This window comes from Corvus cornix, chromosome 20, assembly GCF_000738735.6.
Source record: "Corvus cornix cornix isolate S_Up_H32 chromosome 20, ASM73873v5, whole genome shotgun sequence".
NCBI lineage: Eukaryota > Metazoa > Chordata > Aves > Passeriformes > Corvidae > Corvus > Corvus cornix.
This window is the reverse complement of record NC_046349.1, coordinates 14,184,751-14,292,455: the sequence shown is the minus strand read 5'-3', so window position 1 is coordinate 14,292,455 and position 107,705 is coordinate 14,184,751. Positions and strand designations below refer to the sequence as shown.

The 107,705-nt window shown below is 52.2% G+C and overlaps 5 protein-coding genes across 9 annotated transcripts; 3 read left to right on the top strand and 2 right to left on the bottom strand.

Moving 5' to 3' along the window:
* Window positions 1-1,449: 1,449 nt before the first annotated feature.
* On the top strand, window positions 1,450-22,253 carry SLC9A8 (solute carrier family 9 member A8). 2 transcript variants are annotated; one of them, XM_039563476.1, is made up of 16 exons: window positions 1,450-1,529; window positions 2,184-2,362; window positions 2,678-2,758; window positions 6,819-6,877; window positions 9,396-9,479; window positions 10,428-10,529; window positions 11,355-11,389; window positions 11,962-12,105; window positions 13,328-13,466; window positions 14,642-14,747; window positions 14,907-15,023; window positions 15,763-15,845; window positions 17,568-17,679; window positions 18,116-18,336; window positions 19,386-19,532; window positions 20,772-22,253. In XM_039563476.1, exons 1-16 carry the CDS (start codon window positions 1,522-1,524, stop codon window positions 20,901-20,903), a joined length of 1,749 nt encoding a protein of 582 aa, XP_039419410.1. In that variant the 5' UTR covers window positions 1,450-1,521; the 3' UTR covers window positions 20,904-22,253. The 2 variants fall into 2 exon arrangements, with proteins under 2 accessions (XP_039419410.1, XP_019140007.2); XM_019284462.2 differs by lacking the exon at window positions 1,450-1,529 and adding an exon at window positions 1,862-2,100.
* A 2,079-nt stretch (window positions 22,254-24,332) lies between these two features.
* Window positions 24,333-35,215, bottom strand: LOC104687588 (opsin-5-like). The gene is given in 7 exon segments (XM_019284463.3): window positions 24,333-26,650; window positions 26,653-27,080; window positions 27,870-28,195; window positions 29,700-29,827; window positions 30,334-30,496; window positions 31,766-31,853; window positions 34,994-35,215. Coding segments are annotated over 7 exon segments (1,326 nt in total). The 5' UTR covers window positions 35,063-35,215; the 3' UTR covers window positions 24,333-26,526.
* A 12,111-nt stretch (window positions 35,216-47,326) lies between these two features.
* SPATA2 (spermatogenesis associated 2) lies at window positions 47,327-55,746 on the bottom strand. 4 transcript variants are annotated; one of them, XM_039563483.1, is made up of 3 exons: window positions 55,599-55,746; window positions 52,467-54,447; window positions 49,839-51,086 (listed from the first exon to the last, which is right to left on the bottom strand). In XM_039563483.1, the coding sequence occupies exons 2-3, from the start codon at window positions 52,782-52,784 to the stop codon at window positions 49,839-49,841; spliced, it is 1,566 nt and encodes a 521-aa protein (XP_039419417.1). In that variant the 5' UTR covers window positions 52,785-54,447; window positions 55,599-55,746. The 4 variants fall into 4 exon arrangements, with proteins under 4 accessions (XP_010395076.3, XP_039419417.1, XP_039419416.1 ...); XM_039563482.1 differs by having other exon boundaries at window positions 52,467-52,905; XM_019284464.3 differs by lacking the exon at window positions 55,599-55,746 and having other exon boundaries at window positions 52,467-52,905; window positions 53,971-55,492.
* A 388-nt stretch (window positions 55,747-56,134) lies between these two features.
* On the top strand, window positions 56,135-61,553 carry RNF114 (ring finger protein 114). The gene is made up of 6 exons (XM_039563608.1): window positions 56,135-56,296; window positions 57,026-57,176; window positions 57,646-57,752; window positions 58,278-58,392; window positions 59,272-59,379; window positions 59,586-61,553. The coding sequence occupies exons 1-6, from the start codon at window positions 56,178-56,180 to the stop codon at window positions 59,649-59,651; spliced, it is 666 nt and encodes a 221-aa protein (XP_039419542.1). The 5' UTR covers window positions 56,135-56,177; the 3' UTR covers window positions 59,652-61,553.
* A 3,473-nt stretch (window positions 61,554-65,026) lies between these two features.
* On the top strand, window positions 65,027-68,755 carry SNAI1 (snail family transcriptional repressor 1). Its single transcript, XM_039563724.1, has 3 exons — window positions 65,027-65,143; window positions 65,705-66,208; window positions 67,424-68,755. The coding sequence occupies exons 1-3, from the start codon at window positions 65,065-65,067 to the stop codon at window positions 67,603-67,605; spliced, it is 765 nt and encodes a 254-aa protein (XP_039419658.1). The 5' UTR covers window positions 65,027-65,064; the 3' UTR covers window positions 67,606-68,755.
* Window positions 68,756-107,705: the final 38,950 nt, after the last annotated feature.

Here is a 107,705-nt window from a genome sequence, read left to right as displayed (position 1 = left end):
ATTCAAATCAATATGTGTGTTGGTACAACTCCCCTTTTATTTCCGGAACTAGTAAAACCAGAAATGAACAGAAATGCGTGTGATGCTGTTATACACTGTCCTATGTCCCTGTCATCCCAGCATCTCAAACTTGCACAGACTGGATGGATGGATGTCCTCAACTGGCTTTGTAAACTGAAAGGTGCTAATTAGCCTCATTTTCCAGGATGCACAGGAGGCTTCAGAGACCCAACCCCAGCAGCTGCCTGGGCCAGGAGGGCATTTGAACTTAGACCAGATAAAGCTGATCTAAACTTTATTTTAATTTGCTGATTAAAATCGCTAATTACTTACTCACTTATATTTTAATTCAAGTGCATTTTTACACTGGTTTTGAGGCAGTGGCCTTCTGATTCAGCTCAATGGGACTCATCTGATGCTTTGTTCTTGCTATAAGGCCAGGCTGTGGCTGGGTGGTGAGGGCCATGGAGCAGCTGTGCCCTTGCTCAGGTCTGCTCAGCCAGTGAGAAGGGTTATGGGAGCTGCAGGTGAACATGTCTAATTTGAAAAGTCAGGATCCACTTCCTGCATTGAGGCGTCACAGAGTAGGCCTGATGTGATGCCTCAGCACACTTTTGCAGGCTTTATACCCAGGTGTCCAGAGCAGCCTTGGAAACAGCCCTGTGCCACCATGACCTCAATGGCACCTCTGAGAGACAAGGAGCGATGGCGGCTCTGAGGGACAGGGAGCGATGGCGGCTCTGAGGGATGGGGAGCGATGGCGGCTCTGAGGGACAGGGAGCGATGGCGGCTCTGAGGACAGGGAGCGATGGCGGCTCTGAGGGACGGGGAGCGATGGCGGCTCTGAGGGACAGGGAGCGATGGCGGCTCTGAGGACAGGGAGCGATGGCGGCTCTGGGCACGGGGAGCGATGGCGGCTCTGAGGACAGGGAGCGATGGCGGCTCTGAGGGACGGGGAGCGATGGCGGCTCTGGGCACGGGGAGCGATGGCGGCTCTGAGGGATGGGGAGCGATGGCGGCTCTGAGGGCGGGGAGCGATGGCGGCTCTGAGGACAGGGAGCGATGGCGGCTCTGAGGACGGGGAGCGATGGCGGCTCTGAGGGCGGGGAGCGATGGCGGCTCTGAGGGACAGGGAGCGATGGCGGCTCTGAGGACGGGGAGCGATGGCGGCTCTGAGGGCGGGGAGCGATGGCGGCTCAGGGCACGGGGAGCGATGGCGGCTCTGAGGACAGGGAGCGATGGCGGCTCTGAGGGACGGGGAGCGATGGCGGCTCTGAGGACAGGGAGCGATGGCGGCTCTGGGCACGGGGAGCGATGGCGGCGGTGCAGTCGCTGCCCCTGCCGAGAGGGGGCGCCCCACGCGCCACCGCCCCGCGCGCAGCGCGGGAACCGTGACGTGCCCCGCGCGCGCGCCACGGCCCCGCTGTCACGTGACGCCCCGGTCGCGCGCGGCCGGACGTGCCCGCCGGAGCGCCGGAAGCGGCGGCGCGCGGGGCGCCGCGGGAGGCTGAGCCCGGCAAGATGGCGGAGTGAGTGCGCGGCGGAGGGGGCGGCCCGGGGCTGCGGGGCACGGCCGTGCCGTGTCGTGCCGGGCCGGGCCGGGCCGGGCCGGGCCGTGTCGTGTCGTGCCGTGCCGTGCCGGGCCGGGCCGGGCCGTGTCGTGCCGGGCCGGGCCGGGCCGGGCCGGGCCGTGCCGGTATCGGTCCTGCTGCGGGGCACGGCCGGGCCGTGCTGTGCTGTGCCGTTCCTGCCGGGGGTGCCTCTCCCCGCAGCAGCGGCTCGCGGTGCGGCCGGCCCCGAGCGGCCCCCGCGGTGCCGAGGCTCCGGGCGCTGAGGGCTCCGGGCGCTGAGGCGCGGCGGGGCGCTGGCCGCGGGTTTGTTGGTGCGCACACGCTGCGGGGGCCGGTCGTGCCCTCGGCGCCAGACTTTCGGTGCGTCCCAGGCTGCGCTGCAGCGTGTTGGGTGTCTGCAGTGCGTGAAGCCACTCAGCAGTAATCCGCTCCATGAACGTGAACTTCCAGTATTTGTCTAGTCAGAGACTGCGTTTAAAAAACGACCGTAACGAGTTGGTCACCATTACGAGTTCAGCATGATCTGGTGGTTGGTTGATGTGTGCATATCTGTAGTAGGCTTTATCATGCTGCTCCCATCCAGTATAATCACATATTATATTATCCTGACAGGTCTTCAAATGCCACCCATGAAGTCATCAATGCCACCCTCCACACTATGCTGGCTGCTACTACCAAGTTGGTGGCACCTACACCTCCCAAACCCATCCTTCCAGTTCAGACTGGAGTCCAGGCACAGCAAGAGGAACAGTCTAGTGGCATGACGATTTTTTTTAGTCTTCTTGTTATAGGTGAATGATGAACTGAAAGTCTGTTAATCTCTGTTAATTGTACTCTGTGTCTGAGGACATAGGCCAGCTCAAAATCATAGCGGTTTATTTCTCCTCTGGTTCTCTCTGTGAAGTGGGATTTTGCACAGGCACAGGGATTTAGAACATTTATGGTGGTGGGAGCTACTGCTTTGACTGGTGCTTCTTGGTTTATTGCCAAAGCGAAGTCTACTAAATCATTAGGAGAAGTTTGCTTGTGTATTCTAAAAATACTACTGAAAAGTATATTTTATTATTTTCTAACACTTTTGAATCTCCATTTTTTTCCCTTCACAGCCATTTGCATCATATTGGTGCATTTACTGATAGAATACCGCCTTCATTTTTTACCAGAGAGTGTGGCTGTTGTTTCTTTAGGTGAGTAGCCATGACATTTTTGTTGGATTTGTGTTAATCCAGGGACTGTCAGTAGTATGCACTGGAGATAATGCTCTGTTGTGTGTTAGCCATCACTAGAAAGATGCAGCAAACCAGATGCAGTGAAGAAAACAACTAATTAACAGAGTTAAATTGATTGAAGGAATAAAGAAATGAGCATACATGCAGAGACTGGCCCAGAAAAATGACACCTATAGGGATGTCACTACCTGAGTAGTTTGGCATCTTCCTCTAGTTTGCATCCTAAGGGTGGGACAAGATGTGCAGCACTCCCTGGTTCTGAGGCTCTGGCCTTCCCTTTGAAGTGGTACATGTGTTTATATTGGTGTTGGTAGAATTGTGTCTGAGTGTGGGATTTTAATGTAGCTGGGGACTGCAACTGTCCTGAAAACTCGCCTTAACTATCCCAGTAGTACCAAGACAAGAGCTCTTCCTATGGGTTGAGCCATAAAAGTGTCAATCTTCATGGAGATCAAGTGCTTACTTAATTTGGATTAAATCTGGAGTATTCCTGAGCCTGTAGTTTTATGTCAGGGTAATTTAATTTATTTGTATGCTGTTGCTCCTGATTAATAAATGTGTAAATGAGGAGCAAATCAGGCCAAATACATTCATTATTTTCTCTACATGCTGTCTAATGTTTAAAGAACCTGGTCTGAGTGTTCCCAGCACCAGTTTTTCAGCTGTGACTTGTCTTCAAGATTCTGTGGTATTTTTGCTTCTCTTGCTAGTGATGCTTTCACTGGCAGTTGTTCTAAAATTACAACAAGAAGACAAAGCTGCTCAGTTATAATCTGGATGCAGCTCAAAGGACTGTATTACTGGTTGAGCAGGTAGATTTTTGACTATCCTGGGCTAGGCTGGTACCTTCTCTCATATTTCTTAACTGTATTTTTACACAGTTTCTCAATGGGAGCAAATGAGCTTTCTGGTGCTTGTCAGTAACTTAAGCTTTCTGGAAAACAGGGATCTTCTTGCATCCTGGGTGCTAGATCGAGAAAATCTTAGAGCTGTTACTTGGCAGAAAGAGAAGCATATTTTCCAGCAGTGTGACTCCCTGGATTTGTAGATAACTGGGTGTGGTGGAGACCACATCATGTTTCTCACACAGTAGGTTTTGGAGCTTCAAGCAGCATTCACTTGCAAAGCCCTATGTGAGTTTCAGTGTTTCTGTTTAACTGAAAAACAAACAGGTGGGTAAGGATCCTGTCCTAGTGCTGGGTGTTGCACACACCCTTCATCTTTATAGCAGCAACATCCTTCAGGCTTTTTTTTTGTGCCTTTATGGTTCTGTACATGACACGGGTCCGAGCTGCTGCAGCTCATCCAGACTCACTTTGTCATCCTCACAGAAACCACACAGTGCTTGATTCACTGTTGACACACTTCTCTTTCCGTCCCTCCTTGCGTTGTTGCCGTGGACTGGTGAGATGTCTAGTGAACGTATTTCCCAGTGTCCTGAAAGGTGCCAAAAGGACATTGCTATCCCTTCAGTATCCTTCCCCTTTGTGCACAAAAGCCCAAGTACAGGGTGTTGATTTGGCTTCAAATCAGGTTAGTTACCATGGCTGTTAAATAGCTAATCTAAATTAAGCATAATCCCCAATATAAAATGCAGCAGTATAGTGATTGCTCTTGCTGGCATAGCTTTGGATTTTCTTTGCTATCATTCCATGTATCCTGGGCAGTGTGGAGCAGAGGTGTTGAGCCAGCTTGTGTCCCTCTTCCTGCTGAGCTGTGCAGAGCAGCAGAGGCACAGTCATTCTCCTCTTTCTGTTTCTTGTTATTGGCATCTCAGCTGCAGGAGAAGGGTTTTAGCTGTTGGATTTAGTGTTGGTGTGTGCTGTGTTCCTGTAAGCCCCAACAAAATCCTGTTCAAGAAACAGCTTCTTGCCAGGGCTGTCGCTGCTACTCAGGGTGGGTCAGAAGGAGCAGGGCTGTGTCCCTTGTGTTCTGTTTAGAGGCCGTGCAGGAACTTGCTCAGTTGGGTTTTGGGGTGAACCACAGCAGTCTGTCCCCCCAGTGAGGCGACATGATACCAGCAGATGCAATTCCTGTGAGTCAACAGGGTGTTATACCCAGGAGCAGCCCAGGTAACAGATGTCCTGTGTCATTTCAGCCTTATTTATTTAGTTTATAGACTCAGTCATACTTAAAGTACTCTCAGCCCTGGTGACAGGACTCAGCACCTGTATAATCACTGGAGTTGCCAGCTCAGTGCTGCTCAGTCACCCTCTGGTCCTGGTAATGCTCTGCACAGCTGCAAGAGCACAGCTTGAGTTTCAAGTATCCAGTTTTGCCAGCAGTGCCAGAAGTGAGGTGTGTCCTGTTTTGACTTGTAAATTAAGCAAATGTTCTCAGGAAGTCATTGAAGGCTAATAAAAGTGGCAGCAGAGAAGAGGGGTATGATTTTCACAAATGTTTTTCCTCCCATTGTCTAAGCTGCTCGGAAGCTTCCGATTTATGGTTTCTAGGGGGTGTGTCTCTGCTGCTGGACTGGGGGAGTGCGTTCTCTGAGGCTGGATTTTGATCCTCGTCCTTATAAGTTGCTGGAATTTCGTTGGTAACAATAGTTGCCAGAAATGTTTTTTCTCTTTGATTTGTTACTGAGTTTTAACATGTTCTCAGAAAAAATGAAGGTTGGTTGCAATAAGAAAATGCCTATAAAATTTTCCAAAAAATGAGGTATAGATTAGTAAGTCTTACAGACTTACCCTTCTAATTAGCCCCTTGACAGAATGGACCTGCCTGATTTAATAGAACCAGCTGATCAAAAACTGCGTTCATTCATTTAGTAATAAAGGAAGAGTAGTTTGTAAATGTATGTGGCATGTGAGTGGCTGTATCTGTGTTCTGTCCTTCAAGGAACAACAGACCTTTGATGTTCCTTCATTAATGTTTTCCCCTTCCTTTCCATAGAAACTATTTCATGGAACAATTATTTCTACCCTCTGGGACTGATGCCTTCACAGATTTTTGTATAAAAGAAGGCTTAGGCCTCATGGCTTTGTGTGTGTGACACATCCATCAGGAGTAATCCATGTGATTCTGTTTGTGAGACGCTTTTGTTAGCTACAGCATGAGAGGAGGTCTCATGAGTTGAAGGAAAGCATGCTTAACATGAGTTACAGGAAAGCATACTTAAAGCTTCTCAGACACTTTGTACCTTTCATTTGGAGTATTTGACTTCTATGTCCCAGTGTTTGACTGTAAAGTCTCCATTCTGTAAATAATAAAACACAACTATGCAGAGACACAGATCTGAAATCTGACTAAAGACAAGTTCCCTATAACTACTTGAAAACAACTAATGACAGTTCATGAGTTATCTTCATGACTTCCAGAAGAAATATTGTTACAGTTTTATGTCTTTATGTTTGAAAATGTATAGGAGGAAAGAGTACGATAATCTTTAACCATTGAGTTTGCAGTAGCCTTGATAAAATTATTTTATATTCAGATTATTTCTACATGACTTAAACAATGTGTAATTCATTTGGAAAATAGTTCTGACAGGGTCTCCACCCTGATCAGAGTTTGTTGCCTTCTTCATTGCCAGAAAGTGCTATGATTTCATTCAAACAAAATTCATTTCTGTGGAGAAGACTGATTTCATTTAAGCTGCTTCAACTGCAAATAATACTGAAATGACATGAAGCACAGATGCCTAACTATAACTTCCTGATTCTTCAGCAAGAAAGGTGGAATTTTATTTGAGTGCAGCTTAGATGAGAAGCGGTTTGAGTAGTTAAGCCTGTTACCTTTCTGAACCAGTGAGCATCACACTCTCAGTAGGTCTGTTTGGAGTTGGGATATCCCAAGAGACAATCTGTTGTGCAGGGAAGCTCTGGAATTATGTAACATGTTGGAAATTGGATATTTGGGTATTAAACCCAAAACTACTCCGTGTTTTCATGGTTTAGGAATGAAAGACTTGCTGCACTCTGTTTTGCCTTGTTTTCACTTCTAAAACTTGGAGAGCTGATAAACAGTGATGTGTTTTGTGGCTATTTCAGAATGTTTTCTTATTCTCTCCTAGGTATCCTTATGGGAGCTTTTATAAAAATCATAGAGGCTCAAAAGCTGGCCAACTGGAAGGTAAAGTTGTAACAATTAATTTTTAATTGTAGAAAAATCCCTAAATCTTATGAAAAAGGCTTTGTAATACTTGATGTTTTAGAGGGCAAGTCCTAGCAGAAGTTTCTGCAAGAGCTGAAGTCTACAGTGAAGCAAGGATTTTGTCTCCTACCATTTAGCCACATTATCAAAGCAATGAACTCTTCACTATTCCTGCTTTAATTTGAAATCTTGCAGCATTTAAACTGTGATTTTTGTTTCATAGCACCAAACAGTTTATTAGATCACTGAACTGATTGAAGTCACAGTGATTTGAATTGCCAGTTCTAAACAGGATTTATATCAGCCAGCTGAAAATCTTGGTCTGAGTAGTGAATTTTAATCCTAGCTTGCAGCTTTATATTTCTTGGCAGTTATTGCCCTAAAGGAAGATTTTTTTTTCTCCTTAGTTGAAATACATTAAAATGCATAGATTTTCATCCTGATGTAGCTTTTGAACTACATATTATACTCCTTTTTTTGTCAACTAACTACACTGGTTCTGTGTACACTTGTTTAAACACTTACATAGCTCAACAGCCATGTTGTAATATTTCATTTTTACATATGAAGTCATTAGAAACAGTGGGGGCTGCAGTAGTTAGTGCTTTTTCATTCCTGATTTGTGTCAACTGGATTTGACTTAAAATTGAAAGTCAGTTAAATGGTCACAACATCAGCATTAAAATAGTTTCTTATTGATTAAATAAAATAATCTGAGTAAGATCATGTATGTAAGAAGGAAAAAGAAAGCTTTGTGCTCTGATTTGAGCACTCGTTCTCCAAACACAGGAAATACTGATCACAGCTGGTGAATTATGTGGGGGTTTTTTGGGAAGTGTTGGTCATATCTTGGGAGGCACTGGGGAGCTGTGCTTGCTTGTGTTGTCAGCCAAGGTGAAAGGCCACAGATACCACATAGTTAATTTGCTTATTTGAGTTATTTTCACTGTAATAAAGCTTAGGTTTTAACGTAGGCTGTTGTAATTTTAGATATGAGATTTTCTAATCAATAATAATTATGGACTTTATTACATGGTTATAAATGGTTCTAAATATATTAAATACTTTTTGTTTATCTGATAAGATAAAAAAAAAATATTTAACTGCAGACTATATCCCTGTACAAAGCAAATCTTGGATCATATCCGTGCCCTAAAAATTTTGTAATGTAATTTCTAGTGATCACTCCTTGCTGAGTGTTCATTCAAGCTCACCACTGAGACCTTGTGCTTGCTGGTGGTTCTTGGCTAGCACAGCTGATAATCAGAGTCCTCGTGTTTTATTTTCCTCTGTTTCCATGCAGCACAAACACGGTCCTTCCTTTCCATTGTTCTCACTTCCTTGTCCAGCTCTGGTTTCAGGGGCTTTTAACAAGTGTAGTGACTCAGATCTGTGGGTTTTGTTCTGGTGCAGTTACTGTGCTGACAGAAGCAGGCAGTGTCAGCCATCGATTCACAGGATTGCGAATGCACAATCATGGACTGGAGCATTTCAGTCTAAAGAATGAGTTTTGTTTTCTAAGCCCCCCAAATCCTTTAAGATGATTATCACTGGTACAGGCAGGAATGAGACTTTAAAGAGATGAGTACCTCTGTTTTGAAAGCTGGTGTTTGAACAGAGCAGTCCATCAGCTGTTTAACCTGGATTTAAACAAGTTAATCGGTGCTTGCGGAGGTGACAAGCTCTACCGTGTTCAGTGCTGGGGGGACCAGGAGGGAGTAAACAGGTGGGTAAAGAGACTGGCCCCCTCAGCTGGGATTCATTTGCCTTCTGTGTTTAGTCTGCCAGCAGAAAAACCAGGGTGCCAGGCTGGGGGTACAGCATGAGCAGTGTTAGCCAGGGGATAAGTGCCAAGGACTGAGGACACAAAAAAATAGCCTCTTACCTCATGGTGGGTTCCATTTATATCACTGTGATGGCAAAAAGGAACCATCAGAATAGTACCATTCAATTCAGGCAGAAATTACATTTGCTGAGAAGAATGCAGCCTCAGACCCCTCTGGTGGTGTGTCACCTGAGCCTGGTCACCTGCAGGGGCACGGGCTGATGATGTGATTTCCTCTTGTCAGGTGATGAGTTTTCCAGTGAACCTGCCTAGTCCCAGCTAACCTGTTCTGTTCAAACAGTGGCCGAGAGGTCACCGTTCCTTGGCAGTCCTTACAGATTTCCAGACACTCAGATAAAGTGGCAATACTCTTTGTGGAAACAGGAAGATTTTTCTTTACCATAAATAACTTGTTTTCTATGCAGCTTTTTTGGAGACGGTAATTTAAAATAAGTAACTCCTACATTTCTATCACTGGGTTGCAAAAGAACAATAGAAGTAGCTACCCTGGAATAGTTTACTGCTCTTCAGTCTTCTACTTCGTGATAAGAAGGGAGAAAGATTTTTCATTTTGCAACACTATTTTTTTTAATAGCTTTTCTTTTGGAAGACTTGGTATTATTTCAATAATGATGATATCCCTGAAATTAAAATTGATTTTTTTTCTTGCAGGAAGAAGAAATGTTTCGTCCAAATATGTTTTTTCTGCTTTTGCTTCCACCTATTATATTTGAATCTGGATATTCACTGCATAAGGTCAGTCCCTACCAGACACTCATTTTGGATGTTGAGGTTTTGTTTGGAACAGATTCTGCTTTTAGTTGTGTTCATGAAGCTTACGATAATTGCATTAAATTCCATTATATTAATCATTAGGGAATTGAGAGTGCAAAATTTAAGCCTCTTCAACCCAGAGTGCAGGGAGTGTAGCTTTGTTGCTGATAACAGTGCTGGAAAGGTGTTGGGTACAGCACAGTCGAGGTTTTCCTTGGCTGGAGAGGTTTCTTACCTCACCAGAGCTGTACAAGTGCTGGTGTGAAGGAGAAGAAGTGGGAAGGAGTAGGATCAGAAGTGGGAAAGGTGGGGTCACTCCACAGCTAAAGAAGGAGAAAATGTGTGCAAGGGTTCTGACCCCTTGCCTGGGGGCCCGTGTTTCCATGGGCATTTCTCACTGCACTCATCCTGGCCGAGGGGCTTTGGTGCTCCTGTGTGCAGCCTTTGTGCTCCAGCTGTGCTGCAGGAGAGGGAGGGAGCAGGGGCCATGGTGATGCCAGGAGCTGGCACCAACACTGGAGATCTTTTCATACAAATCACAAGGAATGGAGCAGCAACTGGGAAGTGTACAAGCCTTTTTCACATGCCCTATCTCCAACAGAGGGATTAACTTACACTTTTGCTAGGTGGCGAATATGTCAAAGTGCTGGTAAATATCCAGCTGTTTGCCTGAGGATTGGGTTGTTGTTATGGTCCCAGACTGGGAATCAGTCCTGGGAATCAGAGGGAATTGCCATTGTCCTCGAGAGAGCAGCAGTCTCTTTAGGCAGATGGTGTGGATGTGTGTCCTGGGGTACCTGGAACCAAACTAATGAGCCTTTATAATCGGAAACCCAGTTGTGAATTAGAATCTAATTAAATGCAAACCCAAACAGGAGTTTTCCCTCAGGTCATTTTTACTAATTTACTTATTTTATTACTGTGTTCCAGGGTAATTTTTTTCAGAACATTGGTTCCATCATTCTGTTCTCAGTATTTGGCACTGCAATATCAGCTTTCATTGTAGGTGGAGGAATCTATTTCCTGGGCCGGGTAAGACCTACTGCTTTGAAGCACTTAAGTTTATCTGGCTTGTTATTTGAAAGTCCATTTTTCAAGAGCTGACAAGTATAGTGAAAGTGAATTCCTGTGTCACAAAGTCCAGTTCTCTGCTCTCACAAGGGCAGTGTTATACAACCCCTTCCATGATACTGCTGGAGAGGCCATGGGGTCTCCTTCCCAGGAAATGCTCAAAAGCTCTCTGGACATGGTCCTGGGTACCGTGTTCCAGGGACCCTGCAGAGCAGGCAGGGTGGAGCAGGTGCCCTCAGTGGTTCCCTCCAACCTGAGCTGCTCTGTGACTCTGTGACACAGCATGCTTCATGGGAAAAGCAATTAAGAATTGAGTTTTACTTTTTTGTAACTTCCGCAATCTTCCTGTTGCAAGGCTGTTCCAAAACCTTTGTTCTCTAGAGCCATCTTATACTCTACAATATTAAATTTGTTTGTTCTCTCAGTATTTTTTTTGCTTCTGTGATTTGGTGTTTCCCATTGATTACATATAGACACAGATATTTGTCTTTTCTCTCAGACTTCATTCTGGTAGGCTAAACATTCTATGCTTTCCTCTTTGCCACTCAGATTTATTTTCCTTTGCATGTCTTAGTTACTCTACTCACCTGACTCTGCCCTAGTTCCCTGATCTTGGGTGACCAGAATTGTAGCAGCAGATCACTGTTGGTGGGCAGTGTTAAACTGGATAACATCACTACTGTGGATTTTTCTTAATAATGAACTCAGGATTTGATGAATAGTTTGGTTTTTAAGAACAGCGGAACACCACAGTTGATTGTGATTATGTTCTACCTATTCTTTCAGGCTGATGTAATTTATAAACTCAACATGACAGACAGGTAAGCTCTTGGGGAAATGGTATAGTATATGAAATGAAGCTTGCTTTTAGGATAGCTGTAGGTGGGAAATGCACTGCAGTTGGCCACCTCTTTTGGTTAGTGTTTAGATTGCTGAGATTCAACATTGTGTATGAAACTAAGAAATAGATGGAACACTTCTGTATCCTATTTATTACGCCCTTATTTCCAAATAGTGTTGGATTATACTCCATTCTATTGTGTTCTAGTCTATTCTGTTCTGTGCTCAGTGATTTCTCTAGACAGATACTGGGTATTTTTAACCAAACGTTAACATTTGTAAACTTGGATTAGTTGGTATTATTAATATAGGTAATAAGGGTATAACTTCCCTGTCCAAATCTTCTCTTAAAAGACAGAATAAATTTCTCAGTGTCAGTAATGTAGATTTTTTCAAGAACTTGGCTAATGGCCAAGTTCTTATGACTGGAAAGGGAGCACAGCTTATCACTGTGTGGAAACTGTAACCTAAATGGGCTTTGTTACTGTTGTTCATGTAAGTTACTAGGTAGGTATTTTTCTTTCATCTACTTTCCTCTTTTGTGTTCTCCCAGTTTTGCATTCGGCTCTTTAATATCTGCAGTTGACCCTGTGGCTACTATTGCCATTTTCAATGCCCTTAATGTGGATCCTGTGCTTAACATGTTGGTTTTTGGAGAAAGTATTCTCAACGATGCAGTCTCAATTGTCCTGACTAAGTAAGTGCATTGGAGCCAGACATGTTTATGGAAGCAGTAACTACCTTGTTTTCTGTTAGTTTTTTGGATATACAGTAATTCTTCCATCTCCATTTGGAACAAATCATGTATTTCTGGTGTAAAGCTGAATCTTGTATGGTGCTTCTGTGTAAAAAGCAGTCCATAACATGAACTGTATAGGCAGAGGACAGTAAATGGTTGCCTCATTACCGCTACCTCAGTGCCTTATCTCATTGGCCCCAGATAATTGATTGCTTTCTAATTCCATTCATTTATCAGCTCTCCTTCCATCTGAGGGTCCTGACGACAGGAACCCCACATGTCACCTGTCAGGCTTGGCACAGAAATATTCACCTTGTAGAGAGCAGCTCAGTCTCTGTGCCATTGGCTTATGCCCAGGGTCCCACTGGCCAGCATCCATGCAATAGGGTTATGTTTATGTTGGGGCTACCACGGGAAAGAGGAACATCCAATATCCTTATCTTTTGCCCATGATAATTCTTTGGGTCTGAAAGAGTAAAAAATTGATAGATGTATCTTCATGTTATTGCTGAAGCTGATAGATGTGACTGAATGTATAGAAGGAGCAGCTGTACCAAGCAGGCAGCGGAGCCAGAGTAATTTTCTAATGAACTAATTGCTTTTACTACAGTTGTGGTGCTTTTAGGGAAGACCCTGAAGGCTAAAAGCAGCCAAAAGGAACACTGGTTTTCTTTGCACAGAATTTCCATGAAATACATTCCTGAAATTCAAAGAGGTTTCTCCCATTTCCTCCTAAGAGCTGCTGTGTTTTCTTTCAGTGACCTTCTTGTCTCTCATCCACACCTAAATATTTGATGAGAGTTCTTCCTGTTCATTTGTTCTTCTCAGAGGATCACATGAGTTTTTACCGCTGTAAAATGTGTTTCCTTTTCAAAGTTTGAACATTGTTTTGAAATAGGCATCACCATAGCCTATTTACGCCATTCTGGGATTCTTCAGAGGAGCAATGCTGGATTTTTAGCAGAATTAGGTTTCCCTTTGGGGATTACACTAAGGCTTGATTTAACATCTTTTGACATTCCTCTTGTTATATATATCACAGTAAAAGCCTTTTAAGAGTGGTAGCAACAAAGAAATGGGAGTCTTTTTTGTTGTTATGCTCAAAAGATGTTTGATATTTTTGGATCCAGGCTTGGAATGTATAAGCATTTCTTGTTATTTCTCTTTTAATTGTATCTAGCACAGCAGAAGGTTTGACAAGAGAAAATATGTCAGATGTAAGTGGATGGCAAACCTTTCTACAGGCACTGGGATACTTTCTCAAGATGTTCTTTGGCTCTGCAGCACTTGGCACACTTACTGGTCTTATTTCTGCATTAATATCCTTTTTTAATCTTGTTGGTATATATGTATACATTGGTATACAACTGCAACATTCTAATAGTATTTTTTTTCTCGTCTTCTCCAGCATTTCTTAGAGGGTATTTCTTGTTAGACATTATTTTGTTTTTATGTTAGTGTGCATGGATGTGTATTAAAAGTGGCATCAAATTTTTATGAACATAATTAAGGTCTGACATGTTGTATAATAGCTTATGTGCATTGGAGTGTTATAAGATATGGTAATTGTTTTGTAAATTCAAAATATATTAATTCAATTTCAATACCAATCCATTTTAGCAAGCATATGGCTGCTTTTTTACATACATAAAACAGTTAATTAAAAAGAAAAAAAAGCTGCTTTTCCCAAGGGCCTCTGAGTCAGCCCAGCTCATTTGTCCCTATGGATCATGTGCAGGCAGCTGAATGCAGACACTGTTCTGTTTGGATTTACCCTGGGTTATATTTTGCCTCTTCCACTTCCATGAGTTGGTTGCGAAACAACCCAGGAGCTCCTCTGCTGAGATCAGGAAGGCTGTTTGCTGTAGCCCAGACACCTTTGTTACTTTTTGGGCTTGTTTAATGCTAGCTCTGACTTCAGTTTATGAGGTCTGAGCTGTTCAACAGTTGCTCATGTCAGCTGCCAAACACTTTGTTTGTAAACAACAAGAATAGAATGTTTGATTAAATACAGACATATTTCCCATCTTGGTTCATCAGCCTAATTCAAGAAACTTTTAAATTATTCCATACATCACAACCAAAGAGGGAGACAGATGTTCAACACTTCTTCGACTTGTATCTAAATGATACTAAGTCAAAGAGAAAAGCAGCTTAATTGCCCTGTGCAGTTATTTGTGCCTCAGAAGTATTTGATTTACCTGTTGTTATCAGTATTGTAGAGGCACATCAGTAACAGATCATTTTTTGTCTCTAGCTCTGTCTTCTGATAGACTTCTACCAGCAGGAGCTTCTATAAGAAACATTCCTCATACAAGAAGTTACTAATCTTTCCATACTTGAGTTGAACTCAAGGCCAATGTGTAGATTTTATTGGCTATTCAGAGGAGAAGTACATTAAGTATAATAGTTGTTTTGTAATGGAATGAACACATCAAAATATTTCTTTGATTTATTTCTTAATTTCCTTTTTCCATAACGTTTCCATGTGTACGTACTAAAGCACATTGATTTAAGGAAGACACCTTCCCTAGAATTTGGGATGATGATTATCTTTGCTTACCTTCCTTATGGACTTGCAGAAGGTATCTCACTCTCGGGTGAGTAGCAAAATGAGTTCTGACCACACTGTTTGATATGTTAAAATATTTATATACTGCTGTATAAACAAGTTTTGCCTTGTGAGAAGATGACTCTGGAGGGTCTCAGCAGTAAATCCTTGCAGAGTCTTCTGCTGACTGCCACATTCTTGCCCACAGGTATCATGGCAATCCTGTTCTCTGGCATCGTGATGTCTCACTACACACACCACAACCTGTCCCCGGTGACACAGATCCTGATGCAGCAGACACTCAGAACTGTTGCTTTCATGTGTGGTAGGTGCTGCCTGCTATTAAATCTGGTATTAACAGTTTAAAATTTAGTTTGCATGGAACGGTCATTCTGTTGAGAGCAGCAGAGATGTGAATTTGCATCCAGGCATTTGTGTGTCAATGGTGCTTGTCTTTAAGAGAAGAGAGTGGAGGCTGGAAGGCACTCAAAAGTCACCTTTCCTGCCACACTGGATAAAACATACAGTAAATCTCTCTCCCATCCTGCAGGCTCCTGCTAAGATTTGCCATGAGATTGATGACCAAATAGAGATCTATGACTCGTGTATTCCTCTGGTCTGTTTTTAGTTCTAGTAGATGAGGGTTGAGTGTTTTGGTTTTTTCTTTTTGTTTTTTTTTTTAATATAAAAATCTACTTGCAAAAACAGTAACTTCACATATGGAGAAGTTTTTGGAAGTAGTGGTACAAGCAGCTCAGAGTCCTAGAGCCTTTCCAGTTCCTTTTCAAAACCAAACCTTTGAAGAAATGACATGTTCCTGTATTACAAATATGTCCCAGATTTCCGGGGGCTGCCATGAATGAATTCTGCATTGTTTGCAGGAGGGTGCAGCGTGATCAGGGAGTGGCTTTGCTGCAAACTGAACCACTCCTTACCTGAGCACCAGCAGCTCTGCAGGGTTTGGTCAGGAAATGCCTTTTCATGTACTGTATGTAGTAATTAATAATAGGAGTAGAAAAGGTTTTCTAGAATTCTTTATTTACTATGTGATTTCTCTTTTTCAGAAACGTGTGTTTTTGCATTTCTTGGCCTGTCAATTTTTAGTTTTCCTCACAAGTTTGAAATGTCCTTTGTCATCTGGTGCATAGTAGGTATTTACTTTCTTCCATGCCATTTAGATACATTTTTGGTATTGGGGAAGGGGGAAACACCTTACAGTTAAAAGATTTTAGAATAATTGTTACAATTTATAGGTTTTTATAAAAAGACTTCCGTATTTTTGTATATTGCACAAAGTTAATGCTCCCTAATAGCATGAAATTATTCTTCTTGGTCTCAGCACTTTGGTGTACAAATACATCAGTCTTTTGAAATTCCCATCAGCTGGTATTTTGAAACCCTTCTGTATAAGATAAGTAAAAACAATGAAAAGAACCTTGCTTGTTTTGACACTATTAGAAATCTCAAAAGATGTTGAGATTATTATCCATAACCATTCTGGTTATTTTACCAGAAAACAATCATGAGTTTTTACCTGTCTTTGGGTTCCCACACAAATGATCTGTTTGAATGGGCAGTTCATAGCAACTCCAGTGCAAACCAGTATCAAACTCTGCTCCTTCGTCTCCCAGCACTGCAGCTTTTGAGTCTTTCTTTCTCATATATTGTTGCAGTCTGTTTATATTAACCAATTTAGTCCATGCATGACTTCATCTCTCTGAGTTCTTCAGAGGAAGTCCTTACTCAGGCCTTCTTCAACGTGTTCATTCTCTGACTCCTTTCCTAATTCTTTGTCTTTCTCCCCATTTCAGCGCAGCTTAGTGCAGTGACACTGAGAGTTACGTTTCACGTGGGCGTTGCCTCCACCTGTTGCCATTGTAATGGCTTAATATCAGCATGAAAAGTATGTTCCCTTTTGCAGAGTCCAGTGAGGGCAATGTGGATCCATTTCCAGTTGTGTACAATAATGTACACTGACCCATTTAATGCATGGTTCAAGGGAAGAATTGTTATCTACAGCTTCCTGATAGGGATATCAGCACAGGGAACTGCTCTGCCTGCATTACACCCAACTTCTCTATCTAATATGTATCTAAGGTGTGACATTTCCATCTGTGTAGCAATGCCCTCTCAAGTGTAATGCAAATTGTGTAATTTTGGGGTGATTCATAAAGGAAAACAGCACAGCCCTTCAAGGATCCTGCTGACTAATTGTAGGATATTTACCTTATCAAGGCCTGTTTGTAGTGGAGCTTAAAAAGAATGCTCTGGGAAAACCTTGCCTTTTTCTGAGTTAAAGTTTTCACTGTGTTTGTTAATTGTTTACCATTAAATCAATAGTCCTTTTTTTTTATTTTCTGCTCTCAAAGTGTTGTTTCAGTTTGGGGTATGTTTTATTGCCATACCCAGGGAAATGTTGAGAAACAGCCTGATGTGCTGTTTGTTTTGCTTCTGGCCTTTCTGAGCAACTGGGCCACAGGGAGACAATAGAAATACCTTACTGCCTCTTGGCTGCTGTGCCAAGGGAATGATTAAAGGAGCTGAACTGGCTGAACTGAGGAGTACTTTTACCTAAAGTAATTCTTAGTCTCCCTGGAATGCCTCCTGCGTTCCATTTATTTATTATAAATAAAGCAGCCTGGTCTCCATCAGTGACAAGTCTGATTTAGTTCCAGTTAAGCAGACAAAATGTTTCAAGAGTAAAATTCCGCAATGCCCTGTGCTGAGGGGTTTCTCTCTGTTTATGGAGCAGCACACCTTCCTGTGAGCAAAAAGAGCATATTCCCCTTCCCATGTAAAACCAGCTGCAACTGGGGCCTCATGGATGTAACACATCAAATGGTCTTTTGCTTTTATTTCTGTTTTTCAGGTGCTGGTTCTGTTTGGTAGAGCAGTGAATATTTTTCCGCTTTCCTACTTACTCAACTTTTTCCGTGATCATAAAATCACTCCCAAAATGATGTTTATCATGTGGTTTAGTGGTAAGTTAAAGCTCAAAATACTGAAAACCAGAAAAAATGTTTTATCTTTTCCATTGTGTGGCCCACTCTAGGAGGAACTGGTTTTTCATTGGTTGAGCAAACTCAACTGAACATTTGCACTATTCCGAAACCCAAGTGCAACAGAAATGTTATCTTTCCCCTTTGCACTGGAGGACTTTGCTCTGGCAAGCCCCATGAAAGCTTTTCTACATAGAGGCTGCTTGTCTCTCTAGGCCTAACAGCTTCACGGCTTGAACAAGAGTGTCTGAAGTGCTCAGACTTGTTTTAGGGTGGTAACCAAGTGATAGATAATGGGTATGCCATAGGTCTGTAAAAAACCTTTTGAAGGTGGTGAATTGCTGTAGAGTTCTCCGGGTGCTCAGGACCGGTGTCGCTGTTGATTGACTCTCCCTTGCTGCCCTGTTCTCTCCCTGAGGATTACGTGGTGCCATTCCCTATGCCCTCAGCCTCCACTTGGGCCTGGAGCCCATCGAGAAGCGGCAGCTCATCGGCACCACGACCATCATCATCGTGCTCTTCACCATCCTGCTGCTGGGAGGGGGAACCATGCCCCTCATCAGGCTCGTGGACATCGAGGACTCCAAACCACGCAAGAGGAACAAGAAGGACGTTAATCTTAGCAAGACAGAGAAGATGGTTTGTTTGGGGTTTTCCTTCAGAGGATCACTGGGGTTTGGTGGGGAGTTTTTTTCAGGTTAAACATTTTTCAGGACTAGTACATAATTTTTTACTAAAATGTTAGATGAAGGCAGTAGAAAAAACCAATGTAGTAGGAAAAAGCCAAGCAATATAATTTCAAAATATCCCAAAGACAGAGTTTGGTAGTGTTTACTCAAAATATGTGTTTGGACAAGGGGAGGAGAAATAGTCTCTTAATTCGATCCTATTATAAATTGATCTATGGGAATTAAAGTAACCCCTGCAAAAGCATAAAGAAGATGATAGAGGATTGAGTCATATACTGAGAGAAAGTAGTTGGTATAGTGTGAGACAGAAGTTAATCATAAAAGGCAGGTGGAAATCATTTTGAAAAAGTCAAAGGCCATGAGAAGGTGGTAACAACAGCCCCCTCTGACTGGACTTTATTTTGAAGCAATTTCTGGCAAAGCAAGAGATCTGACAAAGCCAACAGCCACTCTGGAACCGCTTGTGCAAAAGACTGGAGAATATGAAGTATCACAGGACATTTTTTGCCTGTTTTTCCCTAAACCATTGAAGAGTATATACAGAGTATTGTTCTCTAGGATCTTAAGATCATTTTCTCTTTGCATGAGGTCGACTGTAGTCTTTAGAATTACCTTGAACTGTCCACACAAGGAAGTGCAGGAAGAGTGCAGGGACAGCGCGTGTTCCACACAGCTCGTTTTCAGTGGCACAATGACAGCAGTGGTGCTTGCTGGATGAAAGCATTGTCCAGCTCACAAGAGAAAACCTGCACAGTAGAAACCTGCTCTCAGCAGTAGTGACAATAGAAAACATGGAACATTTGAGGTGGCTCTGGGATTCGATGGCTGAACAGACTCATACAGCCCCCAGCCCTGCAAGGCTGGGGTGGGGATCATTTCCATATTGTTCCAGCATGGCAACTGGTTGTGATAAGGGAGACCACAGAGCAGGGGCTGAAGCAGGGTGGTGGGATGACTGCCACTTCTCTTGGGTTATTCCAATATTTGTGATTTTTCTAGGGAAACACTATAGAATCTGAGCATTTATCAGAGCTCACAGAGGAGGAATATGAAGCCCAGTACATAAAACGCCAGAACCTCAAAGGGTTTATGCGGCTGGATGTTGAGTATTTGAATCCTTTCTTCACCAGAAGGCTCACACAAGAAGTAAGTCTTTCTCATTTTCTTGAAGAAGAGAAACTGGTTGAATTGGTTGTTGCCCTCAGTACCACACAGGGCTCATCATGCAGCCATACAACTTGTGTGGGGACAGTGGGACATCTGTGTATTGCTCATGCATAGAGCAGCTGTAATGAACAGCTGCTTTGTAAAAGTGCAGGTTGAACTAAGTGAGCATCTCAGAGCTACCCCAGATAAACTTGGTGTATGGATTTGTTGAACTTCCCTTTAATCGTGCAGAGAACCATGAATGGCATCAGGAGTCACTGGCTGCTGCTGCTGCTAGAAAAAGCTGCTGCCACTCGGGCAGAGGTTTTAAAGTGCCGTCACATACAGTTCCTGCCTCTTACTGTCAGTGGTCCTGTGACTTCTGGAGCTGTGATGTTGCTGCAGAGTGCAGTTTCTATCTTGGAAATAGGCACCAGCATTGTACCCTTCACTTCACAGGCTGCTCACTGGGTACCAAAGCTCTGAGGCTGTAAATGCAAAACAACACCTGACTGAACGTGTAACGTACCAATGAGTGGCTCCGAGGTATAAATACTGTGCCTTTTTCACTCTCATGCTTCAGGAATCTGAGGCTCCTTAGTCACAGAATTCACTGTTTTTCCAATTTCCCATGGAAGCATTTTGGCTGTGGAGCTGATAATTTTGTGTAAGTGCACATTCCATCTTCCTAGCCTGCTCAAAAGTACTGTTTTTCCTCTTGTTTTGTATTTTTCAAAAGTACCCTTTCTGCACTTTCCTACAAAAACTAAAGTAATTTATTGCAAAACCAGAAAGGAATCAAGAAACCAAAGTAAGCATCTGATTTGTAGTTGGTAGCCAAAAGCACAGGCTGCCATCCAGATTGCAGCCAAAGGCTGGAAGAATAAGCATGTGAATCACCGCAGCAGGCCACAAGCTTCCCAGTGTCCCTGGGAACATGAGGAGGAGAGTCAAAGCCAGGGCCTCCAGACAGCATTAGGATTGTTGAAACACACAGAGCAGGACTGTCTAGAGAACACAGGTAAAAATACCCATCATCAAAACTGGCATCTGTAGCAATAATTACTGACTGAGCACTTGATAAATATTTTCTGGTGGGAAACAGAATGGCTTTGTGTGCTCAGAGACCAGGAGCAGATTATTTCCTAAGGAATATGCCCAGCTGTGGTCCTGCTTTGCCCTGACACTGAAGGGGTGTTGCAGCAGGTGACAGAGTGCCCTGGTTTGCCTTTGCCCCAGGACTTGCACGACGGGCGCATCCAGATGAAGACCCTGACCAACAAGTGGTACGAGGAGGTGCGCCAGGGCCCCTCGGGCTCCGAGGACGACGAGCAGGAGCTGCTGCAGCAGAGCGGGGCGGGAGCGCACTGAGCTCCACCGGGGCCTCGCTGAGGGGCCCAGGGCCCGACTGCACGGGAGCTGCAATCCAAGGGTGAATGTTCACATTTCAGACGTGTCGTGTGCTCCTTGTTTAGGTAAAACCCACAGCTCTGCTGTTACTGTTCAGGAAGGGAAACCCACAAGGGTCAGACACTGGACAGCCTGAGGGAAGAACCTTTTGTTCGGACTTCACTGCATAGCAATTCCATGCAGTCTGTTGAAAAGCAGAACCATCTGCCATGAAATGATGACATTGTTAATGGGGGGGCTTCTTCTCATCCCAAAACCTGCTGTGACCACACGCTGCAGTGCAGGGCCTCTGTGTGGCTCTGCAAAACAGAACAAATTGCACTTTACCTTTTATATATGTATATAAAAGTATATTCCTTCACAGCATGAAGAGTCTTGACAGTTTATACTGTGAATTTGTTTCAGCACTAGTGAGGGAATCTGACTGGAAGAAACCTATAATTTATGGGATTTGCACATTTTGAACCCAGAAAAGATCCATACCTTGACAAGAGCAGATGTTGCACATCTGAAAATCACCTCTGAAAACATAAGTTTTGTCACTTAAGAAATTCTTGATTTCTGTTTTATGGGATTTTTTGGTTTTTATACTAAGGGATCTAATCCATAGTACTGATTATGGCATGGTTTTGGGGGAGTGGGGGCCTGTGACAGCACAGAACTGCATTTGAAATTCTAGTTTATTTTCTTTGGCTAAAGCCAGTTGCATTTGGATTTCTGTAATTGGCAGTTGCTCTTTGCCGGCACTTTGGCTTCAAATCTTAGAAAAGAGCAGCTTCTATTTTGGCTAATTTATGAAGTGTCCCTAACGCTCCAGAATTCACCAGTGGAAGTTTTAAGCTTCAGTGGAAGCAAAAGCGACGTGTACATGAGGAAAAAGAGCCACAAAAGCTAATCCAGGTACAGAAAGATTAATATTGCACGTGGCTGAAGCAGCCTCTGCTGGAAGTGCCAAACAGCTTCCATTAAGCTGTCCCATTTTTCTCTTCTGCTTACACTGTTTCAGAATCCGTGGTATCACTGCATTTGTTCTCCATGGCCCAGTGTTTGCTCAGCGTTGCCAACACCTGAACTTGTGTTTGTTGCACATTTGCCATGGTGACACACACAGCACTTTGCTCCCACTGCAAATTCCTCCTTGGTCATTTGCATATCCACTGTCGGGATGTGAATTACATCTGACATGCAAATGCACGTTTGTTTCTGAAGGCGTGAGACTTAGTTTGGGTCTGGTTTTGCTACTGAGATTTTTAATCCACTGCTTACCTAGTGGGAGAATAAAAGTTGAAGAATGTATTTAGAAATCCTGAACCTGCTGTCTGAGCAATTTTTCAGAATACTGCATCTTGGTCCCCTGCTGCCCCTTCCCTGCCTGTGGAAAGGGACTCACGGCTCGTCCCAGAGCTGAGACCTGCACAGCTGGGGCTGAGCGGGCTGTGGAAGCCATCGGTGCTTGCTTGATCCGTCGGAAGATCTGTGTGAAAATCGGGCTTTTTGTCACCCTAGTAGACCCCAGCAGGCTGAATTAAACTTTAGTTACCCATCACTCCTGCTGCATTTCTCACCTTGAGCCTTTAAGTCCAGGAGCTGCTGGAAGGTCCCTGAGAGCTTCTCCTCAGGTGTTCGGTGGTGGAGCTGCTGTCCCAGCGGGGGTAGCACGGTGCCTCAGTCCCGCTGCCGTGCCCGGTTCCCCGCGGTTCCCGGTGCCTCCCGGTGCCTCCCGGCCGCACCTGCCGTCAGGTGCGCTGCTCGCTCTCGCCCTCTGGCGGCGGCGCCGCGCCGGGACACGGCGGCTTCCCGGGAAAGCGGCAAGTGACGGCTGGGGCGGAGGGAATCGCTCTGGAGCGATTCCGGTGAAGACACGTGGGATGGTTGGGTTTAAACCCAACTATTCTAAAACTTAACATAATATTACATTTGTCAGAACTTGGAATGAAGTGTGTATTCTGAGAGAGCAAAGCTAACTCCCATGTTTTGGACCAAAAGAAGTCTTTACCATAGCGCCCAATTCTCATATTCATTTATCAATACAATGGCTTTCCTGTCAGTCACTTCACAGTTTGGAGTTCTTCACTTATTATGCTTATAAAAGAAAAATTCTTCTTTATTGACTTGCCTGGCAGTTACTTTAGATAATTTCCTATTTTATCAGGCCACTATTAAACTCTAACCCTCTTTCCACAAGCACTAGCTAGCTCCCCATCCTAACTTGGTGTCATCTGCAAATCTGTGCACGAGTGAACTTGATTTCCTAACACACTCAGTGAAGGGCCCCAGAAGCTGAAGCAGAGGTTGCTGCCTGCAGAGCCCCAGGAGCTGCTGCTCAGTGGGCTCTGGCTGATCCTCCAGGCTGAGGAGATGCTGCTTTACTTTAAACACCAAAGCACCGACGGGCTGTTTCCACAGCCTAATTCCAAAGCTGCCACAACCAAGAGTCCTTCCCTGCCCTTCAGGAGCTCAGCCTTTGGGAAGCCAGAGCAGAGCTCCGACCTGTGCTGATTAGACACCTTTAGCCTTTTCCCCACGCCTGCACCCCCCCAGGCGAGCTCACCCACCTGAGGGGAGGTTTCCACCTGTGGGGCTGCAGTTAAGGGACAGTGGCACAGGCCGAGGCTGCACAGGCCGCGAGAACAGCAGAGCCACAGGAGGTGACACAGCACAGGAACGGGGCACCTGCGCTGTCCGCTTTGTGCCATGGTGATTTTGGCGGTACAAAAGGGCCTGGTTGCAAAGCTTGCCTGGGCATTACTGAGGGCAGCTCTGGTTTGAGCTGATGGGATCTTTATAAGGGATTCACACTTCAGATTTGAACAGGAGATGGATGAGCTTTGTGGGCCCTGCTGGAGCACAGAGCTGCTGGGGAGGCTGGTCCTGCTCCCGGCCCTGCTCAGGGACAAGAGCCCCAGCTGGAAGTATTTTATACCTTCAATTAACCACCACAGGAATTAAATCATTTGAGGCAATGAAGCTGGAGGAATGGGGGGGTGGGGGAGCTATTTAAAAAGCAACTGCACCAAAATATCACCGCACTTGGCACAACTCAGAGTTAAGGCTTCACTTTCCCTCAAACTACACATTAACCTCTGTGGCTCAGAACCACTGGAAGAAATTTCTGCTACGTTTGGTTTTCACATTCATTTATGATTTTGCTGACTTTCCTTGACAGTCAACTTATTTATTCCCCACTTTTCCTTTCCTAGGACAGACTGTGTCCCTGCCACCTTGGAGCGTGTAGCTGTGCCCTCAGACTCCTGAGTGAGCCAGCACAGAGTGGGAATTCAGTCCCCAGAGTGCAGCCCCTGGGCACCAAACCCACCCCAAGGGAGCCCTGGCTCCTTTCTTGCACCAGGCCCAGGCTCTCACTGAGCAGCACTGCAGACCCCAACTCCCTCCCCACCCACTGCAGCATCACCAAATTCAAAGAAATTGGTTCTCACAACCAGGAATCCCCTTCCCAAACCCTGCTGGGCCCAGCAGAGACCCTACCTGAGCTCTGAGGGTGAAGCCACCAGCCTCCTTGCAGGCTCAGCCCATCAGCAGCACCAGGGAAGCTGCCCTGGAGGGAGGGGGTTGTCTCTAATCCTCAGGTAACTGGTGGCAGCTGTTGGCACCATTCCCAGCTGGGGACACGGCTGCATTGGCCCCAGCTGTGCTGTGCCCCACAGCATGGAGCCAGCCTGGCAGGGAGGAGCCCCGGGTGATGCTGGACCCTGGACTTGCTGTTTGGTCCTGCTACAGCACGTGGAGTTCATTGAACTGGTTGGGGTTTGCTGGGTTGCTGCAGCTCCTCTGCCGTCGGCAGCAGGAGTGTGTGGGAATGGAGATTAAACACTCCCAGCATTAGGGATCTCAGTGTTGGGCATTCTCACACCGACCTGAAGATGAAAACGCTCATCTGGAGGTTTCCTGGAGTAATAAAGGACCTGAGGGACTGGCAGATCAGTATCTTTCTCCCTGATCTCTGGAGCACCGTATTTTTAGCCAGCAGGGGCTAAAGCAGTCGGCCGGGGGCTGGCAGACGGAGCAGGGACCCAGCGCTGCGTCGGTGTCCCTGAGCCCGGCACAGCCCAGTCCCCAGCTTGGCTGGTCAGTCCTTGGTCCCTGTCCACCCCGGGGTGGCCATGCCCTGAGAGCCCCCAGGAGATGGCAGCAGCCCTTCATGTTTGCGTCCTCCAAAGGGAAATCAGCCCCTGGTCCCTTTCTGGAGGCTTTTCTCCATGGGCAGCAGGCAGGATGGCCCAGGATGGCCCAGGATGGCCCGGGGGACACGCAGGGTGCGGCAGGGTCCCGTTGCCTGCCGGACACACCATGGCCGTGGCGTGCACACAGCAGCCTCTGGCTGGCTGGGGCAGAGGAGGTTTGCTGCAGCCCCGCGCCCGTGCCCAGCAGATGGGCTGTGCCCCTCTCTGCGTGGCTCGCCCGTGGCACCCAGCCTGGCCACGCTCTGGCCCCGGCCACGCTCCGCACTATCCCCATCCGTGTTCCCGTTATCCTGCAGTGCAGCCACCAACACGGATCTGAACCGAGCCGGACTCCGGTTTTGCATGAGGGAATTTACTTTAGAAAGGACAACTTCTGGAACACGATGAATGGTCAGCAGAGACGCTGCGTGATCCCCTCACGTGCTGGAGGGCCGGGGACAGGGCACAGGGAACTTGCCAGGTGGGGTTTTCCTGTGGATGGCTTTGCATCAGGCCCTGGCACAGCTTCTCGTTCCCTTTTTGTCCCAGGCTCTACCCATGGGTGCACTGCCCTCACTGACCTCCAAAGGCCAACTGCAATCCTGTGGGATGCTGCAGCCCAGGCAGCTGCTGCCCTGTGCAGCAGTGCAGGTGACATGAGCTGCCCCATTGTCCCAGCACTGGGGGCACCCTGCGGCCACAGCCCCATCTCCAGGGTGGTGCTCACCCACAGATTTGCCATTCCCTGCCTGCAGATCATTCCCTGGGACTGCCATTACTCGCTCCAGGATTATTGTAACCCCAAATCCTTGCTCTAAAGACAAGCTCCCATTCCTGTCGGTAGGCAGTGGTGGCTTTCACTTGAGTGGAGGGAGTGGGGTAGCACAGCCGGCACAGAGAGCAGTCCCTGAGACCTGTAGGGAGGTGCTTCGTGATCCCAGGGGGGGTAGCTGTGCGGACAGTCCCACTCCCCAGTGGGAGAGGCAGTGGCTGCAGGGGCTGTAGGAGCTGGCACTGGAGGTAGATGCCCCTCAGGGCCTCCTGGCCCCCAGCCTGCCCTGCCAGGCACAATTTTTAAGACAACCAAGTTCCTACTTGGTCATCAGAGCACCAGGTTGGAAAAACAAAGGCCAAGGGCCCAGAGAGCAAACTGCAGGAGAGACTGTACCCTGGGCTGCACCCTGGGCACATCTCAGGCACTGGGGTCTATTTTTGTTCTTGTTTTTGCAAGTGCAAACACCAGGCTCAGAGCTGCAAGAGCCAAACCAGAGGGGTTGGTCTTACATCTTCATGTCACTTCATCTGTGGAACATCTGGGACCCACTGGGTACGGGGGTGAGAGAATGCTGGGTTTGGGTTTGTGTTCCAGTGCTCTGGTAGGATAGAGCTGGACAGGGCTGGGCTCAGAGCAGGTCCTTGGTGATGGCCGAGGGCAAGGCCTCCCCCGCCACGTGGGCAGTGCCCAGGCCCGACCGCCTCCGCGTGAGCAGCACCATCACCTGCACCGTCGTCCTCAGCCCCGGCTGCCCGGCAGCTCCACCGGCCAGCACGGCCAGGGGGCCACTCTGGGCGAGCTGCCGGGTGCCCGGCAGGGTGTGTAGCACCTGGGGTAGTTACTGAAACACTCAAAAGCATCCACTGCAGCTTCTGCAAGCGCCGGGCGGCCGCCAAAGGCCGGGGACGGGGAGGGCTGGAGCGCAGCGCCCCAGCAGCCGCAGCAGAGGAGGGCACGCAGGGCCTGCAGGAGCACCCTGTCCTTGGACAGGAACTTGTGGAAGCTGGGCTTGAAGAGCAGGTACACCAGTGGGTTGTAGAGCGTCGAGGACTTGGCAAAGACGGCTGAGAGCACAAAGGCCAGCGCTGGCACCTGGCTGGCGTCCCCGAGCAGTGCCCACAGCGCAACCACGGCGTAGGGAGTCCAGGCAGCCAGGAACCCCAGGCACACGGCAATGCTCAGCTGGAAAAGGAGGAGATGGAGATGGTGGTGCCATGAGACTCCTGCAGCACTTGGGGGATGCTGACACACCCCCCAAACTCAGCCATGTGCAGCAGGACCCTGAGCACTCCTCACATCCCCAGGGAAAGGTGCTCAGCCTTCTGGGCCCGTACTGGAACGTCAGAGAGCAGGGCAGCAATTCAGCACACCTCATGCATAGACCTGCTCTTGCTTCAGGCCACTCACACCCTGTCCCACCTGGGAAAGTCGGGCACGGCCTCAGTCTGCTGTGGCAGATGGCTACAAAGGACCAAGTGACCTGGCTGGGACCAGCTCAGCATCGGACCCCAACAGTTTTTGGCAGCACTGGAAATCCCTCCAGCAACCTGTGTGGCTTGGGAGGCCTGGAAATGGGCTATGCTCAATCCCCCTCCCCTGACTGGATGTGGATGTTTCCTTCAAAGCCAGGCTTGCAAGCTGTTTTCTTTCGTGCTGTGGTTTTTTAAAGGGTATTCAGGGGTTTTTACATATCCTTGGTAAATTATAGTATTAGCTTGTAGTCTGGGGAACAATGACTCATGCAAGCTCCTTTATGATATTTTCCAATGTAATTTAAAATGAAAACTCCTCCACCTGATGGCTTTAAACGAGGAGCAATGTGTTGTTACCCACACTGACACAGAGACCTGGAGAATTCATCAGGAGCAGCAGACGCCCAGCGGGAGGGACCCTGCTGCCTCTGCCCGCCCGTGGGCAGTGGGCTGGGCAGGGCACCCCGAGACCCCCCCACAGGCCCCCGAGCCCCGGTACCTTGAGGAGCAGGCCGTGCCCGCCGCGGGCTCCGCGCCGGGGGGACGTGTGCTGCCGCACGGCTCTCCGCGACACCCGCACCGTCCACAGGATCAGCGCGTAGGACACGAGGATGAGGAGGCACGGGAGGAGGTAGCAGAAGATGAGGAGGGCGAGGATGTAGAGCGTGGCCTCCCTGCTGGAGGCCTCCCAGGTGATGCAGCAGGCTGTCCCGTAGGGCTCGGGGCCGTAGCCGCCCCACTGGGCCAGGGGCGCCGTGGCGAAGGCCAGCATAGGCCACACGGCCAGCAGCAGCACCGCGGCGTGGCTCCGCGAGAACCTGCTCCCTGCGGCGTGGGGACGGGGCTCAGGAGGGCTCCCCGTGGGCCGGGGCAGGGGAGAGAGGGGACTGCACCCCGAGCCACCCACAGCTCCAGGCCCAGGCACCAGGAGCCGGGAGAAACGCCGGGGTCCGGCCCGGCCGCAGGATCGGCCGCACAGCCCCTTTGGCCTGCCGGGAATTGCTGGGAGGTCGTGTGGACACGGCACCGGCTGCAGTGCCTGGGCACAGGGCAGGGCCACTCAAGGCCACCACCCCAGATCCTGACACTTGAAGGACCTTTCCCTCCCTGCCAAGCGAAGCTTTGGGGGAGACGTTTTGTTTTCATTTTTGTCCCAACCCCCATCAAATCGCAAACTCTCTGATGTTCTAAGACTCACTATAAAGTGCTAAATCTTTAGACATACGTACAAGTAACATTTTGCTTTGAAACTAAGCAACTAAAAGCACAATTTGATTCTGCATTTCCTCACAGAAGATGGGCTGGGCTGTAGATAAGCCCCAAGTGCCAGGCTGCCAAACACTGGCTGATCAAGAGCAGACGCTGTGCAGGGAAAAGCCACCGTCACCTGGGCTGCCTTTCCGCAGCCAGCTTTCATCTTTGTCTTTCCTCCCACCTTTTTAGCCACCTCCTGAGCTGTTGTGCTGGCACATACCAAGGTGACTGTGCTCCAGCATCGTCCTTGAGGCACTGAGAGCTGCTGGGGACACACTGGTGGCTGGCAGCAGCCACCAGCTCAGGGCACACAGGCAGTTAGTCAGGGGAGAGGGTGACAGGAGGAGCCCTGGGGCGCTGGTCTGCAAATTAAACTGCTATCTCTGATTTCCCATTTTATTTCTATTTTTGGTCTTTAATGCAAAGTCTGTTCTGAAGATAAATGCTAGAGGGAGGATTGGCTGCTGAGCTGAGGAAATTAAGAATTGGAGAAGGAGCTGTGTAGGGAACATCCCTGGGCTCCCTCACTTCCTCAGGTGCTCCCTGCAGTGCAAACAATCACCTTAGCTCTGTGGAGGACATCCAGGTGAAAACGGGGCTACAGACATGAGCTGTAATACTGCACACCCAGCCCTCCTGTATTAATTATTTCAGTGAATTAAATACATTTAGCCTATGGCTCTCCCCCCAGGGACCAGGGAAAGCAGCTCTTCTTGCTCTGCCAGAGCTTGTGGCTTCCCAGCTGCAGTCTGCTCTGGTCTAAGCTCAAGTGTGTGTATGGACATTCAAAAACCTGCAACCTGTTGTGATACAGCCACACAGATGTGGCACTTGGGGACATGGTTTTGTGCTGGACTTGGAAGTGCTGTAGTAACAGCTGGACTCAATGATCCTAAAGATATTTTCCAACCTAAACTTATTTCTGTGATTCTGTGACTCTAAATATTTACTGGGAATAGGTTGCCCTGGGACAAAGCTTTCCCTGAAGAGGTGGATCTGGCTCATTAGAACAAAGAGGGCTCTGTTAACAGAGAGGGGTGTAAGTGAGGATCAGATAACCCATCCCAGCACCTACCGTATGCCGGGTAACAGACCTTCAGGCAGCAAACCGTGCTGAGCACCGTCAGGCTGGCGAGGCTGCACAGCCCGAACAGGACCCCGCAGAAGGCATAGAGGGTGCACACGGCCTGGTCGAAGAGCCACCTGCAAGGAGAGCCTGCAGGTGAGCCCGTCCTTCCCCCCGGGGCAGGGGCTGACAGCCCTGCACTCGGCTGGACAGGAGGCTTCTCCTTTGCGGGAAGGAGGGTCGGGAATTTCCCAGCAGCTGGTCCCACTCCAGCAGCAAAGCTGGGCACAGGTGGGGTGGTTCCAACAGGCTGCACAGTACCAGCACCTGACCAAGTAAATATGGGCATGACCTTGCCCCAAATTTGTTCCTTGAGCATCCCAGCGATGTGCACAGATGGAGCCAGGGGTGCAGGAGCTTCCCTGACCACAGCAGCTCCCACCAAACCCCTTTTGCAGTGGGTCTGTGTGAGGAACTGGAGGGACAGGGAGCAGCAAAGCACCCACTGTGGGATGGAGCTCACATGCGCCCTGTGCCACCACACTCACTCCCGAGTCCCTCTGCACCTGCCAGAGATCTCCTGGTTCCCAGACAATTTGCAAGCTGGGCCACTGGCCAGTGCAGAGCCACTTCCATGAGGTACCTGTGTGCAAAGAAGGAGGAGGTGGCCAAGGGGAAGAGCGTCACTGTCATGCTCAGGTCACTGATGGCCAGGTTGACGATGAAGAACTCAGCAGGTTTCAGCAGGGACCTCTTCTGATGGGCCACCAGCAGCAGCAGCGAGTTCCCAGACAGGGACATGATGCCTGTGGAGGAGGCAGAGAATGGTGCTGTGTGTAACCGAGCCAGGAGAGGAACCAGGAGCATCTTGAGATGTTCAGAAGGAAACACTGCAGAAGTCTACAGAGGGTGGAGAGGGCTCCGGGCTTCCCTCTCTGGGGTGGGCTGAGCAGGGGAGCCCACAGGACCCATGGAGCTCTGTGAGCACAACTGGAGCTACTTTACATTGGATCAGATCCCTTCCCTTTCCTGAGATCCTACAGAGGCTTGGTAGGAGGGCAGTGATGGGATGAGACTGCAATGGGCTCTGGGTGCAGGATCTGGCCGAAGTCACTTGTTCCAGCTGGAAGGAGCAAGGGGCACTTCCTCCCAGCTAGAAAAATAACGGGAGCTTTGTGCAACTGCTCCTCTGATGTGAGGCCAGGGAGCTGGGCCCCTTGGCCTTTTTAATTTCTTCCTGGCAGTGTCACTCCTGTGAGTCTGCACTGTCCCATATCATGGTAACAAAATAAACAAGAAGAAAGGCATTATGAAGATCAAGGAAAATCCAGACTAAACAAAAGAAGGCTCTTTGTTTGCTATTAGTGTATTTAAATCAACAGTGGTGATTAAAGTTTTATAACAAGGGCTTTCTCTTTTTCATTACATAATTGTGATTTCATGGAAAAAAGGTTTCAGTGTCCTTGGAAGGGGAATCTTTGCTGCTCTTGGGGCAGGTTGGGCAGGATAAGAGTTCCTCCCTAATGGATTAGGCAAATTAAATCCCCTGGTAAGAACCAGCTTCCAAAGCCACTGAATGGCCAACACTGAAGTTCCCCTCAGGAACAGGACTCCCACGTGGGACCTGGCCAAATCCAGAGCTTTGGAGGCTTTGGAGTCACTGGAGAGCAGAGTACTGAGATATTTATCCTTCTTCCCAGCCTCACAAGGCATTTTTCCCACACAGTGAGTCTCACATCTGTGCTAAGTACACTGTATTAGCTTTACCAACTCCTACTGAAATCAAGAGCCAGCTTGAGCTCCAAATCCCCTTCAAGAGATCTGAAGCTGGTGGTGCCAACAGAGCCCTTGCCCTTCTCACCTCGGGTGGCTGTGGTAGGAGTTACAGCATATTTCTCAAAGTTATTCAACTTTTCAGTCCCCAGATCATACTTTCGAGTAACATGGGAAGGGACAGTTTAATTATTCTGCTAATGACTGGACACTTCTGGAAGCATCAGTGACTGAAGAGGCCTGACTGTCTCTGGCAGGCAGCTGGGCAGGGACGTGGGGATCAACAGGTCATCTTTCCTTACCAAAGACTAAATAGACAGTGCCAAAAATCAGGTCTTCTCTCTCCGATAAGGTGGAGGTGAACACTGAGGTGTTGGACACATTCCCCATCTGCAAAGCAAGATACATGAGAGTGAGAGTGAATTCTGGCTAACGAGGAGTGCCCAGCTCCTTCAGTTCCTGGGAGGACACGGTGACACATTCCTGGCCAGCAGGAGCCTCTGGCCAGCGCTGTCTGCGGCACTGACTGGCCTGGGATGGGATCAGGCTGGTAATCCCACTTGATTACCATTCCTTCAACCACGGATTTCACTGATGAGCAGCAGCTTTCGCACCTTGACTCTCTTGGCAAGTCCTGGCCGTGTGCGGCGGCAGCAGGCACTGTGTGTTCGGACACAGGGACTGGCTGCTCGGAGCAGCCCAGGCCACCCCCTCAGCTGGCAGCCCCCGGGGGTGATGGGTGGCAGGAGGACATAGTACCCGTGGTGGAAGGGGGCTCTGGGTTCATTTCCTCCACAGACACCCTGGATGCTCAATGCTTCACAGCCCAGTGGAAATTATCTTCTTTGTTCTCCTGTGTTTCAGAGTGTCTGTGTACAGGGACGGGTGATTTATATCTCCCTGCACAGACCAAGTGACTCTGGACATGAGAACGACATTCCTCATTAACCTAATTGGAAACAACCTTCATTTAGAGCTGAAATCACTCCTGAAATGCTCATAATGCACAGTTCACCCCTAGGCCATATTTGATCTTCCTCAAGAGCCCTTGGAAGCAGCCAAGCTGAGCACAGCACATGCACATCACCTCTCCAAGAGGCTTTAGCAAAGCATCTGTGTATTAAGAACACAGAGCCAGGGAAAAAGGAGGGACTGTGGCCACACAGATGCACTGGTGATGAGATGGGGCACGGCCCAGCATAAACAGCCTGGAAGGAATTGCTCCTGCTCCTCAGCACACATGCAGCAAAGGAGAGAACTGGTAAAGCTTGTAGGATTTGATTTTCTTCAGATCCCTGGCAGGTCTCCATCCTGCAATACATCAGGTGAGCTGCAAGTGTCCTGTGAGATCAAGCTGGCAAAAAGGAACAATAATCACAGGAGAGGAATTTCTGTTTCTCACATGTTGCTTAGGATAAATCCCATTTTTATGATTGTGCTTGAGCTGCCTGTAAAATACACATCTCTCATTCTAATACAGAACTGATAAAAATGAATCTCTTGCACTGATCAGTGTGCTGATGTCACTGACACACAGACAATAAATCAGTTTTATAGAAATGTGGAGAGCTATCCCTTCGGTGTCCAAAAGTAAGTCATAAATTGGATCCTGTACACTCCCATCAAGGTGCTCCCTCAGGTGAGCGTGTGATGGGGGACGCCTGCACAGACCTCCTCTCTGCTGTCACCCTTAGTGGAGAGTCACAAACTGCAGAAATATCAGTGCAGGTACCAAACATATCCACAATCATTTCTGACAGAAACAGCGACAAGAGTTTTCTTCCAGCTCAGAAACATTCCAAACACATGACTGTGCTCAATCAAGACTAAATCTGTGACTCCTCTGGGAGGGATTCAGCCCAGACTGTCCTCAGGGGTACAGCCAGCACAGCGCAGCCCTTCAACATCAGACTGCTCGGCCACGTACTCTCTGGGCACACAGAGCTGCTGAATTTGATTTAAGCTCCATTGCTCAGACGCTGTTCTGAGAAGAGACAGACTGTGAAAGCTCCTTTCCCCTCAATTTAATCAGACTTCAAAATGAGATGAAGTTTTCCAAGCAGCTGCTGCCACAGGTACATAACAAGGAAACCCTTGTGTTCTGCATCCCAGCCCTGATTCCTGTGTTCACAAGAAGAAACCTAAACCCAAACCTACATCCCATGTCCCTGTCTGGCACCTGGGAGGACACTGGCATGGCTGGACTGGCCTGGTCACACACAATCTGTCTACATGAAAAATCATGCATTGCATTTTGTGTGATTATCAGTTTTGCCCTTTTCTTCTCCAGACTTTAATAGTTGCTTTTCTTCAGCAAACGTGCCACAAAGCCAGAGTCTGCCTTGGAGAGGAGGAGGAAACCTGATGAGCCTGGAAACTCTCCTGACCTCCAGACTCTTTCAATAGTCAACGGCAGGAATCGATTTCTGCAATTCCCAGCACAGGGGAAGCTCAGACACTGCTGCCTACCTAGCAAATAGTGCAGGCCCTGGAAAGTCACAGAATAGCAAAAGCGCACAGCTGAGAAGTGCTCAGGGCCTGAAGGACAGACAGCAGTGTGAGGACAGGCAGCCCTTGGACCCCTACCCGAAATCCTCCTGTGCCAGGGCTGCCCATCCCCACCGGCTCCAGACGGTAAAATCTGCGTTCTGCCTCAGTGCCCGCCCGGGACTCCGGCAGGCCCCTTTTAGGGGAGTCCAACGCCGCTCACGCCCCAAAGCGTGTCCCGCACTCACACACGCACGGAGCGAGGAGCGGAGCTCACAGCCCGGACCGCCACTGCCGCCCCCGGCTCCCCCGAGCCCCCGCACCCCGGGGAGCGTCCCCACAGCCCCGGTCACTCACGGGGCTCCCTGCGCTGCTGCACCCGCGGGGACCCGTGTCCTGCCCGCGCCCGGGCGCGGGGATGCTCGGGGCGCCGTGTCCTCCGGGGCAGCGCCTGACCTTTCCCGGAGGAGCCCCCGGTGCTGCCCGCTCCTGTCCCGCGACAGGAACTTACCGGGGCTCCGCGGGGCGGCGCGGTTCCGCCGCTCGCTCAGCCAGCCACGGACAGCTCCGCTGGGCACCGCGTGTCCCGTCCGCATCGCGTGTCCCGTCCGCACCGCGTGTCCTGTCCACCCGCACCGCGTGTCCTGTCCCACCGCACCGGCTCCTGTCCCACCCGCTGGCACCGCGGGTCCTGTCCAAACCGGGCACTGTCCCGTCCGCACCGCGTGTCCCACCCGCTCCGCGCTCTGTCCCACCCGCACCGGGCACTGTCCCACCCGGCCTGGCGGCGCTGGGAGGCTGAGGGACACCGTCGCCACCGCCGGGACAGCCCCGCTGTGCCCCTCAGCCCCGGCATCCCCTTCCCCCGCTCCCCCACCCCACTAACCGACCTCGGAGCCGCGATTTTCACAGCAAGAGAAACTGAGGCACCAAGAGTGTATTTTAAAGCAGCACTCCGTGGCCTCAGCATCCCCGGGCTCGTTTTTACCTCTGCTTGGCCACCCCCTCCCCTCTGCCCCAAGGAAGACAGGCTGGTCACTCACCTGTCCCTGCAGACCCGGCTGGCCACTGGGCAGGACCCCATGGGGAGCTCTGAGGTGCTCCAAGGACATGCTCAGAGTGACAGTGGAGACGAGGAGGTGGGGATTGTACTGACTCTGTTGCCAGTCGGAGCTGGGTTTTGTTTTCCACCCAAAGCATTTGACCTGTCTCTGCTTGGCAAAACACAAGTCACAACCAGCACTTAATTTTGTTAATATCCTCCACACCAAGAGCTTTCCTCTGGTTGCCAGTAGGAAATGGGAATGATATCAAAAATCCTAATATTAATTTTTAGAGCTCCAAATACTGCCAGGTCTGCTGGTCAGCTTGGATTCAGCTGCTTAAATTTGCTTCAGAAAGGAAATCCAAAGCTGGAGAAATGCACAGCAATAGCCTTATGTATCACGTGTGAAAGAGGCTTCATGAGAATCATTTATGGATTCACCAGCTATGTAAATAGATACATACTGAGATTGTTATAAACTGAAAGTTAGTTGTTGTTTGTGTTCCAGAAATACAAAAGGCCTCAGACAAGTCTGAAGCCCCATTGTGCAGCCTCTCCACATGGCTGGAGTTAACCCAAAAATCCCAACATGCACCAGGGAATGTGCTCCATTTTCTCCCTCTCACCTGGAATGGATCTGAGGGAAGACGTTCAGTGATGCCCCAAGGGACAGGGAGTTCTCAACAGGGTCACAAGCTCACACAGGAGCAGCAGCTCTTTCCACTCCGCACTGCGCTGCCAACAGCTACCGAACTTTGGGGGCACATTTGCACAATTGCATTATTCCTTTAGCATAGTTTTCTTTGGGAAACCAAGCTCCATCTCAGTCTGTCTTTCCTCAACACCACCACTCCTCCCCAATAGCACTTCATTCATCAGCCATTCTCACCCAGGTTTGGAAGAAGGACTGAAGTCCTTGAGATCATTTAGTTCCCACTTGGTTTGTGTAGTTGGAAAGACACAGGGGAGCTACTGAGAAGGTGAGGAAGGTGCGGAGACACCATGGAGCAGACACAGACCCCAGTTTGCTCCCTCCCTTCTTGTCTACAAGAGTTTTTCCCAGAAGAGATGGAGGAGCCAGGGGTTATGGAGGTGACACAATGGGAAACCAAACCTGCAGGAAACCAGACTCCATACGCTTGGCTGTCCATGGAACAGCTTTTTCTTCTTAAGCCTGAGCACACAGAGAGCTGTGCTCAAGCCCAGGCCCACCACACTTTCAACATTGCTTTTTATGGCAGTGGTCAAGGCACAGAGAATCTTCAAAGGAGTCCTTTTGACCTGGGAATTAATCAACAGATTGTCTTCCAGAAAGCAAAACTGACCTGAAGCATAATTCTTTGCCATGAATCCTAAAGATGCTGGTGTAGTTTTTGTTATCTCAAGCATCTAATTTTATTTTCTGAGCTTTCCCTTCTTCTTTCTTCCAGCAGCTGGAACATCTCCTTTAACAATGCCAGGTTCCAGATCTAGGAGCAAACATTCCAAATTCCACCTCTGAAATGAAGTGTATGAACTCCTTGTCTTACAAAGAACTTGAAAATGGAAACAAAACCAAATTACTGTGGCTCTTCAAAACTTGTACCTGGACTCTTCTTCAGCCAAGGGAAGCTGGCAGGGGGACAACATGCACAAGCACACACAGGTGTGCACATGCCTGATCTTCCTGCTCTGCCCCGGGGCCGCCTCTCCTGCTCCCCAGCTGCTCCGTGGGGATGTGGTATCACTCCTGCACCATGTGAGGAAGGGACAGTGCAGCCCAGCTGCTCCTGTCAGAGGTGCCCTATGGTGTCCTTGCCCAGCCTTGGCTTAGCATTTCTGAACTCCAGATGGTGGGAGAAACCTGAAACTCGTATCCCTCTGCCTTTGAGAAACCATCAGCTCACCACCAGACACAGGACCCTTTCCCACAGGGCCCACCCCACTAAAATGCTGGCATCAAACTCTGGCAGTGTCAGAGATAAGAAGATGAGACTTTGAGAAGCAATGAAGTCTGGCTGAATTTCGACCTCCTGCCCTGTGTCTCTGCCCCTGTGCTGGAAGGCACCGACCACAAGAATTTGTAAGTGCATTAGTGTTATGAGGTGTAATTTAAACTCCCAAAACATGTTAACGTCACTAGCTAGAGATCTGTTCTGAATGTTTAATTTTTATTTATCATGGTCTAACCAGAAAATCAGCCAGCAACTCACAAATGAAAATGGAACCATTATCGGACACTGCAAGAGAAGAGATGTTCAGCTTTTTCATTAAGGAGCAGTGACAGATACAGGGTGAGAACATGCTCCATGCCTGGGCAGGGAACTCAGCTGCAGCCTGAAGGACCACAGCCATTTGTATGAGACATGAATCAATGACAGCACAGGTGTGCAGAGGTTTGGAAGCACATTGCTCAGTCTCCTACAAAGAGGATGGGAATACTTTCTCTCTTGTATCCCTGGTTTGTTCCTGATGAATGAAGTGCCATGTACTGCAAATTGCTCTCAATAATCAAGCCAGGAGAGGCAAAAATAAAGTGACAGGGAGCAGGCATCCACTCCTCTGTCAGCACTTTGTGTGGGCAGAAAAGGCCATGTGGGAGCAAACAAGCTGTCCTAAACAATCACTCACCTGCTCACAGACCGTTCCTGTGGTGCAACCAAAGTGCATGTCTGTACTGACAAATACAGCGTGGAACTGAGGACTCTGGCTTTGGACTCTGCTCACGTGGCTGGGTTTTGCCCCTTACAGAGAGGCCCAAGGGGACTAAACACAGCAGATCCTGTTTAAGTCCCTTCCCAGCTCCACTGCCTGCGTGAGCAGGGCATCTTAGCGAAGCATTATTGTCCTCCTCACTTGGCAGAAAATTTGTGAAGATCAGTTTGAGAGGTCTCCAAGCCAGGCAGCTGCAGCCAAAGTGTTGCATAGTACCACTCTTGGCTCCCACTCAGACTAAAAGAGCATTTAATTCTAGAGAGCAATCAGACAGCAGAGGTACAAAGCACCGATGACAATTGTATTCATAAAGCAGACAGTGTCCTAAGCTTTAGAACAGACAGAGCTCCACACAATCAATGAGGGCAAAGATATTTCCCTAAAAGCATGCTCCTATCATCTGACCTCAATCACAGCAGATTGAAAGATGGGCTTGGTCAGATTTATTAAGACAAAAATAATCACCATAAATAGGTGCAGAGGAAGATTCTCAAAAAAATTGCCTGAATGTAGAGTGAATGTAGAGGTTGTCTGTAAAGCCTCCTCCCCTCACAGCACCCTCTGGTTATTTGGCTGGAGCAGGGATGTACCAAAGCAGTCACAGTACATCACACTAATGAAATTAATCTGGAAAGCATCACTTCCAGTTCTATTGCACTCACTGTTCATGAATCATGTCACCTCCTCAGGCCTCTGTTCCTCACCTGCAAACAGCATTAAAAGTATTTATTTCACACAGTGTGGCAGGAGGTTCTGCTCATTACCTGTCTGCGCGTGGCTCTGAAATCTGCATACAATGAGTTTTTCAGCACGCCAGTCACATTTCCTCCTTTAGGATCTCCCAGGCACATTTTGTACCTGCTAATCCGACCCAGCAGTCTGTTGTGCCTCACTCTCAAGTGACTCACAGGTGTCCATGTACATCAGTTCCTGTGTCTGACCTTAAAGGCATGGGAGAAACCCCACATTGTCTGACAAGATTTAGGCCCACTGGCTGATTTTTATTGGCCCATATTTCTCCCACTGCTTTGTGTTCTCATTGGTTTTACCATCACTAGGTTCTCACCTAGCCCAGCTGAGGTCACACACACAATTTCCTGAGCACTCCTGCGCTGAAGAGGCAGCTCAGTATCTTTGCAAGTGGGTCAGGACGGATCTGAAGGGTGACATTTAGCAAGAAACAATGCTAGGGGATGGCGTTCATGCAGGACACATCTAAGCTACACATGCTGTTTCCCAGCTTCCTACCATCTGTACACCCAACTTTCAGCTTTATGTTAAGTAGACATTATTCCCATGCTTGTATACTTAGCTGGAGGCATGAGGCAACACATTTGTTGCTCTTGAGATGCACTTCCCCCCTCTCAATTTGTGCTTGTGACTGTAATGGAAATATATATTAAATGTATGTATTTCTGTTCATGTATTTGGCTTTTCAGTGCCACCCACAATTCCCAGTGCCTGCGGATTCTGGCTTCTCACATCCCACTTGTCCCCTCTGCTTTGAATGCTGCCTGTTACTTAAAGTCCAGCTGGCCAGAGTTTAACCCTTAACTTTCAGGATCCTCCCCAGGCTAAGTCAGCCCTGCTCAGCACCACAGCCTGACAGGACATTGCAAAGCATCCCTGGGAGCACCCTGGGGGCTGGATCCCACCCAACCTCAGCACAGCAACCAGGGCGCTCCATCTCCACCTTCCCCTGCCACGAAGGGCACTTCACCCCCTCCACTTCAGGGAAGAGATTGAAGCAGAGGGGAGCAGAGAGGAATAACAAGCTGCAGGTCCTGGAGCAGGCTCTGATGCTGGGAGCCAAGGGTTAGCCTTGGTGGCAGAAGCCTGGCTAAAAGCCTGGAAAGTAGAGGGCATAAACCCCAAATATAAGTAGGCAGCAGTCAAAGCAGCAAAGAACCACCCACAGAGACTGTGGTTATCCTGCTCTCAGCAGGACACCTGACAGCTGCCTTTAAACATCACTGCAGAGGAAACTCATCCAGCTCACAGCTCTTTCACAGCCAGGATAAGTGCTGGGTGCTGTGAAGGGTGCAAAGGTCCCTGTGTTTCAGGAGGTTATCTCAAAGGAACAGATGTGCTCAGATCAAAGAGCACTTTAGTTCAGCCATGTGTAGCCAAATACAGCACAGCCTTCGACTGGTGTCTCCTTCATGCCACACACCTGCACGCTTTTCCCAGCAAAACTGGAAAGAATGGCACACCTCCAGGCTGCCACCATACACGGGACCCATCAGACCTGAAAGTGTCAAATCCCTGCACGTGTGCAGCCAGATCCACCAACATCCACCACGGCTCACCTTGCACTGCAAAGTGCAAGCGGCTCAGCAGTGTGCGAGCCCACAGCCTGCAGCACACCCAGGAGCAGAATCCCTCTGGCATCGAGCTGCACACAGCTTGTGCTCTCTCTTAACACACTACAAAAAATCTGTATCTTGCTCAAAACATCGTGGAAAGACACAGGAACCTGCACCAAGCCCTCCTGTCTCCCAGCTCGGCGTGTTTCCCAGCCCTGGGAGCAGCCCTGCTGGGAAGGGCTGCATGCCTCACACTCTGGAGTGAATTCCTTTAAGTTCTGGTTTATTCTTTTCTAATGTTCAAAGTCTACTTTGAACACATACAGACTTAGTACCTTATCAAGTTATTTTATTTCGGGAAAACACATGGAAGGTTAATTTCTATTAAAAATTCATCAATTTAAATCGATCTTTAGCTAGACTTTCAAATTGTTTCTAATTACTATTCCCTTTGAAATCTATCAACTTTCTTTGCTGCTACCTAGCTTTTCTGCATTAGACTATAAAACTAGTATTTCAAGGAAAAGTCACTTTTGTGTGTAGTAATCAGACACCACTTCATTATCAGATTCAATTTTTAAGCCAATTTTTTCCTCCTCTTCTCTGAAGGACTGTCAGGCCAAAAACTTTCTCCCCTTATCTTCCTACTCATTCTACTTTTTGGCACTGGTGTAATTGCTTTCCCACATTTCTTTACTCCACAGCTTGACAGTTCTTAATGAGCCTTCCACACCTGTGGTTTTATCTAGCATTAATTCTGTCCCCTCACTTCCTCTCCCTGTTGCACAGATCACGTTTAACCACGCTGCAATCAGTCCTCCCCAGCACAAACCAGACAGGCTAGGGAGCCAACCTTTGTTTTTGGAGTAAAGCCATAATTACAAGACAGTGCCTCGATGGTGGGTCCCTAAGCCAGCTCGGAGTCCCAGGCAGGTTTGAAATTGAACATTTTCCCTGATCACAACCCCACTCAGAAACCCCTTTGCTTGCTGGCAACAGGGGAGCTCTGGGCCAAACACAACTGGGTATCAGGCTCCCCTTGACAAAGGTCCTTCTGGGGCAGAGCTGCTGCCAGTGCTTCAGGGACGGCTCCTGCTCCCTCGGGAGGAGGGTGAGATCTGAACATCCTGCGGCTGAGCTGGTGCTTTTCACAAGCACCACGTTCCAGGGAGTGCAAATGGAGAAACTGGGACATGACTTTCAGTTTGACAGGGAAGGTGTCTGCTGACAAAGAATGAATCTTCTTGTGACTTCAAGCTTTGTTGGGGAAAAAAAGACAAATTCTAAGTGCCATGGAAATAAAAATACCCCATCACTTCATTTTACCCTGTCACTCCGAACAATGCAGTGCTTGTTTTAGGACTACTTCTCACATGTCCATCTGATTTCTGAGCAGAAACCCACAGTGCCGAGCACTGACACAAAAATCACAGCCCCTGGCCATTATTTAGTCATATGGAAAATATTCCACTGAGGAAATAACGTCCTTCACTGGAGAGCCTGAGTGATAAGCTGCAGGCAGAAAAAGCAGAATCAAATCAGTGTCAAATCCACATTCACTCCAAAGACATGTGAGCACCCTACTTGTGCTCAGTAAAAGTCATTTTGCCAACAGGCTTTGAGCCTGTTGAAAAGCAGGAAGTACAATGAAAGGAAAAAAAGGATTTTTACATCATGCACTGAAACCTACCAAAAGATGCCCACAACCTGCCCTGAGATACAGACTCAGGAGCAGCCAGGAGGCAAATACAGGAACCATACCTGGGCTTGTACTGCAGCAGGAACATTCTGTTTGATCCTGCCTAGCAGACAGAGTTCTTGGTGGCAAAGTCCTGTAGGTTTTTACTTCTGCAGCTGTGTGTTGCTTCCTAGGGTGTCCCATCTTTTTTTTCCCCCAAATCATGTTTATAGACCTCTCAGTGTTTTAGCACATCTCAAAAATTCTTCCTCAGCTTCTCATTGTACTGCAAATCCCCTGCAGAGCAAGACCAGACAGAAAATGGGTTCCAGAGGTATCTGGACAACTGCAACATTTAACAGGTGTTATTTTAAGCTGTGAGCACTGAACCAGGGAGAGAGAATTTAACTCCAGCTGCAGGCAGAAAATCTATGCTAAAGATAAATTTGTGCCAAAAGTTTTTGGAGTGAGTTAGCAGTATCTGAATACTGCACCTTCTCTCATTATGAAATAAAGCTCTTGGACAGGAACATCACTTTATTAAGCAGCACATAATGCTCACTGTAGTATAGACAGCAGCACAGTTATCATGCTCTATTTCACAGCATTAAAAATGAGCTATTCTCCAAGCAGGAGAAACCTTCATATCAAAGATTCAAACACCACAGGCTTTGATGCTGTCAAAAGAGATTATTTTAATTTTTGATCTGCCTCTAAGTAGTCCAAGACTTTACGAATCACAGTGGAAAGTGAATCAGACTTTAATTCCTGAAGGAGGCAGAAGTCCTACAAGAGTCCAAGTGAAGGGAGGTTTGGAAGACTCCACATGGCAAACTCTTCCCAGAGCCCAGCCGTGATCCACAGAGGAGAGAACACATTTCAGATGACTCAGTGCTTCTCTACCTGAATATTGAAATGCGGGAATAAGAAGGGGAAAATAAGGGATTTCTGAGACTGACCTCTCAAGTTTGATCTCAGAAGATGCAAAGCTCTCCCTGGAGGACCGTGCACAGACCAAACGTGCCCTCCTGCCCTCCAGTAGTCACCCATTCTAAATCTTATTTCTGTTACTGGTTTACATGAAGAGGTTTTGTGTTCTCAGGCTGAAATTCTCCACTGGAAACCCAGGAGTGGGTGACAGAGTCTATCAGCATCCTCTGCTCAGCTGACATCTCCGCAGTTCTGTTCTGGAGCAGCACCTGCAGCCTGTCCCCTTGGTACTGTGGGGCAGCACAGCCTCCAGCACCACTTAGGGCATGGGGAGCCTGGGCAGACACTGAATGAAACATCCCCTAAACAAGGTACAAATTTCCTTAGATCCTTCTCAACACAAGACCCCAAATGCCAGATCACCCACATGGAAGCACTGTCTGTAACAATCTATACAGCAGGAAACACCATTCCTGTGTTAGGATACTGCTCTGCCACTAGGCTTCATCTTATTCCTTAAACTGAATTTCCCACCCTTCCTACCTTTAGCTGTGGCCTTGCTCACCCCCTGCGTTTGCTGCAGCAGCTGTACATAAATCTCCTCCCAGCTGGCCGGGCTGTCCCAAGCCAGTGCCACCGTGCTCTGTCCTGCAGCAGCAGCGGGTCACGGGCAGCGACCAGCCCCAGAGAGCCACTGAGCAGGACTGCAGAGCCGGGCACAAACACGGACACGCTCCTTCCCCTTCCTGTCCCTCAGAGCAACTTCTGTCATCGGGGGCTGAAGGATGAGAGAATTTAGTCATGGCAGAAGATGCAACAGTAGCTGCTCTAAGAGGGGTTTTACTTCTCCAGGAGTGAGAGGCAGAGTGTGGGGAACTAAGCCCCTCTCCCCCACTCTCCCCAAAAAAGGAGAAGCAGAACATATGCACACAGCCCACTGATTTCTGCTGAGGTGGCCCAAAGCCAGCATATAAAGCAGGCTGGGAACAGCTCTGAGAGCACACCTCGGTTAATACCGCAGGAAACAATGCTACAGACATTCGCATTTTTAGGGTCAGGAACAAAGTATAAAGCAAAAAGAGCTGGAAATGGCATTCTCCCCTCAGTGCACATCCCAGGACCCATAAACGAGCCTTCACCAGCACTTCCCAAAGGTAACTGAGTTCCTGGGGAGGTGTTTCACAGCAGTGCTGAGCTGACCCCTCAAGACACAGAGGCTTATGGCTAACCTTGGCCCTGAGCTGAGGAAACAGACTCGGAACAGGAGGTGGGACAGATGCTGTCCTGGTCCCCTTCTGCTTCTGCCACTGAGTCAGCCCATGCAAGCTGTGGCCAGCAAATCCATACAGCCCCTCCTGTGGGCACACCCAGGCTCCCGGTGGCACACAGGAGAGGAGGAGGAGGCCTCCTCTTCATCCCAGACTGCCCTGTGGGAAGGTTCACCAGGGATGTACCAGTCAGCATAAGTGCACTGAGATGTAAACAGGCTGTTCCTTCTTAGACCTGCTGGATGGCAGCATCTCTTTTCATTAACAGTTCATTTATGTGTGTGGGGTTTACACATGTGCAGTGATGGAGTCACTCAGAGACTGCTGCCTCAGCAAAGGCAGCTCACCAGAACTGGCTGCGCCTTAGAAAGGTGCCTGTGAAAATTCCAGGTAATGCAGTTAAATTGGAGCCCCTTGACACAAAGCTACTGAGCAGATTTTACTTACTTTGGGAGAAAGCAGCATTTTTCTCTAAGGAGTTAATGAGCAGTTGTGGGTTGATTTTTCTTTTTCTTTTTTTAAAGCAGGTTGATGATAAAAAATCTCAGAACAGTATGACTATCATGAGAATGATTTCTAAAGCAGGAAGCATGACAGTCCCACACCCACAACAGCAGAAGCAGCTGCCACACACAAGTTGCCAGGGCTGCTCCTGCACCACTTATAGCTAATGGAACTCTGACACTGTCTTCAGTTCAGAGACCTGCACAGTGCAGAATTAACTCAAAGCCCAGATAAGACAGGAAAAACAAATGGGAGGCATTACCCACGTCAGAAGGTATTTCACATCCTCATCTCAAAGCAGGAACTGTGTACGATAAAGCCCAGCCTGAGCAGAAGCTCCAGAATCACCACCACTCACATTCAGGATTTGCAGCACTAAGAAAAGATCTCATCAATAAGAAATATCAATAATTAAAAGTCTCTAACCTCATGTAAAGTTCCCCGCAAAATTACTTCAGTGCCTCCCAGACTCTGAACGCTGGAAGAGAAATTTCTTCTTGATGCCAAGGGGAAAAAAAAAAAAATCAGAGCAGGTTGTTTCATTTTCATCTGGAACATTTCCACCTGTCCACGTTTTTTCTGCACAAAGCCTTTCCATGTTCATTGCAAGTCCATGCCTGACACAGGAAGCTGCTGGGTGTCAGGATGACTTTCACAGCCCCTCTGCTCTGCCACAGCAGCAGGGAGCCAGCGCTGCTGCTGCCAGCTGGGACAGGACGGGGAGCAGGGCACTGACTGCACCGCGGAGAGGAGGGGACCAAAGCCTCCGACCCTGCTGTGCCTCAGGGTAAGGAAACACAAACCCGGCCCTCCGGAGGCCTCTGTGGCAGCACGGCCAGCGGGGGAATCATTCTGCCTGCATCTGAAAAAGCTCGGAGCAACTCTGCCCTCCAAATGGCAGGAACCAACCAGCAGCACCCCACTGCCTCCGAGCAAGGCAGTGCCTGCCCTCCTTCAGAAAATCCTCAGGAGAGCAGATCCTTCTCCAGAGGTGAGGGCAGCAAAGCAGCTGGTTCCAAAAAAACCAACCATTGATTGCAATGCCTGAGCTCCCAGAGCCTGTTCCACTGTGAAAGCAGCAAAAGCAGCAGAGGAGGGGAACAACCAGGAATGATAAGGATTGCCCCACTTTGGGCACTGCTGCCGGCTGTAAATCCCTGGTCACAGGTCAGCCAGCCCCACAGCTCTGCACGGCCAGCCCAGGATTAGCGTTGTCTCTCCTGACTCTGGCACAGAGCTGGCTGCAGGCACTGCCCGGGCACAGGGACCTGCACTCCAGGCTGACCCAAGGACCCACCCCAGAACAAACCAGGCTGGGATCTCCCCAGTGCAGAGCTCCCAGTGCCCGAGGACCAGCCCTGCTTGGCACACATCAGCACAGTGAAATCTGTGCAGCAGGGCTGCGAACACAGCAGCTGCTCCCTGGCTCTCCTACCCCTCTCCTCACATGGAGGAGCTTCAATTCTGTGGCAGTCTGCAGGATTTGGGAGGTAAAGGAGCTGTTGCCATAACACAGGCCTTAACCCTTTGCCTTCCTCCAGGCACTGTGTAAGATGTGCTGCACCCTGTTCATTTTCATGTTGCCCCCCGAGTCTGTTTTTCACAGGAGGGTGCAGAAGTACAAAACCACAAACCTAAGCACTTACTGATTCCCTGCCCTACATCTTCTGACTGGCAAGACCAGGTACAGGAAACCTTTTCCAGGGAAATACGATCACTGTAAAAAAGAAAAGTACTTATAATCTTGGACAAACACAACCACATTCCATGATTTTCAGAAGGAATCACAGAACACCCTTCACAAATAACAGACAGGGACATTTGCAGCCCAACTGAGTTGCTGCTGAGACACCATGGTAATGCTCATGCTAAAAGGCCTAATTCACTCTGATTTCAGAGCCAAACCAGGTACATCAAGAGTCACCTCCTGCTTTTCTCCCAGTCTCTCTGGCAGTGTATCAATTATCACCATGCTCAGATTAGCTCCTGTTTCTAAACAAATACTGGAAAGGTGAATCTCTTCCCCTAAAAACATCCTACAGCATAATTAGCAACGTGTACTAAATGCTTGTAACCCAGAGTCATCTTCCAGAAAATAACTTTAAGGCACTGTCAGCTCAAACCATCAAATCTAAACCTCTTAACTCTGTATGGAACCTTTAAGCTTCTGTTGAAAGCCAAAGATGCGGCAAACAAGCTTACAGGTCTGTAATCAGAGATGTCAGACAACAAGACAGCTCGAAGGCTTGTTTTATATGCACCAGAAATACATCAGCTCAAGAAGCATTACAGTGTGAGGCAACATTTCCTGCAAGAATATTTTAGTTACCTGGAGCCCGATTTTTATAATCCTCCCTGGTACTTTCAGTAACCACAACAGATCATAAAACACTTGCAGAAAAGGCACTTCAGGCATTTCAGCATTCACCTGACATGCTTTAACACAAGGAAAAAACAAAAAGAATGATCTAGTTTGGAACTTGAGGAATTATCCTACTCCAGAGCTAGCAGGATGCAAAAGGACCCAGAAGGCCTAATTCAAGTGCCAAAATGTACCTCAGTAGTGTCACACATCTTCTGGGAGATGCAGCTTCCCTCAGGAAGCTTGTTAGGCAAGCGCCACGGAGAGCCAAGGCTGGGATCCATGGAGGCAGCTCCACATGGTCCCCAGAACCTGCTCCCAGCCCGCCCCAGCCTGCTGCAGCCTGCTGACAGACCGGCTCACATGCTCCATCAACACTCTGAGTCATGCTGCTAAGGCTGGAAAATGAACGGGATTCCAGAAGCTCTGCACTCTGCTCACAGCAGTCCCAGCTCCAGAGGCGCACGATGGACGGACACTCCTGTCCTGCCTGTGCCCCAAGACCCCTCTGAGCACCAGTCACAGCATGCAAATGCAGTTGGGAACAGACAGCTACATGCACACTCCACTTTAAGAAAAGAGTTAAGCCTTTTCTTAAAGGCCTCTTTATTTTTAAATTCCTTCAAAACATAAATTAATTTAAACAAATCAGATGCAAAACACCTGCATTTTAAATTCGCATATATTTTACTGTATCAATCACAGCAACCTCATACAGTAAGATACACAAAAATAGAGCATGGTATCACTTCAATTCAACACAGGTTTGTACTACAGGATTCCATGACATATATACAGAGGACTTCTCTTTTTCAGAGCAGGTAGAGCCCCTGCCCTGGTCACCGTAAAAATTACGTGGCATCACAGTTTTAGTTATTCACTGTAGTGTGAGGAGCCATATGGAAATCGAACTGGTGAACCAGAAGATACGCTGTAGAGCAGCCAAACAGGCATGACACTGCAGAAGGTGAACAAAACCCAAATAACCACCGAAATTAAAACCACCCTTAGACTGCATTTTAATAGTAAAATTGTTTTTAAATTCTTCACTATATACATAATGTATCTACATTTGTGTCATATTTATATATATATATATATTTATAAAAAACATACAAGATTGAAAACCTTAAAATCATTCACTTAAACAAGATTCACCCCAACCTTCAGGGTCAGCAAGGCAGTACTTGCCCTTGACGTTATGCTCAGTTGCAGTCCCTTGATTCAGAATTTCCCTGATTGTTAAACACACACCGTTCACTTTGTTTCTTAGTGCAAACTGGACAGTAACTTACTGTTCTCAGCCCTCTGTAAGACCCAGGTTCCATCTTATTTCCATAATGCTTCTGACACCCAGTTATGGCTAAAATTATTTTAGCTATTTTACAACATTAGCCTATGTAATTTTCCCCTCTACCTACCTGAAGCCCTCCCCCCACCCAAAAAAATGTAAGACAAACGATCATTCATGCATGTTTCTGTCACACAGGGAGTGATGGACATTGAAGTTGAGAAGCCTAGACTCTTAACAGTGATTAAAAACCCCAAAGTCAATCATTTCAGTGCAAAGTGGACTACATAGTTTACATCTCAGCTAGATTCTTTACAGATATTTTAAACACATTTAATTCTGCACATCAGATTAGGTCGCCTGATACTTTGTGCTAACTAGCTATAGTTGGAATAAGGGAGTTAGGATTCTTAGGGGTTTTCTTTTAATAAAAAACTAAGGTCTATTCATAACCAGGTGGTGTCTGGGGGTCAAACTGTACAGAGCCCAACACAAGGGAGTCTTGGTTCTCAGCCAGGGTCCCCAGGTGCTATAGCAAGAGACAAGGGTTATTATCTGATTCACATCCATAACTGATGGGTTCACTTGAACAGGAGTCACAAATGAGCTCTGATTTTTCACCAGGCCAGTGCTTTACTTGCTGGACTACACTACAGACTTGGCAGTGGATTTGGAAGCAAGCAGAACATTGACACTTACAATTTCCATAACCACAAAGAAAAAGCGTGCACTGAGAGCAAAATCCTGCAATTCTTAGACAAGACTTGACTCAGACGAGTGGCAGCCTTATCAGAGGGAAAAAAATGTCAGATTAAAACCCAAGAATTGATCAGAGCCAAGAACATCACTCTGCCACAGTGGCTATAATAAGCTATGAAATACAGTACAAGGAAAAACAAAAAGTCACCTGAACAAATAACCCAGAGAGACTTCATAGTTATAATGATTCTACCACTTTTAAGAACTCAACATATTAAATATTTATTAAAAATAAACGGTTTCCAAATCACCTATTTACAGTACAAAGAACAGTATTTAAAACATGTGCAACAGAAAGAAGATGGATACTCATCTGAGAGGACAACACTCCAGGCATCATCTGAGTGACACAGATACAGGATCACCTCTTTAAAATACCATACAGTGAAACCCAGGAGGATGATATTGGCAACACCGGAAAATAAAGCACATATTGTCTAGATTCAGGTTATATAAGCTCGAGATAAACAACCAGAGGAGAAGGGGAGAAGGAGGAAACAAAGACAAAAGGAAGAGATGTTGCAGTGTTTGCATTTTGGAGATCAAGAAATGCAGACACACATCAAAAAATAGTCCTTGTTGGCAAAACAAGCCATTCACGTATTTCCTGCACATTTTGAAGTCATACGTTATCAACAACTGGCAGTGGTTTCATCACTCATAGAAAACGAGAATCTTCATTCTCTGACCTTATTTTTAAACCCTGCCTGGTTTTATTTGGGCAAGATGCGACATAATAGGAAGGTGTGATGTCACTTTTTAAAAATACAACAGCTGCCAAGTTTTAAGGAAAAACGTGCTCTTCTCCCCCATGTAAGTTGAAAAGCAATGATCATTTAGGAGTTACCTAAATTATAGCAGCATGAAATCTAATGGATCTGCAGCATCTGTGAAGCCACAAAAATCAAGAACTGGCACCTGATCACTGAACCATGGTTCCAAATATCTGGACATGTGATTTTGGTAAGAGGTCAGTGTGGAGTCAGAACATTAGTTAGGATAGCCCTTTCCTCTCCCCCTTTCCTTCCCTTCCCAAACAGACTCATCCAGTCTATCTATAAACCACGTGGGACAGCTGGGATGATTTATAGTTTAACTGGTTGTTAGGCAGGAACCTGTGGAGGTCGCTCTTCCTACAGCAGGGGTCATAGTAGTAAGCGTTGAGGCAAGTGTCACACGAGACCTTGGAGCAGAACGTGCACGTGTTGGCGGCTCCCGAGCGGTTGCAGAAGCCGCAGCGTGAGGTGCCCGAAGGCTTGGACTTGGAACTGAACTGAGCAGCTCTGTCTTGACTCTGAGTCTGTGATGTGTACTGAGATTTCTCCCTCAGAGCAGGAGACAAGCCATCGCTTGGGAGTGGTTTGATTGAGTAGGAGCTCTGTTTCACTGCTGGGTACTCCTGCCTCGAGCTGAACAGACTGTCACACTTCTGGCAAACAGAAGCGCCACAGGGTATGCCACAGTTCTGGCACTTGGAGGAAGCTGTGTCTTTGGCTAGGTGGGTGCGTTTGTGGTAAACAGGGTTGGCATCACTTTTTAACAGCCATACATCAGGCTTAATAGCGTCTTGTCTTTTAAAGTTTAACATACTTCTAGAATCGGGGTCAGTATACAAATCTAAGTCCTCTTGAGCAGAAAAATAGGAGCTGTAAGGGACATTTGTTCTTAGCATGCCATTGTGATGAGAGGAAGTTGGCAAGTATTCATCTGAACACCCGTGTGGGGAGCTGGACATGGCCAGCAGAGAGGGCGACGGACGGATAATTTCATCTTTAATGTCATCTTCCGCATCGACCAAAATCGGCTCTTTCCTGAGACTCAGCGAGCTCATCAAAGGTGGTTTCTTACTCTCCCAGTAACTATCATAGGTGTCCACTGACTTGGAAGGCTTGCTCACCTTTGGCTTAAAGTAATCCTTGGAGGCGCGTTCGCTGGCCGATTTCTGGAGCACCATCCGTGCCATGGACGTGTTCAGCGTCTCCTTGCACTCCAGGCGCCGCTTCATGGCCTCGGAGCAGCCTCGGACGTCCTCGCTGCTGTTCTTGCGCTCGTTGATCACATCAATCTCAGAATAACCCTTATCCTTCACTTGCAGGTGAATTTCCAGAAGCTGCTCACATTCCACTTTGGCCAAAAAGAGCTCAAATGAAATCATTTTCACTTGAATGGCATCGACCTGCTCTTTGAGCTTAAACGTTGTTCCCAGCTCTTGGACATAGCCCATGTAGTTCAGAATCTGCCTTACATCATCTTCAGTTAGAGCAGACTTTACATAATAAACAAAAGGTCCAGTGTAGGTCTAAGAGGGATGGGGGGAATAAAAGGAAAACTAGGTTACAAATTCAGTGGTGGACGAGATGTTCGGATAATTCAGTGACAGAGACCATATAATTAAATACAATAATAACGACTCCGAACACATGCAACTGCCTTGGCAAGAGGAGCTCGATTTCTGCATCCCTCCTGCTCAGCAGATGGAAATTCCACATGAGGAAAATTCAAAGTAGGAGAGTTTTCATTCAATTTAAAATCCTGATTAGCATAATGTTCTCCCTGGTGATTTAAATCACTCTGCTCTGCACTAACATTAACTGTTATGCATACCGGACATGTTTGCATTTACAGAAAATCTACCACGAAAGACAAAAAGGCCAGGATTTTGGGAACTACCTCACCCAGGGACAAGCTGGAGCTAACAGGAACTCAGAATTACTGCAGGAGTGCCAAACTCCTCCTCAATTCAGTTTTAAATACACTTGAGGTGCACTCTTTTTTGTGTACTGTTACTATACAGTTTCAAATGTCAGTTTTATTTAATTTAGTATTAATTCAAAAACTTCCACTAAAAGAGCCCCAAAAGCAGAGACATGAGTTTCTGCAAGCTGAAATACTCTCAGCATCTGGCACACCTGAGGGACATGCTTAGCCCAGTTCAGCCTGTTCTGAGTGCAGGCAGGAGCAATCTGCCCACCACAGGTAAAAGATGAAACACAAAACTCAACTGCAGAGAGCTTCCCATGGGACTTCACCACCCAAGCCCAGCAGTGAGTTCCCACTTTTCCCTCTGGGAACCTGCCATAGGTAGATCCATTTGAAAGCATCTTAAAATCAAAACTTCAGGAACTGAGCACTGAGAAGCAGATCAAAGATGTTCTGAAAACGGTTCTTTTGCAGAAGTTCCTTCACCATTATCATACAACTTGTGGGAACCTCAGCAAAGCATCCACTTGAACACATGCACTGGGTTTAATACTTGTGTCCAGTAACAGCTGTGGCATGACAAATCAAACTCTGAGTGAACTTAAATCCAGCTTGACCACACACCATAGTGAAAGCCTCTCCAACAAGTAAAAATAAAACAGTGCAGCAGGGGAGGCTGAACAACAAACTTGAATAAGCTCTTCTACTTTATACACATTCTAATTGCAGATAGTGCTTGTACTTCTGTTCTTGGAATACTCTCACCAGCACCAACTTCACTTATTTTACGTAGAAATTTCCCTATGGCTTCTGTTTACCAACTGTACATAGAGAGAAGGGAAAAAAAAAAATATATATCTCTCATGCTATAAATGGAAAAAAAAAAAAAGAGAAGCCTTTAAAGGAAATGCATGAAATGTGTTCACAGAAAGGAAAATAAAATAATGTTCTCACTATGGCTACATAAAAAATGTCTTACCTTAATGTTTTTGAACTCCTTTTTCCAGGGGTACAGAAAGAGATTAATTCCAAGTGTCTCAAGCATGTTGAATGCATTATGGAGACAATGTAAACTTGAGGATTTCACAGATCTCAGTGAGTTTTCAGCCATCTCATAAAATTTTATCAACCGGAATCTATAAAAGGGATCAATTTTGGGAAGGCAAAGTAAGGCTGCCGCCGCGACTCGCAAGTACTCATCGTTAATAGGACGCTGCTTGTTGTCAGAGGCATTCAGTTTGCACTCGTGGAACTGTACATACTTCCTAAATAAATCGTCTTTGTATTTTGTATCCATTGAAATCAGTTTTTCCCTCGCGCTGGGGGCAGCTACCTCATCTCTTTCATGGCTATTTGGCAGTAGGTTGGGTATCTGGCATTAGGAATCTTCAGCAACAACAACTGTCCTGGAATAAAAACTGAAAACAAAGACAAGTCATTGCAGGTACACACATCCCACATCCCCAGCACCTCCCTGCCCCTGGGACTCTGTGACACAGAGCAGCAGCTCCCTCACAGCCTCCCCAGGACTCTGAAAAAGCACAGGAGCCACAGAAATGCCCTGTCCTGCTTTCCACCATCATTCCCCACTTGTTTTCCAGGTCCCTGCCCAAGTCAGCACCACGAGCTGATGCTGAACAAGACTCTGAGACCTTGGTACAACAGAGCTGGGCAGGCTCCAGCACACAGTGAGACCTCCCTGGCTTTGGGTCCCAGGGAGAAGTAACTCATGGCAAAGAACTGCAAGGAGAAGGATGAGTTTTTTAGAGTCTCTTCTCTGCATTTTATTTTGCCCTTTCAGTTCACCCAACCTACACAAACATTATTTTAAACAGTCACTGGGAGATTTTTGTTTTTATCCCCGCACAATGATATAAAGATTTTTTAAAAATCACCCAAAAGTTTCATTTTGCTCATCTTGTGAAGGTATCTGCTTTCCCCTCCCCGTCCTGTGGCACAGGACTGTCCTGAGGCTGAGCAGATTTGACTTTGCCTTTTGATTTCTAACATTTTCTAGGCTTTTGACAGCCAATGACATTCCTCCTGCTGGTGCCCCCAGTGCAGCCCTGTGCTGGGGCAGCTCTGCAGCCACCTCCAGAGGACCCACTCCTGACTGCTGCAAACCACAGCCCAAATTCCAGCTGAAAGCTGGCAGCTGCAAACACCACTGTGATCTTCACGGCAAAAAAGCTACACCTGCCACCTTCAGCTGCTCTGTGAGAGCTGAGTACAACCATTTCTGTGTTACCATCACATATGTTTTGTTTGCAGGGATAGTTGTTTTTATGGATGTACTGATCTCCCTTTTCACTGCACTGAGCTCACACACTGAGCTGAAATAGCTGGTGACAGAACAATCTCCCAAATGCTGCTTTAAGAAAACCAAGGTAATTAAAGGGCCAACAGACTCCATCTGGAATGCCTAAGGAACTTGTGATCAAAAAGGAGACCACAGGCTTTGTTTATTACATAAAAAGACAAACCAGCTCCTGATCCGAGGGAATAGGAGGTGGGAGAAATCAGTGCACTGTTTCAGATGTAGTCAGTCTCAAACAGCAATTCAGAAAAGACTTTTCACCCAGTATTAATTGCAGCTGCTAAAGCACTGATCAACGCTCCTGTTAAAGGAAAATCACCGTTAAGAGCAAGATCAACTGAATGAAAGGAGCCAAAACACAAAATACCAACAACCAAGAGGCCAGGGGAACAAGCAAACAAAAAGATCAACAGCCTGGCAGTTAACATTCCTTGATGAAAGGCTGTGCTCAGCGACAGACCCGTGTGGGAAAAGTTAAGTAGCAGTTCAGCTTCTGCTCCAAGGCACACGCGCTCCTGTCAAGAGACAGGCTGTGAATCACAGGAAATGTGGAGTGCTAAATTAACATCTGAGCATAAGGCCAGGAGCAGTCCCTTCCCTCTCCACGTTCCTCTGTTCCTCCGCAAGTTGTGCAGGATGAAGTCTGTGGACAAAGACAGCAGAGTCTGTTCCTTGGCAAGAAGAGCTGCACACGAGAATTGCAGAGAGATCTTTGTCTGGCACGTCAGCAAAACACCCCCAGGACATGGAGTGATCCTGTGCTGACAAGGAGCTGGATTCAGAATCACACTTCTGCCATCCCTACCAAACAAAGCGCTTGGTTACACATGAGACACGTCAGTGTCAGGAAGCCCCCAGATGAAAAAAGAGAGCCCTTCATCGAGGCCTTGCAGACTGCAGCTCCCAGGGCCTCTGCCAGCCCTGACTGTGCCCCGTGCTTTGCACCCGAGCCAGGGCTTGCACAGCCCAACAAACCGCGGCAGAACAGGGCCTGAGAGCCCTGCCAGGGCTGCTCCAGCGCACAGAGCTCCAGGCAGCACAACATCCCCGTCCCGGCAGCCCACCCAGCAGCAACATCCATGGTTACAGGCTCCGGAGAGCTCACGATGCGAGCAGGCACAGATAAATATAGGTTTAAGCAGCACCCTGACTGACAGAATGCGTAAAGGAACAAGGCCGCTTTGCTGCTAAGCACTGATTCCAAACCTCAAGAATTCCTAGAGATGCAACAATAATAAGTCCTGATCAGAGTCCAGTGCCTGCTGTTGAGACAAGAGAATGTTTCTATCCATCTCCAGGGTCAAAGCCTCACCCGAGGGAACCAACTCCTCTGACCACGCTGGACCACTCGGTTGTACAAAAACCTTGACAGCAGTAGGGGAGAAACAGGGGACAAATACACCCTTCAGCTAAGGTACACCCCGCTGCCGAGGGACACCCCGCTGCCACAGCACAGCCGTGTCCTACCGTGCCCAGGGGGCCAGACACGCCAGACTGACCCCAGACGCCCGAAAACGCTCCCGAGCACAGGGGCTGTCACCGGCACAGGAGCAGCGCCTGCAGCCCGCGGACCCAGCGCGGTGCCGCCCGCCGGGGCCGGTCCCGTGCCCGGGGCACTTGTTGCAGGTCCGGGTCCAGGAGCCTCGGGACACCGCCTGGGCCTCCGCGGCGGCACTGTCCCCGGCCCCGGGAGCTCCCGCCGGCCCCCGGCCACCATCGCCGCCCTCGCCGTGCCGCGGCCACGCCGCCGCCCGCCCGGGCTAAGCCCCGCACCGCGCCTGTCCCGTCCCTCACCGCTCCGCTCCACCGCCGGAGCCGCCGCCGCTCCACCGGGAGCGCCCGGTGCCCGGGATGCTGCCCCACGTCCCCGACGCGCTGCCCCGGCAGAGCCGCGGAGGCCGGCCGGTGCCGCGGACGGAGCGCGCCCGCCCTCACGGCTCGGGCAGGGCCGCGGCGGCGGCAGCGGCAGCCCGGAAGTGAACGGCGGGGCGCGAGCACTTCCGCCGCGTGACGTCATCGGGGCGGGGCGCTACGGGCGGGGCGGTCCCCCAGGGCCTCGCTCCGGGGGCTGCCGGGAAAGAAGCGGCCGTGGGACGCCTGCGGGGCTGTGACACGACCGGCCCGTAGGGCACCGCCGTGCCCGGAGCGGCGCTGGCACCACGCTGGGCTCCGCAGCGGAGCCCGCCGCGCTCGGCCCCGCCCGCCGGCAGCTGCCGGGGATGTCGGCCCCGCCCGCCCGGTAGGCCCCGCCCGGTAGGCCCCGCCCGGTAGGCCCCGCCCGCAGCGCTCGGCCGCGCCCACACGCGCACGGCGGGGGCGGGCCCGGGCGGGGCCGCGCGTGCGCAGGGCCGCCCCCTGGCGGCGCGGCGGAAGATGGCGGCGGGCGGGTCGTCGCGGGCCCCGGAGCGGCGGCCGGACCCGCTGTCCCGCCTCACCTGCCCCGTGTGCCTGGAGGTGTTCGAGAGCCCGGTGCGCGTCCCCTGCGGACACGTGTGAGCGCCCGCCGCCGGGCCGGGGCGGGGGGGCCGGGCTGGGTCCGCGGGGGCTGCGGGGCCTCGGGAGGAGCCGCGGCTCGGGGCCCCCGCGGCGGCTGAGGGCAGGGGCTGCGCACGCTGCGCTGCGCCCCGGCAGCGGCGATTGCGTGACCTGGAGCGTCCTTGAAAGGGAGAAAACGAAAGAAAAGCGGGGGGGAAGGAAAGGCAGTGTTCCGCCACTTTCGGTTCCCGTTCCTTCTGAGGAACGCGGGCATGAAGTGACAGAACAAGGGGGAATGGCTTCACACTGTCAGAGGGCAGGCTTAGGTTGGATGTTGGGATGAAATTGCTCCCTGTGTGGGTGCGGAGGCCCTGGCACAGGCTGCCCCATCCCTGGCAGTGCCCAAGGCCAGGTTGGACGGGATTTGGAGCAGCCTGGGACAGTGGAAGGTGTCCCTGCCCATGGCAAGGCTGGCACTGGATGGGCTTTAAGGCCCCTTCTAGCACAAACCATTCCATGATTCTGTGCAGAAACCGAGGGCACAGAGCACTGTCCAGCAAACCATGCTGAGCATGGCAGCCTCCACCTCCTCCTTTCGTGCCCAGGTGCCAGCAGCTCCTCCTTTACCCTTCTTTATTGGGTCTCGAGACTCTGTTACTCCTTTGGGCAGAGGCCATGCAAGGGCAGTGGGCATTGTTGGTGCCCAGAGGGCTGTCTCACCACCTCCTCCTTTTCTCCCACCACAGCTTCTGCACGCCATGCCTGCAGGAGTGTCTGAAGCCCAAGAAGCCAGTCTGTGGGGTGTGCCGCAGCACCCTGTCTCCTGGGAGCAGAGCTCTGGACTTGGAAAAGCAAATTGAAACGACAGAAACCACTTGCAATGGCTGCAATAAAAAAGTATGAAAGTGTTTGGAAATTAAGTGCATGAGATGTGTCCACCTAGGGGAAAATAAACTGCTTCCTCCTCAGCTTTCTGCAAAATCAGGTCAAAATGTTTGTTCTGATATGTGCTAGAGGTGTTTTATATAGGCAGCACCCAGATGCTGACATTCTTTCCACGGTTTTTTTATTGTTACCTGTTCAGGAAAAAAACTTCAAATGAAAGATTTTGATTTTAAAGTTACAGTGAAAGGTTGCTGCTGTGCGCAGGGGTGTATGGTAACATACCACAGACAGCAGGGTTACAAGTTAACTAACCTGTAATGGCAAAAATTTTCCACTTGGTCAGCTGAAGTATTTGGATTTTCTGCTTTAACACTTCTATTGAAAGCTGCTCTGGTTTACACTTTGCTGCTTCTGCTCAGAAGTGTAGCAGGAGGTGCAGGTGGTTTGGGCTCACCTTGCTGTGCTGTTGTTGCCTGCACAGATGTACCTCTCCAAGATGCGCAGCCACGCAGCCTCCTGCTCCAAGTACCAGAATTACATCATGGAAGGTGTGAAAGCTGTTACTAAAGAGCCCCTCCACAACACCAGGTAACACCTCTGCTCTGAAATCCCGGGCTTTTCTGTCACGAGAAAGAATTTTGAAGTGAAAGCAGGCTTTACCTCTTTGCTCAGTTTGGGTGCTAATTTTTACATAGGTAAAACAGCCTTCATCCTGCAGCTGACTGTGCCCAGGTAAACTCTGCTGCTTCTGCTTGGTCCATGCACAGGACATCTCTAAGATCAGGGCATTCTGTAGATGTAGCTGGTTTTTTAAATACCTGTGTCTCCTGATTGCATTCACCTACAATGAGGGAAGTGGGAGTTGGTGGCAGTGCTCTTGTGTGTGGCTAGTGGGTGGTACCCTGGTGTTTGAGAAAAAGGTGATAAATGGCACTTAGAACATTTATAGAAGAGCTGTAATTCAGTCTAAATATGGACAATATTGAGTTCCCTAAGATACTGTTAGGAGTTTATAAACTGATTGTTAAAATTAGCTTGCCTTAATTGCATACGTAAGATTACTGCTTTGAATAATCTGTATTTTTAAATAACCTCTTTTTCTCCCCCAACCAGGAACTTCCCAAATCGCTTCACCTTCCCTTGCCCGTACTGCAGTGAGAAGAACTTTGATCAAGAAGGACTGGTTGAGCACTGCAAAGCTTTGCACAGCATGGATGCAAAACAAGTGGTAATAAAAAGTCTTGGTGCAAGAACTGCAACGAAGTCTGGTCTTAAAGCCCTTTGAAACAATGAGTTAGAGACTTGCTCTTGAATTCAGTAGATGTAATTGCTGTTCAGTCAGTGTGGCTGTGCTGGTCATGCCTCTAAGCCTGGTGTGGTTCTGCTGTCTCCTCTCAGTGGGTCTCTGGTCTCTACTCCCACTGCAGCTGGGCCACATCCTCCTTTCATCCTTGAAAAATGGCACACATTCAAAGTTAATTAGGCATAGCAAATTAGTAAAATATAATTAAAAAAATATGTCAGACATTTAATTTTCTCCTTGTTTTTCCCATTGTTTACAGCAAGGAGATACTATAAACTGTTGGAGGAAATGCTTGCAAAAAACAGTGTATCATTCTAGTGATCTGTCTGTGATACTTCCTCTCATGTAAGAGGAATGGCAAAACATGGAACTGAATTTGAAACTTCCATTTTTCTGGAAAGTTTTTTGGAATTCCAGATTATTCAGGGGAAAAAAAAAGTTCCTTTTTTCTCTTGGAGAGAAGTGAACATTGCAGAGAAGACCAAGGAAACTTTCCTGCTACTGAGAAATAAAGGCTGAAGTCCTATAAAGCAAGGGACTTCAGTGAGTTCTGATTTTCAGAATGTGGGAGAAGAGTAAACCATTCCATTTCAAGGATCTAAGACATTAATTGAAATGATTCAGGGTTATCTGAGGCTTTTCTATTAAATGTCCCAGCAAGTTATTGGCCATCACTTTGCATACAGAGCAGTGACAGCACAAACCTTGAGCTTCACTCCCCCAGGCTGGCCCTGCCCTGCCCTTCCTGCTGTCAGTGTTAAAGCACTGAACCACTGGGGCCTAACTGGTTTTTTTTCCTTGAAGGTTTGCCCAATTTGTGCCTCAATGCCATGGGGGGACCCAAATTACAGGAGTGCTAACTTCATGGAGCACCTGCAGAGACGACACCGCTTTTCCTACGACACGTTTGTGGTAGGTGTTTGCTCCCCCTTGGGAGGCAGCCTGGGCGCTCCTAAAGGCAGCGCCGCTCCCTGGGCGCTGCTGTGGAATCCCAGCGTGCAGATGTGTCCTGGCACAAACGGGAGGGCACAGGGAAGTGCAGCTCTTGCTGCTGCCACTTGTTGTACTGCCCAGTGTGGCTGTTGCAGTGAAAGCCTTTCTGTGCCCTTTGTTCCCAGGATTATGATGCTGATGAAGATGATATCATGGCACAGGTTTTGATGCGTTCCTTGCGGGATAAGTGATTCAGCCAGAAGATTTACTGTAAACCCAAGCTTCCACGAGGGGGAAATGCCCAGCATCCTTGCACTTCTCCCTGCACATCCCAAGATTAACTCAGGCATCCAGAAGTACAGAAGACTTTAATGCTATCTCAGTTTTCAATCCTGGTTTGATATTTCTGTACCACTCAGTCTTTTGGTGTCATGGTCTCTGACATTCAGCCCTGTCAGCCCCATTTTTCTACTTGCTTAGACTCAGTTTCATTGTAGATCAACACGTGGGAACCAAGGCTTTTTCCTTTACCTATGCCTGTTGGTTTCTTTGGCAGTTGTATTTATTTGACTGTCTAAAATCAAAACCATTCCAGATGGAATGGCCTGAACTAATTAATAAATATCTTCCCAATCTCATTTACATATCTCAAGTGGTTGTATGTGAAGTGTATTGGTAACTCTGTTCCCTCTAGTGAGACTTCAGGTGCTAACTGTAACCACCTCTCATGCAAGTGACCTCTGATACCTTTGATTCCATAATGTTTCCCAGTGTTTCAATCCTTACAGGCAGCCTCCCAACTATATGGAAAACACATCTTCAGTATGAGTGTTCCAACTGCAAACTTTCCTAGGAAATCTTTGCACTGTGTAAAAACTAGTTCAAAATACTTCAGTTCTATGCATGATGATTAGTTTCCTCCATACTCCTACTATAATTTCTAGCCTGGAAAATGAAGTTTAGTGTTGGTCTTAGTTAAAATGTGTAATTTTTTAACTATCTCAGCAAATACTAATCAAAATTGCTGGCTTTATGATTAAATTGGTGGATTTGAAACTGGTTTCCTAGTAATTTTAAGCCTTATGCTGATAGGGGAATTCAGAAGGTTTTTTTCAATACCTCTGCTTTCTATTTAAGCTAAAATTTTCATATATATTCTTGGGTTTTCCATTTCTCAAGGCAAGCTGGTCGAAAAACTTACAAGTAATTCATAGCACTGGCATAGCACTTCCTTTCTGCATCACAGATTTTATCAGGTGTTTTGAATTCCTGTTCTTCATTTAAATGTTCCTAAAGTAGCTGAAGCTGTACTTGGATTGTTTGCCATCTGGCAGCATGTGTGTAGACTAGTCAGGTGTAGCTTTCAAGGAAAAGTAAAACATAGCCCTGAAAGCAGGACAGTTCCAGCCCTTGGTAAATGGATACTCTGTGTTCAAGCCTACACTTTTGCCACAGGGATTCCTTGATTTTAATTTGATGCTTTCATTAAGTTCACAGAGAAGCTGCTGAGATCTGAGGGCCTGAGGCACCTGACCAGAACCTGTAAAGCACAGTGTCGAGATGTCCAGTGTAAGTGTTGTAAGTGGAGCAGTGGGCCTGCACCCTGGAATTGAGTACTGGTTAATTGATTTGAGCAGTAACCTTCTCCCATCGTGCTCTGCAGACTGCAGCCTAGCCTTACCCTGAAAATCATGAAACACACTCCAGTGTAACCTCGTGATTAAACCTTGTGTCCAGCCAGACCTCTGGCACCTCTCAGCTGACCTTGGGGTTCTACCCCAGTAGGGGCTGTTACACACTCACCCCTGAGCACCTGCATGGGGACTGGAAGCCCAGTGGGGGTGGGAGACATGGAATCTCCTGGTTCTGTAGGAAAAGTGCTGTATTTGGGGGTGGATATTTTAATGCTTGACCTGCAAAGAGGTGATGGTGTATTGGGGATTGGATGGGGATCTCTCAGATCTGGCTACCGTGCAGTTTGGTGATGCCCATTGCCAGGAATCCAGATTCCTGCTTCTATTCTAAGTGCACTTCCATGCAATTCTGATAAAATGTTTTAGGAGCAATTAGGAGCTTCCGAGTAATTACTTTGTCATGTTTTTGACTTTTGAAGACAAATTACAAATAAAGGCCATTTAATTTATAAAATCCTACCTTTGTGTCAGCTCTTGTCATTTCTTCTTCATGGTCCACATGTTTCCTTTGAGCAGCCAGAGCGTTTGCATTCGCCGGGGTACACTGAGACTCCCTGATTGGTGAAAAGCCGCTCTGATGAGAGGCACCTGTGTGCTGTGCACGGCCTCCACTCATCTCGTTTGGGTGGTAAAAAAAAATCCTTTGTGTAGGACAAGCCAGTTTAGGCTTCTAAACCCAGTGAGTGTCCCTGGGAAGGGGGCAGTGCTCTGCCAGAGCTGCTCTCGCCTCGTCAGCAGCTGATTGTGCAGCCGCATTGTGGGGGATAATGCAATCGGGCCAGCCCGGACCTGTGAAATTCCCCATGTCTGGCACAAGGAGTCAGCCTGAGGAGGACAATTAGCACACAGAAACACAATGGGAGGAGCCGGGCTTGCAGTTGAGCTATTTTATTAAATGAATTTGTCTCCAGACAACGACTGGTCTTAATAGGTCTGATAAATTGTTGTCAGCATTGATTTCCTAATGCACAGGCATTGCTTCATCTGGAATTACAGCGACAAATCCCCATGGTCTCCTTAGGCTGGGGGATGAGATCTTGCCGCAGTCTAAGTGCTGTGATCCGGCTCCTCATGTCACCTGACTGAAAAGAGAGCAGCAAAATTTCTTCAAGGCCTTTGCCCAGCTATACTGGACTGCTGAGCCCACCTCAGGAAGGATTAACCAACCAAGGCTGTGTTAAACCATGGAAGGGCAAATGAGGGATTGCAGTCCTTGCTTGCAGTCCTAAAACTTTTCTTTGGTTTAAATATACTGAAAGTTACAGTGGAGCATTTGCCTGTTTTGGGGGTGGGTTTTCGTTTTTCTGACGTAGATCTTTGTGTCACGGTTGCATTGGTCTGTGCTTATCAAAACCAACTCATTTTTATGGACAAATTACATCATTCTCTGGGTGGTACAAATGAGGACTGTTGAAACCAGTACAAAAACTTGCTTTTCCTTCCTTACTCCTTCCCTAAAACTCCAGAAGATACTCAGCATTTAGTGAAAATTAAGTGTCATTGCTACTGGCTTAGATCTCTCTTCTAGTTCTTACATTTATTTTGTCTTTACAGATGCTAGGGTTTAAAAAAATAATTCCGTGGAGCTTCTGTGAGCTGCACGCTGACGGCAGAGGGAGGTCTTGCATCTTGGAGAGAGCGGGGCTCCCTCCTCCCCGCACAGTGCTCGGCCCCAGCCTCCTCCCCTGGGCTCAGGGGGCTGCTGTGGGTTTCAGGGAACTTCTTCAGCCTTGCAGTAAGGGTTCACACTCCATCCCACGGCCAGAACTTCTCTTTTTCCCACCACAGCCTCCCTTGGTGGGAGCAGCTCTGCTCTGCAGCCAGATATTCAAGATGCTTCATGGAGACATGGGGCCAGGGAAGGAAAAAGAAGAATTTTCAGCAGACTTGTTGCTCTGGAGGTGGTTGAAATGTACTGGTGAGCCCCTTGAGCCAGTCCTTGTGGTTCTGGGACTGGAGCTGTGCCACAGGCTGGTGGCAGGTCTGCTCTGACCACTTTGGGGCTCAGCTGATGCCCTCTCTGATGGTGAGGGTGGGACAACTGAGAAACTCCCTGCCACTTCCAGCCCATGAACCACTGCAGAGCTTCCCCTCCCCTGCGTCCTGCTCTCCGTCCCCTATCATCCTGGCTCACAGGCACAGGCAGGTCAGGTTGCTTTTTCCCTTGATCTCGTTTTTTCCCCTAGCACAGGCAAGTTTTTTCCACATGCAATGGTTGAAAAAATCTGATTATCACCATTTCAGAAAGAACGCAGGAGTCGGCTTTGCTTCTTCAAAGAAAACCACCTCGCTGTGTTCCTGGTGCAAGTGTCCCCACTGTAACCACATCCGCGGCAGGTGGAGGAGCGCGGGGGGGCACCGGCGAGGGGCCGGGGGAGGCACCTGCACAGGAGGAGGCACCTGCACAGCCCCCGGGCTGCTGCCCCCGCCCTGCGGGGAGCTGCACCTCCGGACCCCCGAGAGAAACGGGAGGACCCGGCCTTGGTGATTTGTATCCCCCAAGGGCTTCAGGGGCACTTTTCCCCCTGAACTTCAGGCTGATCCAGGGATGAGTTTTGCAGATAAACACTTGCTGAAAGCCATGGGCAATTCCACAGCAAAGGAGGGATGATCCAGTACCAGAGCACATGGCTGCAGGGGAAGAGTTTGCAAATGCGTCTGGTCGGGGCAGGATACTCGTGGCTGGCAGGACAGGCTTTCCAAGCTGTTCCTGCCCCGAGGAAAGGCTGACAGTGAGCTCAGCCCCTGCGCTGGAGCCGTGCCAGCGGAAAGCTTTGCTCCCACTTCTGCATTTCTTGTCGCTGTGGCTAAACAGTAACATGTGGTCAGCAGGGGCTGGCGCAGTAATGTGTGATGTGTGACGGCTGAGTCACGAGTGGCCCAGCACACGGCCCTTTTCCGAGTGGCAGGGCCGGAGGAGGCATTCCCAGCAGGACCTGTTCCTCCTCCGGCAGCCGCAGCTGTCTTGGCCCGGAGCTGAGCGCGGCTCCTGCAGCAGGTGGCTGGAGCCGTGCCCTGAGCCCTTTCAGCGGGGAAACCCCCACGTGAGCCAGAGGGCCGGGGTGAGCTGGAAGCCCAGGCTGCAGGACTGGTACATCTCTGCTCACCGCTGCCCAGCACCCGCTAGCCGTGCCTGGGCACCTGCCCACGGGCACATAGCCCCTGTGGAGCGGGAAGCCAAAGGGAGCGTGTGCCTCAGCGGGGCTATTCGACCGCGGAAAAGAGTCGGGGGAAAGCAGGAGGAAAGAGAACAGAAGGGAGCTTGCTTGAGGGACGGCTGCACTGCCCAAAACCTTCCCAGCAGAAAAGAAAATGTCTGGCCAGGTGCTCCTGACCCCTGGCAGCGGGAGGGAGTCACCGAGGGCTGTGCCGGATCCATCCCGATGCTCCGAAAGTCACTGCCTCTTCCCAGAGGATTATTAACCGGTGGCGAAGCGTGCTCTCCCGCAGGGCTGTGTCCCGGCCGGGCACGGCGGAGGCTTGTCCCAACCCACACCGCAGTCCTCAGCCGTGGGACAGGGGAAGGACGCGGGGGGGATTCCGGGGATCACCCCAGGGCACAGCGCCTTCCTCCAGCCCGCCGAGCCGCTCTGCCCGCGCTGGGCACGGGCCGTGGGTCAGTCCAGGGTTCCCCCCACCGGTCCCTCCGGAGCACCGGCGGGCAGCATGGCACGGGGAAATGCTGCGGAGAGAAGCCAGGAGCGGCTGATGCAGCGGTTCGTACTCCGGCACCGGGCGGGCAGCGCGGCCGCACCGCAGGAGCGGCCCCCGAGCTCCGGCCCCCGGCGGCGGGGCAGACACCGACCCCTGCCCCTGCCCCTGCCCGCCCCGTCCCGCCCGGCCCATTGGCTGCGGCCCCCGGGGGCGGCTCCGCACCGCCCTCCCCGCGCCGCGCCCCCGGCCCCGCGCAGATATCAGCGGGAGCGGCGGCAGCGCGGCCCCGCGGCAGCGGCGGCACCGGGGCTGCAAGATGCCGCGCTCCTTCCTGGTGAAGAAGCACTTCTCGGCCAGTAAGAAGCCCAACTACAGCGAGCTGGAAAGCCAGGCCGGTGCGTGGACAGGACGGGCCGTGCACGTGGGGCGCTCCGCGGGATGGGGCGGGGGCCTCGGTGCAGGATCTCCGTAGGGCTCCACACGGGAGCGGGCGGGGACTGACCGGCTTTTCGCAGGGTTGCGGAGCTGTTTGTTTCAATTTCGTGCATCTCGTGGCGCGGGATCCCCCGTGTCCTGGGATGCCGAGCCGCTCCCTAGTACCCCGGGGATGTCGGTGGCAGCGGTGGCTCCCTCATGGGGCGCACATGGGCGCGTGGGGAGCTCCCCGTGCCGCGACTGGGCGGGAGCGTGGGGCTGTCTTCACCCCATCCCTTGCGGCGAGGCGGGTAGGGGCGCGGGGTTCCTGTGGTGTGAGGTCGGTCCCCTTTTTCCCGGGGCGGACTGCGGCTCTGGGCTCCCATGGGGAGGTTGGGATCCCTTTGCCCCTCCGACTCAGGGGTGCGGCGCGGGGCTCCCAAGGAATGGCCTGGGATGGGGTCCCGCTGAGCCCGTGGGGGTGGGTTGGGCCCTGTCGCCCTCGTTCCGAGGGCCCCGCTGACCACCGCCGCCTCCCGCAGTGCTGGCCGCGCCGCTGCTGTACGAGACGTGCCCGCTGCCCGTCATCCCCCCGCCCGAGGTGCTCGGCCCCGGCGCCTACTACCCGCCGCTGGTGTGGGACGCGGGGCTGCTGTCCAGCCTGTTCCCGGGCGGCCCGGGCAGCGAGGCTGCGGGCGGCACGGCCCCCGCCCTGGACCTGACGGCGCTCTCCAGCGAGGAGGATGAAGGCAAGAGCTCGGGGCCCCCCAGCCCGGCCTCGGCCCCCGCCGCCGCCGAGCGCTTCCGCTGTGCCCAGTGTGCCAAGGCGTACTCCACCTTCGCCGGGCTCTCCAAGCACAAGCAATTGCACTGCGACGCCCAGGCCAGGAAATCCTTCAGCTGCAAGTACTGTGAGAAGGAGTACGTGAGCCTGGGGGCTCTCAAGATGCACATCCGGAGCCACACGCTGCCCTGCGTCTGCAAGATGTGCGGGAAGGCCTTCTCCCGGCCCTGGCTGCTGCAGGGCCACATCCGGACGCACACTGGTAACGTCCCCTCTTGTCCCTCTCCCCCCCCTGCCTTATCACCTCCCTCTTCCCTGCTCCACTGCCCCAGCGAATCGGCGTGTCGGGTGTTATCTGGGGAGATAAGGGCTTCCCAGACCCCCTTGGCACATCTCTCTGAAGTGTCCTTTAAATATCCTCTTGGCTGGAACGGAGCGCAGGGTCAAGGCCCAGCCTGTAAATCCGTGCGGCTGCTGCGAGTGCAGTGCCCGCCTGGGAGCCGGCCCGCCAGCGACGGCACAGGCTTCGCCGAAGTGTCATAAAGTGGGGCTGTGAGGCTGCTGCAGCCCCCCTCCTGTGCACTGCCGTGCCCAAAGCATCCATCCCTGCCCACACCGAGGGCTCCCAGCCGGGGCAGCACCTCAGCCGCAGCTGCCCACCCACCATCAGCCGCCAAGGCGGGGACGAGCCCGGCTCCAGGCGTGCCCGCTGCCGGGATGTGCCTCGGCGGGGCCTGCGGGCAGGTGCTGCAGGCACCTGTTGGCGCGGGGCCGGGTGCGCAGCTGCAGCCCACCCCGCTGCCGCGGCCGCCCCGACAAAGCATCTCCCGAGCATCCTTTGTGGGGCTGTGGGACGGTGTAATTGTGACTTGGCACTGATTTCACACCCTCTTAACGTACTAAAGATGATGGCTGAAGGAAGCCGGGTAGACTTAATTGTGCTTTCCAAATTGAGCATACACATTTGTTTCCTCCAAAAGAGTCTTTCTGGGAGGAATTCGCCCTGGCCAGGCTTTTCAATGCGAGCCGGGCAGGAGAAGGGGGAGCGCGGGGCTCGGCAGAGGAAATAGCTCCACTCACCCTGGGCTGGCGCCTCGCAGCCGCTGCCTGCTATGATATAATTAACACACAGCGCTCGGCTTTCCTGCCTTGCTGCGAGCTCCTCGCTTGGCTCCGCGCAGGAGACGAGTATCGAGTCTTTCGTTTGTATGTGCAACTGCCGTGCTACTTGCAGATGTTTCCAGCATTAGTTTTACCGTGGTTCATAGGAAAGGTTTTTCTGGGAGCCGGCAATTCCCAAGCTGGCAGTTCTCCCCCAAGCAATGCTGTCCATACCCGGCTTTCCCGCGAACAATAACAGCCAGCACTTCTTTTCACTGTGCTCTGCACAAACTTTGGCTAATGAATGGCTCCTTCTTTGATATTCCCCATGTGTTGATGCACTGGTTAATTGGGAGCGTTTCTCTTTGTCCCATAGGTGAAAAGCCCTTTTCCTGTACACACTGCAACCGGGCCTTTGCTGACCGCTCTAATCTCCGCGCCCACCTGCAGACCCATTCAGATGTAAAGAAGTACCAGTGCAAAACCTGCTCCCGGACTTTCTCCCGCATGTCGCTGCTCCACAAGCATGAGGAGACGGGCTGCTCTGGCTCTCGCTGAGGACTCCTCTCCCCTGGCCTCTCATCACAAATACCTATATTATAACCAGTTTCTGTAGGAGTTAGTTTCCTCCTTCACCATTGCAGTGTGCACCGGGCCGGACACTGCTACTCTGGCCCCTGAGACCCTCACACTCCTCACGTGGTGCCTCCAGTGCAATGCAAGAGCCTGATTGTAGAATATGCTGAGTTGGAAGGGACCTATCAGGATCATCAAGTCCAATTCCTGGCCCCGTGCAGGACATCCCAAGAACCCCACCATGTGCCTGAGAGCATTGTCCAAACACTGCTTGAACTCAGACAGGCTTGGTGCTGTGACCACTTCTCCCCTCCTGGCATCTGGGGGTGCAGACCTGGACTCGGTGCCGTGTGTGAAACTCGGGGGTCGCTGTCCTGCCCCAGCCCCTCAGCAGGTGCCCCCCTCCCCTTGCCAGAGGCACTCGGCACCTTGCAGGGCTGGACCTGCACCCTCGGCCCTGTGCTGGTATTGAACACTGCGACCATGTAGCTTGGGGGGGTTGGGGGTTTTGTGTTGGGTTTGTTTTGTTTTGTTTTGTTTTTATAACACCATAACCACTCGGTAACTTCTAAGAACCAGTATTTTTTTAATGAAGGACAAGACACTCCCCCCGTACCCCGAGTGTATATACCCTGCCTGTAGAAGGTGTAACTATGCAATAATACAGTATCCCAGTAGTTGTGAAGCAGCTGCTTCTCCCCAGCACAATGACAATTTGCAATGCCTGCGAGATTAACAGTGTCCATGAAAGGCAGGGGTAGCCATTTCAAACCCCAGCCCTGTTTACAGAGCAGCTATGCACTCAAGCACCTGTTAAAATGACTCTTAACAACTGCTTTTCAAGAGAACTGTGACTAATAGCAGGCACTTGTCAGCTGATACAATGCTGGCCTGTCCCAAGGCTGTCCATCGACAGGTGTGTGCCAAAAGCCCTCTTTATGGGTATTGACAGGTGCCTCCTGAATGCATCTTTCTTTGGACATTGTTTTCATGGAATCATTACAAAGAGGATGTTTACATTTCAAAGGTACACTGGTATTTATATTTTTGTGCCACAATTTTGTACTGATGAAACTTTTTATATAATTATATACAGTTTATTGATATTCAATAAAATGATTAATTTATAATACGGTTTTGTGGGTGCTTGGGGTGAATATGCAGCTGTAAGAGGGGAGTGCTGTGCAGACCAGGGTGCTGGGCTCAGCTCTCCTCCCACCTGGTGCTCTTGGCTGCAGGTGACTAGAAAGGGGCATTTGCAGGAGGGAACGTGTGGAGCAGTTGCCTCTCGGGAGAGGAACAGTCAGGCTGAGTCAGTTCCTGCCAAAGGCTGGGGCAGCTGTGCCGTGGTGCGGGCTGGGGGTGCAGTGGACCTCTCAGGCTCCATGTGGGAAAGCACAAGATCTTGCCTTGTCCCTCCCAGCCCGCCCGGGTGGGTGCTGGCATCCCCCTGGAGCTGCTGGAGCACCTGTGGCTTGCCCGCATCCCTGAGCACTCCCTGGGGAGCAGGTCCATGCCTCAGCACAGGGCACTGTTCCTCTGGGGTGGCGGAGCTGGCTCTGGCTCTCGGCAGGATCCCGAGCCTCCCCAGGGACGCCTCCAGCACCGGGGTGGGTGACCCGATGTGGGTGGCGCAGCAGCAGAGCTGACACATCCTGTTGTCACCGCAGAGCTCGTCAGCACGCACAGGAGGGGCTGTCCCTCACCTGGGGGGCACCAGGGGCGGGTGCTGCGGGATACCCCAGTGTCTGCCTCCAGGATTTCCATAGTGAAACTCCCAATGCCCCAAGCCACCTGCCTTGCACCTTCCCAGCCGCTCCCATTCAGGGTGCTTCAGAGTCTGCAGCCAGACTTACTGCCTGCCTCCCCCAGGGACTGGATTTTTGTCTTCTCTCCGCATTTCCTCAGTGCCATCTCCCGGTCATTGCTTTCGACCAGGGAATAAAAGGGCACGCGTCCTCAAACTCTCATCCCCCTGCAGCCCGCGGCCGTCCGGCTCCCGGCGCCTCTCCCAGGGGCTGCTCAGGGCAGGAAGATGTGTGCAGCTGTAAAAGTCAGCAGAGCTGCTGCTCGGCCCTTCTTTAATTAAGAACTCACCCGGTATAAACTGACTTTCCCAGCCGAGTTGGACTCATTACTCGATTATTAAGCAGGGCAGGAAGTTTTGGGTTTGCTCTTGTGTGTGCTTTTCTTCCTTTTCCCAACAGGAAGCGGGGGAGGGGCACTAATTACTTTCAGCTTTCCATCCATAAAATCCTGGAGCCGCAAAAGCAGCTAAATAGTTAAAAAAAAATGGGGGGGGGAGGGGAAGAGACCAATCTTGAGAAGGGACCACCTGCAGGAGCTGGAAAGGAGGGTCGAGGAGTGGGTGCGCTGGCAGCAGCAGCCCTGGCAGACCAGCCGGGCTTGGCTTTGCAGCTCCGATAGCCGCATCAGGGCCCTGCACCGGCTGTGCTTTGTCCCCGCCCACGTGTGCCAGGGCTGTCACCACATGGGGACCCTGCCCCTTTCCAGTGTCATTCGGGCTCTTGCTGCATCCCCGCACTGGCACCCGCCGGGGAGCCCTGCCAGCTCCCTCTCAATGGGCTTCAACTAATATTGGTCAGGCCGGCGGTGAGAGCTGTGAGAAACCTCCTCCTCAGCAAGCTTTGCTGCTCTCAGTTGTGCTCCTGGCTTTGTCCAGCGCCTGGCTGGGACGCCAGGCTTTTAGAGGGAAGGTATAAACCGGGTGGAGAGCAGCCTAGGCTCGACCGACAAATCCCGCTGGCATTCAAACACAAATGCAGCCTTAAAACACTGGAAACAAGAAATGCTGCCTGTTCTGAATCACAAAAGCACAGCCCACTGGCACTTGGGTTGCTTCTGCATCTGCTTCTTGCCCTGCCCTGTGCCCTGGGGACACGGCTGCTCAGGTGATGTCCCGCCCCTTGGGACAGTGCCTCAGACCTCCCCAGGTGTCGCCCAGGTCTGGCCAGCTGCTGTCCCGTCGCAGGGTGATGAATGTGCTCCAGATCTCTCCTTCTCTGACCAGCTGCTCAATTTGCTACTGCAAAAGTATTTCTTTTTTCTGCCTGAGGGCTGTTGGGGTGAGCAGTGGGCTGAGGACCATGGCCAGGACACCCTTGGGTCCAGCTCAAGCCGGCTGCAGACAAGGGGTGTCCCTCCTGGCCTTTCTCTGCCCTTGCAGACCTTTGGTGCTCTGTGATGGAGAAATGCACCCGGGAGCTGGGCCTGAGGACGAGTCGCAATTGCTTTCTCGTTTCATTTTCTGAAGGAAAGCCGCAGAGCAGCATCCCTGGCAGCAGTGCCGTGGTGCCCTGCCCTTGGTCCCCTGTGCTCACCCGGGCAATCAGAGCTGCTCAGCGAAGCCTGGGGTCCATGGCAAAAGCACAGCAGCTTCCCTCCGTCTCAGTTTTAATGCCCCAGGAACCAAACTCCCGGAAAGCCGCCGCCCTGGGCTCAGCCAGGTAGCGCAGGCTGCACTTTGGGGTGGGAGCGGGGGCGGGGGGCAGCCGGCGATCAGCGGGGGAACCATTTGGTGACCACCTTGTGTGACCATCTGTAACCGATTACGGTGTCAGCGCTCGTAAAAGCCGGGATTCAATCAAGCGCCCGGCAGGTAGCGGGGCCCCGCTGGCCGGGCCGGTCCGGGGTGCGGGCGGTGCCGGCTCCGGGGCTGCCGCGCTCCCCGGGCGGTGGCACGGCCGCAGTGTCGAGCGTTTGAACTCCGCTGTTTAATTTCCACGGAACTCCACGGGACCTTTAAACCAGCACGTACGTCCCCATAGCTCCTGAAGCCCTTTCAAAGGCTCCAGGGAAACCACAAAGTGCCTTTTCTTCCCAGAGAGAGCAAGTGTTTTCCCCCCTCCCTGACACGATGTAGAATTAAGGGTGTTGGGAAACCCGCCCTGCCGTGGGTGCCCCCTGGGACAGACCCATGTAGAGATACCGGGTTAAAAGGGGCTTTAAAGCTTTCTTGCCACCCTTTGAACTCATCCTGTCCTGTCTCTGCAAGCATCTGGAGCATCCCAGAAGTGATGAGAAGGGAAGCATGAGGATTACAGCCACCTTTGTGAACGCTAAGCTTCATCTCCTCAGTCATTTAGGGGCTGCAGTTCCCAACATTTCCTTTTTCACCCCTTTCTGTCCCCATCTCTCCCAAGGACAGGCACAAGGCACACCTGGTCCTTGTGCTGTGAGGATGAAGAGGAGCTCTGGGGCCCCCCAGAATGCCTCTTCCCACCTCCAGGGCAGTAGAAAACAAAAAATTTCCACTTTCTTCTCCTGTCATTGCAAACCTATCTGATAGAAATGTTCTCCTCGTGATTCTGTGATCCCCTGCATCCCGCACAGCCTCTGCAGGAGCACTTCCAGCATCTGAGCATGCAGCCCACAGAGAAGGCAGCCAAAGCTCAGCCCCTACAAAGTGTAGGGGCCTAATTCTCCTTTTGGCTCTTACCTTAGCTAGAGAAAGCTGAGCAAACAAACAGAAACCAGGCAGAATCCAGGGAAAGGCCCGGACTGAAGCCAATCGCTGGGCGGCTGTTCCTGATTTGGGGAAGGAAATGATCGGAGCTTCGTGGCAGAAGCTGGGATGGCTTGTGGGGTGATCAGCAGAGACAACATAGATTTCCCACTTGAGAGGGCTGGGATGGATGCAGGAGGCCTCGGAAGGTGTGTGAGGTTTTCCCTGTGTGGACAGGGGCAGCAGGTGCCGGTGCAGGGCTCAGCCTGTCAACAGACAGTCCCGGTGAAAGCCTGTGTCCATTAACAGCTCGCCATAAGGAGCGGGGCTCACAAACAAGCTGCAGGTGTAGCTATTGTTTTTCTGCCTCTGTGCTCTTGACATGAGCAATAATCTCAAATTAATCTTTAATCGGATGGTGAACTGATAGCGTGGGGCTGGGGAGGTGCGAGTCTTCCCATGCAGGTAAAGCACAGCAAATGCAGAAGGAGAGAGCCAGGCAGCCCTGGGGAAGGGCTCTGAGGCTGGAGGAGTGAAATAAAGGTGCTGTCTCCCTGTGGGTGCAGGTGGTCTGGGTGGCAGCATCACTGTGGCCTTGCACTGTCTGCACTCGCCTTCCTGGGCATCACCTCTCCCAGCGAGTGCCCCCTGCCTGCCCCCAGAGCAGCAGGACAAGGGCACGGGGCGATGCTCACCACAGCACAGGGCTGCACCGGGCCCCAGCAAAGCCTCAGCCACCTGCCACAAAGATGGTAAGTTTAATTTCTTTACCTGAGGATGGACACTGGCATGGGAGCCAGCAGCACATGCACAGCAGTGACCGTGTCCTCTCCACAATAAGAGGTGCCAGAGGGAGCCACCAGCCTGTGCCGACCGCTCTACAACAGCAATGCTGTGCTGTAACTTATTGGAGACCTGCCTAGAAAATCATCAGAAAGTATTTTAAATCTAGCATAGCATGCGTATGTATGGATCACCTTCTGTTTTACTGGGCTCTCTGAAAGCAATGCAAGGCCTGTTTTACTTTTCCCAATAAAAAGGCTCACATTTCACATGGAGGAGATTGGCGGCTCCCGAGCTAATTAGCCCGGGTTTCCCTCCACCTCTGCATTTTCCACGCAGGGTTATGCTGGCGACACTTTGTCTGTGGCCACTCCGGGAGGACGGTGCTGCACATTGAGCCTCCTTTGCCGCGATGTGCTGGAGGCAGAGCGGGGCAGGGCGAGGAAGTGGCGGCGTGTTGTGGCACGGAGTCATGGCCCGTTATAAAGAGCTTCAAGGGCCTGCATTATGTCATTACTCAATTAGCCTGTTGGTAATAGCACTTCATTAGAGAGACAGTTCCTATTCACTGGCCTTAATCCACTTTCTAAAGCCAGGGCTAGAGCCACTGATCGCTTTTCCCGCTTTCCTGATGAGGCAGAAACTGGTTTTGGAGAGTGGCCCGGCAGCTGGAAGAGGCGGGAGTGATCCTGTTGCCGTGGCAAGGGCAGCCTCCTGCCACCCTAAAACCATCACAGGGGTGGTAGCACCCAGCCCCAGAAGCTCAGGGATGGCGGGGAGGGCAGAGCACCTGCCCTTCTCAGAAATCAGGCTATGAATCAGGGAACAAGTGAGTTTTGGTGTCAAGCCATCAGTGACCGCAGGACATGGCCTCTCCCCACCCTGCTGGATGTGACCCCATGCCAGGGAAGCTCCTGTGGGACCGGCTGTGGGGACGGGCACTGCCTGCCCAGGCCACGCCTCGCTTCGGGCCATGGGGGGCCAGAAGGAAAAGCTACTCATTTTGTTTCTCTCTTATTTCCTCCCCCACACACTCTGTGACATGCAGTGCTGGGTGGAAACCAAAGCAGAGTAGGAAGTGGTGCGAGAGCCGCATGCAGGAAGCCGATGTGTGTCAGGAAAGGATGTCAGGGACCGAGGGACGAGCAGCTGGCACGGGAGCTGCCCTGCCTGCCGGCGACTCGCGGCTCAGAGGGGCAGGAAGCACTCAGAGCCCTTCCTCTGTCTGTAAAGGCATCTGCTGCCACTCGAGGTGGGGACAGAGCAAATGCAGAGGTGCAGGGAGCTCCCAGCCCAGACCGGCGTAGCACCACAGTGCTGGAAATGTTCCCTGTGTCCTGCCCATCCAGTTGGCTTCAAAGCCTGTGGAGTCCTGCAGGGACCTGATCCCCCAAGTTCCCCCACCACGATGGCCAGAGCATCCTCAACTGTGGCCCCATGAAATGGGGCCTCAAGCTACCAGAGCCTGCAGGCGCCTCATCCACACACATCCACCGACCCCAGAGCATCAGCCGGGTGCCCCCTTCATGCCATGCTGCCATGGGAGGAGCTGGGCTTCCCCATCCCATAAAAAAATAACCTTTGCTCAGACTTCTGAAAGATTCAGCTTAAGACAGAAGTTACTTTATGTCAAAAGAAGTACTGGGGTAGGAAAGTTTACTGCCTTGGTTACAGCAGCTGCTGTGTGTGATCAATATCATCTAAATTTTCCCCCCTAAACCTCGCTTTACAGCAATAACCTTCCGTCACCGCTTCCACAGAGCTGGAGGGCAGCAATGTGGGGCCTGCACTTGCTGGAAAAATTCACAGCTATTGGTAGTTGTGACTCAGATGAGGACCTGAAGGTGAGTTTGTGAATGCAGATGCTGTGGAAGATGGCAAATGGTTTCCTTCAAATGGTCTTCAGAGTGTCCCGGGAGTCAAAACAGCAACTGGCACGTGCCTGTGGGACAGTCCTTGCCTGCTGCTGGGGAGAGAGGGAAGGCTGGGATGTCACACACCATCGCCCACTGGAAACTTCAAATCTTCCACATTTTAAGCAAACACCTTGTTTTCATTCAAACCCTTTTGCCATTCCATACTGCTGGCTACTTCTCTCCGAAAGGAAATAGCTGTCCCATAAATAAAGGGTGGTGGGAGGGAGCGTGGGGGAGGCTGTGAGCTCAGAAGCAGGAAGCTTTTCCTGGCATGCTCCGGCTCAGGGCCAGAGACACCAACGAGGGAAGAGCAGAGATGGTCCCTGGCACAACGTGTGCCAAGGAACCGCTCACACGTGGCCACGCCTGGGGCACCCCCAGCCTTCCCCTCCCCACCCCCGTGCATCCCCCCACGCACCCTCCCGGCCAGCCCAGCGTGGGGGTGCTGAGAGCAGTCCCTGCCAGGAGCCCGGGGCTGGGGCTCCCGGGCACAGGAGCTGTTCCCATTGCAGCAGGAGCCTTGGATGGGAGACACCTGCAGAAGCACCACGTGGCACTGAGAGAGGGCAGGCCAGCAGAGCAGAGAGCAGCTGGGTGAGTGCAGGTATCACATTCCGACTCTGGCACCCACTGCATCCTTGGCCACGGCAATCATCTCCACGTGCACTCCTTTCTGTGCAGGGTGGGGAACATCACAGCGCAGCTGCAGCCCCAAGGAGCCTCTGAGCCTGGTGCTGGGGAGCTGGTGCACACAGCAGATGAGCCAGAAGATGAGAAGGGGCACCAGGACCAGAACCACGGCCCTCCCCCAGGGACCCTTTCCAGCAGCCCCATGGGGAGGCCTGGGACCTGCTGGCCCCGTGTACCTGTGGGTCAGGGCTTCACTGGCTCTTGGTGGAGGATGGAGATGAGAGCTGGTGCCCACCCAGGGAGGTGCCACCTGCAGTTGTTTCAAACAGCCGTGGTGCCAGGCTGCAGGGAGGATTTCAACTGCACCACGATGGGCTGTCCAGAAGGGTCTGGCTGCTGTTGGACTGTGTGGGATCTCGCCAACATGATCTTGTTCTGAGGCAGAGACCTGAGCTTTCCCACCTGCTCCATGTTTGGCTTTTTGCTTCCTGTGCCCCATTTCCCCCCATTAGATGGATTGGATGCTGCAGGCTCTGTCAGCCTGCAGCCAGGCTCCTGGTGCTGGGTCTGGGATGTGCTGCCGAGCAGGATCTGACCCCAGCCCACACCACAGATGTTTGTCATGGCCTTTGGTGTCTCTGCAAGGGAGGGCAGAGGTGGATGCAAAGCATCCCCTAAAGCAGAGAACTCCATGACCTTTGATCCCCACACAGCCCTGCCTGCTCATGCATGTGCATCTCAGGTGCCCCCTCAGGCCTTGCTGGCGAGGCCAGCACTGCTCAGTGCCACAGGGCAGCCCTGCTGCTCCCCAGGAGGGAGAGCCGGCGGCTGAGGGGCTCATCCCACAGCCACCATCACGCAGTGCCTGCTTTACATCAAGGAGCCCCAGCGCAGATCAAAGCGCTCTGAGGTTTTCCTTGAGCAGCTGAAGGGCTCTCAGAGGGTGACGTGCTGCTGTCAGCAGCCCCTGGCCATGGGGATGGGCTTGTTCCCACCCTGTCACAGCCACCTCCTTGTCACTCATCCTGCAGGCAGGCACTCGGCCGGGTCTGTGGGCCCTCGGCATCCCCGGCGCTGAGCTCCCCGCTGGGTTTGCAGCGGAGCCGGGGTTTGCAGGGCTCCCTGCCCCTCGCCAAGGGCAGACTGGACAGTCTCTTGCTCGGTGTCACCCGTCCTTGCCTGCGGACCGGGGGTGATGGCAGCCCTGGCACAGTGATGGGGACTGTCACAGTGTGGGAGCTGGGGGGGTGACAGTGCGCGGCCTCTCCTGGGGAGCATGAAGGTCTTGGATGTCTGCTATCACCAAGGACCAGGGAAAATACTGTGATTAAACAGAAGGAAAATAATAATGGCTAATGCTTCCAAAAGCAATTTGGGGAGCCTCAATTTAGAAAGCCAAAATTGAGCTCCCTTGAAGAGACAGTTTTCCAGAGGCTTCTCCAAGACGTCTGGAGGAGTCATCCGTCGTCTGGCACCAGCAGAATTTGCCATTTCTAGGAGCTGTGGCTGGGAAGTGCTAGTTAAGATTCCTGCCTGGCGCTGGGGCTGCCCATCCCCGCACACGAGGAGCCATCTCGCAAACCCTGCAGCTTTGGGACGGGTCAGGCTGTGCCAGCGACACCGGGTTAGTGTTACCCCGGGCTTGGGATGTTAACATGAGCGAGGTTTCCGAAAATAGTCCCTGGCACCCCTCCACGCTGCTGTGCCGGGCCAAGTGTCTCTGAGACTTGCTTCCAGCTTCCCCATAGCCCCAGTGGGAGGAGGAGCCTCTCTCCCTGTGCATCGCCTTGGCCCCCCTCTGCCCCACTCCCCCTGCCCAGGGCAGGGCCCCCCTTCCCCTGCTGCTGCCCAGCTCTCCTGATTCCATGCTGAATGAGCCTGTGTACATAAAATTAGCACCCTTGCAGGAGGCTGCCAGGGAAACCTGCCCTGGGCGGCTGCAATGGGAAGCAGATGCTCCGTGATTAAGCCCACATGGGCAGGGCAGTGCTGTCCCCTGAGCAGGGCTGTGGTGCCCGGACCAAGGACTGAGGGCACGTGCCTGAGCAAAGGCTGCTTTGGGGCGGGATGGCTCAGGCTGGGGGTCAATGGAGGGACCAGATGGCCAGGGCTGGGGGGGCTGGCAGGATGGGGCCAGGGGAGCTGCTGCTGTGTCCCCAAGAGTGATGCTCAGGGTGGAAATGGGCTCATACAGCCTTGCAGCTCCCTGATGGCAGCGCCCCACGCTTGCGGGAGCCAAGCCGGACTTTTCAGCTCAATCAAGCTGAGAGAACTGGGTGAGATGAGGGCTGGGAGCTGCAACCCGCTGGCTCATGCTGCCAGGATGGAGGCCAGAAAGACAAGAGCCATCCCCAGAGCAGCTCCAGCACAGCATCCCCAGCTAATGCCATTTGCAGCCCACTTGCAGGGATGAGGCTCCCCAGAGCTCTCCCTGCACTCAGCCCTGGTCACTGGGACGCTGCATCTCCTCCCTGCAGCAAGGGGTGCAGCAGAGTTTCAAAGTCCAGGGGCCCTGCCCAGGCCTCCCCCCGCGGCCGTGCCGGGAGGTGCGGAGCGAAGAGGTGGGTTCAGTCTGCAGGGAAACCCTGCACGGAGAGCTGTGTAACCTGAGCACCTTTCCTAGATAAGATCTAGGCAAAGGGGGGCAGTTTGCAAGGTCAGGTCGCAGGGGGCTCGCTGACCCCTCTGAACACCAGCCCAGGACCCCAGCGCCAGTGGGCAAGGGGAAGACACTCATTGGTGCTGCCGGCTTTGTTTCTTCTTCTTTTCTTCCCCTTCATGGTTTTGTCCCTGAAGGGGGGAAGTCCCCACTTATCTCCTGCCCTTTCCAGCCTCCCCAGTGTGGTTTCTTCAGCCTCGCAAGAAGGGATGGCCATTTCTGTTTCTTCTCAAGGCATTTTTCCACCCACCCTCTCTGGCCCTGGTGGGAATTGTCAGCTTTGAGATAACGAGAAGGATGAATTGTCGTACAGGATGTTGCATGAAGCCCAAGTGCTATTTGCAGGCAACTTTAATAAGTAATAATAAGGAGAGAGAACTCCAAAGGAAGTAACCTGGTATAGCAGACAAGGCAGATTTATCAAGGCAGGGAGGAAATACTCCCCAGAAATGAATCTGGCATGAGTTCCTGCACACCAGTCCCACGATCCTGTCTGCCACCACAGGCAACTCTTATCTGAAACAGTCCAGTGTTTAAAATAGACTGGAAAATAAATAGTCTTCCAGCACGGCTGATCCTCCAGAGCCTGCAGTTCATCCCAGCAGCATTTACAGTTTTCTCTGGAGTGTTTCCGACATGTACTTCAAGACCTTCCAACTCTTTTCTCCTCCTCTGCCTGTGACATTAATGAACCTTTAGGGATTCTTAAAGCACGTTTTATGTGGATGTATTTTTAAGCAGGAGAAGGAGAGAGTGGTTCCCAGCCCAGGGTGGATGCAGAGTGGCTTTGTGAGGCGCACTCCAAACAGGAATCCATCAAGCACCAGGGCTAAGTGTGGCTGTGGCAGCTCTGCTCGCGCAAAGTTGTTTAATGTTCATTGTTCACAGCTGTGTCACCCTAATAGCGTATTTTATTGTTTTTCCAGTTGTACTTAAACCCATCATTCATTATCCTGCCCAGCCAGTGAGTGCCTCACCTTTAATTGATGACACCAGACAAAATGCCTGGTCAAAGTTTCCAGTGTCTCCACCACAACTGGGACTGGCTCCCTGACACCCCCGACCTTGCCAGAGCAGCTCAGCCCCTGTGGGTGACCTGGAGGACAAGGGGGACACGGCCACCGGAGCTCTGGTCCCCCGTGGTGCAGCTCACAGGGAGCAGGGGCTGAAGCAGCGGATCTGGCAGAGGGCACAGGGTGTCCCTGGGCTGGGACATGAGCTCAGGCAGAGACACCCCGAGGGGCCAGGGTGCCACAAGCCATCCACTGGGTCATGGGGAGAACCAGTTTGGGTTGGTTGGTTTTGCTGGGTGGCAGCAAAACCCCTGGGGCAGCCCCTGCCCGCCTGCAGAGCGGGTGCCCAGGGCCGTCGCCCTGCCTTGGCTGAAGCAGCGGTGACCAGGGCTGGCAGAGGCAGAGGGGAGGCCCCAACAGCCCCAGCTCTGGCAGCAGTGTTGCCTCACACAGGTACCCCTCGCTGGCTCTGACAGTCCCCAAATGGACCTTTCTGGCCAGCAGAGTCATGTCCCCATGTTGTCCCTGCATGCCAGGCGGGCCTGTCCCATTTCCTACCCCGGGCCACCCCAATGCCCACCTGCCCACAGGCCCGTACGTGACAATCCCGTACAACAACGAACTGCAGTGACCAACAGCATTTGCTGGAAAAGAGCTTCTTTGGCAGGCAGGGAAGCTTTCCGGCTCTGTGTAAGGCCTGACAGACTCTACAGTAGTTAAAAGGGACAGCATTAAAGAAAAAGAACTTAAACAGCCCCAAAGTGAAGGGCCTGTAATTTATTTACTCCCCTCAATGAATGCTGGTTGCAAATCACTGTATAAAAATAACTCCTTTCTCCAACTTTTGATCTCTGATATTCCTGTATTTCCCTGGGGAAAATGTAAATCTATGAACTTATTACTAATGTTTCCTGTCCCTGACAGTGGAGCCAGTTGATATTTTACTTGAGAAGCTGGAGAAAAAAAAAGTAGCATAAACTTAATGACTGCGGACTGTTTCCAATCTTAGTTTCACTTTTCAGATGTAGAGTTTCCATCTTACAACAGGGAGAGGGAGATTTTTAAATAAAACATGATTTAACTTTAGCCAAACTTCCTCCTAGTGTTTATGCTTTTGGCTCGGGGTTTGATCCAGTTAAAGCTGGTTCCCTTTGAAGCAGCCCCGGCTCATCACTGCGCACCGTCACGACGACTTGGAAATTGTCTGTTCCGCTTCTGGATCCGAATTCCCCAGCCCCGGCTGCCTCGCTGCCCTCCTGCCTTGCCTTGCCTTGCCTCGGGGAGCAGCACCCAGCTCCTGCTCCTGCACGTGGGCAGCGGGCAGGGTGGGTGATGCTGTGGTGGCACCTGCACTGGCTGGGCTTCCCCTCGGCTCTGCTGTAAGCAGCTCCATGGCACTGCTGCCCCAGCCACGCTCCTTCTGTAGCCCCAAAGCCACACGCAGGAGTAGCTAGTGGGGAAGTGCAGGACAGGAACTCAGGGGTCCAAAAAATGTTTGGAAAGTGTCCAAATTGTCTCATTTTGCTGTGTTCCCCCCCAAAACTAAACATGTCTCTAGTTCACAACAGGCTTGGCTTGGAAGTGCGAGCTCTTTAGTGGCAGCTCTGCTGCCCAGGTACAGAAAAATCTCCAAGCTTGTTCAGCTTTTTTCCTATTTCTGGATAGAAAAAAATCCCCCCGAAATCTCAGAGCAGAAGGAGATAACGTCCTGGCAGCCCTGGGAAGCCGCAGGCAGGCAGCCCAAGCCTGGCTCCTGCACAAATGGCCCCTTTGGCTTCTCCCTCTTGTCCCCATCCTGCAGAGCCCTGGGATGGCTCCAGAGGGACCCTCAACTCCCCTCCTGCACACTCTGCCCACCCTGCAGTGCCCTGTCCTTTGGGACTGCCTGTCCCTGCCCGGCCCGGGCTGGGAGCTGGGTGCTGGGGTGCAGGGACAGAGGAGCAGAGGTGGCCCAAGCCCGGCCGCGGTCCGGAGCGGGAACAGAGCAGACGCCAGGCGGGGAACTCACCTCCCGCAGGAGCAATTCAGGCACTGCTTCAACATCAGCCAAAACACAGGGAATAAAAGGAACTTTAATGGGGTCTAAGTTGAGCTGTGCACCCTGGAGGATTCCCGGCTGCCTCTGTTCGTGTCAGATAAACAGCCCTGTGACTGCAGTAATGTTTAACATCCCCTCTCATTATCTCTCTGGCATCCCGGGCTCCCGAAGGGATTGCAGCCGGGCCCCAGCTACATCTTCCCCCAGTCCCCATCCTGCTAGCTGGGCTGCAGCAGCACTAAGACAGCCATCTCACCACTTTTGGGGCCATGGTAGGAGACAGTTGGAAACACCACGCTTTTATTTTCATTTTCCGTCATGGTAAGTACAGCTCGGCACAAGCCCCCTCCCAGCCACGGCCAGCCCACGGAGACAGGGCCACAGCAGGCTCTGGCAGCACCCACAGGGTCCAGCAGCACCCACAGCTCTGCACAGCCCCTGCCCCACCCCAGCCAGGCTTTCCTCCACTGATCCGCTCATACCTAAATAGGCCAGAGAAGGAAAAGCCCAGGGGAGGCAACGGCCCATCCCCAGCAGCCCTCAGTACACATTTCCTTTGCCAAGTGGCCAGGAAGAGCTTGAGTGGATAGTGGGGCCATCTCCATGCCGAGTCCTGGAGCTCTGACTCCTATTCCTGTTTTCCAGCAGGGAGCCCACTCTGACCCGCGGTGATGCATGAAACACATCAGCTGCCCAGGGCTTTGAGCACCCTTTTTACCATATCCACCCGGATCTGCAGCGAGAACAGCCAGAGAGGCCCCTCTTCCAAGGTTGCAGGGTTGTGATACAACCACATGTGGGCTCATCCCCCAGCCGTGGAATTCCCTCTGAGGCCATAAAATGAGCTGTGAGCCTGACTGCATCAGTTTGGGATGAGGGTGTGATTTCCCTGGAAGGTGTGGGACAGCAGCCCGGGAAGCGGGGAGGTGTCCGGCACGCTGGGCTCTCTCAGGAGGAGGCCTGGCTGCTGAAGAACAAAAGCAAAAATTGCCCTCCTGGGTCCCAGCCACTGACCCTGGGAGCCACCATGGCAGCAGAGGAGCCGGGGTTCAGCGGGAGGCCTGGGATGTTTGGGCTACTACAAGCTGAGGCTTCTGCTGATGCACTGGTCACTTAGAGAACTCAGGGTTTCACAGGCACCCCCTCTTCAACCCCCGAGGGGGCACAGGGCAGGGACCCCACTGTGCCCGGGGGTCTGGCCAGGGTGCAGCCCCTACTCCACACAGTCCTGCTGCCAGGCAGGCCGTGCAGCCTGATGCCGACGTGAGTCGGAGAGCTGGAAAGTTTCCTACATACCGGCGCTAGCAGGAATGTTATTTACTGAGCAAGGGAGAGGTCTGACAGCGGAGAGCGGCTCTCGCCGGCTCTTCCCCATGTATGGATGTGGCCCGGTGTTACTCAGCAGGATGCGGCACAGACGGCTCCCCTCGCGGGAAGCTGGAGCGGGACGGGGCCCGAGCTGCGGGCTGGGCTTTCGGGGCAGAGCAGCACCCCTCACCTGCCCCGGGCGAGGGCCTGGCACGGCCTGTGCCACGGCTGCTCCCCGGGATCCCCTCGGCTCAGCAAGGCTTTGTAGAAGTGAGGGCACACAGGTGGAACGTGACCACCAGCACGCGGCCCTGGGGATGTACCCGGGCAAGGGGAGGCTGCCTTCCCTGGGAGCAGGATGAGGGGAGCATCTCACTGAAAAGAAACTCAAACCCACCCTTTCCCTTAATAAGCTTCGTTCAGCTCAAAGCAAATATTTTTATAAAAGTGGGATTTCACTTCCCATTTGTATTTCTGACGTTTGTTGAAAACTGACAGCATGTTCAAAGGGAAACACTGTTTCCCGAACCTGAGGACTTTTCCCAGACCCAGCGTGGCCCGGGGAAGCCCGTCCGTGTCCCTCCTGCGCCCGGGGCTGCCCGCAGGTGGGGGATGCCCACCGCCCCCAGCCTCCCTCCTCCTGCTCGGGGTAATTATTGGTCATAGAGGGGGCGGATTCTCCTGAGTCACGGGCACATCCGAAGGCCCTGCTCTTCTCCCCGAGGGCTTCAAAGGCTTTGCAAACAGGAATAGGTGCAGCCCCACAGTTAAGTCAACAGAGCCTCCTCTGCCGGGGGGGGGGCGGGCATGGGCGGTGCACGTCCCAGCCGCCCTGAAAGCCTGGCTGGTGTCCACTGTGCACGGACGAGCAATTAAACACAGGCACTTTTCTTCTCCTGCGTCCCAATTCTGTTGTTTCCCCCCTCTTGCATTCTCTCACTGCTTCCCCTGCACCGTCCCTGGGCTCCTGATATTCCTGGAGCAGCCCCAGCCGGCACCGGCAGCAGGCGGGAAGGGAGAAGCTGTGGAATTATTCCTGAGCAGGAGGCACTGTGAGGGTGGCTGAGCAGATGCGAGCGCGTTTCCCAGCGGTGACTGGCCGGGGAAGTTCAGCGTGACTCATGAGCTTCCCCAGGCTCTGAATCGCAGCATTGTGCTGAGAAATCACAAACAGGCTGGCACCGTCCCGGCACAGCGACATTCCTCCTGGGTGCCCGCGCCATCACAGCTTCCTTGGAGCCCCGAGGGGAGCGGTCTGGGGAGGAAAGCAGCAGCTTCTCCTGAAGCGGACGCCTCCTCCGAGGGCCAGGCTGGGCGCTGCCACCGAGCGCTTTGGCAGCTCAGAGAGCTCAGAGCTCTCAACCAGCTCCTTCAGAACGCCTCTCTTTTCCTTGGCATCCTGGGCAGCAGACGCACGGCACAGGCAGCCGTGCATACGTGTGCTCCCTCAGCAAACAAGTCGGGAAAAAAAAAGAAGCCAAGAGGAGCCTTCTCGCGGCGCCCCTCTGCCAGCACCACACCTCCCCGCGTGCCGAGTACACAGTTTATTTTCCTTCCCATTAAAGTCTCCCCACCAGCCTGGCTCTGGGAAACTCAATTTATGCGCAGAGCTGGGTGTATTATTGCTAGCGGGAACAGAGCAGGGCAGTCAGCGCGGAGGCGGCCCCGGCAGCCGAACAAGCCGCTCTTTGGTTTCGCGGCGGCAGCGCCGAGCGGGGACGGGAAGTCCCCGTGCAGACAGAAAGTCTGGGGCTCCGCCGCCGCGGCCGCGGCCACCGCGGGGCAGGCACGGCCCATGGGGGGCTCGGGGGCTGCAGCCCCGCCGGGCAGACCGAGGGAACGGGGCTGGCCAGGGCTGGACCCTCAGGCCAGCGCGCGGCCGCAGACCGAGCAGTGGCACCTCCTGCGCATCCTGGGATAACGCTGGGGTTCTCCATGGCATGGGGCATGGAGTCACCCTCTGCCAGCTGGCCACAGCACGGCACAGCTAAAAATCTGGGAGGCTCAAAGGGCGGAGGGATGAGGAAAAGGCTCTGAGCACCCCCGTGCAAACCGCGGCATATCCCAGTGAATGCCCTGGGGAGCAGGAATTGAACACGGCAGATCCATGCACGGGGCATTCCCAGCATTGGGCCAGGTGTTTTCCAGCTGTTTCTGTGTGCCTGAGCTGGCTGCACCAGTACCTGCTGTACTTTCCCCCAGCAGGGCTGGTGCAGTACAGGGAAAAGCCATGTCCATGTTTTTGCACAGGATCCCCCCTGGCCTCCACCACCTCCTTCTACCCACTCCTCTTCTACACCCGTTTTATGTGACCTCAGACAAGCTAAATCCCAAATGCCTGGCGTGAGCAGGAGGTGACCTGCCATCCCCACAGCTGGTTTTTCCTTGCTCTGCAAGGTTACAATAGCTCCTTGTTCCTCCGTGAGCCCCACTCCTCTCCTGTATCACATCCTACACGACCGCTTTGCAGTGACCTCATCCTTCTTATTTTCCATGCCTCCTGCTGAAACCAAGGCCACACTCTGTGTCCCAGCCTCTGCCCCACGCCGTCTCCTGGGGGTGCCAGACGGGAGGAGGTCTCCAAGTGCTGTCCTGTCCCCCTTGCCCCAGCACCCACAGGGACCGACACAACCAGAGTGCAACCTGGGGAGGTTTGCAGTTGTGGCTAAAGGACCATCTGTGAAATCCATTTGCATCTTTTTCCTGGATTTTTAACCCCTTTATCCCCACTTAGCCTCAGTCTGCCCTGGGATGCTGAGCAGCCCCTCCCAGCTCCAGCCTTTTCTCTGGGGCACACAGTGACTCTGTAGGGTGCTGCCCCATAAGGGACCTCGCCCCAGATGTGTTTGCTGTCAGACTCCTATTTCACAGACCAGAAATGCCTTGGAAATCCATGCACCAAGGCTGCTTGGTGGCCCTGCACATGGGGCTTCTCTTGCCCGGGTGGTTTAGGGCAGCTTGGTATCTCAGTGTTATTTTGGCTTCTCAACATGGCCCCTTTCCAGGGCACAACGTTCTTTCTTCTTGGGAACCTTTCCTGTGCCCTCTCCGCCCCCCGTCTCTTTCATGTGGTGTTCACAGGAGCCTGGTTTGCATGAAGCAGGGGAAATCGCCAAAGGCTTTCATCCCCTGGGGCCTGGGACCTTCACACGCAGCCGGGCTGTGGTTAGCCAGAAGAAAACATTTGTGGTAGCCCAGGGTTGGTGAGAAACCAAGAAAGCTGTCCACTTCTGGCCGTGTTCCTCCAGCCCAGGCTGCTGCCCCGGGGAAGGGACTGCCCAGCTGGATGTTACACCAAGTCCAGTCTACACCTCGGCTGAGGAACAGCAACAGGGACAGGGCCGAGCCTCCCCTTGGGTGCCATCCACTCCATTCCTGCATGCCTGGAAGAGCCTCTTCAGGGACACACGCACCCGAGTGCCACACTGCCTGTGCCACAGTGCCTCTGGGAGGGTGACAGTGGCCCTTTGGCACAGTGACCCCTTGGCAGGAGCTCCAGGACTTGATTGCTCACACCCTGGCACAGAAGCAGCTGAAAGCTGTTTGCCTTTGAGCTTCCCACTGAAATAGGACCTTCCTCTTTCTCTGCCCCACTTAGGCATTACCTGGGGAGGGAAGGTCTTAGCTACCACAAGGGCAGGACAAACCAGACCGGCAGGACAGAAGCACCATCCCAAGAACTACACTCCATCTCTGTGGCAGGAGTGCTCCAGGGCAGCAGGACCTCGGTGGGGAGATGCTGTATGAAACCCGTGCCCAGCCCCTGTGCTGGTGAGTCATAAACTCAGCGAAGTTGCAGGACTGTCCCTGTGTCACCAGGGGAGGCAAACACGGAATCTCTCATGAGTCCCCCTGGTTAATTATTCTGAGACTTACATATTTAAAGCCATGGGGCCTTGGGAGCCACACAGGCAGTGGGGGTCCACCTGTGACCCCACCTTTTGTTCCTCAGCTGGTGCTTGCCTGGTGCCCATTCGTGCAGCCAGAAGCTGGGGGAGATGTTTTGCTGAGGGCGTCAGCCTTGGAGCAGGGTGGCACATGCCTATGAGCACCAGCATGAGCTCACGTCTGCCGGCAGCGACACAGCCTCAAGTGCCTTAAGTAGGTGTTGAAAATTAGGAGTTTCTTTCAAGAAGCTCTGGGGTGGGAGGCACGGTGTGGCTGCAGTGATTGATAGTGTGCCGCGAGCTGCCGGCCATGGGGGTGCCGGAGGGGGCTGGGCACGGGGGCATGGAGGCTCTGGGGGGCACAGGGCCCTCCCCCTGGGCACAGCTGGGCATGTGGCCACTGAAATGCTCCTTGGGCTCTCACAACCCAAACATGGGGCTGGGCAGGAGAAGGCAGAGGTGCCTCCACATCAAACAGAGGTTGTTGCGGACACCTGGCTGGCTTGGCACTGCACGCCCCATGGGAGGTGGGTGGCCACACTCCTCAGTCCTGCTCCATGAGCTCCAGAGCCCAAGAACTGCCCTGAAACCTGGATACAAGTACTCCTCCATTACCTGGGGTGGTGTGTCCTCAGGGTGCTCCATAACAAGAGCTGTCTCACCTTCCTCTGCTGTTGGAGCTGTTTGAGGTTCACAGGTGATGCTCAGAAACTGCCCCTGCATTACTCACTGCCAGGTCCCTGCTATGGTGACTGTGTTTGACAAGTGGGGCTGGGCTGGCTCCATGCCTCAGGTTCCCCCAAACACATGAAGAAAACCAGCCCCTTCCAAGGTGACGCTGCCTCAGCAAGTGTCTGCCGGAAAGGATGATGGGGTTTTCCTCGGAGGGCAGGGTTTGGGCTGGACAGGGATGTGGTTAATGTGTTCTCAGGGAGGTGGCAGGGACCCCTGCTCAGCCCAGGCTCTCACCTGGGGCTTGGATCACAGCCAGGAGAGGTGGAAAGCAAAGGTGAGAAATGCAGAGTGCAGAGCCCCTGTGAGATGTGGTGTGTGGCAGGATCAGACCTTCCTCTGGTGTTTCACACAGCAATTCCCACATCCAGCTGGCAGCTCCAGGTGCAGGTCCTGTCATCCCCCTGGGGGATGGTGGTTTGCAGGGTGGCAGGATCCCCTGCCCTTGCAGACCGTGGGGGAGGCGGCGATGTGCTGGGGTAGGATGCCAAGGGAGAGTCATTCCCCACACCAGGCCAAGCCTCGGGATTTCTGGGCTGTTTTCCACGGGTTTCCGTGCGCTGGAGCTGTTGGCTCGCAGCGTGACAGCGCAGGCTGTTCCCCAGCCTCGGCGCCTGGCTGCAGCCCCGGTGCTCCACAGCCAAGAGCAATCCCCGTCCCGTCCCTTTCCGCGCCGCCACTCAGCCCCGAAGTGTGCTGATAACAACCCTTGTGCAAGACACCGTGTGCGCTCTCCCTCCCGAGACCGGGGCCGTGCAGCAGGTGCTCCGGCAGAGCCCCGCGGGCTCCCCGCTCCCCCAGCCCGCGGCTCCGGGCCCCTTGCCCGGGGCACAGCGCGGCCCCGAGGGGCGGAGGAGCATCCCCTGCCTCTGGCAGTGCCGCTGGGGCTGCACTCGGTGCTTGACCTCAGAAATGCCTCGTGGCCAGGAGTGCCCCGCGTTGTGCCCCTCTATCAGCTTTAAGTGGGAGTTTTGAGGGTTACCCTCTCCTTCTGTGCAGTGGGAGCTTTGGAGTGAGCACTGCCACCAGAGCTGGCAGGAATGTTTTAAAGAAATGGTGTTTCTTTAGAAAGAAAGCTGCAATCAATATGGTGGGAAAAAGTGGATTTTGATTCATTTCTCTACTTGAAAATATGCCCCCACCATTGGAGCTCTGTAAAAAATCTCATTTTTTCCAAGTCCCAATGATCTCTTTTTTCCCCATGAAATATAAGCTAATTAAATGCACTTTAAAACATTCTGTATGTTCAAAGTGAAAACAAAATATTTCAGAAGCGTCTGAATGAAGGTGGGAGAAGTGACCAAGGCTGATCTAATCCAGGACTTGGGAATGAGCCTTGAAATTTCATTTCCCCCCAGCTTTTGAAGGGGAAATGTTCAAAACCTCTGCTGATCTTCTGTGTAGCCAACTGACCTGGGTGTTACAGAGGGTATTTGGTGTCGCTTGTACTGCTCTGAAGGTACCAAGCTGAGCAGAGTGGGCGCAGCCAGGGACCTGTGGGATGTGGAGATGGGGTGACAGGGACTGGTGTGTCAGGGTCAGGGCCAAAATATGGCACCTGGGGCCACCTCTGCAGCGCTGGGGTCGGGGCAGCAGCTGCCTGGGGTCAGTGGAGGAGGTGGGGGTGGGAGGCAGGAAGGTATTGGGGTCCCTTGGGACACTGGGGTGCTCAGGCAGTGTGGGTGCACTCCCCGGTCCCTGCTGATGTGGGTGAGGAGGTGGAGCAGTGTGGGGATCCCAGGGACTTGCTGGGACCTGTGCTGGCTATGTTGGCTCATTGTGTTACCAGCAGAGATGCCCTGCTGGCAGATGTTTTGAGGGCCAGCCTGGATAAAAGATGATTGTAAGTGCCGCCCAGACTTGACGTTGTTTATTAACAGACATTTTACTGCAACATCTCGGGCCCTTTGCAGGGAGTTGTAGTGCAGCAGAGAGCTCAGTGAAACAGGCTCTGGAGCAGGCTGCAGTACCTGCCCTCCCTCCGGGGCTGCACAGGCAGGGTCAGGGCTGGCCCAGCTGCTCCTGGCATCACCGCTGTGCCACAGCCCCACAGCAGGGCTGGCACTGCACAGCAACGCTCCTGTCTGAAACTCCAGGTTTGTGGGGAGCTGAAGCAAAGACCCCGTGCCTTGAGCGTATCCTCCCAGACCTCCTCCCACGGTGACAGCCCCATTGGGAACCTGGGTGCTCCAGTGCTGACCACAGCCAGGCTGCGGTGCCTTCATGGGCCCCAGTCCCTTGCCCAGGTGGGTGACACCTGCTTCAATACACACTCCAGCAGGTCAGAATAGAGCAGATTTGGGGCTTTCCAGGCCTTTCCTGCCCCCTCTTCCCACATGAGTATATCCACCAGGTCAGAACACAGGCATAGGAACCCAGTGCTGTCCTGTGCAGCGGGACAGGTCAAAAGGAGCTAATTCCAGTGGGGAAGGGATGGATCCGACCTATGAGGATTTGCTGGTTGAGATAAACATCCCAATAAACATGGGCTGATGCAATTATCACATGCAGGGAGACACCAGCCTGTCTCCCTCCTGCCTGGGGAGGGGGAGCGGCAGTGGCTGGGGGGCAGTGGGGTGTGGGGGGCCAGGGGCCTTGGGGACCTCCAGATCACCCTCCCTGCCGCCCTGTTAATATCCAAAGTGGCTGTGATAAGAAGCAGTTGCTGGGGCCGCAGGTGGGAAGGTGTCAAGTCGTACACACGGAGCTATAAACAGTGCGTGCCCATAAACCAGATCAAAGCAGAAAGAGTTTATTTTCAGAAGGTCTGCTTCCTCCACAGAGCCTGGAGACAAAGAGCTTTTGGGGGAAGGGGGGAAGGAGAGGGAGGAAAAAAGGGGGAGAGTTAGAGGAGGGGAAAGGATCGAGTTGGCCGTGCTGATTTCTGCTGGGTGGATCTCACACTCTCAGCAATGGGAGCAGCTGCCCTGAGGGATGCTGGTTAGATCTAGCAGGTTCAGTGGGTGTGAGCACCTGGTGATAGCTCAGCCTCCTGCAGTGTCCCTGGAGCAGCTATGCCCCAGGGGGTGCAGGGCTGTCCCCCCCAGGGCAGAGTGGGCTGGGCTCCTGTGGGCAGCGAGGACAGGGCTGCTCCCGGCCTGCCTGGAGCACCTGAGCTGTAAGTCACAAGCCCTTAAGCAAACTATTGTGAAACCTTGTTGGTTTGCAGAGCCTGTCCCTACCCTCCAGCCCCCAAATCAGGGCTCAGCTACTGGAGTGCTGTGGCTCCTCGGCCAGGGAGCTTGTGGTCTCTGCATGCAGGAGGAGGAAGAAACTCAAGAGGGGGAAGGCAGCCACATCAGGTTTGCCGGCAATGGGAGCTCAAGAGGTCAGAGAGCAGATGTTGGGGCTGTACCGGGTGCGTGTTAGCTCAGAGGCATCTGTATCCTGTGCTGCCTGGGCTCACCTCGCCCACTTACTTAGACAGAAAATTCCCACTCCTTTTGCACTGACCGACTCTGAAATGAACCAGATGAAGCTGTTTGAGACAGACTTGTTCAATCTGGGTTCCAGATAAAGATAGTCCTCTGAATCTCCTCATCCCCCAGTGCAGCTGGGCGCTATAGCTGCAGACTCCCACCACAGAGGGTTCCCAGTGCATTCGCCCCTCCTTCACACTGATGCTGATGGGCTCAGCAGATCAGATCCTGACCACCGTTCTCCAAGGGGAGAGCAAGAGCTTCTGGGTCTGCTCCAGCCCCACCAGCACATTGTTTCCAGCAACACTTTGGTTGCAGAAAGCACCAGACCCATGTGCTCCCTTGCGCTTTCACACCCTATTCCCTCCCAGCAGGCAGGGTACATCCCAGGGGAACAGCCCACATCAGGAATGGGGTAACATCTGCTCCCAAATTGCCAGCACCTCCTGCGTGCTGCCCGCCCTGCTGTGCTGCCAGCACGTCCCTCTGCTCGCGCCCCATGGCCGTGCCGGGGCTGTGCCTGCATGCAGCAATGCAGGGGATGTGGCCCTCGGTGGTTTTCTTAACCAGCCTTGCAAAGGGCAGGGACAGATCTTTGGGAATGTCACGCTGGGTCTGTAACAGATTTTGCTCCGTCCCAGCAGCATGGGAGCTGTTGTGCTCCCACAGCCTTCTGGCTCTCCTGGAGTGGGGTGTGCTGGCCCTTGCCTTGCAGGGCTCCCTCCCATGGGCCTTGGGTTTAAGCCACAGCAATTAAATGCCTAGTTTTTTCCAGGATTGCTTTTCCTGCAGCCCCCCGCAGCTTCCTGAGCCTGTCTTCAGGGTGAAGTAAGAGTATTGGGTATTCACTTTCCCTGGGAAGGCGGCAGCACTGGTCCCACACCACCCTGGCAGCACCTGCTGCTGTGCTGACCATTACCTTCCCATTCACAACCGCGGCGGGGGAAACACATTGCACCATCTTCAAGGGAAATTTCGCTCTGGTTTGCACAAATATTTATCCCACCTGTTTCCTGCCTGGGCCAGCTCTGGGCCCGGAGGACGCGGTGGGTCACAGGCAGCAGGGCGGAGGAAGCGGCGGGGAACCGGCTCCTTCTCACACAAAGACCTTTTCTCTGCAGGGCTGTGCGGTTTGCAGCAGCCGTTCCTCTCCGACGGAGTGCCACAGATAGGATATCTGCAGGGTGTCCCTGCGTTTGCAGGCGAAGGGAAGGGCGGGGGCATGGGGTGCTGCATCTCTCAGCTGCAGAAGTAAAAGCCCCCCACCTTGTCTTTGGTTTGTTTTCACCCACTCTGGAACACCTCTGGGGAAAAGTGAACAGACTGGGAGACCATTGTGTATTCCTGACAGCGTGTTTCTAATGGCTGTCACCAGTCTGGTTTTAAATGCCCCTGTTCCTTCATCTTGAAAGGGCCATTCTACGAGCTGAAATGGCTTGGACCTGGAACGGTCGTAAGACAGCCCAGTCTGGATCCCCTTCCCTCCCCATCGTGCGCTCTGGCTACCGCGGAAATGGCTGGCACGGACACCTGCAGGTGGTCACCGCCAGCCCTCGGTTCGGATGGGACAGAGGAGATGCAATTCCCCGGCACGGAGCTGCAGGGGATGGCGCGGGCACCCGGAGCCGCCGGTGCAGGGGCAGGCGCCGCATCCCCTCCAGCCGCGGGGCACCGCCCTGCTCAGGAAATCCCTGGCCACGGAGCCGGGCGCCGGGAAGGACGGCCGTGCTATTCTTACGCTCGCCCCTCGCCTCCCTCCCGGCTGGCTGCGGGAGACAGGATGGGCTGGATGGCTCCGGCTCCGCGCTGCGCACCGTCCGCGGCGGCGAAGGCGTGAGGAGCTCGGCTCCGGGGTGTCCGCCCAATCCCACCCCTAAAATTAGCTCGAACCGTCCCGCAGGCAGCTGTTTCCAGCACAACCCCAGCTCCCTCCGGGGGTTGCTGCAGCCCTCCCCCACCTCCCCGTTTCCCCCATCATCGCCGCATTTCTCCTCTTTTCCCAGCCAGCCCATGATTCATGCGCACAGCTCATGGAGCCTCCCTGGAAAGCCCCGAGGAGCGGCTCAGGGACACATCTGGGGGCCGGCACTGTCGCCAGCGCCACTCGCGCCGCCGGGCCGGCCAGCACCTGCCCCGGGGCAGCATCGTCACCTTCCTGCGCCCACGCCATCGCAGCTTCCACCCTGCGAAGCCGTGCCAGCCGGAGGCACCGTGCCGGGTGGGATGCTGGCAGGAAGGGTTTGACTCATGCTGGAGTTAATGAAAACAAAACTGCAAATAAATAGCATTCGCACCGTTTCCTTACCGGAACGGGCCCCTGTTTCCTATGCCGGTGCTCCTCGGGGTGTTTCACCTACAGGGACTGACCCTGCTGCCATGGAACTGCCTCTGGCGCCAGGGCTGCGCCAGCAAAAGCCCTTTCCAAGTTTATCCTCGGCTGAAGGAAGTGAAGGTAGCGGCTGTGCTGGGGGCCCTGTGAGCTGTGAGCAGCCCCCAGACCTGAAGGGTTTAATCACAAACCTGAACCCCAGTCTGGCTTGATATTCTGGCAACCTCCAGCCATGCTCAGTGGAAAGCTGGGTGCCATTAGGGGCTTACCTGGGCTGAGTTTTGAGCGAGATAGGCTGTTCCTTGGGCAAGCATTTCGATTTTCAGTTGGAGGGGAGCACATAGGTTTTACAGTGTGGGTTACATCCCTGCTCCACACTGTGCTCCCACAGCTGGGGCCGAGCTTTGCTCCACAGCATTCACACCCAGCACCTCCCACTGCCCGCGCTGGGCCCTGTCAGTCCAGCCAGTCTCTGTCCTTTTGGCAGCCTGTAATCCATGCCCGCAGCTCCCTGGGGAGCGGGCGGGGCTGGGGGATGCTGAGGTGCTTGCGGCAGGGCCGGCAGTTCCACACCCTCAGCAGGATGCTGCTTTTCCCCAGAATCGCATCACAGTGTGGATGGAGAACAGGAATCAGGATTCAGTGTCGGCTTTTCCCATCCTTTGCCCTAATTTCCCGGCTAATTTATTTACCACTTATAAAAGACTGAATGAGACTCTGATGGCAGAAATCCCCATGGTGTGCTGTGAGAGCAGCCTGGCCCAGGGTGGGGTGTCCTGCATCCAGGCTCCTTCCAGGTGCCTTTCTCTTACCCGCGTGAGAAATCAGGTGACTGGGCGTGCGGTGTCCGCGGGTGTGCCACAGCCAGCCCTACTGCCCAAAGCCCCTGCCGAGGATGCTCTCGGTCAGGGCTTCTCTGAGCCTCTTCCCAGGGCCGCGCAGCAGCTGCCAGCGGTCCTGGGGAGCAGCAGCCCCCAGGAGAGGCTGGAGAGCCCCAGGCGTTTCCTGCTGAGGCAGCACATTCCCGGAGGGAGGAAAGGTCGTGGCGCTGGGGCTGTCCTGGTTTCCGCTCCCGCTCCCAGCACGGTTGTCAGCTGCCGCAGCTTCCTCTGGCTCCTGCCCAGTCTTTGCAAGGTGCAGCCCAAACCTGGCACCAGCGGTGGTCCTGCTCACCGGCCCCTCACCCACAGTGTCCCACCCGCGCCAGCAGCCGCGTCTGATCCTTTCTCTCGTGGGTGATTCGGGGGCTGGTCAGGCACAGCTGGACAGGGCGAGCAGTGCCGGCCGCTCGCCGGGCCGGACGCAGGTGGCCTCCCGGCTTCTCCGGTGACACACAGCCTGGCGGTGACAGACACGAGTCACTTCCCTTCGCTTCCCCCCTCTGTCCTTAGTGAAGGCCCTCAAACACCTTTCCCATTCACCCTCAGCTCCCACAGTGGGGGAGCAGGGCCAGGGCTGGCAGGTGATGGGAATGAGGGAGGGAATGAGGTCTCCATGTGGCACCACAGGGATGCTCTCTTCTTCTCATTCCTAGACTGCCATTTATATAAAATTGAATTTTGTACCATCCAAATGACCATGTCCATGTAATATATTGCATGCACAATGTATTTAGCACATCATTTAAAGGAAAATGTGAAGCAGAAGTATCTAGCACAGTTCTAAGTATAAAAATTGAAGCAAAATTAACCAAAACAATCATGTGGAAATGAAACTTTGAAGCTTATTTAAAAAATCAGGCACGGACCTCATTGTGCCAAAATCCCCATTAGCGTGAGTCATTTCAACTCTCCCCCAGGGAAAAAGCACCGAAATGCTCCTGGTTAAGTGTTTCACTTCTGACTGCCTAGGCAGGTGGGTCCCAGCACCTCAGAATTTCCCCTCAAGGCCCAGGTGATGCTTATTTAGCACCAAGGGAGAAGAAACCCAGGTCAGACCCACTTATCATCCCTGTCCAGTGATTGAATCAGCCACAGGTTTTTCTTGTGTTTCCAAGTACTGAACTTCCCTGGAGCTCAATTTACTCTCAAAGTTCATTCGTGTCATAGGTTTTAATCATAATTTTATAAGAGGTTACAGTAAAGTAGGGGCTGATAGTCCCTCGTGGTCCCTGCAGGGGGGTGTGTGCAGGGGCTGCCACAGGACCCCTGGCTGCTGCTGGGGCTGGCAGGAGGGTTTATCTCCCTGCTGTTATCACCCGCCTGTCTCACGGGCAATCAGCCAGGAGCCCGACCTTCTGCAAACGGGGGGATTTAATAATCTCTGCAAGCAGAGAGGGCTGAGGTGGGAGGGCTGGTGGGTGCCCACAGCACACATCCTCTGGGGCAGGTGAGCAATGGCAGCCAGAGGCTCTGGAGTGGGGGCTCAGGATGAACCCGCTGGGGAGGGTCCCATCCCCTTCCCAGGCAGGGAAACTGAGGCACACAGAGCCCCTTGTCCCAGGTGAGCCTGTGCCAGGAGCTGGTCTGGGACCACACGGCTGCCCCCAGCCAGGGCTTCAGCTCCATCTTCCCGGAGGGAGGAAAGGACTTACCTGAGCCTCTTCAGCACTCAGAATGTGTTTACTTTGGCTGCAGGTTAATATATATGGGTTTACTCATCTGATAGAGATCAATGGGCAGAGCTGGCCCTGGACAAAGATGTGATAGGCCTATTTCCTGCCTGTTTCAAAGCCTTCAGCCCCGGCAGCAGCACGAGGTTGCCCCTCATTGTCAGTGGCCAATTAAAGCATCTGAAATTCAGGCAGAACATTTTTGCACATTTTCCCATCAAACCTCCTGCCTGCTTTGGGAGGAGGTGCTGATGCTGTGTCTTTCCCAGCATTCCTGCCCGAGCACACAGGAGCAGGACGAGCAGCTCCGTGGGCAGGTCGGAGAGGAGGGAAGGAGCTGACACCCCCACAGCCAGGTCAGGGCTGCACCTGGAGGGAAGGACAAACTTTGCCCAGAATATCCTGCCCAGCTGTGCCTGGCAGTGGCTGTGCCAAGTTCAAGCTCCTGGCTGTCCCCAGCCACACTGCAGCCTGACCAGCCCCCCCCTGCTCCTCTCCCTGTCCCCATCATCCTCCCCTGATAACACAGGGAACAATAGCGGCGGCAGCAAACCCAGGGCCAGGGCTTAGGGGGCCGAACGGGTAAACCAGGGGAGGGATGAAAACAAACACAGCCAAAAGGGCTCCTCCAGGCCCAAGGCCAGGGCCCTTCCAGGGATTAGGTCCCCTGGTGCTGGGGTGAAGCAAGTGTTTTCCAAAGCCCTTGCTATCAGTCCCAGCAGCCCTGCTTGCAAGAAGGAGCTGTGTGCGCCCCACGTGTGCTGTGGGGCTGTGGACGGGGCCTCTCCCTGCCCTTGTGTCCTGGGGTGATGTTATGAAGCCGCTTTATTCCTTACCCGTCTGCTCAACGCCCAAGGACGCAGTGCCTTTAGGATGGACCCAGGGCCGGAGCCACGGACCCGAGGGGCAGCTTAACAGGGCCCAGGGGCTCGGGGGGCTCAGCAGGGCTCAGGAGGGAGTGTGCTGGGAGCACTGTGCTGCTTTTTGGGTTCCTTTGTGTTCCAGCTAGCTGGGAAAAGGTTCTGTTGGTTTTTTTCCTTGTTCTTTTTCCCCTTGCCTCACTGCCTCCCTTTCCTCCTTGATGGTCCGGGCAGCCCATGGGGTGGCCCCAGCTGGTCCGAGCCTGCATGTCTGTTCCCTCTCCGGGGATGTGTTGTATTTTGAGTTGTTTTTTTTTATCCTGTTCTACCCTGTTTTGTTCATGTGTTAATAAACACTTCGGTTTCTTTTTCCCACTTTCACTTCTTGTGACCCATTTGTCTCATCGACGGAGGAAATGGGGAGGCCCTTTTCCCTTCGGAGGGAACACTCACTCCAGGGTGTTTCCTCCTGAAGTTTTGTCTCAAAACCGAGACACCTTGCTCCCCACCTGCACCCAGGTGCCAGCTGTCCCCCACCCCAGCAGGACCTGGCTTTACTCCTGGGCCAGGACAGTGCTTCACCTGCTCCGGTGGGAGCTGGGGGGGCCCGGGGGTGGCACCCCATGAAGAAGGACTTGCCTAGCCCTCCAGTTGCTGGCCATGGCTGCACTCGTCACCGTGCCCACCCAGCAACTCGCCTGCTGGTGGGGAGTGAGGTGGGAGTGGGGAGCATCCGTCACACAGCCTGGCAGCTCCGGCCCTGGCTCACACTCCGAGGGGCTGAGCATCCCTTTCCTGCACAGCCCATCACCTCCACCCACCCTTCATCCCCATCAAGACACAGGCTGGCTCTGTGCTCTCCCCCTGCTCTCTCTTGGCAGATAGTTTGCTGACGTCTTGTAGCCAAAAAGCAGGTTGATTTGAATTTTCCATGGATGGCTCAGAGTCACGGATAATTCATTATTCACACCTCTCTAATTAAGCTGCTGCCCAGCAGGCGAGGCAAGGCTGAGAGCAGCCACATGTCCCCTGGCCAGGGCAGGTCAGCAAGGTCCAATGTGGCTTGAATTTGCGCTGTGGTGTTGCTCACCCTTTGCTGCACAGGGGACACAGGGCTGCTTTGATAAGCAAGATCCCGGAGGTGAGAGGTCTGAGAGCAGTGCAGAGGGAAGGGCAGCAGCCTTTTGGGAGTGTTTTTCCAAACCCGGAGCCCAGCTCAAAGTCCTGCCGGAGCCTTTCTGCTCCCGAGGAAGGGCTGGATGTGGCACCAGTCCTGCAGCAGTGACTTGGAGCTGTGCAGTCATTCATTGCCTGCAGAAGGAGCTCATGAAGCTCGCAGCCAGTTCACTGGGGTTCGCACTCGCTGCCTTTGGCACTGAGGCTCGTCCCGCTGAAATCACAGTCACGGGTGCTACTGCACGTTGTCATTCCAGCCAGCCATGGAAGCAGAGGAGCACGGCGATGGAGGGATCGATGTGAACGCAGGGCAGCTCCGAGTGGGGAAAGGTGCAGTAGGGTGAGCTGGATTGGCACCTTCCCCCAGAGCATCCCTGAGCCGCCGGCCCGCGGGGCTCCGGGCGGGGTGCCGGGGGGGACGCGCGTTCCCAGCCCTGCTGATGAGAACTCCAAATGCAGTCGGTGGGCTGCTCTGCAGGCAGCTCTGCGCCGCGAAGGCAGCCAGGGCCATTTTAATCATTTCCAGATTTGTGTGGGAGGTCAGGGCCCTGGGGTGCTGCTCCATGTCAGTTTTATAAACACGGCAGTTTTTCCAGATGGTCTCTGGCTCCAGCCTGGCTAGCAGGTTGATTGGGCCAGACCAAAATAACAACAGGTGGAGAACAGGCCATGACTGCCTGACGCTATCTCCTTTTTCCATCTATTCCCCAAATGATTTTTTTCTTTGCAGAAAACAATTAAGTTTTGCAGGGGCAGGGCGGGAGCAGTGCTGGGCTGTGAGCTGAGGCCCCACGCCTTCACTGCATGTGTGAGAGCAGCATCTGCCTCGGCTGGTGAAGCCAGGACAGGGCCAGGACCGGGCTGGATCCCTGCTCACCACCGGCAGAGACACCACCGGGCTTCCAAGCACTCGGCAGTTCTGTAGCGGGAGGATTTTCCTCCATCCTCCCGAGGGCTGCCTGAGTCAGCAGATCAATTGCACACCAGCAGGCTCTTGCATTCCCCCCCCTTTTTCTTCCGAGTTTTACAGCAAGATGAATTTTTTTATCTTTTCCATAAACTCCTAAGGAAATTTAGTGCCAAATGGGCATTGTGGGAGCGTGCTGCCTGCACCCCTCACTTCCAGGGCCAAGAGGGAGCCCTGCATCCCAAGGTGCTCTGTGGGTGGCCAGGGTCCATCTGAGGCTGCTGGACCTGGTGCTTTCCTGACACTGCCAATCCACCAGGACCGCTCAGAGCAGGGCCAGCTCCATCCCCTCCAGCTGAGAACTGTGGGTGCTCAGAGCCCCAGGGCTGAAAAACCAAATAGCACAGATCCCAGCTTTGGCTTTGCACAGGAGCACGGCCGTGGCAGCTCCAATGGCCCCTGTCCCTCCCTCACCATCACCCCTGCAGCAATGGGACCAGCACTGGCTCACTGGGCACTGCTGCCCAGCCACAGGCAGTGCTCGGGGCAGCCCAGGCAGAGCTCGTGGCATGGAGACGTCTCCGAGCCCAAACGATGGAAAAACCACGGCTGTGCACTGGCAACGAAGGGAGCTGCTTGCACACAGAGAGCTCTTTCACATTTCCCACTCGCCTTCATGCTAATCTCTCTCCGCAGGCCAAATCTTCCCATACAGGGGATGAAGCTTTGGCCAGAGGTTGTAAACTGGTTGTGGGCGTAAATAAAACAGTTGCATGTGCAGCCCTGCACGCCAAGCCCAGCACATGACCCTGCCTGCATCTGTGCCTCGCCCCACGCACGCCGTGGCCCTGCACGTGCATGGGGCTGAGCTGAGCACACACAGCACTGGGGGGAGGGAGAGGGAGATTTCCAAGGGCTCTGCTCACAGGGAGGTTTCACACGGCCAAGGGGACATAGCCCATCATCCCATCTGTGCTCGTGGTGCAGGTCTGTCTCCACCTCCAGCATCCAAAATCCTCAGCAGCATCCCTTCCTCGCTCCATAGCACCAATCTGGCATCACGCATCTTTATTTCCTAAACTCAGGCCAAACCTTAATTGGCCCAGCCCTGTCGCTGTGTGACAGCTGGCTCTGACACCTTTCCTCAGCCTGCCCTGATTCCTTCCTATGGAAGGAATTTGTTCCCGCACACCAACTCCAAGGATTGCATGTCCCCCTCTGCTAATCGCACAATCCCAAAGTAAATCTGTATCAAAGGCCTGCCGTGCTGCAATTTAGCATTTAAGTCCAATTTATTCCATGGCTATTAATGGAGAAGAGGCTCCATCCCATGACCAGCACAAAGCACTGGCAGGCAAAGGACGCGGCTGAAATGCAGCCAGGCAGGGGAAGCAGCTTGGGCACGTGCTGGAGGCTTGGCCAGCATGGCCATCGTGACGTGCTCGAGGTGGGGGATCCCGCTGCAGGAATCAGGGCCGGGTTTGTTACTGTGGCACTCGGTGTGTGCCCAGCGGGGCCGGGTGAGTTGGGCCCGGAGCAGGCAGCAGCTCTGGTAAGAAAGCAGGGGATTAGAAAGGCCTCACCCTGTTTCCACCAGCTCCTAAAATGGAAGTTTGGAGCACTGGGCAGTGGGTCTGGACAGTTTTACTCTTGCAGGCAGGTAGGCAGTGAATCTGGAAACCCTCTGCGTGGTGGGAGCGGTGGCAGCAGCACAGGGACTCACCTCCCCCAGCCCTTTGTTTAGGAATCCCATTTCTGCCATGTCTAAATATGCCCTAATCCTACAAACACTTTCCCTCCAGGAGAAGGAACAGACCTTAGGCTGATTTTTCTCTGCAGCACTTTGAACACACCTGAAACCTTGGGATAAAAAGGAATGACTTGGCTCTGGCACGGCACCTTTTCCCCTTGGATCTTACCTTCCTTTCCATAGCTTGAAGGTGTTATCAGCCCTGTTTACAGGTGGAAAACTGGAATTGTGTTTCAGTGATGGAGGAAGCCTTGTCTGAGCACTGTCGCTGCACGATGCCAAGCACCAGGGTGTTGGGCACAATCATGTGCACTCAAAATGTTTTGACAGGTTAATTTTGTCCAGATGTCTTTTTGCCAGTGAATATATAGAGAGAGGTCCCACTGGTGTCAGCCCAGCTCTTGCCTGGCCTCCACTGCCTGCAGATGGTGGCAAAACCCCCCACAACCCCCAGCCTGGAGCCCTGGAGCCCAGGGAGGTGTGGCTCTGGCTCACCTTGGGCTGCACCTCTGCAGGGCACAGCATGTTTGCCCCAACAATTCCTTCTCCTGTTGGCACTGACATCCTCCTGGATGCTGACACCCAGAAAGAGCTCTGGCAAATCCTGTATTTTCAGGCACAAGGAAATTTTTTGTATAAAATCATTGGGTTTCTTTGGAGGATTTGGAAGTTCAGTAACCTGACAGGCTACAGCCAGCACTACAGGAGTTCCAGTTCCAGGAAGAGACATGCTGTAGATCTTTATCCAGAACAGTGTTGGGTGGAAATTGCATCACTTGGGAAAAAGAAATGGGGGGGATAGGGAAGGGAAAAAAACCACTCTATTGGTAATAGGGACATTGGATAGAAAAGGACTCCAAGGCCATATGAAGCCAGGAGCAGCTCAGGCATCTTCAGCTGCCCGGCAGTGCTGCTCCCACAGTCTGGCATGGGAACAGGGACCAAGGGCCAGCGAGCACCACGGCACTGCTGTGCCCTGGCCCAGAACTGGGTACATCACGTTAATATTTCTGCCTTCAGGAACACTCCCTCCTGGGCCCTGTGCTCCCATGGATATGTCACGCTCCAGAAGAGCAAAGTCTTTAACTTGGCAGTTTCTGGACAGTCTCTCTCCCTGGCATCCACTTTTTATTATCGTCTACGCAGGCAGTTTGTTTCTAAAATTAATGCACTAAAACTGCACACATACGTACTGGGGGACGGGCCTCAAACACCAGCAGACGTGCTTGGAAGTGCCAGGATGGAAAAATGTCTCGGATGCCACGTGAAGATCCTGCTGCGGGAGCGCCGGGAGCAGGGAGGGCTCCTGGCCCTTGGCTGTGCCAGGAGGGCACAGGGGGTGTGAGCTGCCCACAGAACGTGGTCATGCACACGCTGCACACACGGAACCTGCCCCGTGCAGGCCCAGCTGTGCCTGTGTCCATGGCTGTGTCCATGCCCATGTCCATGCCCATGTCCGTGCCCCTGTCCGTGTCCATGCCCGTGTCCATGTCCGTGTCCATGCCCATGTCCATGTCCATGCCCCTGTCCGTGTCCATGCCCGTGTCCATGTCCGTGTCCATGCCCATGTCCGTGCCCCTGTCCATGTCCATGCCCGTGTCCATGTCCATGCCCATGTCCATGCCCCTGTCCGTGTCCATGCCCGTGTCCATGCCCATGTCCGTGCCCCTGTCCATGTCCATGCCCGTGTCCACGTCCATGCCCATGTCCATGCCCCTGTCCATGTCCATGCCCGTGTCCATGCCCGTGTCCATGCCCATGTCCGTGCCCCTGTCCATGTCCATGCCCCTGTCCGTGTCCATGCCCGTGTCCATGCCCATGTCCATGCCCATGTCCATGCCCCTGTCCATGTCCATGCCCATGTCCATGTCCATGCCTGTGTTGGTGTCCATGGCCGTGTCTGTGTCCATGCCCATATCCATGCCCGTGTCCATGCCCGTGTCCATGCCTGTGTCTGTGCCCACGCTCCCGCACACCCGACAGCCCGAGCTCTGTTTGTGCACTCACACACACAGACACACACACACATAGATGCACATGTGTGCATCTCCTGAGCCGGTTCAGCGCCGAGGGAAGGAAACAAAGGCTGGGATCCCTGTGGATAAGCGGGGAGGCAGAGGAAGGGCAGGAGCAGCCCACACACCGAGCCGCCCGTGGGCTGCCCCACCGCCCGGCGTTCCCAGGCTGCTTCCAGAGGAGCAGGCGAGCGTCCCGTATTGCCTGCACCTGGCTGCTATTAAGTATTCAATCAAAAAGGGATCACAAGCCAGATATAACTAATTTGGAGGAACTTTTTTGCACAACAAGCCCCTTTCAGTTTGCTTGTTTGGTTTTATATCTAAGGCTAACTCCGGCAGGTTTGAAAATGAGCAGGGCTCTTGGCTGCGGGGGACACACCACATTTCCAGCAGACAGAGGTGGGAGTTCTCCTTTGGTGTTTTAAAAATAGCACTACAAAGAGAGGCGGGCTGGGAGCCTGGCGGTGTGCAGAGGGGGTGACACGGTGGGGCCGTGCCTCAGGCCAGTGCTGGGGACAGAAGCCACAGAGCTGGAGGGTGCCTGCCCCCCAGAGCTGGTCCTCAGGTCCTCTGCACTTGTCTTCCACGGTGGTGAGGGTCTGGGGCTGCCCAGGATGCTAAAGAAGAGACAGGCTGGTGCACAAGGCAGTGCCCTCAGCAAGTTTCCCTTTGACCTGCTCTTGGACCCTTCCCAAAATTGCATCTGTGTAGGGCAGACCATGACCTGGGTCTTAGCACCGGGCGCTCCCTGAGGAAGCAGCTGGGATGCAGTCCTGGAGCACATGGCTGGCTTGAGCTACACGGGCATCACCGGAGCCTGCCAAACTTCCCGTGCTGAGCTGATGGGAGCAGGAGAAATCTTGGAGGACACCTGCAGATGAGGTTGTGACCCCCCAGCAGCTCTGTGCCAGACTCAGGCCCCAGAGAACACTGGGCAGGTGGCAGAACTGGCCCCAAATGTCTCCTACACAATGGCTTTGACCCTACTTCAACAAGGAGCTCACAACATCATTAATCCCTAGTGACACTTCTTTCTGCCATGGCAAAAGAGACTCATCTTCTTATTTTTTTCTCAACTATGAAAAATCCACATTAAGAAATTTCTTTTCTTCCACCTTCACAGAGCCCAGCGGCAAACACTGCCAGCTCCTCCACAGCCACCTCTAGATCCCCATCCTAAGGGCAACTACTTTTCTGAAATACAAAAAATGAAGGGAATGACAATAATAATCACACATGTCCTGTAGCCGTGTCCAGCAAAGCTGCTGGGGGTGCAAGCGCCTTAACCCTTGCACACCCACACGGGGAGAGCACAGAAGTCCCCACACCAGCTCCTTGCTGAGTGCCAGGGACGTGTCACTACTGGTCCGTCCTGGTCACCCACGCTAAGAGCAGAGCGCGGTCGCGCTGCTCTGGCAGCTGCAGAGCCGGTCCCTCAGTTCCACACCATCTCCAGCGCGTGGGTGTCCAGGGATTTACTCACACGGCGGGCAGAAGCCAAAGGCTTCCCGCAGTTTGGAGGCTTCCCATGCCGCCAGCCCCAGGAATTGTGCCCAACACGTGCTTAAAGGGACCGTACACCGGCATTCCCGAAGGCGCCCCTCCGCCCATGGCCACACTCGGATGTTGCCCGGGACACGCTGGCTTTTAGGGGAAGGCTCCAAGGAGGTTTTCATTTAATGCTGGCGCTTACCCTGGGAAGAATTTCCCAAGTAGGTGGAAATTCATGATCTCCATCAGCCCAGGGAGAAAGGAGGAGCAGGGAAGGCATCGTCCTTGTGCACTAATATTCCTCCTTTTGGGGACAGTTCTGGATGTCTATTCCCCAGACACTGGTATCACTCGTTCCCAGGAATAGTAGCTGGTTTAAAATTTTAGCCAGTATTTGCATGTTATTTACACCAGCTTTTGGCTCCCCACCCGCCTGGCTCCCGGTGGTGAGGGGACCCGAAGGACCGCAGGGGCTTTTCAGGCTCGGCTCAGGCTCGGGCTCCGCTCCGGCGGGAGCCCGCTCGCTCGCTGGCCAGATGGTTTGTTTTCGCTCAAGATCAAACTCGCTGCTTGTCTCGGTGGCTCCCGACAGCTCATCCTCCCACGGCCGCCTCCGGGAGGGCACAGGCGGTGCCTCGGCTGGGGGCGTCCCCAGGAGCCCAAGGTCGCTGTGGCTGCGGCTGAGGGACCCCGGCCCCACCACGGCCCTTGTTCCGCGGCCCCACGGGGGAACGCGGCTTCCCGGCTCCTCGGGAGGATGCCGGCAGAATCCCTCTCGCTGGCCCCAGCCCCTGATGGAGGGAATTAAGGAGCGGATTTGGCTGGGAACAGCCCCCAGGTTCTCTCACAGGGAAAGGGGGAAGGCAGATGTACAGTTTTGTCCTAGGAAGGACATTAAAGACCTTGCCCTAGACAAGCACCGCCGTGTTGGGTTATGGCCAACGTGACTAAGTCTCCTCTTCCTCTCTGCTCACCCTTCTCTCTGCCGTGTCAGACTTTGTAAAAAGCACCTTTAGTTTTGCAATGCTCTTGCTCAGAGCCTCATTACTCAGGCTGAGCTGGCCCCGTTTCCTCGGGAGCGCTGCATCCCTGCCTGATAAGATAAGCTCCCAAAAGAAAGGTTTTGGGATCCTGACTCACTGGAGAAACTTTCTGCAGTGCATTCATACAGCCCCTAACACACTCAACTATTTGATGGGCTTATCAGTGAAATTCAAATGTTCATCTATGGTCACTGGAGGACAGCCCTGATCCAGGAGCAAGGTCATCCCAATCAGGTGCTAAGCCTGGAGACTCATCCTATCTGCACCTCCCTACATATTCACAGCCCTTTCTCTGTCCTGTCCCCAAAACCCTCTTGCCCTGGGCTCCCGCAGGGACTCAGAGACCCACTGGTGCTGGAGCCCTATTCAGCTGGGGCTCTGGACGGAGGGTGACATCCCTGCTGGCAGGAGCCCTGTGCCCCCTGCCAGTTCCCAGCCCTCCCGGGCAGTGCTGGGGGTCTGTGCTCAGTGCCCACAAGCTGCAGCCAGGGCAGCTCCAGGCCGTGGTTCCCCATTACCAGCAGGATCTGGCTCCAGGTTATCGCTCGGGCTGCTTCTGGCAGCCCATGTCTGGTTTTACAGACGGGCAATAAATCCCCAAGGAGAAGCAGCTACAAAGTCTCCATCCATGGACCCCCCAAGAGAAAGCAGACCCAGACCCCAAATGTTTGCCCTGGTCAGCCCCCTTGTGAAGGCACCCATGGCTTTCTTTTCCAGGTACAGTGAACTCTCAGCCCAAAGGATGCCACTCCTGATTGCATCAGCAGGGCTGCAGATGCAGCTGATACTGGGTGGGGGGAGAAATCCTCTTCTGGGGCAATAAACCCAGGACAACTTTGGGAGCAGTTGCTTGGTTCTCGGTGAGTCCATTCAGGGCACGCTGCTAAGATAGAAGGGGCTCCATGGATGCCTTCCACCAGCATCCATATCCAACACCCTGGGTTTCCCCTGGGCTGGCCCCAAAGCACCCCATCCCTGGGGGGGCTGCCTTGGCACCGGCCCCACTGGGGCGATGAGTGTGTCAGGGCTCTGTGTGCCCAGCTGTGCCCAGCTGTGCCTCTGGCAGCAGGACCCAGCAGGTTATCGGGCGGCTCTGGAAGCCCCCAACAACTGCAAATGATCAACCCCGGGGGAATTTTTTTCCTCCCTTCGGCTCTGGAGTCAATTGTCAGCCCTGCTTTTAAAGACACCCTTGTCGGCAGCCCGGCTATGCTTTTCTGCTTCGGAGGAATTCCTCTAAAACAATAATAGTGACATTGTTCCTCACTTTGCTGGCGGTTTTATAGGGCTCACGTTGGAGAAAGGTGACCATGGCTGCCTTTTGGCCACATGTGTTTACACAAGGAAATGCATGTGGGTTTTGGGGTGGCGCCTGGAGTCAGCAGCCGCTCTCTGTACTCCTGACCCTTACAGAGCTGCTTTCTTGCTTCTGGGTACGTTTACTGCACTCCAGATGTGAGCTGGCTCCAGCAAGGCTGCGGAGCGCCAGGGATCTGGCATCCCCAGACTCATCAGTCCGTGGGGTAGAATGCCATGGTGGTTGTTTTAAAAGCTGTAATGCGTCTTGGTAACACATCATGATTTATTCAGCCCTTGTTTGACAGGGCGCCTTTATCAAAAGCCGATGCGAGCCTGGGCTCGGCGGCGCTGCTGAGGGTGGCTGGGAGCCGCTCCTTCCCCAGGGATGGGCTTTTGCCTGGGATCCCGGCAAGGTGGGTCCCCACCGTGCCACCCACCCTAAGGGACTGCATTTGGGGACACCTGTGCTGTGGGTGCACCTCCACCCGCGGGGTGGATTGAGCCACGGAACAGACGAGCCCTGAGGAGTTTCAAGCAGTGGAATGTCCCTGCTGCTGGCACCAGGAGCCCCGGGGCTGCAGGACCATGGGGCAGCCCCGGGTGACACTGCCACAGTCTCTCCTGGCAGAAGCCAGGCTCACTTTGGCCGCACTCTCAGGCAAACCAGAGTTGATGGAAGGAGAGAAAAGAAGTGAAAATGGAGCTTGGGGAAAACCAGCCAAAACCAGAGCAGAGTGTGGGCAGTGAGGGAGCCCTGGGAAGGCAGAGCAGTGGCAGGGCTGGGGAGTCCCTGCCCACAGCTCCCAACGCCCCACCAAGTGCCCTTCTGCTGAAACCCCTGCTCTGTTCCACTTTTCTGCCCTCTCACCAGATAAACCACAAAACACAGTTTCAGGGAAAAGGGGAGGGTCAGGGGGTTCACAACCTGAGAACAGCTTCCTGCTGGCCTGGGCTGGAGGCAGAGAGGAGAGCAAGCCCTTCCCTGGGCCAGGGCTGACAGGCACTGGGAGAGCTTTGGGGGAGCAGCCCAGAATAGGGGGTCGGCCCCAGCCCTGTATCCCTGCTCCAGCCTCCTCACTTGGTGCCTCTGAGGTGCCATTCCCATGGGCACAGATGGATGCAGGACACTATAGCCCTGGATTAGCAATGAGCCTCTGGTTTAGAGATATTTATTTGCTTTCTATCATAATGGGAAAAAAATGCAACAGCAGATAGAAGAGGAAGGAAAAAACCCCAATCTGGGTCAGGATCTCACACTGGCTAGTTCACTTCACAGTTTAAGTAAATAGTTCTCATCCCAAAACCCTTCAGGGTCATATAAATGTGCCTCTTCACATGGAAGAGACTATTTTGATAGTAGCTGGGTGCCTGATGAATTTGCAACTTTCCCAAACTGTCGGTGTCTAGAATGTGACTCAGTTTTTCACAGTGAGATATAAAATCCTATCAATTAATCTAACTTTTATTGCACCTCTGGGGCATGAACGTGATGTTATTTAAACAAATGGTTCCCATTACCTTCAATTATTTTATAAATGTTTTTCAGTGATTTATAGGCTTCTATTAAATGGACAATATACTTCTGTGCTCCTCGAGGGGGTAAACAGTAATGTAACGGCTTGGGTTTGCTGATCCTTTTTTCTTTCTCTCCTTCCTTTTCCACATGCATCGGACGCTGCCGTTTAATTACCGGGGAGGTGGGGAAGAGCCCGGCCAGACGCGCCCCTGACGGCCGCCCCGCCCCGCTCCGGCACCCACAGCCCGCTCGCACCGCACCCGAGGGTGCTGCTGCCCTCGCTGGGGCCCCT

Coding starts and splice junctions, on each gene's coding strand:
- SLC9A8 (XM_019284462.2), top strand. Junction 11,390..11,961: donor AAACTCAACATGACAGACAG/GTAAGCTCTTGG, acceptor GTGTTCTCCCAG/TTTTGCATTCGGCTCTTTAA. Junction 12,106..13,327: donor GTCTCAATTGTCCTGACTAA/GTAAGTGCATTG, acceptor AATTGTATCTAG/CACAGCAGAAGGTTTGACAA.
- SPATA2 (XM_039563483.1), bottom strand. CDS start 52,784: ATGGATACAAAATACAAAGACGATTTATTTAGGAAGTATGTACAGTTC. Junction 51,087..52,466: donor AGGAGTTCAAAAACATTAAG/GTAAGACATTTT, acceptor CATCCCTCTTAG/ACCTACACTGGACCTTTTGT.
- RNF114 (XM_039563608.1), top strand. CDS start 56,178: ATGGCGGCGGGCGGGTCGTCGCGGGCCCCGGAGCGGCGGCCGGACCCG. Junction 56,297..57,025: donor CGCGTCCCCTGCGGACACGT/GTGAGCGCCCGC, acceptor CTCCCACCACAG/CTTCTGCACGCCATGCCTGC. Junction 57,753..58,277: donor GAGCCCCTCCACAACACCAG/GTAACACCTCTG, acceptor TCCCCCAACCAG/GAACTTCCCAAATCGCTTCA.
- SNAI1 (XM_039563724.1), top strand. CDS start 65,065: ATGCCGCGCTCCTTCCTGGTGAAGAAGCACTTCTCGGCCAGTAAGAAG. Junction 65,144..65,704: donor CGAGCTGGAAAGCCAGGCCG/GTGCGTGGACAG, acceptor CGCCTCCCGCAG/TGCTGGCCGCGCCGCTGCTG. Junction 66,209..67,423: donor CCACATCCGGACGCACACTG/GTAACGTCCCCT, acceptor TTTGTCCCATAG/GTGAAAAGCCCTTTTCCTGT.